This window comes from Oncorhynchus kisutch, linkage group LG21, assembly GCF_002021735.2.
Source record: "Oncorhynchus kisutch isolate 150728-3 linkage group LG21, Okis_V2, whole genome shotgun sequence".
NCBI lineage: Eukaryota > Metazoa > Chordata > Actinopteri > Salmoniformes > Salmonidae > Oncorhynchus > Oncorhynchus kisutch.
The window spans coordinates 2,796,715-2,940,893 of record NC_034194.2 but is presented as its reverse complement, the minus strand read 5'-3'; the positions used below and the strand labels follow the sequence as shown (position 1 = coordinate 2,940,893).

Here is a 144,179-nt window from a genome sequence, read left to right as displayed (position 1 = left end):
CTAGATTACATTTTTTACCGATACGTTCCATTGGAAGAGCACGGGCTCTCAAAAAAACAAAACATTATGGTTGGTGTGTCTTTGGATTTTCTCCTACCATATCTATTGTGTTATAGTATCCTACATTATTTTAACATTTCTACAAACATCAGAGTGTTTTCTTTCCAATGATACCAATTATATGCATATCCTGGCTTCAGGGCCTGAGCAACAGGCAGTTTACTTTGGGCATGTCAGTCAGGCAGAAATTGAGAGATTTTCAGGCCAATATATGTGCTAGGACTACATGTTGTGTGCATGTGCTTGTGGCGCATGTGTACGTGCACAGAAAGCCTGTGCCCATCCAATGTAGTCCTCTCACATATCATGGTTGAGGCCCTTCGTTTTACCATGTCAGATTACATTCGGAAATAAGGTTTGGGAGAATACATTACCACGCTTTTATATAGAGCATTCGGAATGTATTCGGACCCCTTGTCTTTTTCCACATTTTGTTACATTACAGCCTTATTCTAAAATGGATAAAATGTAAAAAATATTTTTAGAAATGTTTGCAAATTTATATAAATATTTTTATTTATTTATTTTATTTCACCTTTATTTAACCAGGTAGGCTAGTTGAGAACACCTTTATTTAACCAGGTAGGCTAGTTGAGAACATCTTTATTTAACCAGGTAGGCTAGTTGAGAACAAGTTCTCATTTGCAACTGCGACCTGGCCAAGATAAAGCATAGCAGTGTGAGCATACAACAAAGAGTTACACATGGAGTAAACAATTAACAAGTCAATAACACAGTAGAAAACAAAGGGGGGGTCTAAATCAAAATCAAATCAAATTTATTTATATAGCCCTTCGTACATCAGCTGATATCTCAAAGTGCTGTACAGAAACCCAGCCTAAAACCCCAAACAGCAAGCAATGCAGATGTAGAAGCACGGTGGCTAGGAAAAACTCCCTAGAAAGGCCAATACCTAGGAAGAAACCTAGAGAGGAACCAGGCTATGTGGGGTGGCCAGTCCTCTTCTGGCTGTGCCGGGTGGAGATTATAACAGAACATGGCCAAGATGTTCAAATGTTCATAAATGACCAGCATGGTCATGGTCATGGTCATGGTCATGGTCTATATACAATGTGTGCAAAAGGCATGAGGAGGTAGGCAAATAATTACAATTTTGCAGATTAACACTGGAGTGATAAATTATCAGATGGTCATGTACAGGTACAGATATTGGTGTGCAGAAGAGCAGAAAAGTAAATAAATAAAAACAGTATGGGGATGAGGTAGGTGAAAAGGGTGGGCTATTTACCAATAGACTATGTACAGCTGCAGCGATCGGTTAGCTGCTCAGATAGCTGATGTTTGAAGTTGGTGAGGGAGATAAAAGTCTCCAACTTCAGCGATTTTTTGCAATTCGTTCCAGTCACAGGCAGCAGAGTACTGGAACGAAAGGCGGCCAAATGAGGTGTTGGCTTTAGGGATGATCAGTGAGATACACCTGCTGGAGTGCGTGCTACGGATGGGTGTTGCCATCGTGACCAGTGAGCTGAGATAAGGCGGAGCTTTACCTAGCATAGACTTGTAGATGACCTGGAGCCAGTGGGTCTGGCGACGAATATGTAGCGAGGGCCAGCCGACTAGAGCATACAAGTCACAGTGGTGGGTGGTATAAGGTGCTTTAGTGACAAAACGGATGGCACTGTGATAGACTGCATCCAGTTTGCTGAGTAGAGTGTTGGAAGCCATTTTGTAGATGACATCGCCGAAGTCGAGGATCGGTAGGATAGTCAGTTTTACTAGGGTAAGCTTGGCGGCTTGAGTGAAGGAGGCTTTGTTGCGGAATAGAAAGCCGACTCTTGATTTGATTTTCGATTGGAGATGTTTGATATGAGTCTGGAAGGAGAGTTTGCAGTCTAGCCAGACACCTAGGTACTTATAGATGTCCACATATTCAAGGTCGGAACCATCCAGGGTGGTGATGCTAGTCGGGCGTGCGGGTGCAGGCAGCGAAAGGTTGAAAAGCATGCATTTGGTTTTACTAGCGTTTAAGAGCAGTTGGAGGCCACGGAAGGAGTGTTGTATGGCATTGAAGCTTGTTTGGAGGTTAGATAGCACATAAATATTTAAAAAAAAACATGCATTATTTACACAAGTATTCAGAACCTTTGCTATGGGACTCAAATCAAATTGTTTTGGTCACATATGTAACCGGTGTGAAATGGCTATGTAGTTAGCGGGGTGTGCGCTAATAGCATTTTAATCGGTGACGTCACTCACTTTGAGACCTTGAAGTAGTGCTTCAAGGGTGTCTGTTGTCTATGTGTGCAGAGGGTCCCTGGTTCAAGCCCAGGTAGGGGTGAGGAGAGGGACAGAAGCAAAACTGTTACACATACACGTTATTTTAGCAGATGCTTGTGTTTCTAGCTCTGACACTGTCTAACAAGTAATATCTAACAATTTCACAACATATACCCAAAACACACAAATCTAAAGGAATGGAATTAAGAATATATAAATATATGGATGAGCAACATCCATCCGTCAGAGCGGCACTAAGGTACAGTAGAATAGGATAGAATAAGATACAGTAGACTAAGGTATAAGTATATACAAATGAGATGAGTTATGTAAACATTATTCATGTGATTAGTGTTACATTTATTAAAGTGGCCAGTGATTTCAAGTCTATGTATATAGGCAGTAGCCTCTAATGTGCTAGTGATGGCTATTTAACAGTCTGATGGCCTTGAGATAGAAGCTGTTTTTCAGTCTCTTGGTCACAGCTTTGATGCACCTGTCTTGACCTCGCCTTCTGGATGACAGAGGGGTGAACAGGCAGTGGCTCGGGTGGTTGTTGTCCTTGATGAACTTTTTGGCCTTCCTGTGACATTGGGTGCTGTAGGTGTCCTGGAGGGCAGGTAGTTTGCCCCCGGTGATGCGTTGGACAGACCACCCTGGGTTTGTGGGCATTTGGGGGCGGTGCAGTTGCCATACGAGGCGGTGATACAGCCCGACAGTATTCTCTGAATTGTGCATTTGTAAAGGTTTGGGAGGGTTTTTGTTGCCAATACACAGCCTCCTGAGGTTGAAGAGGCGCTGTTGCACCTTCTTCACCACACTGTCTATGTGGGGGAACCATTTCAATTTGTCAGTGATGTGTATGCTGAGGAACCTGAAGCTTTCCACTTTCTCCACTGCTGTCCCGTCGATGTGGATATGGGGGTGCTTCAACTACCACGACCATCTCCTTTGTTTTGTTGATGTTGAGTGAGAGGTTAATTTCCTGACACCACACTCCCAGAGCCCTCACTCCTCCTTGTTGGTAATCAAGCCTACTACTGTTGTGTAATAGTTCTGTAAACTTGATGATTGAGTTGGAGGCGTGCGTGGCCACGCAGACATGGGTGAACAGGGAGTACAGGAGGGGGCTGAGCATGCACCCTTGTGGGGCCCCAGTGTTGAGGATCAGCGAAGTGGAGGTGTTGTTTCCTACCTTCACCACCTGGGGGCGGCCGGTCAAAGTCCAGGACCCAGTTGCACAGGGCATGGTTCAGACCCAGGGCCCCGAGCTTGATGATGAGCTTGGAGGGTACTATGGTGTTGAATGCTGAGCTATAGTCAAAGAACAGCATTCTTACATAGGTATTCCTGTTGTCCAGATGGGAAAGGGCAGTGTGCAGTGCGATGGTCTGTGGATCTATTGGAGCGGTAAGCAAATTGAAATGGCTCGTGGGTGACCGGTAATGTAGAGGTGATATGATCCTTGACTTGTCTATCAAATCACTTCATGATGACAGAAGTGAGTGTTATGTGATGATAGTCATTTAGTTAAATTACCTTTGCTTTCTTAGATATCTAAGAAATGGCTATCTTGACGCATGTGGGTAAAGTAGACTGGGATAGGGAGAGGTTGAATATGCCCGTAAACACACCAGCCAGCTGGTCTGGCATGATCTGAGGACTCGGCTAGGGATGCCGTCTGGGCCGGCAGCCTTGCGAGGGTTAACACATTTAAAAAGCACTGTGTTATCCTCAAAGCATGCAAAGGTGTTTAGCTTGTCCGGAAGCAAGACTTCGGTGTCTGCGACGTGGCTGGTTTTCCTTTTGTAGTCTGTGATTGTCTGTAGACCCTGCCACAGACGTCTCGTGTCTGAGCCGTTGAATTGCGACTCCACTCTGTCTCAATACTGAGGCGCTTTGCCTGTTTGATTGCCTTGTGGAGGGAATAACTACACTCTTTGTATTCTGCCATATTCCCAGTCACCTTGCATTGGTTAAATGCGGTGATTAGCGATTTTAGTTTTGCGCAAATACCGACATCTATCCTCGGTTTCTGGTTAGGGTAGGTTTTAATAGTCACAGTGGGTACAACATCTCCTGTACACTTCCTGATACACTTAGTCACCGTATCAGTATATTTGTTATTATCAGAACATATGTGTTTTAGCAGTGTGAGTACTACAGTCAATGTGTTGATAGAACTTCGGCAGCCTTTTTTTCCTCAAATTTAGCTTGTTAAAAACCCCAGCTACAATAAATGCAGTTTACAGTTTGCATAAAGTCCAGTGATGTTCTTTGAGGGCCGTCGTGGTATCGGCTTGAGGGGGGATATACACGGCTGTGACTATACATGTGTAACGGGATTCTTCTGTTGAAGGTGAGGCAGACCAAAACGCAGCGTGGTTATTGTGATACATCTTTAATAAATATGAAAATAGAACAATATACAAAAAAACATGAAAAAACCCGAAAACAGCCCTATCTGGTGTAACAAACACAAAGACAGGAACAATCACCCACAAACAGGCTACCTAAATATGGCTCCCAAGCAAGGTTGGGCAGGGGGGCTAACACAGTACCCCCCCCTCCAAGGTGCGGACTCCGGCCGCAAAACCTGAACCTATTGGGGAGGGTCTGGGTGGGCATCTGTCCGCGGTGGCGGCTCTGGTGCTGGACGTGGCCCCCACTTCACCATAATCTTAGTCCGCCCCATTTTCCGCTTCTGTGGCCTCCTAACCACGGGGACCCTTCTAAATGAACCCACTGGACAGAGGGGCAGCTCGGGACAGAGGGGCAGCTCGGGACAGAGGGGCTTGGAAGCTCTGGCAGCTCGGGACAGAGGGGCGGAAGCTCTGGCAGCTCGGGACAGAGGGGCTCTGGCGCCTCTGGGCTGAGGGGCTCTGGCGCCTCAGACTCCGGCGGCGCCGGACAGGCGGGAGCAGCTGTAGGGATGAGACGGAGAGACAGCCTGGTGCGGGGGGCTGCCACCGGCAGGCTGGTGCGTGGAGGTGGTACCGGATAGACCGGACCGTGCAGCCGCACTGGAGCTCTTGAGCACCGAGCCTGCCCAACCTTACCTGGTTGAATGCTCCCGGTCGCCCTGCCAGTGCGGCGAGGTGGAATAGCCCGCACTGGGCTATGCAGGCGAACCGGGGACACCATGCGCAAGGCTGGTGCCATGTAAGCCGGCCCAAGGAGACGCACTGGAGACCAGATGCGTAGAGCCGGCTTCATGGCACTTGGCTCGCTGCCCAGTCTAGCCCGGCCGATACGCGGAGCTGGTATGTACCGCAATGGGCTATACACCCGCACTGGGGACACCGTGCGCTTCACAGCATAACACGGTGCCTGCCCAGTCTCTCTAGCCCCCCGGTAAGCACAGGAAGTTGGCGCAGGTCTCCTACCTGGCTTCGCCACACTTCCTGTGTGCTCCCTCCCCAATACATTTTTGGGGCTGACTCTCGGGCCTCCATCCACGCCGCCGTGCTGCCTCCTCATACCAGCGCCTCTCCGCCTTCGCTGCCTCCAGCTCTTCTTTGGGGCGGCGATAATCTCCTGGCTGTGCCCAGGGTCCTTTACCGTCCAACTCATCCTCCCATGTCCAGTCTTCCGTGCGCTGCTCCTGCTGCCGCTGCCTGTCACCACGCCGCTTGGTCCTGTTGTGGTGGGTGATTCTGTCACGGGATTCTTCTGTTGAAGGAGAGGCGGACCAAAACGCAGCGTGGTTATTGTGATACATCTTTAATAAAGATGAAAATAGAACAATATACAAAAAAACAAGAAACCGTGAAAAAAACCGAAAACAGCCCTATCTGGTGTAACAAAGACAGAAACAATCACCCATAAAACCCAACACAAAACAGGCTACCTAAATATGGCTCCCAATCAGAGACAATGACTAACACCTGCCTCTGATTGAGAACCATATCAGGCCCAAACACAGAACCAGACAAACAAGACATCCAACATAGAATGCCCACTCAGATCACACCCTGACCAACCAAAACATAGAACATACAAAGCAAGCTATGGTCAGGGTGTGACAACATGGCTGTGACTATAACTGAAGAGAATTCTCTTGGGAGATATTACGGTTGGCATTTGATTGTAGATTGTATTTTGATTGTGAGGTATCCTAGTTTGGGTGAACAAAAGGATTTGAGTTCCTGTATGTTATCACATCATGAGTCGTTAATCATGAAACACACCCCCGCCCTTCTTCTTCCCGGAGAGATATTTATTCCTGTCTGCGCAATGAACTGAGAACCCAACTGGCTGGACGGACTCAAACAGTTTATCCCGAGAGAGCCATGTTTCCATGAAACAGAGTATGTTACAATCCCTGATGTCTCTCTGGAAAGAAATCCTCGCCCTGAGTTCGTCAACTGTATTATTCAGAGACTGTACATTAGCAAGTAATATACTCAGAAGCTGTGGGTGGTGTGCGTGCCTCCCAAGTCGGACTAGAAGACCACTCAGAGTACCTCTACTCTGCCAGCTGTGTTTTGGGTCGGCCCCTGGAATCAGTTCAATTGCCTTTGGGGGTGCGAGAGGAAAGTCGTATTCCTGGTCGTAATGCTGGTAGTGCTTGTGAGTTACCGCCGCTCTGATATCCAATAGTTCTTCCCGTATGTAAAAGCACAAAACATTTCTGCACTACTAATGTAAGAAATAATACATTAAAAAACAAAATACCGCAAAGTTTCCTAAGAGCTAGAAGCACAGCAGTCCTCTCTGTCGGCACCATTTTACTACTGTGACTCAAAGTTTCCTAAGAGCTAGAAGCACAGCAGTCCTCTCTGTCGGCACCATTTTACTACTGTGACTCAAAGTTTCCTAAGAGCTAGAAGCACAGCAGTCCTCTCTGTCGGCACCATTTTACTACTGTGACTCAAAATTGAGCTCAGGTGCATCCTGTTTCCATTGATCATCCTTGAGATGAACGGAAAATAGCTGTGCAGCGACGCTTCCCATGCAACCTGACAGAGCTTGAGAGGATCTGCAGAGAAGCATACGAGAAACTCCACCAAACACAGGTGTGCCAAGCTTGTTGCGTCATACCCAAGAAGACTCGATGCTGTAATCGCTGCTAAAAGTGATTCAACAAAGTACTGAGTACAGGGTCTGAATACTTATGTACATGTGATATTTCCGTTTTTTATTTGTAATACATTTGCAAAATTTCGAAAAATCCGCTTTTGTTTTGTTATTATTGTGTGTGGAGTATTTATTAATAAAAATACAATTTTATCAATTTTAGAATATGGCTGTAACGTAACAATGTGGAAAAAGTTAAGAGGTCTGAATACTTCACCATAGGGATGGTGCAGAACAGGGAGGCAAATGTAACTGAGTTAACAATGTACCGTATCGGCAGTTGCGCACAGCTCAACGGCCTAGGTAGCTCGCTATGTAGCATGTGCACACATGTGGTCTGGTGTGGATAAAATGCCAGGGCCAAATTCTTGTCGGAGTCTACCCCTGTCAGCAGCATACCACCCTGCATCCCACTGCTGGCTTGCTTCTGAAGCTAAGCAGGGTTGGTTCTGGTTGGTCCCTGAATGGGAGACCAGATGCTGCTGGAACTGGTGTTGGAGGGCCAGTAGGAGGCACTATTTCCTCTGGTCTAAAAAATATCCCAATGCCCCAGTGATTGGGAGGTGCTGTCTTTTGGATGGGACGCTAAACGGGTGTCCTGACTCTCTGTGGTCACTAAAGATCCCATGGCACTTATCATAAGAATAGGGGTGTTAACCCCGGTGTCCTGGCTAAATTCCCAATCTGGCCCTCATACCATCATGGACATCTAAACATCCCCAGCGTACAATTGGCTCATTCATCCCCCCTTCTGTGTTCTCAGTTAACTTACCTGGTAAAATAATTTGTAACATTTTTTTTTTTTACTGAGAACAGGAAAATGGTCATGTATGGACACAATTCATGACTGACATAATGACAACTCAAAAACCTACCTACAGTATGTATTTAATTTGTCTTACAGGACTGATGACTCCGGGGCTATGTGATGCTGACCAAGACAAAGACTGAGCAAGCAGCAATATTGTAATATTGACATAAAGTGAGGATGTGGATCTAGGTTCTGTTTTTCTGTTTATCAGCTTTGTTCTGTTTATCATTCAATGCCTGTTCTAAAAAGGTTTACTTAACCAACTACAATTACAAGCTGAGCAATCAATGGAATGGAAAATACATTATTACAATGTACAGAAAACCCACATATTCATTATAGTCTACTCCTGCGCTCAGGGTCCTATCACACATGTCCTACTGAGGGTTCCCATGGTTACAATATGTTTAAGTAGGGCCACATTTACATTTCAATTGTTATGGAGGTCCTCATGAGCACCACTGAATTAAGAACCATGCCTGTGCTCTAGTAAGCCTTCACTTCTTCCACTCTTGGCTATAACCTATATTACAGTATACACATTCTGGTACAGGAACACTGGTGTTATTGTTCGGAGAACAAAGCTAACTGGTAATGTATCTCATACAAATCAAAGGTGTAATAGCTGGATGAAGTTTGATAATATTAAGTAAATGATAAGGAACATAAAGTAAAATGACATGATATGTATACATTGTAAAATGTTTATTGATAGGAAATGCATTTGGTACAAAGTATGATTCACGATTTGACCAAGTAAGAGCCTTATTCTAACCGGCTTATCAAAACAATGTACAAGAGGTTGGGCTATTGTATTCGTCCAAATGTACTGGTCTGCATTCTAGCTTGTGTCTAGCTACAGATTGTACGCCAGATTTTTGATGTCCATTACTGGGCATTACAGGAAAGCCCCAATGAAACCTCCACCATAGATTTTTCAACTAACCTGTTCTTGGCGATACTTTCTTAGTTTGGTGAAAAAAATAACTTAGAAATGTCATTCCAGTTGCAGGGGGTTCTACAAAAAACATGGATTTAATATCTTTAAGAATCATCTATGTTTTGTCCTTCACTGATACAGGCAAGAGTTGATTTCATTGGCTTGCTACAAAAAGCTTTGGGGTCAACTGTTAGCTTCCAAGGTGGCATAGCAGTTCAGACGTCTTTTGTCCTCGTCTTGTCGTGTCCTGTGTATATATATATATTTACAACTTTTTTCACATACATGTTATTTTTATTTTCCATCAACTCATCTTCAAAACACTCTCCTGCAACCCGCCTCACCAATTTATATTCATAAAAAAGTATTATTTACCTCAAATCTGTAATCCTCCAAGAAGCTAGCCTGAAACTAGCCAGAAGCTAGCCAGAAGCTAATCAGAAGCTAGTTCAGAAGCTAGTTAGCTTCTTTACTGGCAAATCGTTAGTATTCAGCTAACCATGGTTTGTGGTCATCAGCTATCCTTTAGTTCGAAAATCTATCGGCAGTTCTGTACGGCGCAGCGCGGCTCGGAACGGAACCTACCGGACCAATTTTTCTCTCCATGTCCCTGGATTTCGACTGCTCTCTGGACATTCATACCCGGATCTCACAGCTAGCTAGCTGCTATCCGTGTGACTATCGGCCTTCGTCGATTCCGGAGCAAACATCAATTATTCCAGAGATAGCCAGCTCCGTCAATCACTCCTGAGTTCCATCAATCACTCCTGGGCTGCAGTCACCTATCCGGACCCGTTTTACTGCCTATGCGGAGCCCCACCGGGCCTTCACAACTGGACTGCCGACGTTATCTACCCGAAGGAGATCCGGCTGGCTCCTCCGTCGCGACATTACCTGAACGCCCATCTGCGGCCTGCTAACCGTTAGCTGTCTTACCGGCTGCTATCTGAATAGACAATCGGACAATTTATTTATTTTTATTATTATTATGTTTTCTTCTTGGGCCTCTATAACTATATCTATTGTTTTTATTTTTGTTGTTGTTGCGTGATTTGGATTAATCCCCTCTACCACACGGAACCCTACTAATCTACTGATGGAACGCAAGAGGCGGCTAACAACAGACCTCCATCCTATGCTAGCTTGCTACCGATGGCCTGGCTAGCTGTCTAAATCGCCGTGACCCCCAACCAACCTCTCCACTCACTGGACCCTTTTGATCACTCGACTAAGCATGCCTCTCCTTAATGTCAATATGTCTTGTCCATTGCTGTTCTGGTTAGTGTTTATGGGCTTATTTCACTGTAGAGCCTCTAGTGCTGCTCACTATACCTTATCCAACCTATTAGTTCCACCACCCACACATGCAATGACATCTCCTGGTTTTAATGATGTTTCTAGAGACAATATCTCTCTCTTCATCACTCAATACCTAGGTTTACCTCCACTGTATTCACATACTACCATACCTTTGTCTGTACATTATACCTTGATGCTATTTTATCGCCCCCAGAAACCTCCTTTAGTCTCTGTTCCAGACGTTCTAGACGACCAATTCTCATAGCTTTTAGCCGTACCCTTATTTTACTCCTCCTCTGTTCCTCTGGCGATGTAGAGGTGAATCCAGGCCCTGCAGTGCCTAGCTCCACTTCTATTCCCCAGGCGCTCTCTTTTGACGACTTCTGTACCCGTAATAGCCTTGGTTTCATGCATGTTAACATTAGAAGCCTCCTCCCTAAGTATGTTCTATTCACTGCTTTAGGACACTCTGCCAACCCGGATGTTCTAGCTGTGTCTGAATCCTGGCTTAGGAAGACCACCAAAAATTCAGAAATTTTAATCCCAAACTACAACATTTTCAGACAAGATAGAACTGCCAAAGGGGGCGGTGTTGCAATCTACTGCAAAGATAGCCTGCAGAGTTCTGTCCTACTATCCAGGTCTGTACCCAAACAATTTGAACTTCTACTTTAAAAAATCCACCTCTCTAAAAACAAGTCTCTCACCGTTTCCGCCTGCTATAGACCACCCTCTGCCCCCAGCTGTGCTCTGGACACCATATGTGAACTGATTGCCCCCCATCTATCTTCAGAGTTCGTGCTGCTAGGCGACCTAAACTGGAACATGCTTAACACCCCAGCCATCCTACAATCTAAACTTGATGCCCTCAATCTCACACAAATTATCAATGAACCTACCAGGTACCTCCCCAAAGCCTTAAACACGGGCACCCTCATAGATATCATCCTAACCAACTTCCCCTCTAAATACCATGTCACTTCAGGTGAGAACTATGCACCCACCAAGGAGAGACATGACGATCTTTACCACTGCAGGTGCTGTAAGGAGTAATGTGTGTCAGCCCATGCCCTCGTTTATCTCCCGCTCCTCATGTGCCGCTTCCACTATGACTATAGCCTCAGAATAACTACTACATGTAATCTGTCAAATGTTCACCGGCTGTTAGAAATTGGGAAAGAGATTAAGGAAGTTGGAACAATATCCACCGAACAAAACTCTGAGTCACAGGTTTCTTGAATGTTGACAATAGTGTCTGAAATGCCTACACTATCTCTGCTACTTTCACCATGATCTGGGTATGTGTAATAGTCCCTATATTGTGCACAGTTAGTTGTCCTCGCTCTCTGGGAATGATACCCCTCTATCACCACAACCTTATTTTAAGAGCCCCCACAGATCTCCACCGCAGTCACATTCCATCCCACTTAACAGCCCTACAGTATGTAAACATTCTGTCTCAAACACAGGCCTCATGTGTACCTCGCCTCCTGCTACAGAAAAGCACATATATCATTCCATCTAAACTGTAACACAATAGTCACTACTCCTAATGCACTTCTACAGTTATCAACATACTAAACATTTTCAAATCAATTAGTCAATATACATCAGTCCCTCATCTGGAACAATGATCACTCTTATGTTCCACGACACCTAAAAACATATAGACTTAAAAAGGAAGGAGAAAAAGTATGTTTAATAATTTCATACCACTCTTGATGTGACTAAGACTGGGAACAGAACCGTCCATCCGTTACGTTCTATGCCCATGTGATACTGGTCTCCATGCCGTCTCCTTCATTTTCATCCTTGAGTGTTATCGTAAGACACAGACTATGAGCCTTGTATGCAACTAATTGTACAGCCATCTCTATGTATTGATGCAATTTAACATTAACATTCTGATGACATCTGTTTTTTCAAACAGAAATTTGCATCCTGTAGCACAAAGTTCTGGGACACTGTAAAGTCCATGGAGAATAAGAGCACCTCCTCCCAGCTGCCCACTGCACCGAGGCTAGGAAACACTGTCACCACCGATCGGCAGACTCAACAGCCTTGGTTTCTCAAATGACTGCCTCGCCTGGTTCACCAACTACTTCTCAGACAGAGTTCAGTGTGTCAAATCTGAGGGCCTGTTGTCCAGACCTCTGGCAGCCTCTGTGGGGGTGCCATAGGGTTCAATTCTCGGGCCGACTCTTTTCTCTTTATACATCAATGATATCGCTCTTGCTGCTGGTGATTCTCTGATCCACCTCTACGCAGATGACACCATTTTGTATACCTCTGGCCCTTCTTTGGACACTGTGCTAACTAACCTCCAGATGAGCTTCAATGCCATATGACATTCCTTCCGTGGCCTCCAACTGCTCTTAAATGCAAGTAAAACTAAATGCATGCTCTTCAACCGATCACTGCCCGCACCTGCCCGCCCGTCTATCATCACTACTCTGGAAAGTTCTGACTAAGAATGTGTGGACATCTACAAACACCTAGGTGTCTGGTTAGACTGTAAACTCTCCTTCCAGACTCACATTAAGCATCTCCAATCCTAAATTAAATCTATAATCGGCTTCCTATTTCGCAACAAAGCATCCTTCACTCATGCAGCCAGACATACCCTCGTAAAACTGACTATCCCACCGATCTTTGACCTTGGCGATGTCATTTACAAAATAGCCTCAACACTCTACTCAGCAAATTGGAAGCAGTCTATCACAGTGACATCCGTTTTGTCACCCAAGCTCCATATACTACCCACCACTGCGACCTGTATGCTCTCGTTGGCTGGCCCTCGCTTCATATTCGTCACCGAACCCACTGGCTCCAGGTCATCCATAAGTCTTTGCTAGGTAAAGCCCCGCCTTATCTCAGCTCACTGGTCACCATAGCAGCACCCACCCGTAGTACGCACTCTAGCAGGTATATTTCACTGGTCATCCCCAAAACCAATTCCTTCTTTGGCCGTCTTTCCTTCCAATTCTCTGCTGCCAATGACTGGAACGAATTGAAAAAAAATCGCTGAAGCTGTAGACTCATATCTCCCTCACTAACTTTAAGCTGTCAGAGCAGCTCACAGATCATTGCAACTGTACATAGCCCATCTGTAAATAGCCCATCCAACTACCTCTTCCCCATATTGTTATTTATTTTTTTGCTCCTTGCACCCCACAATCTCTACTTGCACATTCATCTTCTGCACATCTATCACTCCAGTGTTTAATTGCTAAATGTTTATTATTTCGCTGCTATGGCCTATTTATTGCCTTACCTCCCTAATCTTACTTCATTTGCACACACTGTATATATAATTTTCTATTGTGTTATTAACTCTACGTTTGTTTATTCCATGTGTAACTCTGTGTTGTTGTTTGTGTCACACTGGTTTGCTCTATCTTGGCCAGGTTGCAGTTCTCAACTGGCCTACCTGGTTAAATAAAGGTGAAATAAAATAAATATTCATCCCATGCATTAAGACACAGTCTGATGTCACCTTCCATGGTAACCTTAAAAGAGGACAGATCAGAAGAACCGTTTAGTTCAATACATTTCTGTTTCAGGAAATCCAGACAAGCATTGACTATATGACAAATGATTTCATTCCCAATTTTCTTAATAACATTGTCTCTACAAAAATGTCAAAGAGCATAACAACATTCTGTTACTGTTGAAACCATTTTCAAAATGAGTTCATACTCCCTTATTTTACTGGCGACCTCTCGGAAGAGTTACCAGATCAGGGAGTTTGTTAAGGTTTTCTTCCGTCGAAGGAGAGGAGGACCAAAATGAAGCGTGGTAATTTTGATACATGTTTAATAAACAAATAAACACGAACAATTCAAAACAAGAAACGTAACGTGAAAACCTAAACAGCCTATCTGGTGCAAACAAACACAGAGACAGGAACAATCACCCACGAAACACTCAAAGAATATGGCTGCCTAAATATGGTTCCCAATCAGAGACAACGATAAACACCTGCCTCTGATTGAGAACCACTTTAGGCAACCATAGACTTTTCTAGATAACCCCACTATACCACAATCCCAATACCTACAAAAAAAACAAGACTAAACACACCACATAATAAACCCATGTCACACCCTGGCCTGACCAAAATAATAAAGAAAACACAAAATACTAAGACCAGGGCGTGACAGAACCCCCCCCCCCCCACCCCCCAAGGTGCGGACTCCCGGCCGCACACCAAAACCCATAGGGGAGGGTCCGGGTGGGCGTCTGTCCACGGTGGCGGCTCCAGCGCGGGATGTGGACCCCACTCCAACAAAGTCTTAGTCCGCATGCATCGCGTCCTTTGATTTGCGACCCTCGCCGCCGACCTTGGCCTAGTAACCCTCACCAAGGGCCACACTGGACTGAGGGGCAGCTCGGGACTGAGGGGCAGCTCGGGACTGAGGGGTAGCTCGGGACTGAGGGGCAGCTCGGGACTGAGAGGAAGCTCGGGACTGAGAGGAAGCTCAGTACTGAGAGGAAGCACAGGCAGGTAGTTGGCTCTGGCAGATCCTGGCTGGCTGGTGGTTCCGGCAGATCCTGGCTGACTGGCGATCCTGGCTGAATGGCGGATCCTGGCTGAATGGCGGATCTGGAAGATCCTGGCTGACTGGCGGATCCTGGCTGACTGGCGGATCTGGAAGATCCTGGCTGACTGGCGGATCCTGGCTGACTGGCGGCTCTGGCTGCTCCATGCTGACTGGCGGCTCTGGCTGCTCCATGCTGACTGGCGGCTCTGGCTGCTCTATGCAGACTGGCGGCTCTGGCTGCTCCATGCAGACTGGCGGCTCTGGCTGCTCCATGCAGACTGGCGGCTCTGGCTGCTCCATGCAGACTGGCGGCTCTGGCTGCTCCATGCAGACTGGCGGCTCTGGCTGCTCCATGCAGACTGGCGGCTCTGGCTGCTCCATGCAGACTGGCGGCTCTGGCTGCTCCATGCAGACTGGCGGCTCTGGCTGCTCCATGCAGACTGGCGGCTCTGGCTGCTCCATGGAGACTGGCGGCTCTGGCTGCTCCATGCAGACTGGTGGCTCTGGCAGCGCTAAACAAGCGGGAGACTCCAGCAGCACAGAACAGGCGTGAGACCCCGGCAGCGCTGTAGAGGAGGATGGCTCCGGCAGCGCTATAGAGGAGGAAGGCTCCGGCAGCGCTGTAGAGGGGGAAGGCTCCGGCAGCGCTGAACAGGCAGGAGACTCCAACAGCGCTGTAGAGGAGGAAGGCTCTGACAGCGCTAGAGAGGAGGAAGGCTCTGGCAGCGCTGGACAGGCAGGGGCACTGTAGGCCTGATGCGTGGTGCTGGCACTGGTGGTACTGGGCCGAGGACACGCACAGGAAGCCTGGTGCGGGGAGCTGCCACCGGAGGACTGGTGTATGAAGGTGGCACAGGATGGACCGGACCGTGAAGGTGTACTGGAGAGCCTGAGAGCAGGGCTGGCACAGGACGTGCAAGGCTAGGGAGGTGCACAGGAGGCCTGGTGCGTGAGGCTGGCACAATCTTCACCAGCCGACTAACACACACCTCAGGACGAGTATGGAGCGCTGACCCAGGTGCCATCAAATCCCGACACGCTCCGTCGGGCGAATTCCGTGCCTAATGCACCAACACAGTAACTCCCTCATAACTCTCTCCTCCAATTTCCCCATTAACTCCTTCAGAGTCTCTGCCTCACCTCTGCCTCACCTCCAACACCGGCTCTGGTTCTGGTTTCCTTCTTGGCTCCTTACGATAAACAGGGGGAGTTGGCTCAGGTCTGACTCCTGACTCTGTCACACTCTCCCTGTGCCCCCACCCAATACATTTTTGGGGCTGACTCTCGGTCTTCCTTCCACGCCGCCGTGTTCGTCTCTCCAACTCCAACTCCATTCTCCTATAACCCTCTTCGCACTGCTCCAGCGAATCCCAGGCAGGCTCCGGCACTCTCCCTGGGTCGACCGCCCACCTGTCTATTTCCTCCCAAGTCGTATAATCCAGACTTTGTTGCTCCTGCTGCCGCTGCCTGTCACCACGCCGCTTGGTCCTGTTGTGGTGGGTGATTCTGTTAAGGTTTTCTTCCGTCGAAGGAGAGGACCAAAATGCAGCGTGGTAATTTTGATACATGTTTAATAAACAAATAAACACAAACAATTCAAAACAAGAAACGTAACGTGAAAACCTAAACAGCCTATCTTTTTTAAAATTATTTTTTATTATTTATTATCTTCAATACCATTCATTCTTTACAACTCATAATTTTCATACATACTCAAATAATGGTATTTTAATTTAACTAATTATCTAAACAAAAACCCCAAACAAAACCTCGGGGGAGCATCTTCCCTCCCCGTCACCCTACAAACTACCTTTCCCTATCTCCCCGTCCCTAATCTATCCCCTTACAAATCTAAATGACAACCAGCCCTAAACCCCCCTTCCACCTCTCCCGAGCAGCATGCTGCCCCCACTTCCTCTCCTCCCTCTTCATCCTCCCCCTCAAATCTCCTTCCACCCTCCTCACTATCCCTTCCCCCAATCTCTCCCTGTCTTCACCATGTTCTGCCTGGCTTCCCACAGCCCCCGTTTAAAGAGACTCATGAGAAGCCAGAGCAGAAACCTGTCCCTATCCGTCCCTCTCGCTCTCCCTACACCTCTCTCTAACCTGGCCCACATCAATACAAAATCCCCCCTTACCAAACCTAACAACACCCGTGCCCTAGCCCATACTACTCCGGCAAAGGCACAGTCCCAAAAGACATGGCGCACAGTCTCCTCACCAAACTATACTGGTACATGAAGGAACGTACCGGCAAGCACTTATGGAGGCTCAACCAATTCAGGTCCTTGAGCCTGTTGTCCAGACCCCGCGCCTGCACTCCCTCCCAGACCACTTCCGAGATGCCCACTACAGGCGCCGGACTCCCTGCCTTTCTGAACTCCTCGTACAGGTGCCTGTGATCTAAACCTACTCGGGCAACTTCAACCTCAGGGTGCGCACGCAGCCACTTGGCCGCATGACCAAAGTGCCACGGCAGTTGTTCCGCCCGAGGATCCATGTTAGACCACACCATTACGCTTCTCGCCTGATACGAGAAGAACACCCGCAGGAGGTAACCGGACGGGTGTATCACTGGATGAGCAAGCTCCGTTAACAAGAAAGAAACAAAAATTGGGTCCAGCTTGAGGGGGAAATGTGGTACCCCCCTACCTCCCTCCCCGATGGGACAGATCATGCGTGCCCTGGCGACCAACTCGCACCTGCCACTCCACATGAACTGAAACACAAGCCTCACTAGAGGCCTCCTCAGACAAGCCGGCAATGGGTAGATGTAGGCCAAATACAAAAGAGACGGCAACACATCCACCTTTAGGACCAGGACTTTGCCCATAAAAGACAAATACCTAGCCTTCCACATTGCTAGCTTCCTCTGTACCACTGCGATACGCATGTTCCAGTTTAGCGTCGCTGAGCCGGAGGTCTCAAAATGGACCCCGAGAATCCTCAGGGCCCCCTCACAGAGAGATAACCCCCCAGGCACATCCGTTCTACCGCGCCATCTTCCGAAAAACTTGACGGAAGACTTTGCATGGTTCAGAACCGCTCCCGGCGCTCGGATGAAATCCCCAAAGATGGCAAGGGACCTTGTCAGGCACGAGTCCTTGCACAGTAGCAAGGAAGTGTCGTCGGCGTACTGCGTCATCTTAACACGCAGCCCACCACTTCCAGGGATCAACAAGCCTTCCACCCCTGTGTCTGCCCTAATTGCAGCCCCCAGAGGATCCATGTACAGAACGAAGAGGAGAGCCGAGAGTGGGCACCCCTGCCTGACCCCAGACGAGAGGTCAAAAACGTCACCCAAGTGACTATTTACACTAACTCGGCACCCCGCTCCGACATATAATGTACGAATCCATCCTATGAACTTCTCCCCAAATCCTAATCGACCTAACACTCTGAATAAAAAGGATCTATTCACGCGATCAAAAGCTTTTGCCTGATCTAGCGCTGCTACCATTAAAGGCAGTCCTTTATCTTCAACCCAAGCGATGGAGTCCCTGATTAACTGTAGGTTCCATCTAGTAGAGCGGCCCTCTACCCCGCAAGTCTGATCCTCATGGACGATGTAGGGAAGGGCTGTGCGCAACCGGTCTGCTAAAACCTTTGCAAGTAGCTTGTAATCTACACACAGCATGGTCAACGGCCGCCAGTTGCCAAGGTCTGTTACTTCCCCCTTCTTATATAAAAGTGACAGCACACCAACAGCCATTGATTCCCCCCGGGACCCCCGTCTCAAGGATGGCCTTCAAGACTTCGAGGACCACTGGTCCAAGTATACCCCAAAACTTGAGATAAAACTCAGCCGGCAGTCCATCCATCCCAGGAACCTTCCCTTTTCCCATCCTCCTAAGAGCGCTCTCAACCTCTTCTAGTGAAATCTGGGCCTCCATCACTTCTCTAATGTCCTCCGGCAACCGCCTGGACAAGTGTTCTAAAAACACATTTCCCTGCTCTACATCTATTTCCCTTTCCTTAAATAAACCTTGGAAATGATCAGTTGTCACCCTGACCATATCCTCTGGTTCTCTAACTATACTACCATTTTCTTCCCTAACGCCATGCATTACCTTCCTACTCTGTCTGGCCCTAACCGACTTAAAGAACATAGCAGAACAAGTCTCATTGTGTTCAAGAAAGCCACTATGCGCACGCTCCAGGAAAGCTCGAGCCTTCCGCTCCTGCAACTCCCTGAGCTGCGCCTTTAGGGTTGCAGATCTCTCCCAATCAAACGACCCGCCGAGGTTGCCTGCCTCATACTCGAGTTCAATTAACCTTTGGATACGATCCACCTCCCTCCTCTCCTCCCTTTTTTTCCTCTTGCAATACCCTATTAGAAAAGCCCTAATCCTCACCTTAACTAATTCCCACCACTCTAACACCCCCCCGCACATGGACCGGAGGCCTTCAAGCCTCCAAAAGAAACCATAAAACCCGTCAACAAAAGCCTGCTCCTCCAGCACATCCCGATCTAACTTCCAGTACCCCCTATCAAAGAGGCAGACTGGCGACCCCACCTGCAGGAGCACCCCGTCGTGATCCGAAAAGAAAACAGGCAACAGCCGGCCAGACAACTTACCCAAAGACCTGGGTACAAAAACATAGTCGAGCCTCCGCTCAACCCCCCTGGAGTTGCGCCATGTAGGCCTGGCCATTTTCGGAGTAGTGTGCAGACCACCATCAACCAGACCATGGCAAGCCATTAGCCCGGGAATGGCGCCTGCACTGCTATTCCCCCTATTCCTAAATCTGTATTAAAATCCCCCCCTATCACTAATTTCCTATTTGTGACACACAGGGGCGCCAGACAGTCCACCATCTCCCTCCTGTCTGCCACCACCTGTGGCCCATACACCACCACTAATCTAAATTTACAATCCCTTATCGTGACATCCACCCCTATAACCCTCCCCTGCATTACCACAAAAGAATCCTCCACTTTTACCTCCCTGTGCCCACACAAAATCCCTACCCCCGATGAGTGCACCCCCCCAATACCCCAAACCGACTCCCCCTTGTCCCACTCCCTCTTAAACCTACTAACATCCCCTCCATCCCTCAGGTGAACCTCCTGTAAAAAACAAAAATCAAACCCCACACCCTCCAAATAACTAAATACCGCCCTCCTCTTAACAAAATCCCTTAAACCCCTTACATTTAAACTAACAAAAGTAAAATTAGACCCCATGAAAGAATCAAATAAAAACATGTAATACACTCAAATTCTAAACCCAGACAGAAAAGAAATCAAAACCAGGAGACTCACCCGATGCTCCCCTGCTCCATATCTACCGGTGAAAACACCATCCGTACTCCCGACATCCCCCCCTCTTCCTCCATCTCACCAACCCAGGATGCAGGAATAGTGTTTGGCTCCGGGGTGCCCTGCACCCTGGGTCTACCCCCACAATCCTCCCCCTCCCCAGTGCTGCAGCTGGATTGGAAAAAAATCGGGGAGGCTGAGTCCCCAAACAAAAAACTCCCCACCTCCTCCTGTACCTAGTCCTGAGTCTTGTTAGGTGTGTCCCCACCCAACAGAAATTGAGGGCCTGATGAAACCAGCAGCAACCCAGAGGTTTCTCCCACCCCCATCACTCTCTTGGCCATCCCCTCCCTCTCACTGTCGGCCAATCGCACCCTCCTCTTCATTCTCTTCTTTGGTGATGGCGGCAGTGGAGAGATACCACCCCCCCCCCCCCCCCGCCAGCTCCTCCACCATACCCCTCATCTCTTCCACCAGGGCACTTTCCCCACAGTCCACTTGCTCTTCCACCGTCTCCTTCTCCAACACTCCTCCCTCGCTTTCTTCTCTCTCATGCTCCTCCACTCGGTTGCCTTCTTCCGCCGCTTTTCCTGGTTCTCCTACTCCCGTGCCTTCCGTTTCCTTCTCTCTTCCATCTGCCGCTTCTTGCTCCTCCTCCTTCCTTGCGGCCTTCCCCTCTGGACCTGTACTCTGGTCATGAGGCTTGCTTCCTTCCCCTCCTCTTCTTCCCCCATCCCCCGCTCCCCCCCCCAGCCGCAGACGCATATGACCTCTGACGAGCCGGGCACCCCCGCCACAGGTGTGCTGACGAGCCACACCCGTGGCACGCCTTAGGCTTGTTACAATCCTTTGCCTCGTGTTCCTCAGATCCACAAAATCGGCATTTTCTTGTGCTGCACGAGGCGAATATGTGGCCGTAGGCCATACAGCGCCTGCAAAATGGGGGCTGACGTGCATAAAACAACGTCCCCCTGTCAGCCCCTAGGGAGAACATAGCAGGAGGATGGAGGTAGCCACCATGTCCCTTTGGGTCCTCTCTGAGGAGGGCCTGGAAGCCTCTCCTCCCATTCCAAAACCCAAGGGAGTCTTTGAGGTGCCTTGCTGAGGAGACGTTATCCATGTATCTCCCCAGAAAGGCCCTCACCTCTTCGTCCTTAACGTATGGGTTGTAAATGTTGACAGTTACAACCCTAAAGTTGTTCTTCGCCAGGCTTGTTATTTCATAGTGGCTCATCGGCCTCTCACCTCCCACTGCTCTTGCCCTTCTCAGGATATCATCGTGTTTCTCCTCTGTATATAGTGCCACGTCGTATGCTCCCTCCAACGAGTTGCCTTGGAAACAAAACACATCCTTCACCGTCAGCTTTAGAATCCCCATCAATATTATCCTTCCAAAAGTTTCCCGTCCTAAAGGCTCCAACTCCTTTTCCTTCCAAGCAAACCGAATCGTGTTGGCCAGCCCAATCCCAGGGACCGACCGTGTTGATGGATTTAGCACCATCTCCGCAAGGAGAATGGCGCTCGTTCTCTTCTCTTCCAAAACAAGGAAAAAAGAAAAACCAAAGTGACTGAGCCTATCTGGTGACAACAAACACTGAGACAGGAACAATCACCCACGAAACACTCAAAGAATATGGCTGCCTAAATATGGTTCCCAATCAGAGACAACGATAAACACCTGCCTCTGATTGAGAACCACTTCAGGCAACCATAGACTTTTCTAGATAACCCCACTATACCACAATCCGAATACCTACAACAACAAAAAACAAGACTAAACACACCACATAATAAACCCATGTCACACCCTGGCCTGACCAAAATAATAAAGAAAACACAAAATACTAAGACCAGGGCCCACCAGCAGTCCGAATCCGGTGAAATCTGTATCGAAACATAAACAAAAAATGAAATAAGAAATTCACATATCACACTCCATTTGGAGTAACTGTCATCCCTTATTAACATATATTTGTCCTTCTATATGCAGACTAAACAACATACATTTGTATATTCACCCAATGACAAGGACCCCAGGGAACTGTTAATTTCCCCTTTGAACACATGATTCACACTGTGATTGAAAAATAACATGTTTAATTAAAAATAAACTAATTCGAATAATCAATCAACTTAGAATTACAACTCTTTAACTCCAAAAGGAAATAACAGTATCTCATAAAGTAATGGTAAAAAAAAGAATAGAAACTGGTGTTTCTCATTCATTTTTCAAATTAAATCCCACCTGTTTCGAACATTTCTAGTGAGATTGATCAGGCCTCAAAAGAAAGTCAGGATACATGGCATTCGACACCTTTAAATATTTATTTTATTTTCTTTCCCTGTTCTTCAGAAACACATTAGAACATTTCAAACATTTCCATCCCTCTCCCAAGTTAAAACAAAATTAAAATGACCCCCCACAAAATAAATCCCATGAACTAAACATTTTTTTAAAGTTAATCTTAGATTTGGTAACCCCTATGCTAATCCTCGTGACCCCTCCACCCTTTCATTCATTCTAGAAATCCATTTCAGAATAAGACTAAATAAAAATGTACATCTATTTCATAATAAAATGTCCCATGAGATTACCCCCCCCCCCCAGAGTGTTTGGTCAGATCATTTTAATGTTACCTCTTTAGAATCCATTCCCCTGGCATTTTGCCTAGATTCTTAAACCCAAAATACTTTTTCCTGTGTCAATTTTAGCCAATTTCTCATCATTAGGAATCTGCAATATTTGATCACAGGCATCTATTAAAAAGTTGTCTCTGAACCACTATAGGCCATACACTGCGGTGTAAAATGTTCCTGTCCTGCTGTCATGATGTTGCCCTGTTGGTGAGGTTTATGACCCCCATAAATACCTTTCCCCCTTTCCTCTCTCTACTCTACAGATAGGACTCTTGGAAAGCCCTTTGTTAACATAGAGAGAGTCTGGTAACATCAAAAGGTTGGGAAAGGGAACCATATTTCGGTAAACCAACCAGTTGAAAATATCTGTTGGAACTTAAAGAATATGATGTCACGTCAGTTGTCGTCTGAGACATTATTACTGATGATAGGATGACAAACTGTATCTTGGAAAGTCTACACATACTAGTTATCAGATTCACATGGAATTGTTGTGCAATGTAAATGTTTAAATATGAAACTATTTGTGAAAAGATTCAATGAAATTTTAGCTTCTAAATTAGAGAATTGTATCATAAGTGAACTATGCTCACTCAGTGGCCCCGCCCAAGTGAACGCTATTCAAATGTAATTTACCACCTTCACGAGTGCAGTCTCAGTGCTATGATGTGCTATAGTATTTTGTATACATTATTTGTCTTCAGGATGGGAGTGAGTTGCTGTGCAGCAGATTTTTCTCAAATGTTTGAGAGGAATGAGAGATGCGATATAGGCAAATATTATTATTTTATTTTTCCCGGGTCAAGGTTTGACCTTTTTCAAGAGAGGCTGTTAGTGAGTTTGGTACACATCCTGAGGATAGGGAGATATTTAATATGTAGGAGGGCCAAGCACAGGAATGAGCTATTTCAGTAGTTTAGTTGGACTAGGGTCCAGTATGCAGCTTGAAGTTTTAGAGACCATGACTATTTTCATGAATGTGTCGAGAGACACGGTTAAAAAACTTGAGTGTCTCCATTGATCCTAGGTCCTGGCAGTTCTGTACAGACTCAGGACAACTGAGCTTTGGAGGAGTCCGTAATTTGCTTTCTAATGATCAATCTTTTCGTCAAAGAAGAAGTTCATGAATTCTTCACTGCTGAAGTGAAAGCCATCCTCTCTTGGGGAATGCTGCAGTTTAATTAGCTTTGTGACAGTATCATTTTTTTGGGGGGGATTGTTCTTATTCTCCTCAATTAGGTTGCAAAATAGGACGATTGAGCAGCAATGTGGGCTCTTCAATACTGCACGGTACTACCTTTCCACTGCTTTTAAATCCATAGGGGGGAGTGAACAGGTGTATACTTCAGGATTAAGGGTAGGGAATCTGACCACATGTCTGGCACTAGAACAGTGTGCCTCTTCCATTGGTTCTTCGGTATTGTGGGGTCTGAATACTTAAAGCGGAGATTCGCAAAAGGTGAAAGAGCGACACTGGTCGCCCCAGGTACATTTGTTATTGTTTTTGAAACGGTGCAGAGGAGCATCCTGTATTGTGGTATTTTTTTTGATTGTCATAGAACAGTATGTACCATCGCGCATGCAATGATGTCAGAGGGGAAAAAATGTGTTTGCTGTTTTAAGTTATGCTTTGTATATATCGCAAACAGAAGTGGGACTTTCACTGCTACGGATTTCAGCTTTAAAGGGATAGTTCACCCTTTCGTAATTTATTACAGTAATGGAGGTATGACTAGCTGTCACGTTCTGACCCTAGTATTTGTGTTATTTTTTTGTTTGTATTGGTCAGGATGTGAGTTGGGTGGGCATTCTATGTTTTGTGTTTCTAGGTTGGTTTTCTGTGTTCGGCCTAGTATGGTTCTCAATCAGAGGCAGGTGTCGTTAGTTGTCTCTGATTGAGAATCATACTTAGGTAGCCTGGGTTTCACTGTGTGTTTGTGGGTGATTGTTTCCGTGTTTGTGTTTTACACCACACGGTACTGTTTTTGATTTCGTTATTCACGTTACGTTTATTGTTTTTGTATGGAGTGTTCAATTTATGTGTTTAAATAAACAACCATGGACACTTACCACGCCGCATATTGGTCCTCCGATCCTTATCGCCTCTCCTCTTCAGACGAAGAGGAGGAAAACCATTACACTAGCTAGGTTTCCATCCAATTGGTGACAGATTTTCATGCAAATATTCTACAATCTGCATAAAGAAAATATGCACATTTTCCCACCAACAAATTGCAGATGCAAATCAGTGCATGACATAGTGCACATAAAATGGACTTTTTTGTTTACATGGACCGAATGTAAATCTAAAGGTCAATGTGTTTCCATCGCATTTTCAACTCTACTGATATTTTTGTCACAAAAACTGTTGTGCTAAATAGTAAATGTGCCTACTCTGGTCTTGGTACGTGCTCTCTAGCCAACAGCTGGCAGATACAGTGGGGTTAGGCTGTGCTGTTAGGCTAGTCTACATGAGGAGATTGGCAGTTATGGAAACGTGATGACTGACTGTTTGGAAGGTTCGTTTTCACACTCAAATCATGTTTCAGAGAAGATGTTCAATACAATCATGACGACAGACATAAGGTCAGTATCTACTGCCTGCTTTGTAGAAACGTGATCTTAGTTCATAAAGATGTGCTAGAGTATTAATTAGAGAGCTCATCTCATACCTTTGTTCAAGCATGCTTTGGACCAAGTGCATCCTCTAACCAACAATGTATTTTTCTGATCTATGCAATAGACATAGAAGATAAGTTTCAGCGGTTATAAACATTAGGAAATGAGCTCATACTGTGATCAGTTAGTAACGCTTGGTTCTTTAATTCGTTCAGTTCTTACCCGGTTTGCGGTCTTGTCATCGCTCAATGGATTTGTGCTGGCCATGATATTCCACTACAGAAGAGGTGTCAAAAAGGTGGAATGAGCTTTGGAGAGGAGAGTCAGTCACCTGGGTCATGTTCTTTAGACACCAAATGACAGAGAACGGAATGAAACATGGAGGGACTAACTGTACTTGTCCAATAAGAAACGCTCATCTTAATTTGGAAAATGTTTAAAAAAATGTTTTTTGTTGCCTGCCCTGATGAGTATGTCCCTGACTTGTGAAACCACTAACAGAGTCTTATCCACTGGTATTTTGTCTTAATAACACATTTTGGTCCCAGAAAACAGATAGAGTGTCTTAACGGAAAAGTGTCTTAACTTTTCCAAAGCAAAATGATAAGCAAATGCACAATAAATAAATATTCTCTGTTGATGTCTTATAGAGTACAGTATAATTTTTTTAAAGCTATGTAGTGGACAGGCAGTCATATGGTACAATACAAAATTATATTGATACAGTTCTCTCTGAGGGTCACCATAGTTTACAGAAGCCTGTGAACTGAGGAGCGAGAAGCTCCGGGGTGAAGTTTCTGCTAGTGACAGATCTAGGATCAGCTTTCCCTCCCTCCCATAATCCTTTATTGGGGGAAATGCATCTAGGGACAACTTTACTCTACATCATGGTTTACCTTATTTTGTCATAAAGACAAACACTTTAGCCTGGACCCAGATGTTTGTGCGGTCTTGTTCCTATTGTCGTTGTTGTTGGCAAGACAGCACAATCAGACCTGGGATCAGGCTACAACACACTTACTGATTTGAATGAAGCAATGCATCCATCTGAATATCAATTGTGGACTGACCCCAGATTTCAATCTCGCCCATTTTTTTCTTCATACATAGCCCATCTTGTAACATTACAGGGAAATACAATTGTCACATATCTTTATGTAGCAATACACTCTCACAAACATACTTAATACAACACCATCTACAATAATATAGTTTCTGAGGATCACCCAGGCATGTAAAGACCATAGAATTAAAATGAATAGAACGGATTCCCCCATTCAGGTCTATTAAGCAATAATGTTTGGCGGCCATTCATTCTATTTCTATGTTAAAGACGGGTAGATATACACTGAATGTACAAAACACAAGGACTACCTCTTTCCATGACATAGACTGACCAGGTGAAATCTATGATCCCTTATTGATTGTCACCTGTTAAATCCACTTCAATCAGTGTAGATGAAAGGGAAGAGACTGGTTAAAGAAGGATTTCTGAGCATTGAGACAATTGAGACGTGTGCTATTCAGAAGGTGAATGAGAGAGACAAAAGATTTCAGTGCCTTTGGACAGGGTATGGTAGTAGATGCTAGGTGCACCGGTTTGAGTGTGTCAAGAACTGAAAGAGGACAAAAATAGGCATACACGAATTCAGCTTACTGCAGTGGCCTTCCCAGTCACCAGATCTCAATCCAACTGAGCATCTGTGGAATGAGATGAAACAAGCTATTCAGAGTAGAGATCCACTACCAGCCAACTTGACACAACTGTGTGAAGCATTGGAGTCAACATGGACAGCATCCCTGTGGAACGCTTGACACTTTGTAGAGAGCATGCCTCATCGAATTGAAGCTGTTCTGATGGCAAAAGGGGGCGCAACTCAATATTAGGAAGGTGTCCTTAATGTTTTGTACACTCAGTGTATGTCATTTATAAAAATAAGGCAGTTCTAGAGCGACCTGCAAAGTATTTGATTCCATGAAGTCATGAAATAGATATTTGCTATGACATGAATACTGTATAAAGCCTGGTCACAGATCTGTTTGTGCCATTGGTGTAACAATGACACAGCAATGGACAGCACAAAGAGATCTGGGGCCAGAACACTGTATAAGGCAAAATGTGAAACCATTTGGTTTACTGAGACGGATGTGAGTCAGACTGCAGTGCTTACATACAGTGCTCTCGGAAAGTATTCAGACCCCTTGACTTTTTCCACATTTTGTTACGATACCAGCTTTATTCTAAAATGTATTAAATTGTTTTTTTTCCCTCATCAACACACAATACCCCATAATGACAAAGCAAAAACAGGTATAGAAATGTTTGCTAATTTGTAAAAAAATAAATCACATTTACATAAGAATTCAGACCCTTTAGTCAGTACTTTGTTGAAGCCCCTTTGGCAGGGATTACAGCATCAGGTCATCTTGTGTATGATGCTACAAGCTTGGCACACCTGTATTTGGGGAGTTTCTCCCATTCTTCTCTGCAGATCCTCTCAAACTCTGTCAGGTATTTTCAAGTCTCTCCAGAGATGTTCTATCGTGTTCAAGTCCAGGTTCTGGCTGGGCCACTCAAGGATATTCATAAACTTGCTTCGAAACCACTCCTGCGTTGTCTTGGCTGTGTGCTTAGGGTCATTGTCCTGTTGGAAGGTGAATCTTCGCCCCAGTCTGACGTCCTAAGCAATCTGGAACAGGTTTTCATCAAGGATCTCTGTACTTTGATCTGTTAATCTTTTCCACGATCCTGACTAGTCTCTAATTCCCTGTCGCTGAAAAACATCCCCGCAGCATGATGCTGCCACCACAATGCTTCACCGTAGGGATGGTGCCAGGTTTCCTCCAGACATGACGCTTGGCATTCAGATCAAAAAGTTCAATCTTGGTTTCATCAGACAAGAAAATCTTGTTTCTCATGGTCTGAGAATGCTTTATGTGCTTTTTGGCAAACTCCTAGCAGGCTATCATGAGCTTTTTACTAAGGGGTGGCTTCCATCTGGCCACTCTACCATGAAGGACTAATTGGTGGAGGGCTGCAGAGATGGTTGTCCTTCTGGAAATGTCTCCCATCTCCACAGAGGAACTCTGGAGCTCTGTCAGAGTGACCATCGGTTTCTTGGTCACCTACCTGACCAAGGCCCTTCTCCCCCGATTGTTCAGTTTGGCTGGGCTGCTAGGTCTAGGAAGAGTCTTGCTGGTTTCAAACTTCTTCCATTTAAGAAGGGAGGCCACTGTGTTCTTGGGGACCTTCAATGCCGCAGAAATGTTTTCGTACCCTTCCCCAGATCTATGCCTCGACTCAATCCTGTCTCAGAGATCTACAGACAATTCCTTCGACCTCGCAGCTTGAATTTTACTCGGACATGCACTGTCAACTGTGGGACCTTATATAGACAGGTGTGTGCCTTACCAAATCATGTCCAATCAATTGAATTTACCACAGGTGGATTCCAATCAAGTTGTAGAAACATCAAGGATGATTAATGGAAACAGGATGCACCTGAGCTCAATTTCAAATCTCATTGCAAAGGGTCTAAATATTTATGTAATTAAGGTTGCTGTTTTTTATCTTTAATACATTTTCAAAAATGTATAAAAACCTGTTTTTGCTTCATCATTCTGGGGTGTAAATTGTGTGTAAATTGCTGAGGTTTTTTATTTATTTAATCCATTTTAGAATAAGGCTGTAACGTAAATGTGGAAAAAGTCAAGGGTCTGAGTACTTTCCGAAGGGACTGTAAATGCAACATTAACCTTTACCCTCTTCCCAAAAAAGATTGGTAAGGCGTTTTGAAGTCTTTGGGTGTGTCTCAAATGGCACCCTATTCCCTATAGAGTGTACTACTTTTGACCAGAGCCATAGGGTGCCATTTGTGAACAAGGCAAGTAGATGTGTGTTCCATTGTGTGTCCAGGCTCCAGTCAAAGTCCACATGATGTGAGAGGATACACCAAACCATTGTATTATAGAGGTAAGCTGTGAAGAGAGAGGAGAAAAATAAGTACAAATGAATAATGGCATTTTGCTAGATTAAGTCAATTTATTCAATGTATTAAGTCAATTTATTGTGCGGGCGCACAAACACACACAAACTCACAAGAACAGCCCGGATGTGGGATGGAAATGATTAAGTTTGTGCTTTTCTAATAACCAATTTGTGTTCATGCAAGTGACTGATTGAACGAATCCTCACAAACAGTATCTGCAATTTAGCAGTATGCCCAGAACCTTGTTTTGAGAAAGATATCTCAGTTTTAAGGTCTCAGCTTAGAGAGAAGAAGCCTCGTGAGGTATTGGTCTGTCACATGCATGACCCAGTATTGGTCGGTCACATGAATGAAGCAAAACATCAATGATCAATAAGATAAATCATGCAATGTATATAAGAGAACTAACGGGACTGCCCTGGGTGGAGCTCCTGATCGACATGTGTACTTGGTGCATTGAGTTGGTTGGAACCTCTCCAGCGCACTGATAATAAACAATGATTTATTTAAGATTGACTTTGAGTGTAGAATTTCCACGACAAGGGACTGCCATCAGAAAGGTCAAAGCTCTAAACAACAAAACCACTAATGGCAATCAATTATGTACGCCCCTATTGAAATCACACAAAACATGCATCATATTATGAGTAGACACTTTTTTCTCCAAAGTGTCTTACAGTACAGTGAATGCATACACCTCTCCCCCCCCCTCCATGTTGACTCCAATGCTTCCCACAGTTGTGTCAAGTTGGCTGGTAGTGGATCTCTACTCTGAATAGCTTGTTTCATCTCATTCCACAGATGCTCAGTTGGATTGAGCAGCGCCTCTTCAACCTCAGGAGGCTGAAGAAATTCGGCTTGTCACCAAAAGCACTCACAAACTTCTACAGATGCACAATCGAGAGCATCCTGTCGGGCTGTATCACAGCCTGGTACGGCAACTGCTCCCCCCACAACCGTAAGGCTCTCCAGAGGGTAGTGAGGTCTGCACAATGCATCACCGGGGGCAAACTACCTGCCCTCCAGGACACCTACACCACCCGATGTTACAGGAAGGCCATAAAGATCATCAAGGACAACAACCACCCGAGCCACTGCCTGTTCACCCCGCTATCATCCAGAAGGCGAGGTCAGTACAGGTGCATCAAAGCTGGGACCGCGAGACCGAAAACAGCTTCTATCTCAAGGCCATCAGACTGTTAAACAGCCACCACTAACATTGAGTGGCTGCTGTCAACACACTGACTCAACTCCTGCCACTTTAATCATGGGAATTGATGGGAATTGATGTAAAATATATCACACTTTAAACAATGCTACCTAATATAATGTTTACATACCCTACATTATTCATCTCATATGTATACGTATATACTGTACTCTATATCATCTACTGCATCCTTATGTAATACATGTATCACTAGCCACTTTAACTATGCCACTTTGGTAACATACTCATCTCATATGTATATACTGTACTCGATACCATCTACTGCATCTTACCTATGCCGCTCTGTACCATCACTCATTAATATATCTTTATGTACATATTCTTTATCCCCTTACACTTGTGTCTATAAGGTAGTAGTTTTGGAATTGTTAGCTAGATTACTTGTTGGTCATTACTGCATTGTCGGCACAAGCATTTCGCTACACTCACATTAATCTGCTAACCATGTGTATGTGACAAATCAAATTAGATTTGATCTTTGAGGATGCCATGTACACTTTGTTGTCTACTCTCTCTCCCTCTCCCTCTCTCCCTCTCTCCCTCTCTCCCTCTCTCCCCCTCCCTCCCTCCCTCCCTCCCTCCCTCCCTCCCTCCCTCTCTCTCCCCCCTCCCTCCCCCCTCCCTCCCTCCCTCCCTCCCTCCCTCCCCCCTCTCTTTGTTGTAATTCTAATATTGCAATGTTTTACAGGCTACTAAGAGTGGCCAACCTTCCTCCAGGAGAGCCTTAAAGGGGCAGTGGCTAAAAAAAGTTAAATGTCAAGCCCTGAATAGTGTTGAGCTGAAAGCAGAACTGAGAAAACATCTGCCAACTAAGTAAACTCAATGGAGAATCTCCAATGAAAGTGGATTTAAATCCAGGACTAGGCTTAACCTGTTTCCGGGAAACCACCCCATAGGGTTATGTGACCTAGTTTGGGATAAGTATTGTCCATATTAAACTTAAGTAGCACCAAGAACATTATGCCAAGATTGCAGATTAGTTCCTAAAATAAGTTAGCTAAGTTACTTATTGACTCATGAACTGATATGGAGCTGAGCGAGATAGCTCTGGTCTGAAAGAAAAGTATAATCATCATGTGATTACTATGGAGAGTTCCCAGCATGAATATGCTGACAAGTGCACTCCTACACTACACATTAAAAATAAACAAGATAAAGATGAGATAGATGAACAATGAACATGGTTGAGATTAGGGATGGATACCAAAACTCGATATGAAACGGTTCTGCTTTTGGTACTGGAGAAAGTAAGAAAATACATTTCCTATTTATTATTGCTACATAAAAGTTATCTTGCACATTTGATCTCACCAACTGTTTCCAATTTGCAATAAAATGAAAACATTTGTCTATGATGCATTTAGGCTATTCCCAATCCAGAAGAGATGTCTCTGGCGCTACAGCACACACAGCACCCTGCTCTTAATTAGTGACCATGGCTGAGAGGACTAAACGTTCAAAAGTTTGGTTACACTTCACCAGAGTCAATGCTGACAGTGATCGTTGCCACAAGTGCAACAAGACTTTTGCTTGTAAGGGCGGAAACACGAGCAATCTGTCCAAACATCTATCGAAAGTGCATCATGTACAGGCAGAGAAATGCAGTTTTCGACTGCCTAGCTCGTAGTTAATCTCTCGTTGTCCGATCTACGTTAGGTATGTATGCTAGCAGCCTGGAGCCCACACACGGAATTAACTAAATTATGCGAACATGGGTTCATGATCATTAGCCAGCTGATTGTTCATAAATTCAATAACCCATTTAAATGAACCAACCCACTCCTCCCTCTAATACTGCTGGTCCAAGGCAAAGACAAGCCCAAAGCCCCTTCACGCTGGCAGCTAGTGGGAGGATGACTGAGGAGAGGGTGAATGAGTGCCACCTAGCCTTAACCAAGTTCATAGTGAAAGGCCTACACCCCTTTGCAACAGTGGAGTCCAAGGGCTTTAGGGAACAGTCTGTCAGTCTATATTGAGTTGTATTAATGTTTAGGATATAGTAGTATAAAAGGGTTGTACGGTAGTCCCATCACTCCACCATACACAACACAATATTTCTATAATGATAATTCAACACATGAAAACGCTCTTTTTGTTTTACTGTAGGGAGATGAGCAAGGCACTCAACCCCAAATATACCCCTCCCTCCAGGAGATACCTCAGTGAAACATTAATTCTGACCTGGTATGGTGTAGAAAAGGCCAATGTGATCACTGAGCAGAAGGATGTGCGAAAGCTGGCCATCACATCAGACGGCTAGACCAGCCTCTGTCAGGACAACTATCTCTCTGTCACTGTGCACTACACAAGGGTAGTGTAAAACAGGTGGTCCTCCACACCAGGGCAGTGTACAACAGAAGGTCCTCCACACCAGGACAGTGTACAACTGAAGGTCCTCCACACCAGGGCAGTGTACAACAGAAGGTCCTCCACACCAGGGCAGTGTAAAACAGAAGGTCCTCCACACCAGGACAGTGTACAACAGAAGGTCCTCCAGACGAGGACAGTGTACAACAGAAGGTCCTCCACACCAGGACAGTGTAAAACAGAAGGTCCTCCACACCAGGGCAGTGTACAACAGAAGGTCCTCCACACCAGGGCAGTGTACAACAGAAGGTCCTCCACACCAGGACAGTGTACAACAGAAGGTCCTCCACACCAGGGCAGTGTACAACAGAAGGTCCCCCACACCAGGACAGTGTAAAACAGAAGGTCCTCCACACGAGGACAGTGTAAAACAGAAGGTCCTCCACACCAGGACAGTGTACAACAGAAGGTCCTCCACACCAGGGCAGTGTAAAACAGAAGGTCCTCCACACCAGGACAGTGTAAAACAGAAGGTCCTCCACACCAGGGCAGTGTACAACAGAAGGTCCCCACACCAGGGCAGTGTAAAACAGAAGGTCCTCCACATCAGGACAGTGTACAACAGAAGGTCCCCCACACCAGGACAGTGTAAAATATAAGGTCCTCCACACCAGGACAGTGTAAAACAGAAGGTCCTCCACACCAGGACAGTGTAAAACAGAAGGTCCTCCACACCAGGACAGTGTAAAACAGAAGGTCCTCCACACCAGGACAGTGTAAAACAGAAGGTCCTCCACACCAGGACAGTGTAAAACAGGTGGTCCTCCACACCAGGGCAGTGTACAACAGAAGGTCCTCCACACCAGGACAGTGTACAACAGGTGGTCCTCCACACCAGGACAGTGTAAAACAGAAGGTCCTCCACACCAGGACAGTGTAAAACAGAAGGTCCTCCACACCAGGGCAGTGTACAACAGAAGGTCCCCACACCAGGGCAGTGTAAAACAGAAGGTCCTCCACATCAGGACAGTGTACAACAGAAGGTCCCCCACACCAGGACAGTGTAAAACAGAAGGTCTTCCACCCCAGGACAGTGTAAAACAGAAGGTCCTCCACACCAGGAGAGTGTACAACAGAAGGTCCTCCACACCAGGACAGTGTACAACAGAAGGTCCTCCACACCAGGGCAGTGTACAACAGAAGGTCCTCCACACCAGAGCAGTGTAAAACAGAAGGTCCTCCACACTAGGGCAGTGTAAAACAGAAGGTCCTCCACACCAGGGCAGTGTACAACAGAAGGTCCTCCACACCAGGACAGTGTAAAATATAAGGTCCTCCACACCAGGACAGTGTAAAACAGAAGGTCCTCCACACCAGGACAGTGTAAAACAGAAGATCCTCCACACCAGGACAGTGTAAAACAGAAGGTCCTCCACACCAGGACAGTGTAAAACAGAAGGTCCTCCACACCAGGACAGTGTAAAACAGGTGGTCCTCCACACCAGGGCAGTGTAAAACAGAAGGTCCTCCACACCAGGGCAGTGTACAACAGAAGGTCCTCCACACCAGGACAGTGTAAAACAGAAGGTCCTCCACACCAGGACAGTGTAAAACAGAAGGTCCTCCACACCAGGACAGTGTAAAACAGAAGGTCCTCCACACCAGGACAGTGTACAACAGAAGGTCCTCCACACCAGGGCAGTGTAAAACAGAAGGTCCTCCACACCAGGGCAGTGTAAAATAGAAGGTCCTCCACACCAGGGCAGTGTAAAACAGAAGGTCCTCCACACCAGGACAGTGTAAAACAGAAGGTCCTCCACACCAGGACAGTGTAAAACAGGTGGTCCTCCACACCAGGGCAGTGTACAACAGAAGGTCCTCCACACCAGGACAGTGTACAACAGGTGGTCCTCCACACCAGGACAGTGTAAAACAGAAGGTCCTCCACACCAGGGCAGTGTACAACAGAAGGTCCTCCACACCAGGACAGTGTACAACAGGTGGTCCTCCACACCAGGACAGTGTAAAACAGAAGGTCCTCCACACCAGGACAGTGTAAAACAGAAGGTCCTCCACACCAGGGCAGTGTACAACAGAAGGTCCCCACACCAGGGCAGTGTAAAACAGAAGGTCCTCCACATCAGGACAGTGTACAACAGAAGGTCCCCCACACCAGGACAGTGTAAAACAGAAGGTCTTCCACCCCAGGACAGTGTAAAACAGAAGGTCCTCCACACCAGGAGAGTGTACAACAGAAGGTCCTCCACACCAGGACAGTGTAAAACAGAAGGTCCTCCACACCAGGGCAGTGTACAACAGAAGGTCCTCCACACCAGAGCAGTGTAAAACAGAAGGTCCTCCACACTAGGGCAGTGTAAAACAGAAGGTCCTCCACACCAGGACAGTGTAAAACAGAAGGTCCTCCACACCAGGACAGTGTAAAACAGAAGGTCCTCCACACCAGGACAGTGTAAAACAGAAGGTCCTCCACACCAGGACAGTGTAAAACAGGTGGTCCTCCACACCAGGGCAGTGTACAACAGAAGGTCCTCCACACCAGGACAGTGTACAACAGGTGGTCCTCCACACCAGGACAGTGTAAAACAGAAGGTCCTCCACACCAGGACAGTGTAAAATAGAAGGTCCTCCACACCAGGGCAGTGTACAACAGAAGGTCCCCACACCAGGGCAGTGTAAAACAGAAGGTCCTCCACATCAGGACAGTGTACAACAGAAGGTCCCCCACACCAGGACAGTGTAAAACAGAAGGTCTTCCACCCCAGGACAGTGTAAAACAGAAGGTCCTCCACACCAGGAGAGTGTACAACAGAAGGTCCTCCACACCAGAGCAGTGTAAAACAGAAGGTCCTCCACACTAGGGCAGTGTAAAACAGAAGGTCCTCCACACCAGGGCAGTGTACAACAGAAGGTCCTCCACACCAGGACAGTGTAAAATATAAGGTCCTCCACACCAGGACAGTGTAAAACAGAAGGTCCTCCACACCAGGACAGTGTAAAACAGAAGATCCTCCACACCAGGACAGTGTAAAACAGAAGGTCCTCCACACCAGGACAGTGTAAAACAGAAGGTCCTCCACACCAGGACAGTGTAAAACAGGTGGTCCTCCACACCAGGACAGTGTAAAACAGGTGGTCCTCCACACCAGGGCAGTGTAAAACAGAAGGTCCTCCACACCAGGACAGTGTAAAACAGAAGGTCCTCCACACCAGGACAGTGTAAAACAGAAGGTCCTCCACACCAGGACAGTGTAAAACAGAAGGTCCTCCACACCAGGACAGTGTAAAACAGAAGGTCCTCCACACCAGGACAGTGTAAAACAGAAGTTCCTCCACACCAGGGCAGTGTACAACAGAAGGTCCTCCACACCAGGACAGTGTAAAACAGAAGGTCCTCCACACCAGGACAATGTACAACAGAAGGTCCTCCGCACCAGGACAGTGTACAACAGAAGGTCCTCCACACCAGGGCAGTGTAAAACAGAAGGTCCTCCACACCAGGGCAGTGTAAAACAGAAGGTCCTCCACACCAGGGCAGTGTAAAACAGAAGGTCCTCCACACCAGGACAGTGTAAAACAGAAGGTCCTCCACACCAGGACAGTGTAAAACAGGTGGTCCTCCACACCAGGGCAGTGTACAACAGAAGGTCCTCCACACCAGGACAGTGTACAACAGGTGGTCCTCCACACCAGGACAGTGTAAAACAGAAGGTCCTCCACACCAGGACAGTGTAAAACAGAAGGTCCTCCACACCCAGGGCAGTGTACAACAGAAGGTTCCCACACCGGGCAGTGTAAAACAGAAGGTCCTCCACATCAGGACAGTGTACAACAGAAGGTCCCCCACACCAGGACCGTGTAAATATAAGGTCCTCCACACCAGGACAGTTGTAAACAGAAGGTCCTCCACACCAGGACAGTGTAAAACAGAAGGTCCTCCACACCAGGACAGTGTAAAACCAGAAGGTCCTCCACACCAGGACAGTGTAAACAGAAGGTCCTCCACACCCAGGACAGTGTAAAACAGGTGGTCCTCCACACCAGGGCAGTGTAAAACAGAAGGTCCTCCCACACCAGGGCAGTGTACAACAGAAGGTCCTCCACACCAGGACAGTTGTAAACCAGAAGGTCCTCCACACCAGGACAGTGTAAAACAGAAGGTCATCCACACAGGACAGTGTAAAACAGAAGGTCCTCCACATCAGGACAGTGTAAAACAGAAGGTCCTCCACACCAGGACAGTGTGAAAACAGAAGTCCTCCACACCAGGACAGTGTAAAACAGAAGGTCCTCCACACCAGGACAGTGTTAAAACAGGCTGGTCTCCTACCACCAGGTCCTCCACACCAGGACAGTGTAAACAGAAGGTCCTCCACACCAGGCAGTGTAAAACAGAAGGTCTCCACACCAGGGCAGTGTACAACAGAAGGTCCTCCACACCAGGACAGTGGTAAAACAGAAGGTCCTCCACACCAGGACAGTGTAAAACAGAAGGTCCTCCACACCAGGGACAGTGTAAAACAGAAGGTCCTCCACACCAGGACAGTGTAAAACAGAAGGTCCTCCACACCAGGACAGTGTAAAACAGAAGGTCCTCCACACCAGGACAGTGTTAAACAGAAGGTCCTCCACACCAGGACAGTGTAAAAACAGGTGGTCCCTCCACACCAGGACAGTGTAAAACAGTGGTCCTCCACACCAGGGCAGTGTAAAACAGAAGGTCCTCCACACGCAGGACAGTGTACAACAGAAGGTCCTCCACACAGGGCAGTGTAAACAGAAGGTCATCCACACCAGGGACAGTGTACAACAGAAGGTCCTCCACACCAGGACAGCTGTACAACAGAAGGTCCTCCACACCAGGACAGTGTAATACAGGAAGGTCCCTCCACACCAGGACAGTGTAAACGGGTGGTCCTCCACACCAGGTAGTGTACAACAGAAGGTCCTCCACACCAGGACAGTGTACAAACAGAAGGTCCTCCACACCAGGACAGTGTAAAACAGAAGGTCCTCCACACAGGGCAGTGTACAACAGAAGGTCCCCACACCAGGGCAGTGTAAACAGAAGGTCCTCCACATCAGGACAGTGTACAACAGAAGGTCCTCCACACCAGGGCAGGTGTACAACAGAAGGTCCCCCACACCAGGACAGTGTAAAACAGAAGGTCCTCCACACCAGGGACAGTGTAACACAGAAGGTCCTCCACACCAGGACAGTGTACAACAGAAGGTCCTCCACACCAGGGCAGTGTAAAACAGAAGGTCCTCCACACCAGGACAGTGTACAACAGAAGGTCCTCCACACCAGAGCAGTGTAAAACAGAAGGTCCTCCACACCAGGACAGTGTACAACAGAAGGTCCTCCACACCAGGGGCAGTGTACAAACAGAAGGTCCTCCACACCAGGACAGTGTAAAACAGAAGGTCCTCCACACCAGGGCAGTGTACAACAGAAGGTCCTCCACACCAGGACAGTGTACAACAGAAGGTCCTCCACACCAGGGCAGTGTAAAACAGTAGGTCCTCCACACCAGGACAGTGTACAACAGAAGGTCCTCCACACCAGGACAGTGTAAACAGAAGGTCCTCCACACCAGGACAGTGTAAAACAGAAGGTCCTCCACACCAGGACAGTGTAAAACAGAAGTGTCCTCCACACCAGGGCAGTGTAACAGAAGGTCCTCCACACCAGGACAGTGTACAACAGAATGGTCCTCCACACCAGGGACAGTGTATAAACAGAAGGTCCTCCACACCAAGACAGTGTACAACAGAAGGTTCCTCCACACCAGGGCAGTGTACAACAGAAGGTCCTCCCACCAGGTCCCAGGACAGTGTAAAACAGAAGGTCCTCCACACCAGGACAGTGTAAAACAGAAGGTCCTCCACACCAGGGCAGTGTACAACAGATGGTCCTCCACACCAGGACAGTGTACAACAGAAGGTCCTCCACACCAGGACAGTGTACAACAGAAGGTCCTCCACACCAGGGCAGTGTAAAACAGAAGGTCCTCCACACCAGGACAGTGTAAAACAGAAGGTCCTCCACACCAGGACAGTGTACAACAGAAGGTCCTCCACACCAGGACAGTGTAAAACAGAAGGTCCTCCACACCAGGACAGTGTACAACAGAAGGTCCTCCACACCAGGACAGTGTACAACAGAAGGTCCTCCACATCAGGACAGTGTACAACAGAAGGTCCCCCACACCAGGACAGTGTAAAACAGAAGGTCTTCCACCCCAGGACAGTGTAAAACAGAAGGTCCTCCACACCAGGAGAGTGTACAACAGAAGGTCCTCCACACCAGGACAGTGTAAAACAGAAGGTCCTCCACACCAGGGCAGTGTACAACAGAAGGTCCTCCACACCAGAGCAGTGTAAAACAGAAGGTCCTCCACACTAGGGCAGTGTAAAACAGAAGGTCCTCCACACCAGGACAGTGTAAAACAGAAGGTCCTCCACACCAGGACAGTGTAAAACAGAAGGTCCTCCACACCAGGACAGTGTAAAACAGAAGGTCCTCCACACCAGGACAGTGTAAAACAGGTGGTCCTCCACACCAGGGCAGTGTACAACAGAAGGTCCTCCACACCAGGACAGTGTACAACAGGTGGTCCTCCACACCAGGACAGTGTAAAACAGAAGGTCCTCCACACCAGGACAGTGTAAAACAGAAGGTCCTCCACACCAGGGCAGCGTACAACAGAAGGTCCCCACACCAGGGCAGTGTAAAACAGAAGGTCCTCCACATCAGGACAGTGTACAACAGAAGGTCCCCCACACCAGGACAGTGTAAAACAGAAGGTCTTCCACCCCAGGACAGTGTAAAACAGAAGGTCCTCCACACCAGGAGAGTGTACAACAGAAGGTCCTCCACACCAGGACAGTGTAAAACAGAAGGTCCTCCACACCAGGGCAGTGTACAACAGAAGGTCCTCCACACCAGAGCAGTGTAAAACAGAAGGTCCTCCACACTAGGGCAGTGTAAAACAGAAGGTCCTCCACACCAGGGCAGTGTACAACAGAAGGTCCTCCACACCAGGACAGTGTAAAATATAAGGTCCTCCACACCAGGACAGTGTAAAACAGAAGGTCCTCCACACCAGGACAGTGTAAAACAGAAGATCCTCCACACCAGGACAGTGTAAAACAGAAGGTCCTCCACACCAGGACAGTGTAAAACAGAAGGTCCTCCACACCAGGACAGTGTAAAACAGGTGGTCCTCCACACCAGGGCAGTGTAAAACAGAAGGTCCTCCACACCAGGGCAGTGTACAACAGAAGGTCCTCCACACCAGGACAGTGTAAAACAGAAGGTCCTCCACACCAGGACAGTGTAAACAGAAGGTCCTCCACACCAGGACAGTGTAAAACAGAAGGTCCTCCACACCAGGACAGTGTAAAACAGAAGGTCCTCCACACCAGGACAGTGTAAAACAGAAGGTCCTCCACACCAGGACAGTGTAAAACAGAAGGTCCTCCACACCAGGACAGTGTAAAACAGGTGGTCCTCCACACCAGGACAGTGTAAAACAGGTGGTCCTCCACACCAGGGCAGTGTAAAACAGAAGGTCCTCCACACCAGGACAGTGTACAACAGAAGGTCCTCCACACCAGGGCAGTGTAAAACAGAAGGTCATCCACACCAGGACAGTGTACAACAGAAGGTCCTCCACACCAGGACAGTGTAATACAGAAGGTCCTCCACACCAGGACAGTGTAAAACAGGTGGTCCTCCACACCAGGGTAGTGTACAACAGAAGGTCCTCCACACCAGGACAGTGTAAAACAGAAGGTCCTCCACACCAGGACAGTGTAAAACAGAAGGTCCTCCACACCAGGGCAGTGTACAACAGAAGGTCCCCCACACCAGGGCAGTGTAAAACAGAAGGTCCTCCACATCAGGACAGTGTACAACAGAAGGTCCTCCACACCAGGGCAGTGTACAACAGAAGGTCCCCCACACCAGGACAGTGTAAAACAGAAGGTCCTCCACACCAGGACAGTGTAACACAGAAGGTCCTCCACACCAGGACAGTGTACAACAGAAGGTCCTCCACACCAGGGCAGTGTAAAACAGAAGGTCATCCACACCAGGGCAGTGTACAACAGAAGGTCCTCCACACCAGAGCAGTGTAAAACAGAAGGTCCTCCACACCAGGGCAGTGTAAAACAGAAGGTCCTCCACACCAGGGCAGTGTACAACAGAAGGTCCTCCACACCAGGACAGTGTAAAACAGAAGGTCCTCCACACCAGGACAGTGTACAACAGAAGGTCCTCCACACCAGGACAGTGTACAACAGAAGGTCCTCCACACCAGGGCAGTGTAAAACAGAAGGTCCTCCACACCAGGACAGTGTACAACAGAAGGTCCTCCACACCAGGGCAGTGTAAAACAGAAGGTCCTCCACACCAGGACAGTGTAAAACAGAAGGTCCTCCACACCAGGACAGTGTAAAACAGGTGGTCCTCCACACCAGGGCAGTGTACAACAGAAGGTCCTCCACACCAGGACAGTGTACAACAGGTGGTCCTCCACACCAGGACAGTGTAAAACAGAAGGTCCTCCACACCAAGACAGTGTACAACAGAAGGTCCTCCACACCAGGGCAGTGTAAAACAGAAGGTCCTCCACACCAGGGCAGTGTAAAGCAGAATGTCCTCCACACCAGGACAGTGTAAAACAGAAGGTCCTCCACACCAGGACAGTGTACAACAGAAGGTTCTCCACACCAGGGCAGTGTACAACAGAAGGTCCTCCACACCAGGACAGTGTACAACAGAAGGTCCTCCACACCAGGGCAGTGTACAACAGAAGGTCCTCCACACCAGGACAGTGTAAAACAGAAGGTCCTCCACACCAGGACAGTGTAAAACAGAAGGTCCTCCACACCAGGGCAGTGTACAACAGATGGTCCTCCACACCAGGACAGTGTACAACAGAAGGTCCTCCACACCAGGACAGTGTACAACAGAAGGTCCTCCACACCAGGGCAGTGTAAAACAGAAGGTCCTCCACACCAGGACAGTGTAAAACAGAAGGTCCTCCACACCAGGACAGTGTACAACAGAAGGTCCTCCACACCAGGACAGTGTAAAACAGAAGGTCCTCCACACCAGGACAGTGTACAACAGAAGGTCCTCCACACCAGGACAGTGTACAACAGAAGGTCCTCCACATCAGGACAGTGTACAACAGAAGGTCCCCCACACCAGGACAGTGTAAAACAGAAGGTCTTCCACCCCAGGACAGTGTAAAACAGAAGGTCCTCCACACCAGGAGAGTGTACAACAGAAGGTCCTCCACACCAGGACAGTGTAAAACAGAAGGTCCTCCACACCAGGGCAGTGTACAACAGAAGGTCCTCCACACCAGAGCAGTGTAAAACAGAAGGTCCTCCACACTAGGGCAGTGTAAAACAGAAGGTCCTCCACACCAGGACAGTGTAAAACAGAAGGTCCTCCACACCAGGACAGTGTAAAACAGAAGGTCCTCCACACCAGGACAGTGTAAAACAGAAGGTCCTCCACACCAGGACAGTGTAAAACAGGTGGTCCTCCACACCAGGGCAGTGTACAACAGAAGGTCCTCCACACCAGGACAGTGTACAACAGGTGGTCCTCCACACCAGGACAGTGTAAAACAGAAGGTCCTCCACACCAGGACAGTGTAAAACAGAAGGTCCTCCACACCAGGGCAGCGTACAACAGAAGGTCCCCACACCAGGGCAGTGTAAAACAGAAGGTCCTCCACATCAGGACAGTGTACAACAGAAGGTCCCCCACACCAGGACAGTGTAAAACAGAAGGTCTTCCACCCCAGGACAGTGTAAAACAGAAGGTCCTCCACACCAGGAGAGTGTACAACAGAAGGTCCTCCACACCAGGACAGTGTAAAACAGAAGGTCCTCCACACCAGGGCAGTGTACAACAGAAGGTCCTCCACACCAGAGCAGTGTAAAACAGAAGGTCCTCCACACTAGGGCAGTGTAAAACAGAAGGTCCTCCACACCAGGGCAGTGTACAACAGAAGGTCCTCCACACCAGGACAGTGTAAAATATAAGGTCCTCCACACCAGGACAGTGTAAAACAGAAGGTCCTCCACACCAGGACAGTGTAAAACAGAAGATCCTCCACACCAGGACAGTGTAAAACAGAAGGTCCTCCACACCAGGACAGTGTAAAACAGAAGGTCCTCCACACCAGGACAGTGTAAAACAGGTGGTCCTCCACACCAGGGCAGTGTAAAACAGAAGGTCCTCCACACCAGGGCAGTGTACAACAGAAGGTCCTCCACACCAGGACAGTGTAAAACAGAAGGTCCTCCACACCAGGACAGTGTAAAACAGAAGGTCCTCCACACCAGGACAGTGTAAAACAGAAGGTCCTCCACACCAGGACAGTGTAAAACAGAAGGTCCTCCACACCAGGACAGTGTAAAACAGGTGGTCCTCCACACCAGGGCAGTGTACAACAGAAGGTCCTCCACACCAGGACAGTGTACAACAGGTGGTCCTCCACACCAGGACAGTGTAAAACAGAAGGTCCTCCACACCAGGACAGTGTAAAACAGAAGGTCCTCCACACCAGGGCAGTGTACAACAGAAGGTCCCCACACCAGGGCAGTGTAAAACAGAAGGTCCTCCACATCAGGACAGTGTACAACAGAAGGTCCCCCACACCAGGACAGTGTAAAATATAAGGTCCTCCACACCAGGACAGTGTAAAACAGAAGGTCCTCCACACCAGGACAGTGTAAAACAGAAGGTCCTCCACACCAGGACAGTGTAAAACAGAAGGTCCTCCACACCAGGACAGTGTAAAACAGAAGGTCCTCCACACCAGGACAGTGTAAAACAGGTGGTCCTCCACACCAGGGCAGTGTACAACAGAAGGTCCTCCACACCAGGGCAGTGTACAACAGAAGGTCCTCCACACCAGGACAGTGTAAAACAGAAGGTCCTCCACACCAGGACAGTGTAAAACAGAAGGTCCTCCACACCAGGACAGTGTAAAACAGAAGGTCCTCCACACCAGGACAGTGTAAAACAGAAGGTCCTCCACACCAGGACAGTGTAAAACAGGTGGTCCTCCACACCAGGGCAGTGTAAAACAGAAGGTCCTCCACACCAGGGCAGTGTACAACAGAAGGTCCTCCACACCAGGACAGTGTAAAACAGAAGGTCCTCCACACCAGGACAGTGTAAAACAGAAGGTCCTCCACACCAGGACAGTGTAAAACAGAAGGTCCTCCACACCAGGACAGTGTAAAACAGAAGGTCCTCCACACCAGGACAGTGTAAAACAGAAGGTCCTCCACACCAGGACAGTGTAAAACAGAAGGTCCTCCACACCAGGACAGTGTAAAACAGGTGGTCCTCCACACCAGGACAGTGTAAAACAGGTGGTCCTCCACACCAGGGCAGTGTAAAACAGAAGGTCCTCCACACCAGGACAGTGTACAACAGAAGGTCCTCCACACCAGGGCAGTGTAAAACAGAAGGTCATCCACACCAGGACAGTGTACAACAGAAGGTCCTCCACACCAGGACAGTGTAATACAGAAGGTCCTCCACACCAGGACAGTGTAAAACAGGTGGTCCTCCACACCAGGGTAGTGTACAACAGAAGGTCCTCCACACCAGGACAGTGTAAAACAGAAGGTCCTCCACACCAGGACAGTGTAAAACAGAAGGTCCTCCACACCAGGGCAGTGTACAACAGAAGGTCCCCCACACCAGGGCAGTGTAAAACAGAAGGTCCTCCACATCAGGACAGTGTACAACAGAAGGTCCTCCACACCAGGGCAGTGTACAACAGAAGGTCCCCCACACCAGGACAGTGTAAAACAGAAGGTCCTCCACACCAGGACAGTGTAACACAGAAGGTCCTCCACACCAGGACAGTGTACAACAGAAGGTCCTCCACACCAGGGCAGTGTAAAACAGAAGGTCATCCACACCAGGGCAGTGTACAACAGAAGGTCCTCCACACCAGAGCAGTGTAAAACAGAAGGTCCTCCACACCAGGGCAGTGTAAAACAGAAGGTCCTCCACACCAGGGCAGTGTACAACAGAAGGTCCTCCACACCAGGACAGTGTAAAACAGAAGGTCCTCCACACCAGGACAGTGTACAACAGAAGGTCCTCCACACCAGGACAGTGTACAACAGAAGGTCCTCCACACCAGGGCAGTGTAAAACAGAAGGTCCTCCACACCAGGACAGTGTACAACAGAAGGTCCTCCACACCAGGGCAGTGTAAAACAGAAGGTCCTCCACACCAGGACAGTGTAAAACAGAAGGTCCTCCACACCAGGGCAGTGTAAAACAGGTGGTCCTCCACACCAGGGCAGTGTACAACAGAAGGTCCTCCACACCAGGACAGTGTACAACAGGTGGTCCTCCACACCAGGACAGTGTAAAACAGAAGGTCCTCCACACCAAGACAGTGTACAACAGAAGGTCCTCCACACCAGGGCAGTGTAAAACAGAAGGTCCTCCACACCAGGGCAGTGTAAAGCAGAATGTCCTCCACACCAGGACAGTGTAAAACAGAAGGTCCTCCACACCAGGACAGTGTACAACAGAAGGTTCTCCACACCAGGGCAGTGTACAACAGAAGGTCCTCCACACCAGGACAGTGTACAACAGAAGGTCCTCCACACCAGGGCAGTGTACAACAGAAGGTCCTCCACACCAGGACAGTGTAAAACAGAAGGTCCTCCACACCAGGACAGTGTAAAACAGAAGGTCCTCCACACCAGGGCAGTGTACAACAGATGGTCCTCCACACCAGGACAGTGTACAACAGAAGGTCCTCCACACCAGGACAGTGTACAACAGAAGGTCCTCCACACCAGGGCAGTGTAAAACAGAAGGTCCTCCACACCAGGACAGTGTAAAACAGAAGGTCCTCCACACCAGGACAGTGTACAACAGAAGGTCCTCCACACCAGGACAGTGTAAAACAGAAGGTCCTCCACACCAGGACAGTGTACAACAGAAGGTCCTCCACACCAGGACAGTGTACAACAGAAGGTCCTCCACACCAGGACAGTGTACAACATAAGGTCCTCCACACCAGGACAGTGTACAACAGAAGGTCCTCCACACCAGGACAGTGTACAACAGAAGGTCCTCCACACCAGGACAGTGTACAACATAAGGTCCTCCACACCAGGACAGTGTACAACAGAAGGTCCTCCACACCAGGACAGTGTAAAACAGAAGGTCCTCCACACCAGGGCAGTGTACAACAGAAGGTCATCCACACCAGGGCAGTGTACAACAGAAGGTCCTCCACACCAGGACAGTGTACAACAGAAGGTCCTCCACACCAGGACAGTGTACAACAGAAGGTCCTCCACACCAGGGCAGTGTAAAGCAGAATGTCCTCCACACCAGGGCAGTGTACAACAGAAGGTCCTCCACACCAGAGCAGTGTAAAACAGAAGGTCCTCCACACCAGGGCAGTGTAAAACAGAAGGTCCTCCACACCAGGGCAGTGTACAACAGAAGGTCCTCCACACCAGGACAGTGTAAAACAGAAGGTCCTCCACACCAGGACAGTGTACAACAGAAGGTCCTCCACACCAGGACAGTGTACAACAGAAGGTCCTCCACACCAGGGCAGTGTAAAACAGAAGGTCCTCCACACCAGGGCAGTGTAAAACAGAAGGTCCTCCACACCAGGACAGTGTAAAACAGAAGGTCCTCCACACCAGGGCTGTGTAAAACAGAAGGTCCTCCACACCAGGACAGTGTAAAACAGAAGGGTTCCACACCAGGACAGTGTAAAACAGGTGGTCCTCCACACCAGGGCAGTGTACAACAGAAGGTCCTCCACACCAGGGCAGTGTAAAGCAGAATGTCCTCCACACCAGGACAGTGTAAAACAGAAGGTCATCCACACCAGGACAGTGTACAACAGAAGGTTCTCCACACCAGGGCAGTGTACAACAGAAGGTCCTCTACACCAGGACAGTGTACAACAGAAGGTCCTCCACACCAGGGCAGTGTACAACAGAAGGTCCTCCACACCAGGACAGTGTAAAACAGAAGGTCCTCCACACCAGGACAGTGTAAAACAGAAGGTCCTCCACACCAGGGCAGTGTACAACAGAAGGTCCTCCACACCAGGACAGTGTACAACAGAAGGTCCTCCACACCAGGACAGTGTACAACAGAAGGTCCTCCACACCAGGGCAGTGTAAAACAGAAGGTCCTCCACACCAGGACAGTGTAAAACAGAAGGTCCTCCACACCAGGACAGTGTACAACAGAAGGTCCTCCACACCAGGACAATGTACAACAGAAAGTCCTCCACACCAGGACAGTGTACAACAGAAGGTCCTCCACACCAGGACAGTGTACAACAGAAGGTCCTCCACACCAGGGCAGTGTAAAACAGAAGGTCCTTCACACCAGGACAGTGTACAACAGGTGGTCCTCCACACCAGGACAGTGTAAAACAGAAGGTCCTCCACACCAGGGCAGTGTACAACAGAAGGTCCCCCACACCAGGGCAGTGTACAACAGAAGGTTCTCCACACCAGGGCAGTGTACAACAGAAGGTCCTCCACACCAGGACAGTGTACAACAGAAGGTCCTCCACACCAGGGCAGTGTAAAACAGAAGGTCCTCCACACCAGGACAGTGTACAACAGAAGGTCCTCCACACCAGGACAGTGTACAACAGAAGGTCCTCCACACCAGGGCAGTGTACAACAGAAGGTCCTCCACAGCAGGACAGTGTACAACAGAAGGTCCTCCACACCAGGACAGTGTACAACAGAAGGTCCTCCACACCAGGACAGTGTAAAACAGAAGGTCCTCCACACCAGGGCAGTGTACAACAGAAGGTCCTCCACACCAGGACAGTGTACAACAGAAGGTCCTCCACACCAGGACAGTGTAAAACAGAAGGTCCTCCACACCAGGGCAGTGTACAACAGAAGGTCCTCCACACCAGGACAGTGTAAAACAGAAGGTCCTCCACACCAGGACAGTGTAAAACAGAAGGTCCTCCACACCAGGACAGTGTAAAACAGAAGGTCCTCCACACCAGGGCAGTGTAAAACAGAAGAACTGCTAAGAACTGTAAGTCCTTTTGCAGCCTACCTGCATGCCCCATCCGTGTTGTTCTATACCACTGTATTATCTTTTGCAGGAAAATATTGTTTATTTAATTTGTTTTACATTTCCATCATCACAACCGTAGTCTTTAATAGTGATTTGTTCAAAACAATGCTGTTTATTTTGCTGTAAATAATTGTTTATTTTACATTTCAGAAAATAAAGCAATGTTAATTCAGTTCTTAATTTGGTTAGTTTTTTTTCTCGTAAAAAATTACAAAAAGAACCGATAAGAATACCGTTAAAGTACCAGATCGATAAGCAGTATCGATAAGAGTAGCAATACCGTTCAAATCTTAACGATACCCATCCCTAGGTGAGATGAAGAGAGACTTGGGGTCAAACAGACAGGCCTGGATGTCATCTTTAAGGTCAGGGCCCTCTGTAAGGCTCACAAAATCATTTTAGACCCAAGTCACCCCCTGTACCTGAACTTTGAACTACTCCCCTCTGGGCGCAGGTATAGGGCACCCCTCAGCAGGAAAAATAGAACGAGACAATCATTTGTGCCAGATGTGATATCCCTCCTAAATAGCTTGGGCGAATGTTCCCATTGACTCCGTAAGGCCAGCAGGCTTTTCTTCTTTTATATTTAATGTTTTATTTCTTATTTCTTCCTATTATTATTTTTATTGGAATGTAACTGTTATCAAAGTTGTATTGTCAATTTGGTTTTGTATTTGAACGCCACTTTAAATGTGTTTAAATGACCCTGCAACAAAATTTCCCCATGGGACAATAAAGTCAGTCAGTAAGTAAGAGTATGCTGTGTTGACCAAACGGACAGATGTTATATTTGCAATGAAAAGCAAATCCAATATCAGTAACACACATCTGATTTATGAATAGCTGTATATCCATCTTGTTTATTTTAACCAGGGCCATGTTCAGTAGGAAGAAAACATTTTAAAATGGGAAGGTACAACCTGAACATATCCAAAAAGAACACTGGTTTTTGCTTCGCGCTGCAAAACATTTTGCACAGTTGTGGATTATTGAACACAACCCAGGTTTACACACAAACCTAGCAAATCAAGGGTTCAAATAGTAATGAAAATCTATCAAATACTCTTGACACTCTAGGCACACCATATATACAGGTATACATACATATATATACAGGTATATATATATATATATATGACAAAAAACACACATCTACGACGAGACACCACAACACTACATAAAGAGAGACCTAAGACAACAACATAGCATGGCAGCAACACAACATGACAACAACTTTGTAACAACACAACATGGTAGTAGCACAAAACATGGTACAAACATTAATAGGCACAGACAACAGCACAAAAGGGCAAGAAGGTAAAGACAACAATATATCATGCGAAGCAGCCACAACTGTCAGTAAGATTGTCCATGATTGAGTCTTTGAATGAAGAGATGGAGATACCACTGTCCAGGTTGACTGTTTTTTGCAGCTTGTTCTCGTCGCTAGCTGCAGCGAACTGAAAAGAGGAGCAACCCAGGGATGTGTGTGCTTTGGGGTCCATTAACAGAATGTGACTGGCAGAATGGGTGTTGTATGTAGTTATGTCAGATAATGGGGAGTGAGGCCTTAGAGGGTTTTACAAATAAGCATTGAGACGGGTATATAGAGATGACCAGTTTCCAGAGGAGTATAGAGTGCAGTGATGTGTCCTATAAAGGAGCATTTGTGGCAAATCTGATGGCCGAATGGTAAAGAACATCTAGCCGCTGGAGAGAACCCTTGCCTGCCAATCTATAAATTCGTCTCCGTAATCTAGCATGGGTAGGATGGTCATCTGAATCAGGGTTAGTTTGGCAGCAGGGGTGAAAGAGGAGCGATTACAATAGAGGAAACCAAGTCTAGATTTAACTTTGGCCTGCAGCTTTGATATGTGCTGACAGAAGGAAGGTCCATACTCCCAAGTACTTGTATGAGGTGGCTACCTCAAGCTCTAAACCCTCAGAGGTAGTAATCACAGCAGTGGGGAGAGGGGCATTCTTCTTACCAAACCACATTACCTTTGTTTTGGAGGTGTTCAGAACAAGGTTAAGGGCAGAGATAGCTTGTTGGACAATAAGAAATCTTTGTTGTAGAGCATTTAACACAAAATCTGAGGAGGGTCCAGCTGAGTATAAGACTGTACCATCTGCATATAAATGGATGAGAGAGAGCTTCCTACTGCTTGAGCTATGCTGTTGATGTAAATTGAGAAGAGCGTGGGGCTTAGGATCGAGCCTTGGGGTACTCCCTTGGTGACAGGCAGTGGCTGAGACAGAAGATGTTCTGACTTTATAAACTGCACTCTTTGAGAGAGGTAGTTAGCAAACCAGGCCAAAGACCCCTCAGAGAGACACCAGTACTCCTTAGCCTGCCCACAAGAATGGAATGGTATACCGTATCAAAGCATTGGCCAAGTCAATATATTTCTGCCCTTCTAGAGTGGCCCCGGTCAACTGTAAGTGCTGTTATTGTGAAGTGGAAACGTCTCGAAGCAACAGCGGCTCAGCCATGAAGTAGTAGGCCACACAAGCTCACAGCACGGGACAGCTGAGTGCTGAAGCACGTAGCCCGTGAAAATAATCTGTCCTCAGATGCAACACTCACTACAAGTCCCAAACTGCCTCTGGGAGCAATGTCAGCATAAGAACTGTTCGTCGGGAGCTTCATGAAATGGGTTTCCATGGCCGAGCAGCCGCACACAAGACTAAGATCACCATGAGCAATGCCAAGCATCAGCTGGAGTGGTGTAAAGCTTGCCGCCAATGGACTCTGGAGCAGTAGAAATGCGTTCTCTGGAGTGATGAATCACACTTCACCATCTGGCAGTCCGACGGACAAATCTGGGTTTGGCGGATGCCATGAGAACGCTACCTGCCCCAATGCATAGTGCCAACTGTAAAGTTTGGTAGAGGAGGAATAATGGTCTGGGGCTGTGTTTCATGGTTCGGGCTAGGCCACTTAGTTCTAGAGATGGGAAACCTTAAAACTTCTTAAGGCTAGGGGAGGTATTCGGAAGTTTGGATTACTGACGTACCCAAAGTAAACTGCCTGTTACTCAGGCCCAGAAGCTAGAATATGCATTGGATGGAAAACACTCTGAAGTTTCTACAACTGTTAAAATAATGTCTGTGAGTATAACAGAACTGATATGGCAGGCAAACACCCGAGGAAAATCCATCCCGGAAAATGTGTTTGAGCTCTCAGGCCATTCCTATGTTGGCATATTGGATTTCCAACCAAAAAAGCGCCCAGATTGCAGTACCTATGCCTTCCACTGGATGTCAACAGTCTTTAGAAAAGGTTCCAAGCTTGTTTTTTGAAAAATTAACAAGTCGTTGTAGTTTTTCAAGGTGTCCCTCATTAGGACTCTAGTCTTGTGGAGCGCGTGAATGAGGACGCGCACTTCGTTATTTATCTCCGGTATTGAACATACTACATTCAGTCTTAAATTTGATAGTTTATTTACATATTAGGGTACCTGAGGATTGATTAGAAATGTTGTTTGACTTGTTTGGACGAAGTTTACCGATAACTTTTGCGATTCCTTTGTCTGCATGTTGAACGAGTGGAATGGGTGGATTACTGAATCAAACGCACCAACAAAACTGACTTTTTTGGGAATATAAAGAAGGACTTCACCGAACAAAACGACCATTTGTTGTGTAGACCCTTGGAATTGCAAACAGAGGAAGATCTTTAAAGGTAAGTGATTTATTTTAGCGCTATTTCAGATTTTTGTGACGCCTCTGCTGGTTTGAAAAATGTTTTTAATGGTGGTGTATGCGGGGCACTGTCCTCAGACAATCACATGCTATGCTTTCGCTGTAAAGCCTATTGTGAATCGGACAAAGCGGTTCGATTACCAAGGTTCTAAGCTAAAGAATGATGTATGACACTTGTATCTTCATAGCCCCAAAAGCGCAAACACCGCCGATCTGGCATTCCAGGCTCAAGCAAATGCTGAATGTATTTGAAAGATTTCCAAAACAGTTTGAACCCAAGTCTGAAAGCCACCCTCTTTACCCATCAATAGTCTTACCTGGGCTTCCCTGCAGGCTGAGTCTGCTGGCGACTGGGCTGGACCTTGATGGCTCCGCGGTGGGAGGACAGGCTTGGAGAGTTGCGGGGGGAGGCGCCAGGGGAGAGTCGGTGGGAGGAGTGGGAGGGTGGCTCGGGGGCTTGGGCCACGGAGGCGGGTCCAGGGTATTTCCTCGGGATGCGTCTGATTAGCCGGCTGACCCATCGCTGCTGCTCCTCCTGAGAGCCGGCCAATAGGAGTAGGTCTTTGGCCGTGGATATGTCGTAGTTCACTAAGGCAGGAGGTTTAAAGTTAGTAAATACACTAATACAGGAAAACATTTAATTTAAAGAAAACTGACTAATATGCAAAATGTGCTTTAACTTCACTGTCCTAATAATACAGTCGCTAAAGTGGCAATGTTCAAGGGGGACTATCATTCTAAACAGTAATTCCCATTGTTCAAAAACTCATAAATAATATTTAACCCTCACTTGCCCACATGCCCATGAAACCCTATGAACCCAGTGGCATTCACCCACAGAAATATAAAACCTAGACGGGAAAGTGGCACATTTTGTGGCAAGTGAGCCCTCTGGGTTTTAGAACTCCACTGGGTTTATAGAGTTTTATGGAATGTGGGAGGCAAGGGAGGGTTAAATATTGTGACCATTCCCCTCTTACTGACCCCTGCAGGGGGCAATGGCCTCCTCATTCCGGTCTAAGTGGTCCTTGTGGCACTTGGTGTGGCAGCGGCGGCACTCCAGCGCGGGCGGTGGCTTGAACACGTTCCACAGGGGCCGCGTGCATGCCTCACAGCTCGACGGCAGGTGGTAGAGAGTGGGGATAAACTCGTGACCCTTGTGCTTAACGTAGGACGAGCGCTCGCCCGCCAGCGCCAGCGGCTCCACCGCAAACTCCTGCTCCCGCTTGCTCTCGCCCTCATTGGCGTAAAGGATCTGTGAGGTGGAGAGATGGAAGAGGAATAAGGAGCAGATGATATGTTACGTTTCTGTAAATGAGGATTCGGTTGAAAGTCTTGAAGACAAGATATTGATGTCATTGTGAGTTGTCACCTGGAATATCCTGGGGATTTCTTTGGTGTCAGCGCGGTACACGTCTGTTTGAGTGACTGGTCGGACGTGGAACAGCTTACTGCATGGAGGATAGAATGGAACAATGATAGGCATCTCAATAGAAGCAGTGAGGGAAAAAAAGGTCAAATGAGGACAAACAAGCTTTGTGACTCACTCAATGTCTAGGATCATGTAGGGGTTGGACTGCTCTCGGTCCAGATCACTATTGTAGAACAAGATCTTCTTACTGCTTACCACCACGTACTGAGAAAGAAAGAGAGAGCAGGGAAAAAGACAAAATCACACAGTTGGACTCACGTGTCAGTGGAATAATCAATAAAGACCAATAATCAGGTACAGAATAGTCAGAGAGGCAGAAGGGGCACCATACCCTTCTATCCCATCCAAATCTCTTGGTGTTCTTCACAGGAAGTGATAGCCAGCCCTCCAGCCTGGTATCTGTTTTAAATACAGGAAACAGGAAGTACATTAATATTGCTTCATATGAGCTTCATTACAGCTCTGTTAAATACTGCAGAGAGCTGAGGTCAGGAGCCAATCCACACGGCCCAATTCATTGTTTCAACCAGTTAAACCATTGCTGTCGAAACGTGTTGCGTGCATCATGTAATGCTCTGTAGCTAATTATTGTCTCTATAAGTTATTTACATGCCTTCCCAACAAAGGTTTTTATTTCGCTAAATTAATCTACTAATGGTGCTTGAAAGAAAAATGGCACCCTATTTCTTATCCAAAATGGTACCATTTCAGGTTAAAGTAGTGCACTGTATAAGGAATAGGGGGCCATTTTAGATGCAGCTCAGGATCCCTACCCTGGAGCTATTCCAAATCGGGAAAACATTTTGAAAGTCCACATAGTTTGAGTTGACTCAACTCAAGGTTAACAGGGGCCACACAAAGTTAGGCTGCGACTTTCCGCACACAGCTGTGAAACACCAACCACTATTACTGTAGTTGCACTGCAGAGTCACTACCGGGAGTGTTACAGACTGACAAACTGCCGAGGCAGGATAGAGAGGGTACGTATTTTGTTGACCATGAGGGGTCACCTGCACCGCTGCGGTCAGGCTCTGGGGACGGCTGCTCATCGGTGAGGGCCAAAGGTCTGCGGCCATGTTCTAACCGCCTGTCATTTACGTCATACTCTTTCTCTTCCTCCTACTCCTCATTCTCAGAGTCGGAGCCAAAGAGAAGGTGAGCCACTCTAAAGGAGGGCTGGGTGGCAATACTGACAGATTTCTGCCTGCGCTGGTAGTGGAAGGCATATATTCGGAGGTCTGGGAGTGACCGGTGAACACTACACCATCACAACAGACAGAGAGAGAGGGAGCGTGGGAGTGGATATCGAAGGGAAAGAAAGGAATAAGGAATTAAAGGTGTATTCAAGGCAGATGTTTAGGCATAGTGAAAGAAGGGGTTGGGAAGTCAATAAGGGAGTGACAGGTGGGAAAATAAAAGGAAAACTGTGTTGCGACAGAGAGATAGGGAAGGATAGAGGGCTTGATAGAGAGGAGTGTTCAGTGCTTTGACTTGAATGGTAAATATGATTTAAAGCTCAAGTTAAAACACTGAACATTTGAAGGTAACACCTGCCTATTAACGGTTTCCATTTGAAAAGATAAGTGGCCAGTGTTAAAGTAAGGGTTGAAAGACCGGTCTTACCTGGGTAACCGCTGTCGTCCATGTCGTTACTGCTACTGATGCTGGTGGAGTCCATAGAGTGGATGCTAAGAGAGGTCAGCTGACAGCGCAGCTGCTCAATGTCACTGTCCTTACTGTCCAAGGCCATCTGGAGCTCCATGCGCACCTGGCTCTCGTCTGATAACACCTACAGTACAGATGGAAATCAGAGGAGGTTGCTGGCACCTTAAATGGGAAGGACAGGCTCACGGTAACGGCTGGAGAGGAATAAGTGGATAAGTGGTTTTCATGTGTTTCCATGTGTTTGATGCCATTCCATTACCACGAGTCTGCCCTCCCCTCAGCAGCCTCCACTGATGGAAACACACATGCACACACTTTTAGCTGAAGCATCAAGTAGGTAGTATTTACTGGTCTTTATATCGATGTGACTTTGGGAGGCCATTCCAGCCAACTGGCCTCACTTTGTTCCCACAGCACTGCCTAGTAATAAGAAAATTAAATGCTCTCATAGTAAAATGTTCACAGCAACGAGTGGTTGTGTGATGGTTAGTATTTTATTTATTTAACCTTTATTTAACAGTCAGTTTAGAACAATTTCTTATTTACAATGATAGCCTACCCCGGCCAAACCCTTACGATGCTGGGCCGATTGTGCGCCGCCCTATGGGACTCTCAATCACGGCCGGTTGTGATACAGCCTGGAATCTAACCAGGGTCTGTTGTGACGCCTCTAGCACTGAGATGCAGTGCCTTAGACCACTGTGCCACTCGGGAGCCCAACCTAGTACAAGGTTGTGGTTGTGCTTTGGTTGGACTGACTACCTGTTTAAGTGGTTGCATGATGGTTAGTGTAAGGTTGTGGTTATGTTATAGACTGACCGCCTGCATATCGTTTATCTCTCTTTGGTACTTTATGATGGTGCTGTTGAGTTTCTCCTTCTCCGATCTCAGCTCCAGCTGTAGCTTCCTGTTCTCCTTCTCCTTCCTGCGCATGTCCAGGGTGTCATCGTGGCGGTGACCAGCACGCATCGCCTCCCTCCGGTTCATGATTTCAGACAGCTTGTTGACCGCCTGGTGGATACAGCCATACATATAAACAATATGTTATGGGGATGGAATGGACTCCGCAATATACACTGAGTGTACAAAACATTAGGAACACCTTCCTAATGTTTGCACGTAGAACAGCCTCAATTTGTTGGGACACGGACTCCACAAGGTGTCAAAATCGTTCCACAGGGATGCTGGCCCATGTTGACTCCAATGCGTCCCACAGTTGTGTCAAGTTGTGTATATTCTCAATGAAAAATACCTTATGGGCTGGTTTCCCGGACACACGATTCAGGCAAGTCCTGGAACAAAAGGCGCTTTTGATGGAGATTCTAGGAAACTGACTCTATATATTGCATAATATGTAACATTTTAGTTTTGTATCTGTTCTGCTGTACTCAGGAACATGAACCCCCGATACTTTGTACTCCAGGAGCTAACGTGTTATGCTCACCATTACCCATACCAATAACGTGGTCTTGGTTGGGAAAGGGCGACACGACTTTTACAGCCACTATTTGTAGCTAACCAGTGCTTTCTAGCCAGATAGCTCATATGTGATACACATCCAAACAGTCCCTCACCTGTATCTTAAGTGTTCTCTCCGTCTGCAGATTCTTCTCGAAGGACATCTTCACACTGTTCATATGTCTCTCCTCCTCCCTGGCCTTCTGGAGCTCTGAACAAAACCAATACCAAACCTTCTGATAACACCCCTGGAACAATCTGGCCAAACATTCCGATCACCACATCCGGTAACATTCTGGATACTGTGAGGACCTTGAGAGCACATGGACTCCTCCATCACCAAACCAAGAACAAGCATTCCCACAACATTTCTGGAACATTCTGGACACTGTGGACCTGGGCTCAAAGTAGGAAGGGCGAGTGGGGGGAGGGGGGGGGGGGATACTCACGTTGCTGTATCTCCTTCAGTTGGTTATTGAGCTCCTCTTTCTCATTGGCCAGGTTGGCCACATCCACGGTCAGGGTGCGGTTGGACTCCTCCAACTGTAGGGGGCCACAGATGATAGGTGAGCATTACAGACACCAAGTACAGGTCTCAAAAGTATTCAGTGACACCCTCTCTTTGACAACATTCTTATTTGACTGACTAAACTCAAGCCTCAGTCTCTCTCCCTCTCTCTTCCTCCCCGCTCTGTCTCTCGCTCCAACCCATCCCCCCCTCACCGAGCCGATGGTGGCCTCCTTGTCCCCTAGCTCCTGCCTGTGTCGGGCCATCATGTCCTTGATCTCCAGCTCCTTCATGATCTTCTCCTTCTCCAAATCGGAATACTGCTCCTCGGCGATGGAACGCGCCAGCTGTTCAGAGTCCACCTTGGTTAGGCTCACCCCCAGCTGTGCTGCCAGGGAATCCCTGTGGGAAGGAAGACCCGGAATACCAGGGAATGTGGGGATTTGGAAAAATACTGACACTAGTGTGGGAAAATGACTGAATCTAGTCCAGTGCTTTATGTCAGAGCAGTCGCTGGAAGGCCAAAAAGGAAATCCCGAAATTCCAGGAAAATCCTGGTCTGGTGCAATCTGTGCAGTATATATGGGAAAATGAAGCTAATGACATCAGTGTCCTGTACTGTATGTCGGGACGGTCACTTGACCTAGGAATACATTAATCTTGCATTGCCAAACGTTGTAATAGGAGAAGGCTGGCCTAGGAGAAGGTTAGGCCTTAGTACACTACAGGTCAAAAGTTTGCTGTCACTTAGAAATGTCCTTGTTTTTGAAAGGAAAGCAATTTTTTTTTGTCCATTAAAATAACATAAAAATTTATCAGAAATACAGTGTAGACACTGTAAATGTTGTAAATGACTATTGTAGCTGGAAACAGCTGATTTTTTAATATATATTTTTTAAATTCTTTATTTAATTTTCTTCTCCTCTTTCTATTCTGGTTAAGGCCAGTTTGTGCTGTTCTGTGAAGAGAGTAGTACACAGCGTTGTACGAGATCTTCAGTTCCTTGGCAATTTCTTGCATGGAATAGCCTTAATTTCTCAGAACAAGAATAGACTGACGAGTTTCAGAAGAAAGTGTCTTTGTTTCTGGCCATTTTGAGCCTGTAACCAAACCCACAAATGCTGATGCTCCAGACACTCAACTAGTCGAAAGAAGTCCAGTTTAATTGCATCTTTTATATCAGTACACCAGTTTTCAGCTGTGCTAACATAATTGCAAAAGGGTTTTCTAATGATCAATTAGACTTTTAAAATTATAAACCTGGATTAGCTAACACAACATGCCATTGGAACACAGGAGTGATGGTTGCTGATAACAGGCCTATGTAAATGACAATAGTCATTTACAACATTAACAATGTCTACACTATAGTCTACACTATATTTCTAAACAGTGTCTACACTATATTTCTAAACAATGTCTACACTATATTTCTAACATCAATTTCATGTTATTGTAATGGACAAAAAAACATGTGCTTTTCTTCAAAAACAAGGACATTTCTAAGTGACCCCAAACTTTTAAACGGTAGCGTATATCAATGAGTTCCATTTTCACTTCTATTTTAGGTGCAGTCAAGTCATAAAAGTGATATTACTGTGTTTTATATACAGTATATTTCCACACAATGAGGATAGAATAATATTGTGAAATTGTGAAAATGATGATCCTTTTAGTATAATAGTCTAAGAGCTGTTTAGTGTCAGCCTGTTTTGGTGGGATGGCGTTTTGGCCTGCCTGGTGACAACACCAGGCGGTAAATTAGTTAATAGACGAATAAGAGAGTTCTCTGCCAATAACAGCTAGTTTTCAGTTTTCCCCTCCCACCATTTGAATTGAAAACAATGACAGTAAGGTACTTAAAAAAAAAATATATATATACCTTTATTCAACTAGGCATGTCAGTTATTCTTATTTTCAATGACAGCCTAGGAACAGTGGGTTAACTGCCTTGTTCAGGGGCAGAATGACAGATTTGTACCTTGTCAGCTCGGGGCTTTGATCTTGCACCCTTTCGGTTACTAGTCCAACGCTCTAACCACTAGGCTACGCTGCTGCCCCTTAATTATTACCCAGAAATGATTTGATATTGAGATAAAATGAGATCTCCGGGCTGGCTGTAACAGGAGTTTAGAGCTTAAAGTCTGTCTGTGTGAATTTACAGTGTGTGCTAATAATCAAACATCTTGTGTAATTTGGTCAGATTCTCGAAGATCATTGTGTTTGTGATATGGTGATTGATGGCACATCCCCTGTAGACTAGGCATCACAAGAGGTTAGGTTACGCTCTGATCATATTACCTGCAGTATTGTCAGGCTATCATTTCACCATGATAAGGATGAAACACATTATTACATGAGGCTACAGCTAATCACTTGTGGACAGACTACTTAAACACAAGTGGTACCATGAATGTTTACGTAGTCTGTCCATGAGAGATTAACTTTGTGCTAATGCCACTAATCTCCAAGAGCTTGTTAGAAGTGCTTCTTTCCAGCATGGGTCCAGCAACTACAATGGATGTGTAACCAGGCCAGTGCAGTACAGCTGGGCTCAGTGGTGTGAACAAAGATATAATTGAGTTTCAGGTAGGGTTGTAAAATTCCGAACCCTTTCCCAGGGTTTCCAGAAATCACGGTTTTGGGAAAACGTACAGGAATTTCGCAACCCTAGTGTCAAGGCACAGTTTATGGTCGGATCCTGTTCCAGTACCTTTCCTCCTGGTACTCCTCCAGTCTCTGCAGAATGTCCTTATACAGCTTGTTCCTCTCATCACACTCCTCCTTCAGCTCCCAGATCTGGGTCTTGTACAGGGTCTGGCACAGAGGACATCCACGTCAACACACACCAACTATCATACAGTGGGGCAAAAAAGTATTTAGTCAGCCACCAATTGTGCAAGTTCTCCCACTTAAAAAGATGAGAGAGGCCTGTAATTTTCATCATAGGTACACTTCAACTATGACAGACAAAATGAGATTTTTTATGCATTTATTTGCAAATTATGGTGGAAAATAAGTATTTGGTCACCTACAAACAAGCAAGATTTCTGGCTCTCACAGACCTGTAACTTCTTCTTTAAGAGGCTCCTCTGTCCTCCACTCGTTACCTGTATTAATGGCACCTGTTTGAACTTGTTATCAGTATAAAATACAACTGTCCATAACCTCAAACAGTCACACTCCAAACTCCACTATGGCCCAGACCAAAGAGCTGTCGAAGGACACCAGAAACAAAATTGTAGACCTGCACCAGGCTGGGAAGACTGAATCTGCAATAGGTAAGCAGCTTGGTTTGAAGAAATCAACTGTGGGAGCAATTATTAGGAAATGGAAGACATACAAGACCACTGATAATCTCCCTAGATCTGGGGCTCCACGCAAGATCTCACACCGTAGGGTCAAAATGATCACAAGAACGGTGAGCAAAAATCCCAGAACCACAGGGGGGGCCTAGTGAATGACCTGCAGAGAGCTGGGACCAAAGTAACAAAGCCTACCATCAGTAACACACTACGCCGCCAGGGACTCAAATCCTGCAGTGCCAGACGTGTCCCCCTTCTTAAGCCAGTACATGTCCAGGCCCATCTGAAGTTTGCTAGAGAGCATTTGGATAATCCAGAAGAAGATTGGGAGAATGTCATATGGTCAGATGAAACCAAAATATAACTTTTTGGTAAAAACTCAACTCGTCTTGTTTGGAGGACAAAGAATGCTGAGTTGCATTCAAAGAACACCATACCTACTGTGAAGGATGGGGGTGGAAACATCATGCTTTGGGGCTGTTTTTCTGCTTTTTCTGCAAAGGGACCAGGACAAAGGGAATAGGACGACTGAAATAATGAATGGGGCCATGTATCGTGAGATTTTGAGTGAAAACCTCCTTCCATCAGCAAGGGCGTTGAAGATGAAACGTGGCTGGGTCTTTCAGCATGACAAGGATCCCAAACACACCGCCCGGCCAACGAAGGAGTGGCTTCGTAAGAAGCATTTCAAGGTCCTGGAGTGGCCTAGCCAGTCTCCAGATCTCAACCCCATAGAAAATCTTTGGAGGGAGTTGAAAGTTTGTGTTGCCTAGCAACAGCCACAAAAGATCACTGCTCTAGAGGAGATCTGCATGGAGGAATGGGCCAAAATACCAGCAACAGTGTGTGAAAACCTTGTGAAGACTTACTGAAAAGGTTTGACCTCTGTCATTGCCAACAAAGGCTATATAACAAAGTATTGAGATAAACTTTTGTTATTGACCAAATACTTATTTTCCACCATAATTTGCAAATACATTTATAAAAAATCCTACAATGTGATTTTCAGCATTTCTTTTCTCATTTTGTCTGTCATAGTTGAAGTGTCCCTATGATGAAAATTACAGGCCTCTCTCATCTTTTTAAGTGGTAGAACTTGCACAATTGGTGGCTGACTAAATACTTTTTTGCCCCACTGTATGTCCCAAATGGCATGCTATTCCCTATGTACTACTTTTGACCAGGGTCAATAGGGATAGGGTGCCATTTGGGACATAGCAAACACTGTAAAGCAGAATTACTAGACCGAGAAACTACTAAATATAGTCTTTCTTAGGGTTGCAAAAACTCTGGTAACAAAAATTCCCAGCGGTATTCTAACCAGGATTTCTGGTAAACCTGGGACTTTTGGGAAAATCTTTCTACACATTGGGAGAGTGACTAGAAGTCAACAGTACCGTGAAATACTGTTCAGCCTCCAGCTGGTCCTTCATCTCCTTCAGCTGTCCGTCAGTCTCCTGTCTCTCCCTGTGATTGGGGAAAAGGACTGTCAATCACTGCCATGTCAAATCAATCTAAAACAAACAACACACAACTCCCAACATGTAGTGCCTGGGGAAGACAGAAATGATACCTAATGATGAGGAACATCGATTGGCCATCACATCCTCTCTCTCACACACACATACAGTGCTTTTGGAAAGTATTCAGACTCCTGGACTTTTCCCACATTTAGTTACGTTACAGCCTTATTCTAAAATGGATTAAATATATAAAACTCCTCAGCAACCTACAAACAATACCCCATAATGACAAAGCAAAAAATGTTTTTGGGAATTTTTTGCTAATTTATTTGAAAAAAAAAAGAAAAATTGACATTTACATAATTATTCAAACACTTTACTCAATACTTTGTTGAAGCACCTTTGGCAGCAATTACAGCCTCAAGTTTTCTTGGGTATGACACTACAAGCTTGGCACACCTGTATTTGGGGAGTTTCTCCTATTCTTCTCTGCAGATCCTCTCAAGCTCTGTCAGGTTGGATGGGGAGTGTTGCTGCACAGCTATTTTCAGTTTTCTCCAGAGATGTTTGATCAAGTTCAAGCCAGGCTCTGGCTGGGCCACTCAAAGACATTCAGAGACTTGTCCTGAAGCCACTCCTGCTTTGTCTTGCATGTGTGCTTAGGGTTGTTGTCCTGATGGAAGGTGAACCTTCGCCCCAGTCTGAGGTCCTGAGCACTCTGGAGCAGGTTTTCATTAAGGATCTCTCCATACTTTGCTCCGTTCATCTTTGCCTGAATCCTGACTAGTCTCCCAGTCCCTGCCGCTGAAAAACACCCCACAGCATGATGCTGCCACCATCATGCTTCACCGTTGGGAGGCCACCAGGTTTCCTCCAGACGTGATGCTTGGCATTCAGGCCGAAGAGTTCAATCTTGGTTACATCAGACCTGAGAATCTTGTTTCTCATGGTCAGAGTCTTTAGGTGCCTTTTGGCAAACTCCAAGCGGGCTGTCATGTGCCTTTTACTGAGGAGTGGCTTCTGTCTAGCAACTCTACCATAAAGGCCTGATTGGTAGGGTGCTGCAGAGATGGTTGTCCTTCTGGAAGGTTCTCCCATCTCCACAGTGGAACTCTAGAGCTCTGTCAGAGTGACCATCGAGTTCTTTGTCACCTCCCTGTCTTGGTGGTTCCAAACTTCTTCTATTTAAGAATTATGGAGGCCACTGTGTTGTTTTTGGGACGTTCAATGCTGCAGAAATGTTTGGTAACCTTCCCCAGATCTGTGCCTCCTGTCAATCCTGTCTTGGAGTTCTACGGACAATTCCTTCAACTTAATGGCTTGGTTTTTCCTCTGACTTGCACTATCAACTGTGGGATCTTATATAGACCGGTGGGTGCCTTTCCAAATCATGTCCAATCCATTGAATTTATCACAGGTGGACTCCACTCAAGTTGTAGAAACATCTCAAGGATGATCACCTGAGCTCAATGTCGAGTCTCATAGCAAAGGGTCTGAACATTATGTGAATAAGTTATTGTGTGTAGATTGATGAAGAAAAAAACAATTTAATAAACGTTTGACTAAGGCTGTAACCTAACAAAATGTGGAAAAAGTCAAGGGGTCTGAATCCTTTCCAAAGCCAGCTCGACGGTGCATATGTGTTTATAAAGCATGTGTGTGTGCTCGCGTTATCCCCTCTACCTGCGTAGCTCCTGGTTCTGTTTCTCCAGGCTGTGCTTCATGTCTAGCAGGTGGTTGAGCTCCTGCTTCAGCTGCTTCTCCGAGGAGCACAGAGCGGTCACCTGCTGGGTCTGGACATCCAGGTCGTTCTGGCTCAGCATGCGCTTTTTCTCCTCCTGCTCCATACACAGGCTCAGGTTCTTCACCTTGAGTGAGGAGAAATGAGACAGTGTGAGAGTGAGTGAGTGTGAGAGAGTGAGAGATGGTGAGGCTAGTTTCGGGTAAAGACAGCACCAAGACCTTTTCTTGAGTGAGGAGAAATGAGACAGTGTGAGAGTGAGTGAGTGAGTGAGTGAGAGTGAGAGATGGTGAGGCTAGTTTCGGGTAAAGACAGCACCAAGACCTTTTCTTGAGTGAGGAGAAATGAGACAGTGTGAGAGTGAGTGAGTGTGAGAGAGTGAGAGATGGTGAGGTTCGTTTCGGGTAAAGACAGCACCAAGACCTTTTCTTGAGTGAGGAGAAATGAGACAGTGTGAGAGTGAGTGAGTGTGAGAGAGTGAGAGATGGTGAGGTTCATTTCGGGTAAAGACAGCACCAAGACCTTTTCTTGAGTGAGGAGAAATGAGACAGTGTGAGAGTGAGTGAGTGTGAGAGAGTGAGAGATGGTGAGGTTCGTTTCGGGTAAAGACAGCACCAAGACCTTTTCTTGAGTGAGGAGAAATGAGACAGTGTGAGAGTGAGTGAGTGTGAGAGAGTGAGAGATGGTGAGGCTAGTTTCGGGTAAAGACAGCACCAAGACCTTTTCTTGAGTGAGGAGAAATGAGACAGTGTGAGAGTGAGTGAGTGAGTGAGTGAGAGTGAGAGATGGTGAGGCTAGTTTCGGGTAAAGACAGCACCAAGACCTTTTCTTGAGTGAGGAGAAATGAGACAGTGTGAGAGTGAGTGAGTGTGAGAGAGTGAGAGATGGTGAGGTTCGTTTCGGGTAAAGACAGCACCAAGACCTTTTCTTGAGTGAGGAGAAATGAGACAGTGTGAGAGTGAGTGAGTGTGAGAGAGTGAGAGATGGTGAGGTTCATTTCGGGTAAAGACAGCACCAAGACCTTTTCTTGAGTGAGGAGAAATGAGACAGTGTGAGAGTGAGTGAGTGTGAGAGAGTGAGAGATGGTGAGGTTCGTTTCGGGTAAAGACAGCACCAAGACCTTTTCTTGAGTGAGGAGAAATGAGACAGTGTGAGAGTGAGTGAGTGTGAGAGAGTGAGAGATGGTGAGGTTCGTTTCGGGTAAAGACAGCACCAAGACCTTTTCTTGAGTGAGGAGAAATGAGACAGTGTGAGAGAGTGAGAGATGGTGAGGTTAGTTTCGGGTAAAGACAGCACCAATACCTTTTCTTGAGTGAGGAGAAATGAGACAGTCTGAGAGTGAGTGAGTGTGAGAGAGTGAGAGATGGTGAGGTTCGTTTCGGGTAAAGACAGCACCAAGACCTTTTCTTGAGTGAGGAGAAATGAGACAGTGTGAGAGAGTGAGAGATGGTGAGGTTAGTTTCGGGTAAAGACAGCACCAAGACCTTTTCTTGAGTGAGGAGAAATGAGACAGTGTGAGAGTGAGTGAGTGTGAGAGAGTGAGAGATGGTGAGGTTCGTTTCGGGTAAAGACAGCACCAAGACCTTTTCTTGAGTGAGGAGAAATGAGACAGTGTGAGAGTGAGTGAGTGTGAGAGAGTGAGAGATGGTGAGGTTCGTTTCGGGTAAAGACAGCACCAAGACCTTTTCTTGAGTGAGGAGAAATGAGACAGTGTGAGAGAGTGAGAGATGGTGAGGTTCGTTTCGGGTAAAGACAGCACCAAGACCTTTTGTTGAGTGAGGAGAAATGAGACAGTGTGAGAGAGTGAGAGATGGTGAGGTTCGTTTCGGGTAAAGACAGCACCAAGACCTTTTCTTGAGTGAGGAGAAATGAGACAGTGTGAGAGTGAGTGAGTGTGAGAGAGTGAGAGATGGTGAGGTTCGTTTCGGGTAAAGACAGCACCAAGACCTTTTCTTGAGTGAGGAGAAATGAGACAGTGTGAGAGAGTGAGAGATGGTGAGGTTCGTTTCGGGTAAAGACAGCACCAAGACCTTTTGTTGAGTGAGGAGAAATGAGACAGTGTGAGAGTGAGTGAGTGAGAGAGAGTGAGAGATGGTGAGGTTCGTTTCGGGTAAAGACAGCACCAAGACCTTTTGTTGAGTGAGGAGAAATGAGACAGTGTGAGAGTGAGTGAGTGTGAGAGATGGTGAGGTTCGTTTCGGGTAAAGACAGCACCAAGACCTTTTGTTGAGTGAGGAGAAATGAGACAGTGTGAGTGAGAGAAAGTGAGAGATGGTGAGGTTCGTTTCGGGTAAAGACAGCACCAAGACCTTTTGTTGAGTGAGGAGAAATGAGACAGTGAGAGAGAGTGAGAGATGGTGAGGTTCGTTTCGGGTAAAGACAGCACCAAGACCTTTTCTTGAGTGAGGAGAAATGAGACAGTGTGAGTGAGAGAGAGTGAGAGATGGTGAGGTTCGTTTCGGGTAAAGACAGCACCAAGACCTTTTGTTGAGTGAGGAGAAATGAGACAGTGAGAGAGAGTGAGAGATGGTGAGGTTCGTTTCGGGTAAAGACAGCACCAAGACCTTTTGTTGAGTGAGGAGAAATGAGACAGTGAGCGAGAGTGAGAGATGGTGAGGTTCGTTTCGGGTAAAGACAGCACCAAGACCTTTTGTTGAGTGAGGAGAAATGAGACAGTGTGAGAGTGAGAGAGAGTGAGAGATGGTGAGGTTCGTTTCGGGTAAAGACAGCACCAAGACCTTTTGTTGAGTGAGGAGAAATGAGACAGTGAGAGAGAGTGAGAGATGGTGAGGTTCGTTTCGGGTAAAGACAGCACCAAGACCTTTTGTTGAGTGAGGAGAAATGAGACAGTGTGAGTGAGAGAGAGTGAGAGATGGTGAGGTTCGTTTCTGGTAAAGACAGCACCAAGACCTTTTGTTGAGTGAGGAGAAATGAGACAGTGTGAGTGAGAGAGAGTGAGAGATGGTGAGGTTCGTTTCGGGTAAAGACAGCACCAAGACCTTTTGTTGAGTGAGGAGAAATGAGACAGTGTGAGTGAGAGAGAGTGAGAGATGGTGAGGTTCGTTTCGGGTAAAGACAGCACCAAGACCTTTTGTTGAGTGAGGAGAAATGAGACAGTGAGAGAGAGTGAGAGATGGTGAGGTTCGTTTCGGGTAAAGACAGCACCAAGACCTTTTGTTGAGTGAGGAGAAATGAGACAGTGAGAGAGAGTGAGAGATGGTGAGGTTCGTTTCGGGTAAAGACAGCACCAAGACCTTTTGTTGAGTGAGGAGAAATGAGACAGTGAGAGAGAGTGAGAGATGGTGAGGTTCGTTTCGGGTAAAGACAGCACCAAGACCTTTTGTTGAGTGAGGAGCAATGAGACAGTGAGAGAGAGTGAGAGATGGTGAGGTTCGTTTCGGGTAAAGACAGCACCAAGACCTTTTGTTGAGTGAGGAGAAATGAGACAGTGAGAGAGAGTGAGAGATGGTGAGGTTCGTTTCGGGTAAAGACAGCACCAAGACCTTTTGTTGAGTGAGGAGAAATGAGACAGTGAGCGAGAGTGAGAGATGGTGAGGTTCGTTTCGGGTAAAGACAGCACCAAGACCTTTTGTTGAGTGAGGAGAAATGAGACAGTGTGAGAGAGTGAGAGATGGTGAGGTTCGTTTTGGGTAAAGACAGCACCAAGACCTTTTGTTGAGTGAGGAGAAATGAGACAGTGAGCGAGAGTGAGAGATGGTGAGGTTCGTTTCGGGTAAAGACAGCACCAAGACCTTTTGTTGAGTGAGGAGAAATGAGACAGTGAGAGAGAGTGAGAGATGGTGAGGTTCGTTTCGGGTAAAGACAGCACCAAGACCTTTTGTTGAGTGAGGAGAAATGAGACAGTGAGCGAGAGTGAGAGATGGTGAGGTTCGTTTCGGGTAAAGACAGCACCAAGACCTTTTGTTGAGTGAGGAGAAATGAGACAGTGAGCGAGAGTGAGAGATGGTGAGGTTCGTTTCGGGTAAAGACAGCACCAAGACCTTTTGTTGAGTGAGGAGAAATGAGACAGTGAGAGAGAGTGAGAGATGGTGAGGTTCGTTTCGGGTAAAGACAGCACCAAGACCTTTTGTTGAGTGAGGAGAAATGAGACAGTGAGAGAGAGTGAGAGATGGTGAGGTTCGTTTCGGGTAAAGACAGCACCAAGACCTTTTGTTGAGTGAGGAGAAATGAGACAGTGAGAGAGAGTGAGAGAGAGTGAGAGATGGTGAGGTTCGTTTCGGGTAAAGACAGCACCAAGACCTTTTGTTGAGTGAGGAGAAATGAGACAGTGAGAGAGAGTGAGAGATGGTGAGGTTCGTTTCGGGTAAAGACAGCACCAAGACCTTTTGTTGAGTGAGGAGAAATGAGACAGTGAGAGAGAGTGAGAGATGGTGAGGTTCGTTTCGGGTAAAGACAGCACCAAGACCTTTTGTTGAGTGAGGAGAAATGAGACAGTGAGAGAGAGTGAGAGATGGTGAGGTTCGTTTCGGGTAAAGACAGCACCAAGACCTTTTGTTGAGTGAGGAGAAATGAGACAGTGAGAGAGAGTGAGAGATGGTGAGGTTCGTTTCGGGTAAAGACAGCACCAAGACCTTTTGTTGAGTGAGGAGAAATGAGACAGTGTGAGTGAGAGAGAGTGAGAGATGGTGAGGTTCGTTTCGGGTAAAGACAGCACCAAGACCTTTTGTTGAGTGAGGAGAAATGAGACAGTGAGAGAGAGTGAGAGAGAGTGAGAGATGGTGAGGTTCGTTTCGGGTAAAGACAGCACCAAGACCTTTTGTTGCAGCTAATAGAACAGTCAGAGAGAAATCTTCCCGAAACACACAAATAAACACGCACACACCTTTACACACAAAGACGCACAATGAACCCCCCCCCCACACACACACCTCCTCAGCGAGTTTGTCGTTGTGCGTGCGCAGCTCGTCCAGTTTGTGCTCAGCCTGCTTGTAGTCACAGTCCAGCATGGAGTGCTCCTTCTCCAGGTGCAGCAGCCTGGACTCCAACTGCAGCTTGTGGCTCCGCTCCTCCTGCAGCGTCCGCTCCATCCCTCACAAACGTAAGAAGGAGACAATGTTATGATAATAATAGACAATTGTATAATATGGACGCCAGATGTTTCTCAATTTTGTTGCAGACCTGAACTAGCTGATCTTATTCACCTATTCAAGGACTTGGTGATTCGTTGACAAGTTGATTCAGAAGTGCTAGGATAGATGGAACAGCTGGGGGTCCCAGAGGAGAGGTTTGAAAAGTCCTGGTTTAGCCAACACGTTTATCCAGATTGTCATTATTGGCAGTGACACATACTCACTAGGTGGGGCACATGTTCCCCCTGCTTCTTGTTGTAATGTATATTTTTCTCTTATGCTCCATTTCACTAATCTATCAATTCCCAAACACCCCTACCCTTTCTCCCCCCTCACCTTTCAGGGCCTCAGACTTGGCTTCTTCGATGGACTCGTAGATCTGGTTCTTGTCAGCTAGGCGGGTCTTGGTGACCTTGTGCTCTGCCCGCTCCGCGTCAAAGCTCTGCTGCAGTGACTTGAGCTTGAATGCCAGGTCAATCTCCTGGTTGCTCTTCTCCTAATGGACCCAACCAGAGGTCAAAGGTCAGCTGTGTATGTGTGTCTCAGGATAAAGAGGGGACAGCTGCCCAATACCAAATTGATTGCCACTGTGAGAGATCTAAGAGGACTTGAGATAATTTGATCTAATATATCAATAGAAGATCTACGGTGCCTTCAGAAAGTATTCACATCCCTTGACTTTTCCACATTTTGTTGTGTTACAGCTTGAATTTAAAAAATATTAAATTGTGTCACTGATCTACACCCAATACCCCAGGGATCATCAACTAGATTCAGCCGTGGGTCAATATTTTTTCTGGAGCAGAGGGTCGGGGGGCCGGAACATAATTACAAATCATTTGTTGACTGCAAATTGACTGCAAGAAGCCCAAACAGATAGAATGTTTGACTAAAACATAATCATATCAAACATTGCGCACATTTGTATACAATCACGTGTCTCTCTATTATGCGTGTTAATGCCTGGGAACAGATTTCTTTAAATCACTTGGAGCTGATTTCCTGGTGTTTTTACAGTCTTTTATGTCCAGCAATTAAAATCCCCCCAAAAAACACATACATATTTTTTTTGTTTATTTTGCTCAGAAAACTTGGGGTGCCAAAAAAAACTACCCGCGGACCAAATTCATCCCACGGGCTACCAGTTGGGGGACCCTGCAATACCCCACAATGTGAAAGTGTAATTATTTTTAAAGAATTTTGGGGGAAACTGAAATGTCTTGAGTCTGTAATTATTCAACCCCTTTGTTATACAAGCCTAAATACGTTTGGGAGTAAAATTTGGCTTAACAAGTCACATTATAAGATGAATTGACGCTCTATGAAATAATAGTGTTTAACATGATTTTCAACTCTGCACCCCACCCACACATACAATTATCTGTAAGGACCCTCAGTCAAACAGTGAATTTCAAGCACAGATTCAACCACAAAGACCAGGGAGGTTTTCCAATACCTTGCAAAGAAGGGCACCAATTGGTAGATGGGTAATCAATGCACCCAGTGAGATTAGACTAGATTAGTTTATTAGTCACATGCACAGGGTCGCAGATGTAATTGCAGGGTACAGTGAAATGCTTAAGCTCCAAACTCCAACAGTGCAGGTCAAAAAGAGAAGTGACAATAATACCAATAATAATAAATACATATTTACAACTGTAACAATCATAAATGGGGGGGGGGGGGTAGAATGTCCCCGAGGGAATGTCCATAGGTACAGGCGTCCTCCCTAACAGTTGCCGGAGGGGAAGGAAACCACTCAGGCCAATGGTGATTTAAAAAAAAGTAAGTTTAATGGCTTTGAAATGAGAAAAATGAGGATGGATCAACAACATTGCAGTTACTCCACAATACTAACTTAATTGACAGAGTGAAAAGAAGCCTATACAGAATTAAAAACATTCCAAAGCATTCTGTTTGTAATAAGGCACTAAAGTAATACGGCAAAATTAAAAACATTCCAAAGCATTCTGTTTGTAATAAGGCACTAAAGTAATACGGCAAAATTAAAAACATTCCAAAGCATTCTGTTTGTAATAAGGCACTAAAGTAACAGCTGATGTTCTACTTTTTACAGGTGCAGTGATCTCTGAGCTGCTCTGACAGCTGGTGCTTAAAGCTAGTGAGGGAGAAGTGTTTCCAGCTTCAGAGATTTTTTGCAGTTCGTTCCAAGTCATTGGCAGCAGAGAACTGGAAGGAAAGACGACCAAAGGAGGAATTGGCTTTGGGGGGGTGACCAGTGAGATATACCTGCTGGAGCGCGTGCTACAAGTGGGTGCTGCTATGGTGACCAGTGAGCTGAGATAAGGCGGGGCTTTACCTAGCAGAGTCTTGTAGATAACCTGTAGCCAGTGGGTTTGGCGACGAATATGAAGCGAGTGCCAATCAATGAGAGCGTACAGGTCGCAATGGTGGGTAGTGTATGGGGCTTTGGTGACAAAAAGGATGGCACTGTGATAGACAGCATCCAGTTTGAGTAGTGTTGGAGGCTATTTTATAAATGACATATATAAAATGACATGTGGCGGCAGGGTAGAGCGTTGGACTAGTAACCGGAAGGTTACAAGTTCAAATCCCCAAGCTGACAAGGTACAATCTTTGAAATGAGAAAAATGAGGATGGATCAACAACATTGCAGTTACTCCACAATACTAACTTAATTGACAGAGTGAAAAGAAGCCTATACAGAATTAAAAACATTCCAAAGCATTCTGTTTGTAATAAGGCACTAAAGTAATACGGCAAAATTAAAAACATTCCAAAGCATGCATTCTGTTTGTAATAAGGCACTAAAGTAATACGGCAAAATTAAAAACATTCCAAAGCATGCATTCTGTTTGTAATAAGGCACTAAAGTAATACGGCAAAATAAAAAACATTCCAAAGCATGCATTCTGTTTGTAATAAGGCACTAAAGTAATACGGCAAAATTAAAAACATTCCAAAGCATTCTGTTTGTAATAAGGCACTAAAGTAATACGGCAAAATTAAAAACATTCCAAAGCATGCATTCTGTTTGTAATAAGGCACTAAAGTAATACGGCAAAATTAAAAACATTCCAAAGCATGCATTCTGTTTGTAATAAGGCACTAAAGTAATACGGCAAAATTAAAAACATTCCAAAGCATGCATTCTGTTTGTAATAAGGCACTAAAGTAATACGGCAAAATTAAAAACATTCCAAAGCATGCATTCTGTTTGTAATAAGGCACTAAAGTAATACGGCAAAATAAAAAACATTCCAAAGCATGCATTCTGTTTGTAATAAGGCACTAAAGTAATACGGCAAAATTAAAAACATTCCAAAGCATTCTGTTTGTAATAAGGCACTAAAGTAATACGGCAAAATTAAAAACATTCCAAAGCATGCATTCTGTTTGTAATAAGGCACTAAAGTAATACGGCAAAATTAAAAACATTCCAAAGCATGCATTCTGTTTGTAATAAGGCACTAAAGTAATACGGCAAAATTAAAAACATTCCAAAGCATGCATTCTGTTTGTAATAAGGCACTAAAGTAATACGGCAAAATTAAAAACATTCCAAAGCATGCATTCTGTTTGTAATAAGGCACTAAAGTAATACGGCAAAATTAAAAACATTCCAAAGCATGCATTCTGTTTGTAATAAGGCACTAAAGTAATACGGCAAAATTAAAAACATTCCAAAGCATGCATTCTGTTTGTAATAAGGCACTAAAGTAATACGGCAAAATTAAAAACATTCCAAAGCATGCATTCTGTTTGTAATAAGGCACTAAAGTAATACGGCAAAATTAAAAACATTCCAAAGCATGCATTCTGTTTGTAATAAGGCACTAAAGTAATACGGCACAATTAAAAACATTCCAAAGCATGCATTCTGTTTGTAATAAGGCACTAAAGTAATACGGCAAAATTAAAAACATTCCAAAGCATGCATTCTGTTTGTAATAAGGCACTAAAGTAATACGGCAAAATTAAAAACATTCCAAAGCATGCATTCTGTTTGTAATAAGGCACTAAAGTAATACGGCAAAATTAAAAACATTCCAAAGCATGCATTCTGTTTGTAATAAGGCACTAAAGTAATACGGCAAAATTAAAAACATTCCAAAGCATGCATTCTGTTTGTAATAAGGCACTAAAGTAATACGGCAAAATTAAAAACATTCCAAAGCATGCATTCTGTTTGTAATAAGGCACTAAAGTAATACGGCAAAATTAAAAACATTCCAAAGCATGCATTCTGTTTGTAATAAGGCACTAAAGTAATACGGCAAAATTAAAAACATTCCAAAGCATGCATTCTGTTTGTAATAAGGCACTAAAGTAATACGGCAAAATTAAAAACATTCCAAAGCATGCATTCTGTTTGTAATAAGGCACTAAAGTAATACGGCAAAATTAAAAACATTCCAAAGCATGCATTCTGTTTGTAATAAGGCACTAAAGTAATACGGCAAAATTAAAAACATTCCAAAGCATGCATTCTGTTTGTAATAAGGCACTAAAGTAATACGGCAAAATTAAAAACATTCCAAAGCATGCATTCTGTTTGTAATAAGGCACTAAAGTAATACGGCAAAATTAAAAACATTCCAAAGCATGCATTCTGTTTGTAATAAGGCACTAAAGTAATACGGCAAAATTAAAAACATTCCAAAGCATGCATTCTGTTTGTAATAAGGCACTAAAGTAATACGGCAAAATTAAAAACATTCCAAAGCATGCATTCTGTTTGTAATAAGGCACTAAAGTAATACGGCAAAATTATGTGGCAAAGAAATTAACCTTTTGTCCTGAATACAAAGGGTTGTTTGGAGAAAATCCAACACAACATTACTGAGTACCACTCTTCATGTTTTCAAGCATGGTGGTGGCTGCATCATGTTATGTGTATGCTTGTCATCGACAAGGACTAGGGAGTTTTTTTTAGGATAAAAAGAAACGGAATAGAGCTAAGCGCAGGACAAATCCTAGAGGAAAACCTAGATCAGTCTGGTTTCCGACAGACACTGGGAGACAAATTCACCTTTCAGTAGGACAAGAAACTAAAACCCAAGGCCAAATATACACGGGAGTTGCTTACCAATACGACATTGGATGTTCCTGAGATAATTTCCGCCCCAAAAATGAATTAAAACCCCACTTTGTAACAAAACTAAATGTGGAAAAAGTAACTTTCTGAATGCACTGTATCTTGCCCTTTGATAGGGACATATTGAGTGTTATGTAGAGTAAGTCTTCCCAGTGAAGTGCAGGGGTGTGTCCATCTTGGCATATTTTGCAACAGAAAACAATAAAAGTTTACTATTGGACAGGTCCAGGTAGGCCTTCGCTGTTTCAGTCAATTGTCTTCCGTTTGGTGCCTAATGTTTCACGACCCAGCCCTCTTACCTTTTCCATGTCAGTGAGCCTATGCTGTAGCTGCCTCTTCTCCATCTGTGAATTGGAGAGAGAACCCTTCACATGCTTCACCTCCGCCTCCAGACCCTGGATATGCCCTGAGAGAGAGGGAAGATAAAGAACAGCAAGAGAGAGAGTGAGGGAAGTAGGGACGAGAGTAAAGGTGGAGAAAGCGAGAGAGAAAATGACATGGAGAAACACAGGTACAGAAATAGGGAGAAAGGGAGTGAGGGAGACAGAGATTAGTATCGTTTTGAGGTATCTGTGAGGCAGAGGTGGCACCACAGGTCCCAGAATGGTGTGGAGGAAAAACAATTCTGGGGCACATAGTTTTTTTCTGATCTTGTAATCTAACCATCGCAGATGAGGAAGGCCGACATAGGCCTGTTTCAAATGGTCCTTTCGGAAATCATGTAGCGGCCTCCCCTGAAAGAACGCAAAGACCAATGTTACCAAATTTTCCAAAACAGAGTCCATCTATAAGGGTGACATGCTCCCAGGCAGACCTGGGTCCTATTTATGCTTGGTTAAACTTGCCTAATGTAATATAACCAATGGAATGGTTCCAAAAGTGCAAAACTCTGCCCCTCATGTCACAATGGAACCAACGGAATGGTTCCAAAGTGTCCAAATCCAAATCTGTCCAAATCTGTCCAAATCTGTCCTATGTCGGCCCAAATCTGAAACGACAACCCTATCACTTGTCTCCAGGGGTGTTTTGACTGTCCTATGTGGGAGGTATTTGAGTTGTTGATGTTGATGTCCTTTCAGACTATGTAAACGTCTGTGTTGAGTCAGTTGTGCCTACTAAAACCTGTAAAATCCTCCCTAACAATAAGCCTTTGGGTATCAAAAAAAATCTAAAATCACTACTTGATAGGAAGAAGGCGGTTTATGCTGAGGGTGATAGACAGGCTTTAAGAGATGTACAACATGAGATCAAAAGACAGATACCAGTGGACAAGGAGGCATGCAAGCAAAGGGTGCAGAGGACCCTCTCCTCAGCAAACTCAAGGGTGGCCTGGCAAGGGATTAAATCCATGGCTAACACTAAATAGCCCCCCCCCCCACGTGTCAGACATACACACCACCAACACAGGCTCTCACCAGGGATGTGCTTCGTCCCCACTCCTGTATATCGTGTACACTAATAGTTGTAATAGTTCCCATCCTGACAGGCACCTCATTAAGTTCGCTGATGACACTGCCTTGATCACCCTCTTGTATGATGACGAGGAACACCATAGCCTGGTCCTAAATTACTTTGTAGAGTGGTGTGACGAATCACACTTGGTCTTCAATACCAACAAGACTAAAGAGAAGGTGCATATACTTCAGGAAGTATACAACACCCACAGTTGAAGTCAGAAGTTTACATATACCTTAGCCAAATACATTTAAACTCAGTTTTTCACAATTCCTGACATTTAATCCTAAAAAAATTCCCTGTCTTAGGTCAGTTAGGATCACCACTTTATTTTAAGAATGTGAAATGTCAGAATAATAGAGAGAGTGATTTATTTCAGCTTTTATTTCTTTCATCACATTCCCAGTGGGTCAGACGTTTACATACACTCAATTAGTATTTGGTAGCATTGCCTTTAAATTATTTAACATGGGTCAAATGTTTCGGGTAGCTTTCCACAAGCTTCCCACATTAAGTTGGGTGAATTTTGGCCCATTCCTCCTGACAGAGCTGGTGTAACTGAGTCAGGTTTGTAGGCCTCCTTGCTCACACACACTTTTCTATAGGATTGAGGTCGGGGCTTTGTGATGGCCATTTCAATACTGTGACTTTGTTGTCCTTAAGCCATTTTGCCCCAACTTTGGAAGTATGTTTGGGTTCAATGTCCATTTGGAAGACCCATTTGCGACCAAGCTTTAACTTCCTGACTGATGTCTTGAGCTTCAATATATCCACATAATTCCCCTTCCTCATTATGCTATCCATTTTGTGAATTGTATCAGTCCCTCCTGCAGCAATGCACCCCCACAACATGATGCTGCCAACCCGTGCTTCACGGTTGGGATGGGGTTCTTCGGCTTGCAAGCATCCCCTTTTCCTCCAAACATAACAATGGTCATTATTACCAAACAGTTCTATTTTTTTTCTCCATCAGACCAGAGGACCCCATGTGCAGTTGCAAACAGTAGTCTGGCATTTTTATGGCGGTTTTGGAGCAGTGTCTTCTTTCTTGCTGAGCGGCCTTTCAGGTTATGTCGATATAGGACTCGTTTTACTGTGGATATAGATACTTTTGTACCTGTTTCCTCCCGCATCTTCACAAGGTCCTTTGCTGTTGTTCTTAGATAGATTTGCACCTTTCGCACCAAAGTACGTTCATCTCTAGGAGACAGAACGCGTCTCCTTCCTGAGCGGAATGACGGCTACGTGGTCCCATGGTGTATATACTTGCGTATTATTGTTTGTACAGATGAACGTGGTACCTTCAGGCATTTGAAAATTGCTCCCAAGGATGAACCAGACTTGTGGAGGTCTACAATTTTTCTGAGATCTTAGCTTATTTCTTTTGATTTTCCCATGATGCCAAGCAAAGAGGCACCAAGTTTGAAAGTAGGCCTTGAAATACATCCACAGGTACACCTCGAATTGACTCAAATGATATCAATTCGCCTATCAGACGCTTCTAAAGCCATGACATCATTTTCTGGAATTTTCCAAGCTGTTTAAAGGCACAGTCAACTTAGTGTATGTAAAGTTCTGACCCATTGGAATTTTGATACAGTGAATTATAAGTGAAATAATCTATGTGTAAACAATTGTTGGAAAAATGACTTGTGTCATGCACAAAGTAGATGTCCTAACCAACTTGCCAAAACTATAGTTTGTTAACAAGAAATTTGTGGAGTTGTTGAAAAATGAGTTTTAATGACTACAACCTAAGTGTATGTAAACTTCCGACTTCAACTGTACCTCTGCAACATCTATCAGAGGTCAGAACATATAAATTGTAGAGGAATACAAATATCTGGGTGTCCTCTTGGACAATAAGCTTCAATGGAGTAAATGTACAGACCTGATCTACAAAAAGAGCCAACCGAGACTGTACTTTCTCAAAAAGCTGGGATATTTTAATGTAGACTGTACTATACTGACTCTGTTTTTACAAACCTTTCATTGAGAGCATTTTAACTTGTTGTATTGTTTGTTGGTTTGGTAATGCCACTGTCAACCAGAGAAATATGCTGAGAAGGAGCATCACCACAGCAAGCAAGGTACTTGGAGTCAAACAGACAGGCCTGGATGAGATCTTTAAGGTCAGGGCCCACAGCAAGGCTCACAAAATCATTTTAGACCCAAGTCACCCCCTGTACCCGGACTTGAACTACTCCCCTATGGGCGCAGGTATAGGGCACCCCTCAGCAGGAAAAACAGAACTAGACAATAATTTGTGCCAGGTGTGATATCCTACCTAAATAGCTCAGGCTAATGTTCCTATCGACCCAGTAAGGCCAGCAGTCTCTTTTTATTGGTATGTAACTGTTATGAAAGTTGTCAATTAGTTTTTTATTTAAACGTGTACATGACACTGAAACAAAATTCCCCGACTATAGAGTCAGTAAAGAGGTTGCACTTTTACTTTACTTTACTTTAAACTCTACCGATCTGACAACCCTTGCTCCAACCCCAACCTCATCCCCAGTCTCACCCTGCAGGTCCAGTATAATCTCTGTCCCTAGGCTGCGGTCCCGCCTCTCGGCCTCCAGGTCGGCCTGCAGACCCATAAGCTGCTGCTCCAGGCCCATCTTGGCGTCCAGCTGGGTGCAGTTGTCCACCAGCTCCCTGAGGTTGAACTCCAGGGCCTGGGCCTGCTTTTGGGCCTCTGACTGGCTCCTCCGCAGCCGCCCCGCCGCCTCCTGCTCCTCGGCCAGCACCGCTGTCGCCTCCTCCAGCTGAGAGATATAGAGGGAGAGAAGGAACCGCCTGAGAAATGCCACTCTACCGCTGCTGTCCGACTGTACAATAACTGTAGTTCTTAAATGTTTTTAAAGTTTATAACGATACATTTTTATCAATAGTTTCCCAATAAAGTAAAAAAAGCAAAACAGTCAGACATCCCTTTTCTTCTTTGCATTGTGCATTTCTGATGAACAGGAAATTGGCTTGGCTATATTGGATTGTTCATTTTGGGAGAGGTTGAAACTGGAGAGTTTTGAGAGGACTTTACGCTTGACGTTAACAACATGCTGAGTGGTTCACCTTAAACCCAAACTGCAAAAGAGACCGATCCTGTATTCAGGCGTGCTGTGAGGTGTTCCTACAACTTTTTAAGCAACCTTAGATATGACGGGATTATACTGATAGGCCGGTTGTTGTGCACTTCCTGCTGGTCTCCAGATTTACAGTCGGAAGTCGGAAGTTTACATACACTTCGGTTGGAGTCATTAAAACTCATTTTTCAACCACTCCACAAATGTATTTTTAACAAACTATAGTTTTGGCAAGTCGGTTAAGACATCTACTGTGCGCACAGTATAGACTTTACGTCCATCCCCTCACCCCGACCTGGGCGCGAAACAGTCACCCTCGAAGCATCGTTACCCATCGCTCCACAAAAGCCACGGCCCTTGCAGAGCAAGGGGAACCACTACTTCAAGGTCTCAGAGCAAGTGACGTCACCGATTGAAACGCCACTAGCGTGCACCACCGCTAACTAGCTAGTCATTTCACATCGGCTACACATGCCAAAGGATTTTTTCCAAAAATAGTTTACGGACAGATTATTTCACTTATAATTCACTGTGTCACAATCCCAGTGGGTCAGAAGATTATATACACGAGGTTGACTGTGCCTTTAAACAGCTTGGAAAATTCCAGAAAATTATGTCATACCTTTAGAAGCTTCTGATAGGCTAATTGACAACATTTGAGTCAATTGGCGGTGTACCTGTGGATGTATTTCAAGACCTACATTGAAACTCAGTGCCTCTTTGCTTGACATCATGGAAAAATCAAGAGAAATCAGCCAAGACCTCATAAAAAAAATTGTAGACCTCCACAAGTCTGGTTCATTCTTGGGAGCAATTTCCAAATGCCTGAAGGTACCACGTTCATCTCTACAAACAATAGTATGCAAGTATAAACAACATGGGACCACGCAGCCGTCATACTGCTCAGGAAAGAGACGCATTCTGTCTCCTAGAGATGAATGTACTTTGATGCAAAAAGTCCAAATCAATTCCAGAACAACAGCAAAGGACCTTGTGTAGATGCTGAAACAAATAGAACTGTTTGGCCATAATGACCACCGTTATGTTTGGAGGAAAAAAGGGGAGGCTGGCGAGCTGAAGAACACCACCACAACCGTGAAGCATGGGGGTGGCAGCATCATGTTGTGGGGGTGCTTTGATACAGGAGGGACTGGTGCACTTAACAAAATAGATGGCATCATGAGGAATGGAAAATTATGTGGATGCATTGAAGCAACATCTCAAGACATCAGTCAAGAAGTTAAAGCTTGGTCGCAAATGGGTCTTCCAAATGGACAATGACCCCAAGCATTCGTGGCAAAATGGCTTAAGGACAACAAAGTCAAGGTATTGGAGTGGCCATCACAAAGCCCTGACCTCAATCCTATAGAAAATATGTGGGCAGAACTGAAAAAGTGTGTGCAAGCAAGGAGGCCTACATATCTGACTCAGTTACACCAGCTCTGTCAGGAGGAATGGGCAAAAATTCACCCAAATTATTGTGGGAAGCTTGTGGAAGGCTACCCAAAACGTTTGACCCAAGTTAACAAATTTAAAGGCAATGCTAAAAATACTAATGGAGTGTATGTAAACTTCTGACCCACTGAAAGAAATAAAAGCTGAAATAAATAATTCTCTACTATTATTCTGACATTTCACATTCTTAAAATAAAGTGGTGATCCTAACTGACCTAAGACAGGGAATTTTACTATAATTAAATGTCAGGAATTGTGAAAAACTGAGTTTAAATGTGTTTGGCTAAGGTGTATGTAAACTTCCGACTTCAACTGTATGTACAGGGGCTCAAGATGGCCGTCTTCCATACCTTTGGTAATGAACGTTCTTGCATTGATAACTTGACTATCTGGGTAATTCGGGTGGTTAGGCTGTCACTGTACTTTTTTAGAAATACAGTTTCAAGACCAAACACATCTTTTGCTTTAGAGTTTGAGGGAGGAGAGGATTTTCTTGACCTTTACCTCACTGGTGGACAACAACAAAAAAACGGTATGGCTTTCATTGCTGGGGATCATGGACAGGTCTCTTGGGGTGAACTTTTGGCCCAGCTCTAGGACTTAGTCAATGAAATAGTCATTAAAGGTGGGTGCGATGACTGAGCTGTTGTCCTGAAGCTGTTGACTTTCAATTGTAGACTCAGATCTTTCTCAGTGAGTTTGTTGCTGTTCCCTTTTGCTTCATTGATGATATTGAGAAAGAAATTGGCTTTGGCTTTCCTGAGACTAATTGTCACTTTGTTTCTCAGTCCTTTATAGATTAGTTTGTCAACATGGTCCCCTGTGGCTCAGTCGGTAGAACATGGTACTTGCAACGCCAGGGTTGTGGATTCAATTCCCATGGGGGACCAGAAGAAAAAAAAAAAAAGAATGAAATGTATGCACTTACTACTCTGCTCTGGATAAGAGCATCTGCTAAATGACAAAACATAACATCTTAGGGCACATTTTAGAGACTGTTATAGAACAGCATCTCTTCTTCATAACTTGCCATAAAGTATCATCTAATCAGGGTAGGCCTTGTATTTTTGTTGGGTTTGTGAGGCACATGTTTAGTGAACTCAGAAACGGCTCCAGGGATAAGCGACATAAGTGGTCGCGTAGGGCTCCAGGCTGCTTGCCCCACAAGGTGGAAGTTAGTTGTGCATCAGGAATTTTTATTTTGTTGTCAGTCACTGACAGTCACTCAATTAGCCATGTCAGCAAAGGAATTTTTATTTTGTTGTCAGTCACTGACAGTCACTCAATTAGCCATGTCAGCAAATTCTTTTTTGATTGGTAAGTTAGTTTCGCAAGCTATTCAAGCTTGTAGTAATCATGGGCGAATACCGACCGGTCACTTAGGGCACAAGCCCAGGGGCCCTGACCTCCAGGGGTCCTCCATTGATTTGTTAGACACTTTCACTCAGATATCATTAACATGGCATAAGTCATAGCAAAATTTGTAGAATTGCAGGTAATTAGCTTTAAAACTGAAAAAATGTCTCTCCACCTCATGGCAAAATGAGTAGAATTACAGGGAATTAGCTGTAAAAATTTGTTTGTTGTTTTAAAAAATCTCTGCCCCATTGCCAAATGAGTAGAATTACATGAAATTTGTTAGAAAATTGCAACATTGTCTCTCCGCCCCATGGCAAAAAGTGTAGGGAGGGGCAACCAAATCTCGCTTAGGGCTCCCAAAAGGCTAGAGTGAACTTGGTTGTATTTGAGTCATCCGAGAAGTCAGTATGTCTCAGTGTTCTTTTCAATCTGTCTGTCTGAGAATTATGTCTGTCTATCTGAGTGTTGTATTCCATTGGTCTGTCTTGAGAGCTACTACGTTGCACCGAACATTTCAATATTGAATTTGTACTCAAATGTCAGTCTTGTCCCTTCTGAGCACACATTTTCCCTTTTTGTTTTAAAAACAAAAAACAAACCCACAAATGCATGCATGTATGTACGCAACAATGCAACAACCTACCTCTCCTTTAATGCTGTCCTCTTTTTCCTCAGAGCTATCCTTACAGTCTTTAGAGTCCTCCACAGATATCCCTGTATTCCCACCTCTCAGCAGCCTATTAGAGAAGGAGAAGCAAGAGAGAGGGAGGAGATAGGTCTTTAAACTGGCTTTACCTGAGGTACCCAGCCAGCCATGCCAACCTTCCTCGCCCTCTGAGTACCCAAGCCCGTATCCCGCCCCATAACACATCCTGCCCAACCAAGAACCGACCCAGCTCAGACTCCAGCTCTACAATTCACATTCAATGATCATGATCGTGAGCATAAGAACAGACTTTTATCATGAGCCTAGTGGCTTTATTAAAAGGGCTATTGGAACAAGGAGGCAGTGTAAAGTACAGACGCAGCGCGTACGACTGGCTTAAAATAGTGTTGCATTTCAACATACAACTCTACCTTTTTTCTTTCACTCTCTCCCTATTTCATTTCCTCTCTCTATAGCTGCAGGCACAGACATGACCTTAAGCACATTTTCTGCACAGTACAGAGTCTTACAAAAACACCCTTAAAAACATACAGCAGACTCATTCCAATGTAAATGTAGAAAACCAAACAAGATTCCTAGATAATTGGCACGCTTGCTGAAGCTAAATATAACACTAACATGAATGTACACAGACACTGTATAGACACTAACCTTAAGTCTTAGAATAGATAGAAACCAATTAGTCTTACTGGTCTTCCTTGAAGTAGGTGAAGCCCACGAATGGCAGCTGGTTGCCCACAAAGGCCCTTGGTGTGGGAAAGGTCTCCACGTCGCCTTTGTCATCCTTAATCTCGTCAAAGTTACTGGTGTCTATGTCACTGCTCAACTCTGGTACAACTGGGGCCACGGCTGAAGAAGGGAGAGCGAGAGGGAGGCAGAGAGGAAGTGGGAGAAGCAGAGAGGGGGAGATGGGGGCAGAGAGGCAGAGTGAGAGAGAGAGAGAGATGCAGAGTCATAAAGAAGCAGAGTGTGTGTGTGAGCGAGAGAGGACAGAAAAGGGGTGGAAATAGTGTGGGTTTGGGTAGAGAAGAGAAGAGAGAGGGAGACATAGCTGATTCAAATGTCTAAAATCAACCAACTCAGCTCCGTGCTAAAATTGGTGTCAATCAAGATACACTAACACAGAGCTAACTGTCAGCTCCTCCGATTCTCAATCAGCGTGTGGTTATTTTCACAGTATAGTTTGTGATTTTCTAAGTGTGTATAGAATGTGTGTGTGTGTGTGTGTGTGTGTAGCACACCAAATTAAACTGGGCATAGGAGGTAGAAGAGACCGAGCTGGCGTGGACGCCAGACCCGCCACTCCTCTCTCCCCCTACAGTACCCGCTTTGTGTCCCAACACACACTGTTGCCTTTCACACATGCAGCCTAAACACACTCCAGGAGAGATATAACTAACTCTCCTTCTTTTGCTGTTCCTTTAAAGGCCCCCGGCAGCAGAGCCGGACAGAAATAAATTATAAGGGCCAGGAGGCGAAAGCTGAAAAAGTAAGCCTGCTCTGCAGGAAACTAAGCCGCCTTGTTGAATCCTCTTTCTTCAACAGGATCGGTTCTTGCTCCAGGCGAAGATAGCCAAGTTTAAGACAGACCCTCAGTAGGGAGAGATCAAGAGATGGATGGATGAAAGACAGGAGAGAAAGATATATGGATACAGAGAGTGAGTGATAAAAGAGGGAACGAAAGAAAGATAAAAAAATAGTTGTGCGGTGAGACTGGAGAAAGAGATGCCGCTCTAGCTCTGCGGGGGCCAATTACGGCGCTGCTTACCCAGCATGCTCTCTGATAGCGGGTAGGCTAATGACAGGCAGCTGTGGCCACAGTGAGAGTGCAGAGAGGAGGGAGCGACCGTACCTCGAATCTGATCTGAGGCCTGGTACAGCGGTTCTGGGGCATCCCCTCTCATTACCCCAATCCAACCCAGCCCGCTCCCAGTGTGGCTACCGACACCCTCTCCACCCTTTCCCTCCCTCCACCTCCCCTCAATCATACAATCATAGGACAGGGTGCATCAGCCGAAGAACATGGCTGACTGTTTACTCTCCCAACCAATTCTGCTATTTTGTTAGTTTTTATGCATAACTTTTAAAAAAAACTTAATGTTGCTGCTACCATCTCTTATGACCAAAAATAACTTCTGGACATCAGAACAGCGATTACTCACCGCGGACTGGAAGAAACTTTTTCCTTTAACGAGTCTGACGAGAAGGATATCCTGCTTTCACTGGAACAGGCCCAGATCCACGTCTTTTGAGTGAAGAAAAGACGCAGGAAAAGGGGCCGCAGATCAGGTAGCCTTCTGAGAATCCGTAGGCGAGCGAGTAAACTCCCACTGCCATCCGTTCTTCTTGCTAATGTACAATCATTGGAAAATTAAAATTGATGACCTATGATTAAGATTATCCTAGCAACGGAACATCAAAAACTGTATATCTTATATTTCTCCGAAACGTGGCTGAACGACGATACGGACAATTTTTTTATTTTTTTTATTTCACCTTTATTTAACCAGGTAGGCAAGTTGAGAACAAGTTCTCATTTACAATTGCGACCTGGCCAAGATAAAGCAAAGCAGTTCGACAGATACAACAACACAGAGTTACACATGGAGTAAAACAAACACAGTCAATAATACAGTAGAAACAAGTCTATGTACAATGTGAGCAAATGAGGTGAGAAGGGAGGTAAAGGCAAAAAAGGCCATGGTGGCAAAGTAAATACAATATAGCAAGTAAAACACTGGAATGGTAGTTTTGCAATGGAAGAATGTGCAAGGTAGAAATAAAAAATAATGGGGTGCAAAGGAGCAAAATAAATAAATTAATTAAATACAGTTGGGAAAGAGGTAGTTGTTTGGGCTAAATTATAGGTGGGCTATGTACAGGTGCAGTAATCTGTGAGCTGCTCTGACAGTTGGTGCTTAAAGCTAGTGAGGGAGATAAGCGTTGCCAGTTTCAGAGATTTTTGTAGTTCGTTCCAGTCATTGGCAGCAGAGAACTGGAAGGAGAGGCGGCCAAAGAAAGAATTGGTTTTGGGGGTGACTAGAGAGATATACCTGCTGGAGCGTGTGCTACAGGTGGGAGATGCTATGGTGACCAGCGATCTGAGATAAGGGGGGACTTTACCTAGCAGGGTCTTGTAGATGACATGGAGCCAGTGGGTTTGGCGACGAGTATGAAGCGAGTGCCAGCCAACGAGAGCGTACAGGTCGCAATGGTGGGTAGTATATTGTCTAGCGCGGCTGATTTGCAGGGGGCCAGATTTTGCAGCTCTTTCAGAACTTCAGCTGAATGGATTTGGGAGAAGGAGAAATGGGGAAGGCTTGGGCGAGTTGCTGTTGGGGGTGCAGTGCTGTTGACCGGGGTAGGAGTAGCCAGGTGGAAAGCATGGCCAGCCGTAGAAAAATGCTTATTGAAATTCTCAATTATGGTGGATTTATCAGTGGTGACAGTGTTTCCTATCTTCAGTGCAGTGGGCAGCTGGGAGGAGGTGTTCTTATTCTCCATGGACTTTACAGTGTCCCAGAACTTTTTTGAGTTAGTGTTGCAGGAAGCAAATTTCTGCTTGAAAAAGCTAGCCTTAGCTTTTCTAACTGCCTGTGTATAATGGTTTCTAGCTTCCCTGAACAGCTGCATATCACGGGGGCTGTTCGATGCTAATGCAGAACGCCATAGGATGTTTTTGTGTTGGTTAAGGGCAGTCAGGTCTGGGGAGAACCAAGGGCTATATCTGTTCCTGGTTCTACATTTCTTGAATGGGGCATGTTTATTTAAGATGGTTAGGAAGGCATTTAAAAAAAATACCCAGGCATCCTCTACTGACGGGATGAGATCAATACCCTTCCAGGATACCCCGGCCAGGTCGATTAGAAAGGCCTGCTCGCTGAAGTGTTTCAGGGAGCGTTTGACAGTGATGAGTGGAGGTCGTTTGACCGCTGACCCATTACGGATGCAGGCAGTGATCGCTGAGATCTTGGTTGAAGACAGCAGAGGTGTATTTAGAGGGCAAGTTGGTTAGAATGATATCTATGAGGGTGCCCGTGTTTAAGGCTTTGGGGAGGTACCTGGTAGGTTCATTGATAATTTGTGTGAGATTGAGGGCATCAAGTTTAGATTGTAGGATGGCTGGGGTGTTAAGCATGTTCCAGTTTAGGTCACCTAGCAGCACGAGCTCTGAAGATAGATGGGGGGCAATCAGTTCACATATGGAGTCCAGAGCACAGCTGGGGGCAGATGGTGGTCTATAACATGCGGCAACGGTGAGAGACTTGTTTTTAGAGAGGTGGATTTTTAAAAGTAGAAGTTCAAATTGTTTGGGTACAGACCTGGATAGTAGGACAGAACTCTGCAGGCTATCTTTGCAGTAGATTGCAACACCGCCCCCTTTGGCAGTTCTATCTTGTCTGAAAATGTTGTAGTTTGGGATTAAAATTTCAGAATTTTTGGTGGTCTTCCTAAGCCAGGATTCAGACACAGCTAGAACATCCGGGTTGGCAGAGTGTCCTAAAGCAGTGAATAGAACAAACTTAGGGAGGAGGCTTCTAATGTTAACATGCATGAAACCAAGGCTATTACGGTTACAGAAGTCATCAAAAGAGAGCGCCTGGGGAATAGGAGTGGAGCTAGGCACTGCAGGGCCTGGATTCACCTCTACATCGCCAGAGGAACAGAGGAGGAGTAAAATAAGGGTACGGCTAAAAGCAATAAGAATTGGTCGTCTAGAACGTCTGGAACAGAGAGTAAAAGGAGGTTTCTGGGGGCGATAAAATAGCATCAAGGTATAATGTACAGACAAAGGTATGGTAGGATGTGAATACAGTGGAGGTAAACCTAGGTATTGAGTGATGAAGAGAGAGATATTGTCTCTAGAAACATCATTGAAACCAGGAGATGTCATTGCATGTGTGGGTGGTGGAACTAATAGGTTGGATAAGGTATAGTGAGCAGGACTAGAGGCTCTACAGTGAAATAAGCCAATAAACACTAACCAGAACAGCAATGGACAAGGAGAGGCATGCTTAGTCGAGTGATCAAAAGGGTAGCCAGGCCATCGGTAGCAAGCTAGCATAGGATGGAGGTCTGTTATTAGCCACCTCTTGCGTTCCGTCAGTAGATTAGTGGGGTTCCGTGTGGTAGAGGGGATTAATCCAAATCACACAACAACAACAAAAATAAAAACAATAGATATAGTTATAGAGGCCCAAGAAGAAAACATAATAATAATAAAAATAAATAAATAAATTGTCCGATTGACTATTCAGATAGCAGCCGATAAGACAGCTAACGGTTAGCAGGCCGCAGATGGGCGTTCAGGTAACGTCGCGACGGAGGAGCCAGCTGGATAACTCCTTCGGGTAGAGAATGTCGGCAGTCCAGTTGTGAAGGCCCGGTGGGGCTCCGCGTAGGCAGCAAAACGGGTCCGGATAGGTGACTGCAGCCCAGGAGTGATTGATGGAACTCAGGAGTGATTGACGGAGCTGGCTAGCTCCAGAATAATTTATGTTTGCTCCGGAATCGACGAAAGCCGATAGTCACACGGATAGCAGCTAGCTAGCTTTGAGATCCAGGTATGAATGTCCAGAGAGCGGTTGAAATCCAGGGACATGGAGAGAAAAATTGGTCCGGTATGTTCTGTTCCGAGCCGCGCTGCGCCGTACAAAACTGGCGATAGATTCGAGCTAAAGGATAGCTGATGACCACAAACCGTGGTTAGCTGAATACTAACGATTTGCCAGTAAAGAAGCTAACTAGCTTCTGAACTAGCTTCCGATTAGCTTCTGGATTAGCTTCTGGGCTAGCTTCTGGCTAGCTCCTGGCTAGCTTCTGGCTAGTTTCTGGCTAGCTTCTTGGAGTTTCTGGCTAGCTTCTTGGAGTTTCTGGCTAGCTTCTTGGAGGATTACAGATTTGAGGTAAATAATACTTTTTTATAAATATAAATTGGTGAGGCGGGTTGCAGGAGAGTGTTTTGAAGATGAGTTGATGGAAAAAAAAAAAAATGTATGTGAAAAAAAGTTGTAAATATATATATATATATATATATATATATATATATATATATATACGGGACACGACAAGACGAGGACAAAAGACGTCTGAACTGCTATGCCATCTTGGGACACATGTTTGATGATATAGAGCTAGCGGGATTTTCCATGCACCGGCAGAACAGAGATGCAACCTCTGGTAAAACGAGGGGTGGGGGTGTGTGTCTATTTGTCAATAACAGCTGGTGCATGATGTCTAATATTAAAGAAGTCTCGAGGTATTGCTCGCCTGAGGTAGAGTACCTTATGATAAGCTGTAGACCACAATATCTACCAAGAGATTTCTCATATATATTATTTGTAGCCGTCTATTTACCACCACAGACTGATGCTGGCACTAAGACCACACTCAACCAACTCTATAAGGCCATAAGCAAACAAGAAAATGCTCATCCAAAAGCAGCGCTCCTAGTGGCCGGGGACTTTAATGCAGGCAAACTTTAATCAGTTTTACCAGATTTGTCACATGTGCAGCCAGAGAAAAAAAAAATCCTAGATCATCATAACGCCACACACAGAGATACATACAAAGCTCTCCCTCGCCCTCCATTTGGCAAATCTGACCATAATTATATCCTCCTGATTCCTGCTTACAAGCAAAAACTAAAGCAGGAAGTACCAGTGACTCGCTCAATACGGAAGTGGTCAAATGACGCGGATGCTACACTGCAGGACTGTTTTGCTAGCACAGACTGGAGTATGTTCCAGGATTAATCCGAAGGCATTGAGGAGTACACCACCTCAGTCATTGGCTTCATCAATAAGTGCATCCACGACGTCGTCCCCACAGTGACTGTACATACATATCCCAACCAGAAGCCATGGATTACAGGCAACATCCGCATCGAGCTAAAGGCTAGAGCTGCCGCTTTTAAGGAGCATGTGTCTAATCAGGATGCTTATAAGAAATCCCGCTATGCTCTCCGACAAACCATCAAACAAGCAAAGCATCAATACAGGATTAAGATTGGAAATCCAGACGCGAGCTGCCCAGTGACGTGAGCCTACCAGACGAGCTAAATGCCTTTTGTGCTCGTTTTGAGGCAAGCAACACTGACACATGCACGACAGCACCAGCTGTTCTAGATGACTGTGATAATGCTCTCTGTAGCCGATGTGAACGAGACCTTTAAACTGTCAACATTCACAAAGCCGCTGGGCCAGACCGATTACCAGGACATGTACTCAAAGCATGCGAGGACCAACTGTCAAGTGTCTTCACTGACATTTTTACCCTCTCCCTGACCGATTCTGTAATACCTGTTTCAAGCAGACCACCATATTCCCTGTGCCCAAGGAAGCGAAGGTAACATGCCGACGTGGCACTCACGTCGGTAGCCATGAAGTGCTTTGAAAGGCTGGTCATGGCTCACATCAACAGCATCCTCCCGGACACCCTAGACCCACTCCAATTCGCATACCGCCCCAACAGATCCACAGATGACGCAATCTAAATCACACTCCACACTGCCCTTTCTCACCTGGACAAAAGGAACACCTATGTGAGAATGCTGTTCATTGACTACAGCTCAGCGTTCAACACAATAGTGCCCATGAAGCTCATCACTAAGCTAAGGACTCTGGGACTAAACACTTCCCTCTGCAACTGGATCCTGGACTTCTTGACGGGCCGCCCCCAGGTGGTGAGGGTAGGTAACAACACGTCTGCCATGCTGATCCTTAACACTGGGGCCCCTCAGGGGTGTGTACTTAGTTCCTTCCTGTATTCCTTGTTCACCCACAACTGTGTGACCAAACACGATTCCAACACTATCATTAAGTTTGCTGATAACACAACAGTGGTAGGCCTGATCACAGACATCGATAAGATGGCCAATAGGGAGGAGGTCAGAGAACTGGCAATGTGGTGACAGGACAACAACCTCTCCCTCAATGTGAGCAAGTCAAAGGAGCTGATCATAGACTACAGGAAAAGACGCGCCGAACAGGCCCCCATTAACATCGACAGGGCTGTAGTGGAGCGGGTAGAGAGTTTCAAGTTCCTTGGTGTCCACATCACCAACAAACTATCATGGTTCAAACATACCAAGACATTCGTGAAGAGGGCACGACAAAAGCCCCCCCCAATGAGAATTAAAAGATTTGGCATGGGTTCCCAGATCCTCAAAAGGTTCTACAGCTGCACCATCGAGAGCATCCTGACCGGTTGCATCACTGCCTGGTACGGTAACTGCTGAACATTTGACCGTCAGGTGCTACAGAGGGTAGTGAGAATGGCCCAGTACATCACTGGGGCCAAGCGTCCTGCCATCCAGGACCTATACAATAGGCGGTGTCAGAGGAAAGCCCATAAAATTGGCAAAGACTCCAGTCACCCAAGTTATAGACTGTTTTCTCTGCTATCACAAGGCAAGCGGTACCGGAGAGCCAAGTCTAGGACCAAAAGGCTCCTCAACAGCTTCTACCACCAAGACATAAGACTGCTGAACAATTAATAAAATCGCCACCAGACAATTTACATGTGACCCTCCCTTTTGTACACTGCTGCTACTCGCTGTTTATGTCCAAATGACCTCAACTAAGCTGTACCCCCGCACACTGACTTGGTACCGGTGCCCCCTGTATAAATCCTCGTTATTCTTATTCTTATTGTGTGCCTTTTTATTACTACTTTTTATTTTATTTTTATTTTATTTATTTCACCTTTATTTAACCAGGTAAGCTAGTTGAGAACAAGTTCTCATTTACAACTGCGACCTGGCCAAGATAAAGCAAAGCATTGCGACACAAACAACAACACAGTGTTACACGTGGAATAAACAAGCGTACAGTCAATAACACAATAGAAAAAAAATAAAGTCTATATACAGTTTGTGCAAATGGTGAGGAGGTAAGGCAATAAATAGGTCATATTAGCCAAGTAATTAAAATTTAGCAAATGAACACTGGAGTGATAGATTATGATGTGCAAGTAGAAATACTGGTGTGCAAAAGAGCAGAAAAGTAAATACAAACAATATCGGGATGAGGTAGGTAGATTGGGTGGGCTATTTACAGATGGGCTATGTACTGCTGCAGCGATCGGTTAACTGCTCAGACAGTTGATGTTTAAAGTTAGTGAGGGAAATATAAGTCTCCAGCTTCAGCAATTTCTGCAATTCCTTCCAGTCATTGGTAGCAGAGAATTGGAAGGAAAGGTGGTCAAAGGAGGTGTTGGCTTTGGGGATGACCAGTGAGATATACCTGCTGGAATGCGTGCTATGGGTGGGTGTTGTTATCGTGACCAGTGAGCAGAGATAAGGCGGAGCTTTGCCTAGTATAGACTTATAGATGACCCTCCCTTTTGTACACTGCTGTGGCTCTAGCGACGAATATGTAGTGAGGGCCAGCCGACTAGAGTATACAGGTCGCAGTGGTGGGTGGTACGAGGGGCTTTGGTGACAAAACGGATGGCACTGTGATAGTCTTACTCTTCTTGAACCGCACTGTTGGTTAGGGGCTTGTAAGTAAGAATTTCAAGGTAAAGTCTACATTTGTTGTATTCGGCGCATGTGACAAATAAAGTTTGATTTGATTTGCTAGCACCCAGGCTGTGTTCCATATGGCACCCCATTCCCTATATAGTGCACTACTTTTGACCTGGACCCATAAGGCTCTGGTCAAAATTAGTACAATATGTAGGGAATAGGGTGCCATTTGGGATGCAGGCCCAGACTCCCACACCTGAGAACTTTATATCACGCAATGGTCAGGAATGGGGATGCTTTAACCTGCTAGCCAACCTGCTGACTTTATCTGGCTATCTATTTATCTTGATCTGGCTGCAGTGGATAACTGCAGGCAGCATTTCCACCATCTGCGCTGTGTGTGTGCCTGCGCTGTGTGTGTGCCTGCGCTGTGTGTGTGCCTGCGCTGTGTGTGCAAGTGATCCCACCAAAGTCCTTTCAATTGATTCCGGTCACATGATATCAAAATCTGTGAGAATGGTCCCTCCTTGTATCTCCGAATAAAATGGCAAACAAGTGGCAAAATGGCAAACATACTACTGACAACACTACTGCCTCTCTCTTCCTCTCACCCTGTACATCTTTTTTTTTAACTAGGCAAGTCAGTTAAGAACAAATTCTTATTTTCAATGACAGCCTAGGAACAGTGGGTTAACTGCCTGTTCTTGCTGAACTTGCAACCTTCCGGCTACTAGGCCAACGCTCTAACCACTAGGCTACGCTGCCGCCCCACAGGGCAATGGTCTAATGACTGATTAGTAATAGTTGAGCTCTGCCTTCTGATAACTGTATGTATCAAGAGCAGGAGTGCTGCTTTAGGATCAGTTTTGCCTTTTAGATCACAATAAATAAGATCACATGGAGAGCAGGAAATACCTGATCCTAGATCAGCACTCCATACGACTGTTCCACTACATTTTTGCTGATAGACCAAAAAGAGCAAAGAGGAGGCTTCATGGCCCCATGCATGGGAATGAACTGTAGTATGTCGTGTATAATCAGGAAAATGGGAAGTTGGGTTACATAGGCAGATACAAAGGCACACACAGACAGGGATACACGCAAGGGTGCGCACTGGAACGCATGCCCACACACACAATGTATGACTGAACACACACACACACACTCACTCACTTACTCTGTCGGATGGTGTGGAAGGTCCACTGGTCATTCCTGAAGAAGGGGTGTCTCTTGATCTCCTCCACGCCGTTCCTCCCCAGACGCACCTCCCTGTACATAGTCAATGGGACGGCACGGTCAAAGAGTTGTCAGTCACTCAAACGTGCAACTCAACCGCAACCTGAACACAATGCAAAGCACCACTTTCCTCCACACAGCTGTGACTGCTAGCCCTCAAGGCACTGACCGCAGTCCACTGACTGACCAGGCTAGACTGCCTCATGACCACTGCAGCACTCAGTAGAACCAGAGTCTAACTGCAGCCAGTAGGAGTAGTGATACTGAGAGAAGATAGGTCCAGAAAGTTGCTGATATGGAGATAGATAAAGCCACACAGGAGCACAATCAGGTAATGAGGCAATAGGGTAGTGAGGCAATTGGGCCAGACAAGTCAACAACACTACTGCCTCTCTCTTCCTCTCACCCTCCATCCCTGCCACAGGGTGCAGGGCCGGAGGGGTGCGGCAGTTTGGGCTGCCACGTGTGGGACATTCCAGCCTCAGCCATGAGGAAGGGAGGGAGCAAGGGAAGAAGGGAGGGGTGTGTTTATGTCCCACTAGAAAACATGAGAGACCATGGGAAAAAAACACAGCTTGTCCCTCAGAGAGAGAGACAAAACAGGGAGATGGGGAGGGACTGGATTAAGTAATGGATGAATGAGAGGGCGAGAGTGAGTGAGTTGGTGAGTGAGTCAGTACACAACGTGTTGAGCGTGAATAAATGAGTGCATGAGACAGTGTGTAGGGAGTGTGTGTGAATGACAGTTGAGTAAGTGAGAGAAAGAAAATCAACAGAGGGGGAGGAGAGTAGAAAGCAGATGTTGCACGGCAGCAGAAAGGGCCAGTTGTTGACGTGGCCCCCGGGGGGGCAGGGCTGCTAATGTCAACAGGAAGTGGGCTTCACCTGGGGGCTGACTGGTGGGACTGGCCTGGGTCATTACGCTTCAATGCTCTTAGTTGTTTGCGGAAATTGACCCACTATGCTGTCTACCTTGATGTCACCAGGCAGACCAAAACTCCCTCTCACCAAAACGGGTGGTCTTTTCAAACAGCTCTTACACTAAAAGGCATTATCATCATCAAATGAACCTCATAGTGTGTAAATATATACACTGAACAGAAATATAAATGCAACATGAAACTATTTATTTCTATTTTACAGAGTTACAGTTCATGTAAGGAAATCAGTCAATTGAAATAAATAAATTAGGCCCTAACCTATGGATTTCACATGACTGGGAATACAGATATGCTTCTGTTGGTCACAGATACCTTAAAAGAAAGGTAGGGGCATGGATCAGAAAACTAGTCAGTATTTGGTGTGACCACCATTGGCCTCATGCAGCGCAACACATCTCCTTCGCATAAAATTGATCATGCTGTTGATTGTGGCCTGTGGAATGTTGCCTCACTCTTCAATGGCTGTGCGAAGTTGCTGGCGGGAACTGGAACACGCTGTCGTACACATCGATTCAGAGCATCCCAAACATGTTCAATGGGTGACATGTCTGGTGAGTATGCAGGCCATGGAAGAACTGGCACATTTTCAGTTTTCAGGAATTGTGTACAGATCCTTGCGACATGGGGCTGTGCATTATCATGTTGAAACATGAGGTGATGGCGGCGGATGAATGGCATGACAATGGGCCTCAGGATCTTGTCACGGTATCTCTGTGCATTCAAATTGCCATCTATAAAATATAATTGTGTTTGTTGTCCGAACTGCAGTCAGGTCAAGACCCTGGTGAGGATGACGAGCACACAGTGAGCTTCCCTATGACAGGTTTGTGCAAAAATTATTCGGTTCTGCAAACAAACAGTTTCATCAACTGTCCGGATAGCTGGTCTCAGACAGGTGAAAAAGCCGGATGTGGAGGTCCTGGGCTGTCATGGTTATCCGTGGTTGTGTGGCTGGTTGGACGTACTGCCAAATTCTCTAAAACGACGTTGGAGGTGGCTTATGGTAGAGAAAGCAACATTAAATTTTCTGGCAACAACTCTGTAGATTCCTACAGTCAGCATGCCAATTGCACTCTCCCTCAAACCCAGAGATATCTGTGGCATTGTGTTGTGACAAAACTGTACATTTTAGTGGCCTTTTATTGTCCCCAGCACAAGGTGCAACTGCAATGGTCATGCTGATTAATCCGCTTTTTGATATGCTACATCTTTCAGGTGGATGGATTATCTTGAAAAAGGAGAAATGCTCAGTAACAGGGATGTAATCAAATTTGTGCACAAAATTTGAGACAAATAAGCTTTGTGTGCGTTTAGAACATTTCTGGGCACTTTTATTTTAGGTCATGAAACACGGGACCAACACTTTACATATTGCGTTTATGTTTTTGTTCAGTATATAAAACACAGGAAAATCTAGCTTTTGTTTGCACTCTGCCTTTAAAGGGCAGTAACATAGCCTCCACGGGAAAGTGTGAAAAGTGAGGGGTCACACTTTGAAGGAGTCGAGGGATCCCAGAGGTCATTGGCTTGTGTTTCGTAGGTCAGAGGTCACACATATACCTGTCAGACAGGAAGGCACAGATGAGGTCCTTGGCATCGTTGGACATCTGCACATCGTCTGGGAAGTTAAGGTTATTCTTGTGATCCATGATCTTCCCGTACGTTCCTACTAGTGACTCAGCATAAAATGGGGTGCCACCTAAAAAGAGAGGTGACATTTAAGTAACAATGATTGGGTTTTAATTTACGCTTTACAGGGAGAGGTTAAGCTGGTTTCTATACACACTAATAGCTTAGTAGTGTGACTAACTGGGTTCAAACCTGTGTCTAGCCCACTGAGCTAAAGCCAAGTCTTGAGGTCTCTGGAAAGGTTACTTATCACCCAAGCGTGGTTAACCAAATCATGTTCGATATTGTGTCTTAACGTCAATCCAAATCAAATTACAAACCTAAGCTTATTACATTGTTAAAGCAAATGGTCTGCATGATTCAGACCCTCAACCTCTTTCTGATTCAGGATCAGTGAATGGGGGCAGAGAAAAACTCACTCACCGACCAGTATCTCAAAGATGAAGACCCCCACAGACCACAAATCACACTCGCGGCCATAGTAGCCGTTGCCCCCCTGAGAATTGAGCACCTCGGGGGAGATGTAGTCAGGAGTCCCCACCGCCGTGTCACAGTGGACCATGCCCGTCTGGAATCAGATAGACAGACGGACAAAGATGCAGGCGGGGAGGCAGACAGGCAGGTGGGGAGCCAGGCAGACAGACAGAGACGGAGACCTAGTTAAAGTAGGTAACCTTAAGTGAAAGATATTGGGACAGTGTGCCTAACACAGATTAGAGTTAGAATTCTTAATTTATACTTTAGGTAGAACTTTGAGGGATGGGCCTGGAGAAATGTAACCACTCTCAAGTTCATAGAAAGAGCTATAGATGCAAGGACTGACCATCCATGTTTTGAGGATATACAGTATTTGTTTACATTCACACTGTCTACAAACAAGCTTATATTTGGGGTTCTGATGAGGTACAATTGTCAAGCCCTGATCTCTTTCAACTGTCTTTGTGATTGTCTCCACCCACCTCCAGGTGTCACACTTTTCCCCCAATTGGTCCCTGGGTATTTATTCCAGTGTTCCCTGTTTGTCTGTTGCCAGTTCGTCTTGTCAAGTGAAAAAAAAGCTCCTGCTTTTCTTATCGCTCTTTTGCTAGTTCTCCCGGTTTTGACCCTTGCCTGCCTCGACTCTGAACCCGCCTGCCTGACCATACTGCCTGCCCTGACCTCGAGCCTGCCTGCCCCTCTGTACCTCCTGGAATCTGACCTTGTTTATGTTGTTTTTGCATGTCCATAACCATTCTCTTGCCTGCCCCTTGGATTATAATAAATATCAGAGACTCGAACCATCTGCCTCCTATGTCTGCATCTGGGTCTCACCCTGTGTCCTTATAACAATAGTTGAACTAAGCTCATGAGGCATTTATACGTTAAATTCCTCAAGAATCAATGGGTATACAGTACCAGTCAAAAGTTTGGACACACCTACTCATTCAAGGGTTTTTCTTTATTTTTACTATTCTCTACATTGTAGAATAATAGTGAAGACATCAAAACTATGAAATAACACATATGGAATCATGTAGTAACCAATAATAGCTACCCATAATAGCCACCCATAATAGCCACCCATAATAGCCCTTACACAGCATGTTTTAGGTTATTCTCTTGTTGAAAAACAAATGAGAGTCCCACTAAGCGTAAACCAGATGGGATGGCGTATCACTGCAAAATGCTGTGTTAGCCATTCCGGTTAAGTGTGCCTTGAATTCTAAATAAATCACAGACAGTGTCACCAGCAAAGCACCCCCACACCATCACACCTCCTCCATGCTTCACGGTGGGAACCACACATGCAGAGATCATCCTATTCTGCTTTTCACAAAGACAAGGCGTTTGGAACCAAAAATCAAATTTGGACTCATGGCCAAAGGACAGATTTCCACTGGTCTAATGTCCATTACCCGTGTTTGTTGGCCCAAGCAAGTCACTTCTTCTTATTGGTTTCCTTTAGTAGTGGTATCTTTGCAGCAATTCGACCATGAAGGCGTGATTCAGTCTCCTCTGAACAGTTGATGTTGAGATGTGCCTGTTACTTGAACTCATTTATTTGGGCTGCAATCTGAGGATGGTAACTCTCAAATGAACTTATCTTCTGCAGCAGAGGTAACTGTGGGTCTTCCTTTCCTGTGGTGATCCTCATGAGAACCAGTTTCATCATAGCGCTTGATGGTTTGAAGAAACTTCCAAAGTTCTTGAAATGTTCCGTATTGACCTAACCTTCATGTCTTAAAGTAATGATGCACTGTCATTTCTCTTTGCTTATTTGAGCTGTTCTTGCCATAATATGGACTTGGTCTTTTACCAAATAGGGCTATTTCTGCATACCACCGCTACCTTGTCACAACACAACTGATTGGCTCGAACGCATTAAGAAGGAAAGAAATTCCACAAATGAACTTTTATAAGGCACACCTGTTAATTGAAATGCATTCCATGTGTCTACCTCATGAAGCTGGTTGAGGGAATGCCAAGAGTGTGAAAAGCTGTCATCAAGGCAAAGAGTAGCTACTTTGAAGAATCTAAAATGTATTTTCCTTTGTTTAAGTACATGATTCCATATGTGTTATTAGTAATAGTAAAAAATAAAGAAAAACCCTTGAATGAATAGGTGTGTCCAATCTTTTGACCGGTACTGTATATCTCTAATTTATAACTCCAAAAATGGATTTAGCAACTAAGGATTCTAGATGGTAGATAATGATGTAATCACCAATTGTTAAAGAACAGGAGTCCAAGCAGTCTTATCTGTTTTCTCTGGCCTACTTGGAGTACAAATTGAGAGCGTACATAATTTAAAAAATCTGAATGAAAATGATTCAGATGTTGGGGAAGAATTGAATCATGACATTTCTGATGATTATTCTTCTGATTCTGAGCCTCTGCCTGAAACCTACCCCTCCGAGGCCTAAGTGCAGAAAAGCCAGAACGGTGCGCACTGAGCAGTTGCCCGAGACACCAACAAATGAAAAAGTGAGGCAGGAGAGAACAAGCCAGTTACAATGCTATGGGCCGATTATCAGCACAAAATGTCATCACTGAGAGAGCAGACTACATCTCAAGTAAAAAACAACATCAGCAAACGCACTTTCGTTTTTCGCCGTTTCATTGTTAATGTGACATGTGACATGGACGGCCTGACAATTGACTATTTTTGACTGCTGTCATATCACCACAAATTCATAATGACATTATTACTTTTTGTTCAGATTTTCATTATTCATCAGGCACACTTTGCGCATGTTTTTTTCATAATTTGACTGCGCAACTTGCTGACCGTGCATTTTGGTGGTTGAGTATTATATATATATATATATTTTATGTCATAAAAAGACGCCGTTACCAAATCAAACTTTGTTAGTCACATGCGCTGAATTCAACAGCTGTAGACCTTACAGTGAAATGCTTAATTACAAGCCCCTAACCAACAATGCAGTTTAAATAAACATTTTACATTTCAAAAATTAAAGAGCAGCAGTATAATAACAATAGAGAGACTATATACAGGGGGGTAGCGGTACAGAGTCAATGTGTGGGGGCACCAGTTAGTCGAGGTAATTGAGGTAATATGTACATGGAGTTATTAAAGTGACTATGCATAGATGATAACAACAGAGAGTAGCAGCGGTGTAAAAGAGAGAGGGGGGGTACAATGCAAATAGTCTGGGTAGCCATTTGATTAGATGTTCAGGAGTCTTATGGCTTGGTGGAAGAAGCATCTTGGACATAGACATGGCGCTCCGGTACTGCTTGCCGTGCGGTAGCAGAAAAAACAGTCTATGACTACGGTGGCTGGAGTCTCTAACAATTTTTAGGGCCTTCCTCTGACACCGCCTGGTATAGAGGTCCTGGATGGCAGGAAGCTTTGCCCCAGTGATGTACTGAGCCGAATGCACCGAGCAGTTGCCATACCAGGCAGTGATGCAACCAGTCAGGATGCTCTCGATAGTGCAGCTGTAGAACCTTTTGAGGATCTGAAGACACATGTCAAATCTTTCCAGTCTCCTGAGTGGGAATAGTTTAACTCGTCTGGTAGGCTCGTGTCACTGGGCAGCTCTCGGCTGTGCTTCCCTTTGTAGTCTGTAATGGTTTGCAAGCCCTGCCACATACATTAAATGTATTAATTACACTGTTAGAATGTTGCAGTCTGACTGCTCATTAGTTTGAAAGGGGGGTGGGGGGTCCCTCGAGGGCCAGCGGTTCTAGTGTTAAGCCTAGTCCTGAACTAAAAAGCACCTTTGGTGATTCTCCATTGAGCATGCTTTTTAGTCCAGGACTAGGCCTAATCAGTGTCTGAGAAACTAGCCCAAACATTTTGTCCAATGGCTTTCTGCCACACTGAAACCTGTGCTTATAAGACATGATTCAGTAACTATATCTGATGCAATTTGTCTGGGGAAATTGACATTGCATTCAAAATCTGACCACAGGGTGTTCTCTCAAATGCAGATTTCAGCCAGACACAGTTTATTGCCAAAATATTTGCTGAATTTTAGCTCAAGAGACAAAAGCAAAACAAATTCTGGTCTAGGGCTTGAGTTTGCCATTTCAGAGAGAATGACCATAACAAGACAAATTTACGGGAGAGGACAGAGTCTCCCTCAGCAAATCCTTAATGCCCAGTCTAGGTCGTAGACCAGTGTTTCCCAATCCTGGTCCTGGGGATCCAAAGGGGTGCACATTTTTGTTTTTGCACTAGCACTAACACACCTGATTCAAATTAAAGTTTGATGATGACCTGATTTGTTGAGTCAAGTGAGTAAGTGCTAGGGCAAAAACAAAAGTGCTCCCCAGGACCAGGATTGAGAAGCACTTCCCTAGCACTTCCCCAGTGCTTCTCAATCCTGGTCCTGGGGAGCCAAAAGGGGTGCACATTGTTGTTTTATTCTCCAATCTTCACCACCAAAACTCACCGAGTTCATCTTCATGCAGGTACCGAAGTCAGCCAGCTTGAGGTGGCCATTTTGGTCCAGCAGTATGTTGTCTGGTTTCACGTCACGGTGGATGAAACCCATAGAGTGTATGGTATCTAGAGCCAGCACCACCTCGGCAGTGTAGAATCGGGCCCACTTCTCTGGCATGTCATAGTTCAAGGTGACCAGGTCTCCACCGGGCATATACTCCATAACCATGTAAAGGTGGCGGTCATCTTGGAAAGCACAGCACAGCTGAAAAACATGCGGATAGGATCGTAAACTCAGCAAAAAAGAAACGTCCTCTTACTGTTAACTGTGTAAATATTTGTATGAACATAAGATTCAACAACTGAGACAAACTGAACAAGTTCCACAGACATGTGACTAACAGAAATGTAATAATGAACAAAGGAGGAGGAGGTTAAAATCAAAAGTAACAGTCAGTATCTGGTGTGGCCACCAGCTGCATTTAGTACTGCAGTGCATCGCCTCCTCATGGTCTGCACCAGATTTGCCAGTTCTTGCTGTGAGATGTTACCCCACTCTTCCACCAAGGCACCTGCAAGTTCCCGGACATCTCTGGGGGGAATGGCCCTAGCCCGCACCCTCCGATAAACGCGAATCCGACCATCATCCCTGGTGAGACAAAACTGCGACTCGTCAGTGAAGAGCACTTTTCTTTTGCCAGTCCTGTCTGGACCAGCGACGGTGGTTTGTGTCCATAGGCGACGTTGTTGCCTGTGATGTCTGGTGAGGACCTGCTTTACAACAGGCCTACAAGCTCTCAGTCCAGCCTCTCTCAGCCTATTGCGGACAGTCTGAGCACTGATGGAGGGATTGTGCATTCCTGGTGCAACTCGGTAGTTGTTGCCATCCTGTACCTGTCCCACAGGTGTGATGTTCGGATGTACCGATCCTGTGTAGGTGTTGTTACACGTGGTCTACCACTGCGAGGACGATCAGCTGTCCATCCACTCTCCTTGTAGCGCTGTCTTAGGCATCTCACAGTACAGACATTGTAATTTATTGCCCTGACCACATCTGCAGTCCTCATGCCTCCTTGCAGCATCCCTAAGGCACGTTCACGCAGATGAGCAGGGCCCTGGGCATCTTTCTTTTGGTGTATTTCAGAGTCAGTAGAAAGGCCTCTTTAGTGTCCTACGTTTTAATAACTGTGACCTTAATTGTCTACCGTCTGTAAGCTGTTAGTGTCTTAATGACCGTTCCACAGGGTCATGTTCATTAATTGTTTATGGTTCATTGAACAAGCATGGGAAACAGTGTTTAAACCCTTTACAATGAAGAAAAGGGTTTAAAAAGGGACAGCTCATTTTTTGCTGAGTTTAGAAAATAGTAAAAATAAAGAAAACCCTTGAATGAGTAGGTCTGTCCAAACGTTTTACTGGTAATGTATGTGTGTAAATAAATGATATATAAATCATTTGCATTTATGTCCCGACCCTCGAAATCGTCCCGGCTAAATCTAGGTGATGATCCCTGGGCTAAGGGGTGTGTGCTGAGATTTAGTCAAAGGAATGCACTGATAACAGGCTAGAACTAAAACCAAGTGACTCCCCTATCGCCTGACTTATCAGCTAGCAACGTGCTGCCATGTTTGTTGTTAGTAATATACTGTAGTTTCAATGATCTCCACCCACAAGGTGGCTTTCAGATAATACCACAGTGCATTCCTGGATGGCTGCCAGCCAGGTCACATGGGGCTTGTCCAAGCAGAGGAGAGTTAGCTGGTCATGGCTACAGAGATCCAGTTTTGGTCAAATTAAAGTCTGATTTGACATTTTGTAGCAGGTTAGGAGAATTTACGCAGCAGGTTATGAGAATTAATGTAGCAGGTTATGAGAATTAATGTAGCAGGTTAGGATAATTCGGTTATGGTTAGGAAAAGCGTTAAGGTTAGGATTAGCTCAAATGCGACAACAAACAAAAAAACTTTTGACTTAATTTGACAAAAGCTGGATATCTTCTAGCCATGACCAAGGTAGCTAACTGTCAGGGAGACCAACATGAGTGTTTATTCAGCTCTTGCTCTTATCTAACACCTGAGCCTACTACATGGTGACTTAGCAAATACTCTTTGAGTTGTCTTTACCTGTGTCTCAGATGTGGCCCATAGAGGTAGCCTACACATGATGCAATGCAGCGCTTCCCTTTCTTTGGACGTTTTCACACATAGTTTTTAGCGATAGTTTGAATCTGAGTTCGACTATTTTTTGCAATAGTCGGTTGGTTTAACATTGCGAAATGTCAAAATAACAAACAATTCCCGAAACAAAACCACGTGTCCATGCAAGTAATTTGTTCATTGAACAAAAATGCTCACGTTAAATCCATGTATGATTATCATGAAGCGTCACCTCTGTGTCCCAATCTTCATTTTACATTCGCATTGGTCTTCCAACATGCCGGAGCAAACAGCGCAATAGTCACTCTAACTGCGACGTGAATAGGCTATATTGAGTAGCCTATATCTCCGGTATAGCCCGAGTCTCCCCTAATCTCTAAATTCCCTGAATATCCTAAATAAAATTGACAAGTGAATATCACCATCTCATAGGTTATCTGATCAAAACGTCCATTCTATAGCTAGTTAGCAATATGATTACCTTGATCAGGGTCCCGTGTGGCTAAATTTGTAGATCAATGAGCTTGCAACATCAGGATTGGGGGTTCGATTCCCACGGCGGACCAATATTCAAATGTATGCTACTGTAAATTGCTCAGGATAAGATCGTCTGCTAAATGTACACACAAAAAGCCATACGTAATTGTTACAACCTTACCAGTAAACTCTCCAAGTTTAACGCTGACTTCGGGTCTCTGATCATGAATTCCAACTTTTTCATTCGGCTGTCTAGCCTTTTCTCCGCTCCCGACGACATGATAACAGTTTAGTGAATCCAGGTTCGTCAATGGTATGTGATGGCAAACTGAAATGTTCGGACAACTCAATATTTTGCTGCCGGTTGGTTGAATGAGCAATAAAAACTGACAGCTCCACTGAACACGCGCTGTTTTGACGGTATAAACGGGTAATCATTTATTTTCAGTGTTCACTTAACGCATTATTCGACATTAAAGTTGGTTTTCAAATCCTGACATAATCTTCCCGCGTAGAATTCACTCATTCATTTGGTGGTTTATCATATGAAAGTGTCGACCGCTGAACTCCGCTCAGCATGACTCAAGTATTATCTCGGTGTAAATGCAAAGTTTCTTAATTGACAGGAATTCCTCCCCTCTTATCTCATTGATTGATTTTACCGTCACAGTTATAACTTTCAATAGTTTTTGAACGCTCATGCGTAGCTCTGTCGACTACCATAAAGCACGGACAAATCCCAATGTCTTTTGGATGTATTTTTTGGGGGGTCCTGATTTCGACGTCTGAACCAATCATAGACGTCTATGTTTGGTTCAGATTTGGTATGGTCCGCACCAGCCTATATTTGCCATATATCACAAACCCCCAAGGTGCCTTATTGTTGTTATAAACTGGTTACCAATGTAATTAGAGCAGTACAAATACATGTTTTGTCATACCTTTGGTATATGGACTGATATACCACGGCTGTCAGCCAATCAGCATTCAGGGCTTGAACCAGCCAGTTTATAATACAGTACAGTATAATGTACTCTATTGTAACCTACTTTACTCTGATGTAATCTACTCTGCTGAACTAAACTACTCTACTCTACTGAATTAAACTGTACTGTACTGTACCCTACTCTACTGAATTAAACTGCACCATACTGTACTCTACTGAATAAAACTACTGTCCTGTGCCGTACCATACTGTACTGTACTCCACTGTACTTTACTATGCTCTTCTGTACTGAACTGTGCCATACTGCATTGTGCTGTTCAAACTTGTAAAACAAGACTTGGTACTTGTTTTGGGGCGGAGCTCATTAGAATAATATCCAGACTGCTTTGCAAGTGTTTGTTTTCTATTTCCATTTTGGTCATTATCCAGAGTGACTTACAGTCAGTGCATTTAACTAAGGTAGATACACAACAATAAATCACAGTCAGAGCAAGAAATACTTTTTTTCTAACTGTTACTGAGAATGTTATTGTAGTGAAACTAGACTGTTGGTTTATTCTGTAGTTTAGGAGCTTAGAAAATCATCACATTGCTATCAGTTTTAAAGCTTTTGAATAATATAGCATAAGTGCAGGTGACAGATGGGAGCAATAACAATTATATGATATGTTGCAATCTCTTCTCTCTTACATTAAATGTATTTAAAAGTATTATTGTGATATGATACTTTCTTCATTGAGAATGCATGTGTAGAATCAATAACCAAAAAATATGTACAGTGGGGGGAACAAGTTTTTGAACTTATTTGAACATCGGGAAATACGTATTTTCAACGTCCAGAAATGTATATTTTCAAAGTCTGGAAAATACATAATTTCAACTTTCATTCAGAATAGGAAATTACGTTGATTTCAGTAGCCGGAAAATACCTATTTTCAACGTCCGGGAAAAAAACGATTTTTAACACACAGAAAAGACATATTTTAAACATCCGGAAGAGTCGTATTTTCCCCTTTCATGCAGAACCTAAAATGAACCTAACTTCAACGTCTGGAAAATATGTATTTTCAATGTAATTTTGCTTACTTGTTTGCCTGTGAGTCTTCTTTAGCCTGTAATAGGCTATAAAAAGCTGATGACATACAGTATTTGCGGCTCAAAATAACTTTTTTATTTGTGCTATCTTGTTGGTGAATGATGACTATAATAATTGTTAAGCTTTAGGCTACTCAATAATGCATCCTTTGTCTTGTTGTCCACTTTCTGATTGTGCCCACATTTTTAGACATGTGTAGATGAAAAAAAAACATTCTGATCACCACCAGAGGTAGTCAGGGGCCCTATAGAGGCTACAGTTGAAGAGTATCATTTCAGTCAGTAGTTTTGAAAAAAGTTCTCACAAGCCAAAATGGGTACCCGGAAATTGTGCACTATTGTGTACAACGTCATCCATCATTCTGCAATGCGAATTTTAGAATGGCGCTGGAGGGGATGGCTGACGTATTACGTGCTCCTAACCAACTGTGTTATTTTTTACATTTTTTAAAACTTATTTTGTACATAATGTTGCTGCTTCCGTCTCTTATGATCGAAAATAACTGCTGGACATCAGAACAGCGATTACTCACCATGAACTGGTAGAAGCTTTTTCCTTTTAACGAGTCCGACGTGAAGGATATACTGCTTTCCCGGGAACAGTCCCAAATCACCGTCATTTGCGTGAAGAGAAGTCTGAGAAAAAGGGGGCGGAGGTCGGTCTGCCTTCTGCGAATTCGTAGGCGAGCGAGTAAACCCCCACTGCCATCTGTTCTATTGGCAAACATGCAATCTTTTGAAAATCAAATCGATGACCTACGAGCAAGATTCAACTACCAACGGCACATTAAAAACTGTAATATCTTATGTTTCACCAAGTCGTGCCTGAACGATGACATGAACAACATACAGCTGGCGGGTTTTATACTGTATCGACAGGATAGAACAGCAGCCTCTGGTAAGAAAAGGGGTGGCGGTCTATGTACATTTGTAAACGACAGCTGGTGCATGATATCTAAGGAAGTCTCGAGGTTTTGCTTGCCTGAGGTAGAGTATCTCATGATAAGCCGTAGATCACACTATATACCTAGAGAGTTTTCATCTGTATTTTTCGTAGCTGTCTACATACGACCACAGACCAATGCTGATGCTAAGAACGCACTCAATGAGCTGTACAAGGCCATAAGCAAACAGAAAAATGATCATCCAGATGGGCGCACTTTTTTAGTGACTTTAATGCAGGGAAACTTAAATCCGTTTGATCAAATTTCCACTAGCATGTAAAAATGTGCAACCAGAGGGAAAGAAACTCTAGACCACCTTTACTCTACACACAGAGACGCGTACCATACTCTCCCTCACTCTCCATTTGGTAAATCTGACCATAATTCGATCCTCCTGATTCCTGCTTTCAAGCAAAAATTAAAGCAGGAAGCACCAGTGACTCAGTCAATAACAAATGGTCAGATAAAGCAAATGCTAAGATACAGGACTTTTTGCTAGCACAGACTGGAATATGTTCCGGGATTCTTCTGGTGGCATTGAGGAGTACACCACCCGAACAGATCCACAGATAATGCAATCTCTATTGCATTCCACACTGCCCTTTCCCACCTGGACAAAAGGAACACATCGACTACAGCTCTGCGTTCAACACCATAGTCCTGTCAAAGCTCATCAATAAGCTAAGGACCCTGGGACTAAACACCCCCCTCTGCAACTGGATCCTGGACTTCCTGATGGGCCACCCCCAGGTGGTAAGGGTAGGTAACAACACATCTGCCACGCTGATCCTCAACACAGGGGCCCCTCAGGGGTGCATGCTCCCTGGTCACTCATGACTGCATGGCCAGACATAACTCCAACACCATCATAACATTTTCCGATGACACAACAGAGGTTGGCCTGATCACTGACAACGACAAGACAGTCTATAGGGAGGATGTCAGAGACCAGACCGTGGGGTGCCAGGACAAAAACATCTCCTTCAACGTGATCAAGACGAAGGAGATGATTGTAGACCTCAGGAAAAAGAGGACCGAGCACCCCCCCATTCTCATCGACAGGGCTGCAGTGGAGCAGAAAATCTATTTTATATTTGAAATTCTTCCGTAGACACCCTTTGCTTTGATGGCAGCTTTGCACAATCTTGGAATTCTCTCAACCAGCTTCAACTAGAATGCTCTTCCAACAGTCTTGAAGGAGTTCCTACAAATGCTGAGCACTTGTTGGCTGCTTTTCCTTCACTCCGCGGCCCAACTCATCCCAAACATCTCAATTTGGTTGAGGTCGGGGATTGTGGAGGCCAGGTCATCTGATGCAGCATTCCATCACTCTTCTTCTTGGTCAAATAACCCTTACAAAAAAACCTTGTAAAACAAATGATAGTCCCACTAAGTGTAAACCAGATGGGATGGCGTATCACTGCAGAATGCTGTGGTAGCCATGCTGGTTAAGTGTGCCTTCAATTCTAAATAAATCACTGACAGTGTCACTAGCAAAGCACCCCCACACCATCACACCTCCTCCTCCATGCTTCACTGTGGGAACCGCACATGCAGAGATCATCCGTTCACCTACTCTGTGTCTCACAAGGACACGGTAATTTGGACTCATCAGACCAAATGACAGATTCCCTCTGGTCTTATGTCCATTGCTTGTGGTTCTTGCACCAAGAACGTCTTCTTTTTATTGGTGTCCTTTAGTAGTGGTTTCGTTGCAGCAATTCGACCATGAAGGCCTGATTCACGCAGTCTCCACTGCACAAATAAAATAAAATAAATGTTATTAGTCACATGCGCTGAATACAACAGCTGTAGACCTTACAGTGAAATGCTTACTTACGAGCCCCTAACCAACAATGCAGTTTAAAAAAAATACAGATAAGAATACGAGATAAAAGTAACAAGTAACTAAAAAGCAGCAGTAAAATAACAATAGCGTGACTATATACCGGGCGGGTTACCGATACTGTGTCAATGTACGTGGGCACCAGTTAGTTGAGGTAGTATGTACATGTAGGTAAAGTTATTAAACGCACTACGCATAGATGACAACAGAGAGTAGCAGTGGTGTAAAGAGGGGGGGGGGGGGGCGTGCAAATTCAAATAGTCTGGGTAGCCATTTGACTAGATGTTCAGGAGTCTTATGGCTTGGGGGTAGAAGCTGTTTAGAACCTTCTTGGACCTAGACTTCGTTAGCAGAGAGAACAGTCTATGACTAGGGAGTCTTTGACAATTTTTGGGGCTGAGCAGTTGCCATACCAGGCAGTGATGCAAACGGTCAGGATGCTCTCGAAGGTGCAGCGAAGAAGAGGTGACTCTTCTTTGCCTTCTAGGCAGAGTTGCAAAGAAAACGCCATATCTCAGCCTGGCCAATAAAAATAACATTTTAAGATGGGCAAAAGAGCACAGACACTGGACAGAGGAACTCTGCCTAGAAGACCAACATCCTGGAGTCGCCTCTTCACTGTTGACGTTGAGACTGGTGTTTTACGTGTACTATTTTATGAAGCTGCCAGTTGAGGACTTTTCTCAAACTAGACACTCTAATGTACTTATCCTTTTGCTCAGTTGTGCACCGTGGCCTCCCACTCCTCTTTCTATTCTGGTTAGAATGGAGTAGTACACAGCGTTGTACGAGATCTTCATTTTCTTGGCAATTTCTTGCATGGAATATACTTAATTTCTCAGAGCAAGAATAGACTGACGAGTTTCAGAAGAAAGTGCTTTGTTCCTGGCCATTTTGAGCCTGTAATCGAACCCACAAATGCTGATGCTCCAGATACTCAACTAGTCTAAAGGCCAGTTTTATTGCTTCTTTAAATCAGAACAACAGTTTTCAGCTGTGCTAACATAAATGCAAAAGAGTTTTTTAATGATCAATTAGCATTTTAAAGTGATAAACTTGGATTAGCGAACACAACGTGCCATTGGAACACAGGAGTGATGGTTGCTGATAATGGGCTTCTGTACGCCTATGTACAGTGCCTTGCGAAAGTATTCGGCCCCCTTGAACTTTGCGACCTTTTGCCACATTTCAGGCTTCAAACATAAAGATATAAAACTGTATTTTTTTGTGAAGAATCAACAACAAGTGGGACACAATCATGAAGTGGAACGACATTTATTGGATATTTCAAACTTTTTTAACAAATCAAAAACTGAAAAAATTGGGCGTGCAAAATTATTCAGCCCCCTTAAGTTAATACTTTGTAGCGCCAACTTTTGCTGCGATTACAGCTGTAAGTCGCTTGGGGTATGTCTCTATTAGTTTTGCACATCGAGAGACTGACATTTTTTCCCATTCCTCCTTGCAAAACAGCTTGAGCTCAGTGAGGTTGGATGGAGAACATTTGTGAACAGCCGTTTTCAGTTCTTTCCACAGATTCTCGATTGGATTCAGGTCTGGACTTTGACTTGGCCATTCTAACACCTGGATATGTTTATTTTTGAACCATTCCATTGTAGATTTAGCTTTATGTTTTGGATCATTGTCTTGTTGGAAGACAAATGTCCGTCCCAGTCTCAGGTCTTTTGCAGACTCCATCAGGTTTTCTTCCAGAATGGTCCTGTATTTGGCTCCATCCATCTTCCCATCAATTTTAACCATCTTCCCTCTCCCTGCTGAAGAAAAGCAGGCCCAAACCATGATGCTGCCACCACCATGTTTGACAGTGGGGATAGTGTGTTCAGGGTGATGAGCTGTGTTGCTTTTACGCCAAACATAACATTTTGCATTGTTGCCAAAAAGTTCAATTTTGGTTTCATCTGACCAGAGCACCTTCTTCCACATGTTTGGTGTGTCTCCCAGGTGGCTTGTGGCAAACTTTAAACGACACTTTTTATGGATTTCTTTAAGAAATGGCTTTCTTCTTGCCACTCTTCCATAAAGGCCAAATTTGTGCAATATACGACTGATTGTTGTCCTATGGACAGAGTCTCCCACCTCAGCTGTAGATCTCTGCAGTTCATCCAGAGTGATCATGGGCCTCTTGGATGCATCTCTGATCAGTCTTCTCCTTGTATGAGCTGAAAGTTTAGAGGGACGGCCAGGTCTTGGTAGATTTGCAGTGGTCTGATACTCCTTCCATTTCAATATTATCGCTTGCACAGTGCTCCTTGGGATGTTTAAAGCTTGGGAAATCTTTTTGTATCCAAATCCGGCTTTAAACTTCTTCACAACAGTATCTCGGACCTGCCTGGTGTGTTCCTTGTTCTTCATGATGCTCTCTGCGCTTTTAACGGACCTCTGAGACTCTGACCTCTGAGACTGTGCAGGTGCATTTATACGGAGACTTGATTACAAACAGGTGGATTGTATTTCTCATCATTAGTCATTTAGGTCAACATTGGATCATTCAGAGATCCTCACTGAACTTCTGGAGAGAGTTTGCTGCACTGAATGTAAAGGGGCTGAATAATTTTGCACGCCCAATTTTTCAGTTTTTTATTTGTTAAAAAAGTTTGAAATATCCAATAAATGTCGTTCCACTTCATGATTGTGTCCCACTTGTCCAGACCTGAATCCAATCGAGAATCTGTGGAAAGAACTGAAAACGGCTGTTCACAAATGTTCTCCATCCAACCTCACTGAGCTCAAGCTGTTTTGCAAGGAGGAATGGGAAAAAATGTCAGTCTCTCGATGTGCAAAACTAATAGAGACATACCCCAAGCGACTTACAGCTGTAATCGCAGCAAAAGTTGGCGCTACAAAGTATTAACTTAAGGGGGCAGAATAATTTTGCACGCCCAATTTTTCAGTTTTTGATTTGTTAAAAAAGTTTGAAATATCCAATAAATGTCGTTCCACTTCATGATTGTGTCCCACTTGTTGTTGATTCTTCACAAAAAATACAGTTTTATATCTTTATGTTTGAAGCCTGAAATGTGGCAAAAGGTCGCAAAGTTCAAGGGGGCCGAATACTTTCGCAAGGCACTGTAGATATTCCATAAAAAATCTGCCGTTTCCAGCTATAATAGTCCCAGACAACATTCACATTATTTTGAAAGAATATCTGTCAAATAATTTGCATACAGGAGGGCACCAGGAAATCTGGTCACAATGCAGACACAGTGGACTGATACCAGACACATTTAAATATCACGAGTAGACGCAACAAACCTTGATCAGACAGTGATTGGATCATGTTAATCCAATCACGAAACAATCACGAAACCACATGTAAGCGCAAGGTGTAAATGAGTCTTCTCTTTATCGCTTCATCTCTGTCTCTGTGTATTAATATAAAACACTGACACCAACATCATAAGTGGGGCATTGGGTCAAATGTGTTACATTTGAACAACTTGATCAACTGAGTAACTAGGATGCCATTTGGGACACAACCAAGGTATGGCAGAGAGAATGTTATCCAGCCTACATCCGGATGTTATGTGTCAGTCAATAGTTTTGACTTTGGTTGCTATACTTGAACCATTTTACATTGAAAAGTATATTTTTGTGGTATACAAAGTAAAAGATGACATCAGACTTGAATAACACATGATGTTGGTACCGTCAGAATAGCCTTTATTCACTTTACAAATGGGTCTTCACCAAACAGCTCCCGGTTTATCGTATTCATTTACATAAAAAACTATCTGAATGGTCAATTATACAGTACCCTATATGTTCAACAAGTGTCCTCAGAGTCCACAATATATAGGTTTCAGACAACTTTACATTTTTATCTTCCCAATCTGATACTGGCCAGAAATGGTAGGTACAGGTAGATGTGCAATATACTATGGCAGTTTTTTGTTGACTTTTTAGCCACTAAGGAATGGCTAGGGGAGTACTGCAGGATATGACAGGCATTAGTATAGAGTGACCTCACTGCTGAGTCATAATAGTTTGTGACACAGTCCCCTGGGCAGACTAAGATGACAATGATTCTATAGGCTTAACCTAAGGTAAGCCTGTTGACTGGAATGAGCTTGTTGTCACCGTGGCTACACATACGCTGATTGGGCATGTGCTCTTTGGAATGCAGTTCTGAGATGGCAGAGGTGAATGTGTGTGTGTGTGAGAGAGAGAGTGAGAGAGAGAGAGTGTGTGTGTGTATGTGTTGGTGTGTGTGTGTGTGTGTGTGTGGGGGGGGGGGGTCGTGGCAATGTTCTATTTTGGCTATGGGATGGCAACAGGTGATCTGTGGCAGGATCGATGAATAGATCGAGCCATTGCTGAAATTGGCATGATGAAGACAGACTTGTATTGGCACTAAATGTATGGTTGTTTACTGAATGAAGGTGAATTAATACACGTTTATGTTAATGAAAATAGCCTATCTATTTACCGAAGGTATTGGAGATGGCTAGTTATGTATAGTAAAAAGAGGCAGCTGCTATAGGTAAGGTAACTCCCAAAATAAAAGAAACCACAACATAAAGTGTCTTAATAGGGTGTTGGTTACACCACAAACCAGAACATCTTCAATGTGCCTTGGCATATAATTCTACGAGTGTCTGGAACTCTATTGGAGGGATGTGACACCATTCTTAAACTAAATCATTATATCATTCTGTGTTTTGTGTTTGTCTCAGGCGCCGCTCCAGAATCTCCCATCCGTGTTTAATTGGCTGAGATCTGGTGACTGAGACGGCCATGGCATATGGCCTACATCGTTTTCATGTCCATTAAACCATTCAATGACAATTCGTGACCTGTGGATGGGGGCATTGTCATCCTATGGGGGGGGGGCATAGCCATGGCAGCCAAAATAATTTCTATATGACCCTAAGCATGATGGGATGGTAATTGCATAATTAACTCAGGAACCACACATGTGTGGAACCACCTGCATTCAATTGACTTTGTATCCCTCACTTACTCAAGTGTTTCCATTATTTTGGCAGGTACCTGTATGTTCCAGAAGCGACACTGCACTCTACTGGACAAATTCTAACAAAACATTTGGAAACTGGTTAGAACTTGCAAAATACAGCATAATAATCATCACAAAAATAAAAATCAATAAAGCACTTTTTGAAGATCTATCAAGGCATCATTCATAAGTTAATATAAAGTCAAAGTCTATGTATAGCAAAAACTAAATGTGAATTCTCACAATGTGATGATGAGTGCCGGCAAGGCCTCAAGATGATGATTCTCCCACTGGATAGTTTGGATAGTTTTGGCATGACAATGACTAGAAGAGTTGGCAAGACAGAACAAATAGATCTGGGACCAGGCGTATAGTCAGTATCTCATCAAACTGTAATACTGATAGCTGCATTTTGCAGCCTTTGACGGTTCAAAATAATACCATGGCTGGTAACATGACTACCTACATTGTTGTTCCAAACCCACCAAAAGGGGCCTACTGCACATTATCTGAGTAAGGTAAGGAGCATCAACAGAGGGAGTGGGTTTGGAAACTCAAAATATCTACTTCTATGGCAGTGTTTACACAGGCTGCCCGATTATTGGCAAAAGATCTGATCTGATTGGTCAAAATACCAATTGGTGGTAAAAATATCATAAATTGTATGCCTGTGACAATATAGCCCAAGTCCCATGACTGAGTCAGTGTTATAAATCACTGCCTGCGTGATGGTCTGAAACCCAGGTCTCCTGCACATCACAAGACTTTGTTAGCTCTTTGAGCCAAAGCCTTGGCATTCATTTTGGGGACAAGTCTTCAAGTCTCAGGCAAGTCAAAACTTCCCTTGCCAACTCAGCTATATCAGTAGATTGATATATGGGACTTGCTCCCTCTCTCCTTCGTTATCATATGACATTGTTTACAGTTCATATTTTTCATTGCTCCAGGAGATTCCATCCCTCCTTAAAATAGTTCAGGATCAATTCTTGAACTGAAATTGTTTACCCTCATCCCTCGTGAGAGGATATACGAGGGAAAGTTGAAGCTATCGAGCAATTGGCGTAAGAAGTTGCACTTCAGGACTGGTGTGTGTACTATATACTGCAATTGGGCAGGGGGTACAGAGAGGAGAGGAGAGGAAAGAAGGAGAGGCGGGTACACACATATTCCTGGCGCTCAATCAGACCAAAAAAAAGACACTCCTCCTGAAGCCTGAGCCCCCGTCGGCCAAGTAACCCAAAACCCGAGTAGGGGAGTTAGCGTGGGATATGGGGGAGAGGAACAATGTGGCTCTTTGTGTGGAGCTAGGCAGAGAAAACAAACCGTTTCCCCAGGAAAGAGATCAGGTTCAGGCTCCATCTGAGAAGACCACACAAGGCTGATGATTGGAGCCTAGTAGCCTACCGTCTAGTGTAGAGCCACTGAATAGGGTTGAGGAGTGGGCTCTGATAGGCTCATGGAGTATGGCAGAAATCAAAGAAGGAGGTATCTCTGAAGTCCAAAGATGCTGTGAATATACTAGAAGTCCATATCTTGGGCTGCTTCCCCCATTGGACTGCTTCCTTGATTGGCACCTCGTGGTCAGAAGAAGGGCGGGGCCAATCTCCCTGGTGGCTGACTGATTGGGAGAGAGTGAAAGAAAGACAGAAAGAAAAAGAGAGAGCGAGACAAAGGGGGATGAGAGAGAGAGAAAGGGATTTGAATTGCATTTCCATTTACATCTATACCATAGTCTTAGATCTGCCTTCCTATTCTGTCAATCCTCCCTTCCTTAATCCACCCACTCAACATAAACACTGTGAGAATGAGGCTTTTAGATATGTCAACACCCAGATAACTGTCACATAGGTTATTATCAAGCCAAGAACATCTGTGCTGAACACACACACATGCACAGGCGGATGCACACACACACCCACACACACCCACACACACACACACACACACACACACACACACACACACACACACACACACACACACACACACACACACACACACACACACACACACACACACACACACACACACACACACACACACACCAGGGGCCAAGAAGCCATGGCTCTGTACTCTCTAACTCTCTATTCCCCTTGTCCCTCTCCGTTTAAGTTTCAAACGCTCTGCAAATACCCATGTGGAGGGATCTAGTTACACGTGGCAATAAAATAGCCCAAATAAAGGCATTGAAAACTGAGACGAAACCAGGCTATTTCCTGAGGTGAAATCCTCCAGTTGGCCTGTTGATTTTGTCAGAGCTAAAAGACTTTAAAGTATTTTTAAAGACACTTTTAGTAGCGAACACAATGAAAGTGGACAGCCATATTAACCTCTGCACTGAGAGTTACTAAGCTAAAGTCAGTCGACTGTGAACGCAGACCGGGTCCCATTACACATAAGCTCTCGCGACATATGCAAACACACACGTTACTATACACACCCTCAGCAGACACATATACTGTATACACACGCTCACACATACGCGCGCACACACACACACGTTTGTTTGCTCTATGTCACATATCCACTGTGACATAGAGCAATATAGAGCAATATAGCAGAGCACTTATAGAAGTTCCACACATGCCGTGCATATCATCACATATCCACTGTGACATAGAGCAATATAGCAGAGCACTTATAGAAGTTCCACACATGCCGTGCATATCATCACATATCCACTGTGACATAGAGCAATATAGCAGAGGCACTTATAGAAGTTCCACACATGGGGAAAAAAATTATAGCCTAGAGTCCGGGAAATGTTTGGCCTTGTATAAATGCATTTCATCCAATTCTACGTCATTTTACATTACTGGAGACTTTGGCATAATATTTTTTTATTGCCACGTTCAAAACAACTCGAAACTGAGAACTGGGAAATATCTGACTTCCGACTTCAGTGCGTTCAAGACAACTGTAAAATTGAGAGAAAAAAATTGCTCCGACTGGGAAAATAAGTTTTGAACGGTCTTCCAACTCGGAATTCCAAGTGGGGAACTCTGGCCTAAGAGCTCCGACTTTCCGACCTGAAGATCACTGACGTCATGATTCGACCTCGTTTTTTTCAGAGTTCCCAGTTGTCTTGAAAGCACCATAATGCTGCACAAATGATTGAAATGACAGTCTACTTTGACACTGACTGACTGATAATCTGAGATCAATGAAAATGACTTATCTTGAATCCATCAATAGCCTAGGCCTAGGAGTGTGGAGACATATTGTATGCTACAATAGGAAATTATAGTCCTACAAAAGGCTTTCCAGTATCACTTACTCACCCAATGACGCACAGCTCACTTGCTGGTGATGGCATATGCGCTAGTGCCAAAAGCCCCCCCCCCCCCTCCCTTGTTCAACAATATTTGGATGTTGATAAAATATTTTGGTAGCCTACAGCTGGTTATATTCTTCTTTTCGGCAGGAGCCATGTGCTTTACAACCTGTGTTTTCCCGCGATTGTAGACTATTTAAAATATTGCGAGAGGCCAGTTTTGTCTGCATGCTGTTTGTTTACTGACAGATTTGCCACAAGTTCCCAACTGTAGGCTATGCCTTGTTATTGGGCTAACACTCCACAGCTAGGCTATTTTTAAAAGAAGCGATTTATCCTCTGTGGCTAAATTTGAGGCTTTCTCATGGTGTGGCAGTGGCGTGTATTCATGGATGCCAAGGGAAGCGAGGCTTACCCCAAAAAATGGACCAATTAAAAAATAAAACTATATATATATATAAGAATTGATCTCTTGTCTTTCTGTGTTTCATAATTTTCCTTAAATTCGCAAGAAGCTGAATATAAGCATCCGAGCGTGTGGAACAGCGGCCCTCTGTCTCTCTACGTGTAGGCCATCTATCTGATGCTGTCTGGTCCAAACAAGTATGACATTGTTGTCATTGTTGTCGCCCGTAGCATTGAAGGCAAGGGAAGCCAGTGAGCATCTGGCCTCCCTTGATATTATAATAATTTTTAAAAAATGTGCCAATCAGCGTCGAACTAAACTGAGCCAGCTTAACTCTAAATGGTCCTGGCGCAACAAAAAAGTGTTAAGGGAAGCCAGCTTTGATTTTGGAGCATATGGTATTGACAGAAAAACTTGAAATTTGCATCTCATTGTGTTCTCATCATCCGGTGGCTAGCTAGCTAGCTAAAATTGTCCCTTTCCTAAATTAACCATGGATGGAGATAGGGATTTGGACTTGAGGTTTTACTTAATTCTCCGTACTGGTCAATGATTATAATGGCTATTCTGATCCAAACAATTGGATCAGAACCACCATCAGAGCCACCAGAACCACTGATCCAACCACCATCCAATTCATACATTGTTGTGCCACTGGCCTGAGAGGATGGAAGTTCAAAATGTAGCTAAATGTTGAAGGCTAACATTAACTAAGGTTGGAAATGAATGGAAGTTAGGCTAGCGAACAAGTATTTTAGCCAGGTAACCTAGGACAACAACAAATACAAGCGTGTACTGTGTGACAGAGTGACACACCATTTCGTTAACATGAAAGAGAGGAGGATGGCATTGTTGTTTCTCCACAAGTAGGGTGAGTCAAAATGTTTATCTACTTGCACGAACGCGCACACACACACACACACACACACACACACACACACACACACACACACACACACACACACACACACACACACACACACACACACAAAGAAATCAGAATCATGAAAATCCACATCATATTTAGCTGATGTTGATTGGACTAAATCATTTTGGTTTCTTTTAGTTTTCACTGTATTAGACAAAAGAAGAGGTGATTTGATGATGTTGAAATGTTGAATTTGAAATGGTGCTGGAATAGTGGAGGCAGCTCCTGTTTTCTTTGTGACTTGAGGTAACTCTCTGTGGGTCTAAATCAATACTTGTTTTGTGGTCTGAAAATGCCAGAAACATTAACTTGACTTGACCATGCTGTAGGCAATGTAACTGTCTGTTACTGTACATGCAATATGCTTTGTGGAATTCACTGGACAGATGTTGCTATCCGGTGATAAAACAAAAGTGTGGTTGAATGTATTCTGCCACTGTGTCTTCTTATTGTCTGGGCCTTTAGGCCTCTATACCACGGTCGCAAGGCATATTAATTAACACGTTATAGAGCAAATAACGCAATTATCACATCACATAGGTTGTAATATAGATTTCTTGGGGGGCTACTTTGGGGGGCTACTGTGGTGTAGTAGTTATTTCATTTATTTCTGAACATTTAGCAGTAACTCTATAACTTTGGCAAATTGATGTCAATTTATCAGGCTCCTCCAGAACCCTTTCCTCTATAAGGAAATTATAAAGTGCAATGCTGGAGAGAAGAGACCTGCAGGCTCTATTAGAGCAGAGGGAGGGAGAGAGATCATAGAAGTGAATCTCATTCTAGTTCTGTGAAAGCCAATCATTTTTCATGCCACGGGATGTACCAGATCCGGCCAAATAGGTTCCGGTTCAAATTAAGCACTGCTCCTAACCTTAATTGTAACCCTAACCCTAATTGTCAACCTAACCTAACCACTAAGCATAAAATTGTATATTTTCTTGTGGGGACTGGGGAAACTTCCACTTGTCCGAATTTTCCTTGTTTTACTATCCTTGTGAGGACTTGTGGTCCCCACAAAGATAGTAAAACCAAAAACACACACACAAACACACACACAGTCTCCCCTTACACAGAACACCAAGCAATAAATCCGCCTGCGCAACGCTGGCAACCCTCTGTGATTTTCATGTGTATTGGTTACTAAGGAGACCGGTGGACCACGTGAAACTACAACAAATGACAAAGGGTGAAGCGGGGACCTCTCTGCAAGAGGATGGTGTAATACTTCTGGCACATGGCTTTTTGGGAATATATGACAAACAGTCATTGGGTTATGTGTCGCTCTCTGCCAATAGCCATCTTTTTCACTTTCAGACACGATTATTAAGATGACCCTTGACCTTTTGAGGTATTCGAAATGGGAGGGGAGAAGGGAGGAAGTAGAGGTAACTGGAAATCAAAACCTTCTCTGACATCATGTGTACATTAAGCCCAGGATGTAAAACGGAAAGATAAGCACATAATCACACAGCTCTGGGTGGCAAAAGGACCATTTGAAATGAACAATTAGAAAAGGGTAAACTGGAGATGGATCTGATTTGTCGAAAGTAAGGAGGGTTCCAATCTGATTGGTCGTTAGGGTTGTTCCTTGAATGTACTTTATGTCTTCCATAGAACATCTGGTTGGCAGGAAGAACCTGTGAAGTGAGAGAAGGGAATAAGAGAGGAGAGGAGAGGAGAGGAAAGGAAAAGAGAGAGGCGAGAGTAGAGAAATGGAGAGAAGAGAAAGAGAGGAGAGGAGAGAAAAGGGGAGAGGAGGTGGAGAAGAAGAGAGGACGGAAGTGGAGAAGGAGAGGATAAGAAAGAATAGGGGAGATGAGGAGAGAAGAGAACGCCAATAAATGCTACTAAATTAGACTAGAAGAGATGATTGCTCACCACTAAACTCCTACATGGGAGTGAGACCGAGCGACGGCGCCAGGGCCAGTATTGCATGTCAGTGTCGTTGTGACACACGTAACCGGATCGTTCCGGTTCTGCTGCTCAGTATTCTAATGAAGCCCCAGAGCTCTATCACTGAGGGCTGGCTCTCATTTTCACAGCACACACACACACACACACACACACAGACACAGGCTCTCATATTCACAGCGCCTTCGAGTCTGCTGATCGCCACCGTCTCCAAGGTAACGCCAGAAAGAGGGCTGGATTGGAAGAGTGGTGGTTCATGGGATAAAAGATTATCACACAGTGTGGAACTTTGGCAGTACCCAATCCTTTGGGTGAGCTGCTCGATCACCCTTGATCAATCGACCTCACCCACGGACACTGAATAATGGGGCCTGAGCTAGAGTGGTGTTTGTGAGACAAGGGTGGATCCCGAAGGGACTTGGGCCGGGTCTTTTTACAAAAATGTCCGTAGACTCTGAATGGTTTGAGCTACAAACTATTAAAATGAAGCTGAGATTCTCACAAACACGCACATGTAACATGTGTTGCTCTATGACACTCTATGACTCTCACAAGCGACACAAGAGTTGTTAGAAAGTAAGTGGTTCTTCTATATAGAAGTTCATAGGAAATCCCAGGACAGTTTTTATAATACTGTAATCAGCTCACATATTTTCTGTCACAAACTCCACACAGTTGTCACTGACTAGTAGGATGTTCATTTCCCACTGTTCAAACCATTTCTGTACTTACAGCATTCATATAAATTCATTTTTCTCAGGTTTTTGCTTTGGCGGACCTTGTTTTTTAAAATTTCATTTGTCAATCAAACTGTTTTCTGTTCTACTTGTAGCCTGATTGTCCTGAAAAGAAAAAGGTAAAACAATTGATTGTGAGGCTAAATATAAAGGCTGAACAATCAGATAAATGAAGGTCAGATAAATGAAAAGCCGATTTTTGCTGGGGTCTCGGGACTGGTAGGGTTAATGAGTGCTTGTTTCCTTTGAAATGTAGTTTGTTTGAACAGACTGAAATGAATAGCTTGAGTTAAAAAAACATTGCATATTACCTTCACCCTGGTCTAATACCGTGAGTAAAGTAAGAGAAGAGCATAGGTTTGAATCTCACTGATGCCGTGCTACAATAAAGTTTCTGACCAGAACCTCTCTGCAACCTAAACATGTACACAGAACAGGTGAAATCTTCTCAGAATGTTTTAAAAACCTTCAGTTTTACTGATCAGGAAGTGTATCGCTTTGGAACCAAATGTACTAGCTCGGTTCTCAAAATGTATTTGAATCAACCATGTTTGATTAGAGCTTGCTTGGTGCAATGGAGCCAATGGGATATTCCCAAAAGCACACACACGGTTACACAATATGCGCATGGCCACGATACAGAATGGCGCCAAAGAGAGAGAATCCCAGTAACTTGGCACTCCCCACAGCTCTCGGATTACAGCTAGGCCAGGGGAAGGAGCAGAGAAGAGAGACAATGAGAGTCACTTTGAAAAGAGATCACCTCAACATGCAGGGTCTGTTACAGTGACAGCGCTTTGTTTGGATATTGGACTGTTTTATACGGGGATCTGTCAGGGCACGCGAGTGTGTGTGTGTTTGATTGTTGGTGATAGATTTAAGCAGTTAATTGTATACCTTCTTCTAAGGTTATTTCATCTATATGGAAGTTCCTTCATATAATCTTCACTTGTATTACGTCTTTCTCATTCAGATTCCTCTAGGTATCCTAACATCTCCATGACCCCCCCCCCCCCCCAAAAAAAACAACAACAACATATGTGATAGTGCCCCTGTGTAACAAGCAACACCCACCTCCCTCTTCTACTTGTTCTGATCCCGGATGCGGAGGCACCGTCTCTTCTGAGCAGGCTCCATGTCCCCAGGTCCAGCCACACTTGGTGGGCTCCAGAGGGCGCCCTTGTCCCTGAGCTTGGGCAGAAGGAGTGTGGTGTGGGTGGTGGCTGGGAAACTGCCCGTCCTGGTAGGGGTAGGGGTGGGGGTGGGCAGGGCATAGGCGTGGTCCTCATCGAGGATGTGGGGGTCCTTAGGGTCGCCACTGGGCGAGGGCTCCTCTGATTGGCTAGTGGGGAGGGGAGGGAACTGGCCCTGGTCCCTCCCCTGGACCTGGCCATTGGAGCAGCTGTTCTCTTTGACCGCCTCCAGCTCGCTGAGGACAGAGTCAGGGCCAAGGAGCGGGGCCTCTCTCTGGGACTGGGAGGAGTCTGGGCTGGGAGCAGGGTCGGGGGATGATGACGTAGTCGTTCGGTTAGGGATGTCTGGGGACATCGGGGGGGAGGAGGTGGCGACATCACAGGGAGGGCTGCGGCATCCCCCTCTGGTCATTGGTGGAGTGTGCGAGGGGAGTTGTGTGTTTGGGCTCTGGGGGAAGGAAATGTCGTGAAGGGGAAGGGGGGACTGGGATGGTGGAGGGGTGGGTGTCATAATGTCATGGTGGTGGTTGTGGTGGTCTACTCTGGTATCCAATACCCTGGTGCTTTGCCCCGCTCTGGACTCCCGTTTACCCGACAGGTCCACCATTCCATGGGGGTTGAGCTCCAGCTTGACTGGGGTCCTCTGGAGCACTCTATGAATGAGCTGTCTCTCTGGCTGCTGCTGCTGGCCCAGCTTAAAGTCTAACAGTGCCTCAATCACTGAGGTGGAAGAAGGGGAAGCATCGTAGCAAGCCCTGGGGGAGGACGCTGCACTGTGGGGGGTCGACATGGGCGACGGAGCCTGCCTCTCCGATTTAACCCAATCTGTGATATCCCTTTTGGGGTGGTCGGAGGGCGACGGGAGACCCTGGTTGGTGGTTCTACTTAATCTGCTTAGCACAGAGCTCCCGGGAGAGGGCAGTTTGACACCACTGGAGCACCTCCTCTCCATCCCATCTGGCACTGGCTGGATAACCCCACTGGGGGAGATCCCTAGGGGGTCTGAGGGGGAAGCCTTAGAGGGCATGGGTATGGGGATAGGAATGGGAATGGGGACGGGGATGGGTACAATAATGGGGTAGGGAACCAGGACCATGGGCTGAGGGAAGAAGGGGCCTAGGGATGGCCATCTCCCGAAGTTCATCATAGAGGGCATGGGCACAGGGCCACGGGGCCCCATCATTGGGGGGGAGTGCAGACCAGGGAAGTAGGCCCCCGGGTATGGGTGCATTCTAGGTGGGTTCATGGAGGAGGCCGAGGGGGGCTGGAGGTGGGGGTGGCGGGGGGAGTGAGGGGTGGACCGGTTGATGGGGCTGGAAGGGGGGCCAGGGTGGCACCTGTGGGGATTGGCGATGGGGCTCGTCAGGCCTTGGGCGTGGAGGGGGGGCCGGATGAAGGGCAGCGGGATCTGAGGAATTGCTTGGTGGTGTTGGTGGTGCTCCATGGGGGGGCGAGGAGGAGGAGGGGGGACGGAGTGGTGGTTTGCCACCTCTGGGGGTGGCAACGGTGGCAGGACATGCCTCTCCAGGTGTCTCAGCCCAGAGACGGGGGCCTTGGAGGACGAGGACGACGCCTCAGATGGTGACACAGTCCTTGGCATGGGCCCTTTGGGTGACCTGGTCCTCCCCCGAACGACCCCCGCGCCATTGTTCCACGATTCGGGGGTCAGGAGTTTCTGGTTCTGACCCCCTCCGTTGGACTCAGTTCTCCCATCCTGGGTGGGTCTTCCTGGGCCTGGGCTGGAGCTGATGAGAGCTGCCCTGGCCTCTCTGTAGAACACGTCCATCTTGTACTGGTTCAAGCACTTACTACTGCAGAACTGGAGCCGTTCTGCGCCTGCGCCGAAGTCCAGGTACTCTTTGGTGTGGCGGATGTGTTTGCACCAGTCGCACACCTGAGGTACAGGCGAGAGTGACTGTGGAGAATTACTAAAGTGTCACGTGAAAAGGGAAAACCAATTGTTTGAATGTGGAATGTATTGTATAACATTTAAATAGAGTGATTTTGTTTTTCCATCTGAAAATGCCTAAAAGGCCCTTAATTGTTTCCGCACAAAAACATTTAATCAGTCTATATTGGACAAGGAGTGACTTCACCATTTGGGATGAATTCTCCATGTAAGGCAATCTTCCCTATATAGCATGTGTTCAATTTCATGCTCAAATCATATTAAATTCATTGTGTTCTTTTTTAAATGATTTGGGCATTAAATGTAATATATTCTAAACACAAGAGATTAATTTGCATGGGTAATTGGTCCCAAAATGCTAATGTGGCTAATTGTTAGCTATGACTACTTTAACAAAACCTATTGTGGATTGCAGCCTCTCCTTGTCCATAGCCTATTTTAAGGTAACAAATATATATATATGGAAAACAGCTGAACTATCAATTTAAGGGGCAGTTTCCCAGTCACAGATTAAGCCTACTCCTAGTCTAAGGCTTAATCTGTGTCCTGGAAACTGCCCCTAAGTGTTTTGAAGTAGGTGTATATCTCTTAAAGACAATCATGCTTGACTTCATTAGTACACTTTGAGCAAAAACATTTTCGTAATGTTTAGTCATGTATTTCCATGATGTCGATTATGTTCTGTTCTTACTCTGGCCCCACTGCTGTTCATCTTCATCACCAGTCGGGGTGAGTCGTCGGCATGGGTGTGTTGGGGGGATTGCTCACCTCCATTGAGATCCTCATCCCGGGCCTGACGGACAGGGGCAAAGCCACATCATTATACATTTATAACAAACTGTCAAGAGCTCGGTCATGTTCTTAGGCACCAAACAAACAAACAAACGGACTGATTTGTCAAGTAAGAAACACTCATTATTATTTTTTTATTTCCGTTTGCAAAATGTTTTAAAACGTTGTGAACACGTCCAAGGATTGAGTTAAAGTTGTTTTAGAGTACAGCCTGGATTCAGTTGAACCCTTATGGGATTTTAAGCACCAAGCTTTGATGAGGTAGCATTTGCTTTAAGTCATCATGGATGGCTCTCGTGGTCATTAAAGCACACTTACATAACCAATTCCAAAATAACCACTGCAAGATTCGCCTCGTCATAGGGGTTCAATGTAACAGATTCGCCTCGTCATAGGGGTTCAATGTAACAGATTCGCCTCGTCATAGGGGTTCAATGTAACAGATTCGCCTCGTCATAGGGGTTCAATGTAACAGATTCGCCTCGTCATAGGGGTTCAATGTAACAGATTCGCCTCGTCATAGGGGTTCAATGTAACAGATTTGCCTCGTCATAGGGGTTCAATGTAACAGATTCGCCTCGTCATAGGGGTTCAATGTAACAGATTCGCCTCGTCATAGGGGTTCAATGTAACAGATTCGCCTCGTCATAGGGGTTCAATGTAACAGATTCGCCTCGTCATAGGGGTTCAATGTAACAGATTCGCCTCGTCATAGGGGTTCAATGTAACAGATTCGCCTCGTCATAGGGGTTCAATGTAACAGATTCGCCTCGTCATAGGGGTTCAATGTAACAGATTCGCCTCGTCTTAGGGGTTCAATGTAACAGATTCGCCTCGTCATAGGGGTTCAATGTAACAGATTCGCCTCGTCATAGGGGTTCAATGTAACAGATTCGCCTCGTCATAGGGGTTCAATGTAACAGATTCGCCTCGTCATAGGGGTTCAATGTAACAGAGTACATTGACCTGTGGGCTTTGAGGTCACTGAAACAAAGGAAATGTTTTGGAAAGTCTTGATAAGATAAAGTAGATGACATACATAAAACCCTTATATTATTGTCAATGGTCCGGCTGTAATAATATTGGGCATTCCTCCCGATTCATGTAAGCTGATCCTGTGTGGATCTGCGAGCAGTGAGCACCCCCCTTCACTGTGACCCACTGAGTCGTGTTGAGTTACGAAACATGAGGCAGCTGCAGGTAAGGTATGCGCTGAAACTGGACACCTTGCCCATAGGCCCCCTGCCCTTCTTCCTCGGCGAGACAAGCAGGGACAAGCCAATGGCCAAGGTTCCATCCCCACCTCCACCAACCCAAAAAATGGAGGGTTTGTTGCAGCCTGGTAGGTAGGCAGTAGACGATTCCCTCTTTCCCCCTGTCAGTTGTTGTGTGACTATAACCTAGCGCTGCATAAACAACATAAATGTTGAATGGGGATAGACTTGCCTGACACCCCCATGCCTCTAAGATGGGGTATCCATGTCTTGGATGGAGGGTGAAAAATGGTGGTAATGTGTATGGGAGAGAAGCGGTGTATGGACACTACTCCCCTGTCCTCACGAACCAAGCCGCATTTTTGACTGGCCCTTTCTCCATTAAGGTGAAACTGATACTAAGGGCTTTATTGAATCGGTATCACAGAAGTTCAGCATTACAGCATGACTGAAATTTAACAGCAATGTTCACAAGTTAGCTGAGACTGTATTCCTGGTAAACGATGCATACGAAAAGTACCTTTACATTTCTATCACCCAATCTGTAATGCTTCAGCGATACGGCACAACGCCTCTCCCATATTTGACAAAGCTGACTGTTACTCAAAGTAAACTGACTGTTACTCAGGCCCAGAAGCTAGGATATAATTGGTATATTTGGATAGAAAACACTCTATTAGTATTAGAAACAGTTTGTTCCTTCTTAAATTTGATCAGTTATTTACGTTTTAGGGTACCTGAGGTTGGATTAGGATTGCTGTTTGAAATGTTTGGACCAAGTTTACAGGTAACTTATTAGATACATTTTAGGCATGTTGGGCGAGTTGAAACCGGTGTATTTCTGAATCAAACACGTCAAATAAATTGACATTTTTGGGACATAAAGAAGGACATTATCGAACAAAAGGACCATTTGTGATTTTTTTTCTGGGACATTTTGGAGTGCCAACAGAAGAAGATCTTCAAAGGTAAGGCATTAACTATATCGCTATTTCTGACTTTTGTGGTGCACCCGCCTAGTTGAAATATGATTTTCATGTGTTTGTATGCGGCGCGCTGTCCTCAAATAATCGCATGGTTTGCTTTCGCCATAAAGCCTTTTGAAATCTGACATACTGGCTGGATTAACAAGAAGTTAAGCTTTATTTTGATGTATAAGGCATATATTTTCAAGAATGTTAAATATTTGAATTTGGTATTTTTGAATTTCACCGGATGTTGGCCAGGTGGGACGCTACTGTCCCACCTGCCCATTAGAAGTTAATGCCAGTGGCAGGTCATTGGTAAAAATAGAAAAGAGTAGAGGGCTTAGGGTGCTGCTCTGCGGTACACCACACTTTACATGTTTGACATTAGAGAAGCTTCCATTAAAGAAAGCCCTCTAAGTTCTATTAGGCAGCTCTGAATCCATGATATGGCAGAGGTTGAAAAGCCATAACACATACGTTTTCTCAATAACAGGTTATGGTAAATAATATCAAATGCTGCACTGAAATTTAACAGTACAGCTCCCACAATCTTCTTATTACCAATTTCTTTCAACCAATCATCAGTCATTTGTGTCAGTGTAGTACATGTTAAGTGCCCTTCTATATAAGCATGCTGAATTTTTTCCCAAAGTTTGTTAAGAGCTGGCAGCAAGCTGATAGGTCTGCTGTTAGAACCAGTAAGGGCTTTACCACTCTTGGGTAGCGGAATAACTTTTGCTTCCCTCAAAGCTTGAGGACAACACATTTCCTCTAGGCTCAGATTACACATATGACAGATAGGAGTGGCTATAGAGTCAGCTACCATCCTCAGTAGCTCTCCACCTGTTTTCAATGCCAGAAGGTTTGTCATTATTGATCGATAACAATCATTTCTCCACCTCTCCCCCACTAACTTTACAAAATTAAAACTTGTAATGATTTTTCTTTCATTATTAGTTTTTTTTATGCATGAGTATGATGGTTCAGTGTTCGTTGTTGGCATTTCCTGCCTAAGTTTTCCCACTTTTTCAATGAAGTAGTCATTAAAATAATTGGCAACATCAAATGGTTTTGTGATGAATAAGCCTTCAGATTTGAAGGTTGAATTTGTCTTTCTGCCCATAATTTCATTTATATCATTGATCTTGGCTTCATAATGAAGTTTATTCTTCTTTTTGTTGAGTTTAGTCACATAATTTCTCAATTTGCAGTAAGTCAGATGTGTAGCCAGACTTATTTGCCACTCCTTTTGCCCCATCTCTTTCTCATCAATCCATGGAGCTTTAATAGTTCTAACAGTCAGTTCTTGTCACGTTCGTTGTAACGAGGAGACCAAGGGGCAGCGTGATGAGAATACATTCCTCTTTATTAAAGGAAGAACACCTAAACAAACTAACAAAACAAACATAAGTATTCAGACCATTTGCTATTAGACTCAAAGGTGTTTCTACAACTTGATTGGAGTCCACCTGTTGTAAACTCAATTGATTGGACATGATTTGGAAAGGCACACACCTGTGTATATAACGTCCCACAGTTTTAAAAACCCACAGATTAAAAACCAAGCCGTGAGTTTGAAGAAATTGTCCGTAGAGCTCCAAGACAGGATTGTGTCAATGCACAGATCTGGGGAAGGCTACAAAAACATTTTTTCATCAAGAACACAGTGGCTACCATCATTCTTAAATGTAATAAGTTTGGAACCACCAAAACTCTTCCTAGAGCTGGCCGCCTGGCCAAACTGAGGAATCGGGGAAAAGGGCCTTGGTCAGGGAGGTGACCAAGCACCCAATGGTTACTCTGACAGAGCTCCAGAGTTCCTTTGTGGAAATGGGAGAACTTTCCAGAAGGACAACCATCTCTGCAGCACTCCACCAATTAGGCCTTTATGGTAGTGTGGCCAGATGGAAGCCACTCCTCAGTGAAATGCACATGACAGCCCACTTGGAGTTTGCCAAAAGGCACCTACAGGACTTCTAGACCATGAGAAACAAGATTCTCTGGTCTGATGAAACCAAGATTGAACTCTTTGGCCTGAATGCCAAGCGTCACGTCTGGGGGAAACCTGACACCATCCCTACGGTGAAGCATGGTGGTGGCAGCATCATGCTGTGGGTATGTTTTTCAGCGGCAGGGACTGGGAGACTAGTCAGGATCGAGCGAAAGATGACTGGAGCAAAGTACAGAGAGATCCTTGATGAAAACCTGCTCCAGAGCACTCAGGACCTCGGACTGGGGAGAAGATTCACCTTCCAACAGGACAATGGCCCTAAGCACACAGCCAAGACAACGCAGGAGTGGCTTCGGGACAAGTCTCTGAATGTCCTTGATTGGCCCTGCCAGAGCCCAGACTTGAACCCAATCGAACATCTCTGGAGACACCTGAAAATAGCTGTGCACCGACACTATTCATCCAACCTGACAGAACTTGAGAGGATCTGCAGGTGTGCCAAACTTGTAGCGTCATACCCAAGAAGACTTGAGACTGTAATGACTGCCAAAGGTGCTTCAACAAAGTACAGAGTAAAGGGTCTGAATACTTATGTAAAGTGACACTTCAGTTTTACATTTTTTTATAACTTTGCAAAAATGTCTAAAAACCTGTTTTTGCTTTGCCATTAATGGGGTATTGTGTGTAGATTGATGAGGGAGAAAAAAACTATTTAATCCATTTTAGAATAAGGCTGTAACGTAACAAAAATGTGGAAAAGGTCAAAGGGTCTGAGTACTTTCCGAATGCACAATATATTAATGTGGGCTATTTTCAGCCCTTTCCTGGGTAGCTTGTGTGTGTGTGTTACCTGTGTTGTGCTTGGATAAAACCCTTCACACATGCATGCACCCACACACTCTCTTTAAGTTCTTGATTTTTTTAATCAATACAATGGTATAGATAAAGATGACCTCACTGAGGAAAACAGTGGTATTCCATTTCCGAGGGTTTGTTTACCTGCCAGAAATCTCACCATTAAAGTGTGTGTGTTTATGTGTGTGTGTCTGTGTGTGCATGCTTATCTTTATTTCCATCTGAACTTTGTCAGTTTTGTCAGACCTAAAATTGTCCATTGACTCCTAGTTGAATCAAGGTTGAATCCCTCACCTTGTTGCGTTTGAAGTAGGCCCGTCGGCAGGCGGCGAAGCACTTCTCACTACAGAAGCTCTTCAGCTCGGTGCCCATACAGAGAGAGTAGCGCTTCACCCCTTCCTTCTGACACCACACACACACTATCTGCACATTCTGCACGTCTTCCACTGTGGACAGAGCCAAAGGAGAGAGGAATCAACATCAACATGCGGAGTGTGATTGATGATGATGATGATGATGATGATGACCATGTTAAGAGCATGTGAGTGTTTCAGCTGTATAAAATAATTGTAGGCTATATGTGGTAGTGATGATGATGATGATGGTGACCTGAAGACTAGGCTTTAGCTCAGCGGCTAGCAAGCTTTTATGATGTGCAGGAGACCCGGGTTCTAACCCAAAGTGCTTGTGTGTGTGTGTGTGTGCATGTGTGATGTTTGCCCTACCTGCAGAGGGCTTTATAAGGGGGACAATTACGGGAGCGCTCTTATGCTCCTTAGGGCTGGTCAAAGAGGAGGAGCTGGGGAAGGAAGAGGAAGTGGAAGAGGGGACGCTGGATGATTCTCTCTCTCCACTCCTCATGGCCAGTGCAGAGGGGCTTCCTTTGCTGTTCAAGCTCTTGGGCTTCGGCACTGAGTTTTCTGGAAGGTACAGGATATGTATGGTCACTTTATGAGAGCCCATTTATGTTCTAACATAGGTATGGAGTGATGTAAGTGACTAAATAAATGTAATCTGCATTCAAAATGTTGAGCTTTTGAGGGCACTAATATCACTCCATATAAACAAATAATGTATATGCAGCCCAAAGGACGTTGACAAAATAAAGATCATTTAAAAAATTTATTTAACCTTTATTTAACTAGGCTAGACAGTTAAGAACAAATTCTTATTTACAATGACGGCCTACCAAAAGGCAAAAGGCCTCCTGCAGGGAAGGGTCTGGGATTAAAAATACAAATAAATAAAAAATATATAGGACAAAACACACATCAAGACAAGAGAGACAACACAACACTAGATAAAGAGAGACCTAAGACAACAATGGCACTGAACATTTTAGAAAGAGAAAAATCCAGCCATACAGGGATAATAAGTGAAACATAAGAATGGTGAATTAAGTTGCAAGTATGTCTAGCAAATGTTTAAAGTGATTCTGTCTTTATTGAAAAACCTGTATGCTCTGTTATTGGGTTACCTGTGAATTCTGTCTGACCTCTGTTAACTATGCTACCTGTGTTGTAGATACCTGGGCCTTGTTCAGTTGGCAGAAAAGTTTTGAAAGGGAGTGAAACGGGAAGATACTACCTGAACTAATGATCTTGGGTCGTGTTCAGTAGGCAGAAATAATTTTGAAACGGTAAGGCGCCACCTGAACTTGTTCAATTAAAACACAGATTTCCACTATCTGTTGCAAAACGTTTTGCTACGATGTGCCCTACTGAACGGGACCCTCGCCTTTTCTCACCTTTAAGGACGGAGACATGCTGCTGGCGTCTCTCTCGGTTGGGGTAGTTCCGTATCTCGGTTGCCTCGTTGTCCCTGAGCTCCACCTTGTCATAGCCGTACCAGCCTAGGAGCTCATTCATGGTGCTCTCTGCAAACGTCTAGAGGGAGAAAAGGAAAATAAATCACTGAGCAACATTATAGGTTATGTCAGTCAGGTGACATGGCGGGTGACGGGGCAACGGAAACACTGCATGCTAATGCTAAGCCAATATGAACTTCAGTTTTGAGTGACCTTACATCTGAGGTTTGTGAGTAGAACTTTTTCATCCCACTCTTTAAATGTAACCAGAGCTTCCCGAATCAATGTGCTGGATTCTTTTGACTTCCAGACCAGCCCTGCCTGGATGAAATGAATAGGGTAACACAGAGGCGTACAGTATGACTCTTTTTCCATGATGTATTCCAGTTTGTTTACTCTTGCTAAATCAGAGACGGAAAAGTTTTTCAACCTAATACTTCTGTGAAATCTATGAATCATCATTTGTTTGTCTCTTTTAATTGAGGGGGGAAAAAGAAGAGACACAGAGAAGAAGAAAAAAGTGTTCTTAGCAGATGGGTTGAGAATTGAACGTCCAGGCTTTTAAATGTATTTATTAAGACCATGTTTTAAAAAACAGCACAAAGGTCTAGCCCTGTCTCTTCATCCGCCCACCTCTCCGCCTCTGTGGCTTTGGGGGCGAGCGGGGATTGGAGCAGAAACAAGATCTGGAATGGGCAGAAATCAGAGCGGGACACCCTACACCGCCTCTAGGTCCCGTGGTTCTGGGAAATGACCCGCTCCTCTCCCCTCAACTCTCCTGAGCGTCCAGCACTCTCCAGTCCCTCTCTGTGTGTCCCCTCCCTCCTCTCCCTTGCCCTCTCCTCTCTCTGCCTCTCCTTGGGCCCCTCCGCCCGGCACCTTCCAGCCCTGATACCCGACACTGCACTCTCGGGTTTCAACCTTTTCCAGCATGGACAGCCTGTCTGTGGGAGTGTTGTACTAGGCCTGTAGTACTGACTGCACATTCTTTCCCCCTGCTTTCCTCACACTGACTGACCTCTGCTCCGGACCAGGGCCTCAAAGAAATGGAGCTCTGTGTGTATGTGTGTTTCTCTGTCTATCTGTGTGTGTGTGTGTGTGTGTGCACATGTGTGTGCACATGTGTGTGCACATGTGTGCACACAGAGGTATCATATCCAGCTAAATATGCCTAATGATGATTAGTCAAGTATTTGATGTCCGTGTGCTACGGTCTGACGTGGAGGGAGTGGGTCAGACTATGGTGTTGAAATAGATCCTTTAGCTGACACAACACTGGACAGGACCGGACCAGATCAGCCCGCAGACAGAATGCCCCAGAAACAACCGTGTCTGTCTATCTTTTTGTCTGTCCTTCTTTCTTTCTTTCCCTCCCCTCCTCTATTTCATAATGTGACCCTTATACAACTGGCCTTCAAGTCCAACAGCCCCAGTTCATTACGCCGCATAACCTTATACTGTAGATCCAGTACATGTCTGAGAATCACAAACTAGTAGTCTGTCAGTGCTGCCTGCCATGGACTAGCCCAGCCTATGTCAATGATTACATCAGGGCCAGTCCTCCTATATTACATTTAAGTGTCGTTTTGTCTCACTATTTTCTCATTAGGCGGAGACAGGCGTCTTTTCTTTCCCCTCCCCATGCTTTACTTCCCACAATGTTGTTTTTGTTTCTTCTTGGCAGTTCAGACAAACATCTGCTTTGTGAGAGTGACAAGCCATATCCCAAACCACAGAGAGAGCCCCAGCCAAAGGCAACAACCCAGGGCCGACCCCCAGATCCAGCCCAGATCCAGGCCAGGCTGACTTACATCAAGCCCGGATAGCATTTCACATGTTTTGATTAAAATTAGTTAAGTTGTAATTCTACACCCCTCCCTGCATATCAAAGCTACAATCCAAACCACTCATGCAAAAATACCACATTTCTTCTCTCACGAAAAGACCAGAATATAAACCCAAACTCCTTTCTTTTTTTTTTGTCCTTTGGAGGGGGGGAGCTCATGGATATTCCTTACCTTTTACTCACAAGTCTCAAATGTCCTAAGCGGATAGTCTCAAGTGACCAGTGTTACTCAGTTTGTTTGGCCAAATGCCTTCCATTTTATAAAGTTAGAATGTAATAGACTATCCTACTACAACAAGTGCGAGCACAGCCGAAGCAGGGAAGAGGTTATGTGTTCTTGCTGTCTGGTGGTGACGCACATCTGGAACACCACTGGACATTGCGCGCGGCCACAGCTGGACTGACACGGCGTCACTAAAGAAGGGCTACAATTCAGTGTCTACGATATCAAATAGCCCATTGGATAACATAAGATTGACACTTTGATTAAACACACACTTTTCTATCCTCCCGGAAAAGTACATTTCCCGAAAGTTGGTTTATTATGGCAAGGCCAGGTAATCTAATATAGCTGTCTTATTTCACCAATATGGGACTGATGTTACACAATTGTTTTATCACTTTTATTTCGTCAGTATTCAATAATATAATGGCATTAAATTATAAAACAACTTTAAAGGGAGGTGCGCTAATCATTTCACTGAAACAAATCAAAGTTTGCGTCGCTTCTATGCCTCTTGAACTGTGATTTTTACGCACGGCACTCTCCCCCACTGAATCAAACTGCGCTTGAAAGAATTCACAAACGGAACACCGACAAAAGAAAAGCAGCCAAAACATTTCCTCTCACCTTCATCTCTTGGTTGATCTCTCTCTTGACGGGGTGCGCAGGTTTCCTACTGCGTTTATTTTCCGGTGGTCTCCCTTTTTCCATCTCTGGCATAGTTCTGATTTGCTCCGTGTCACTTCTTTGGCGGGCTTCACTCTGGTCTAGTTGAGGTGCGGCGTCAGAGAGCGAAAGCTGTCACTCTCGGTGACAGCGGCTGTCATGCCCAGACGTTTGCGTCCGTCATCTGAGGGCTCCTTCCATTGACTCTCCACTGAACATGCGTGTTGGGCGCTGTGGCCTGCTGCTGCCGTGGTACCGCCGCCAACGAACAATCCCCTCTCTCTTTCCCGGAGAGCAAGGAGGGGCTTCCGGGCTGTAACCCAACACCATGCGCCCACCCCTCAACATATACATTTCATTAGGAATGCAAGAACTGTGTATTATCTGCGGGGAACACACTACCAACACTGTGTGTTATATTCCAGTATTTAAATAAATAGATTAAAAGTCAGATTTGGTAAATGATACCCATACATAATGTTTGGGTCTTTCTCAAATGACATCTGTTCTATCAAAGACAGAGAGAGAGGACATATAGCAGCCTTGGACTGGGACAATGGAAAGTAGCCTGCAACCCACTATTATTTTATTGTCAGTGATGCCACACACTTGTTAGTGGCTATGGTCAAGAGGAAAGGAAGCCACTACACACCTACTTGATGTGCCTGCTCTGCTGAAATCCCTATTCAATGAATGTTTAACACTATATTTTCAGGATGGCACAGTTGGACCTGCTAGGGCCTCATTTAGGTGAGACCACATAGGACTATGCCACTGAGAAGTGTCTTTTTGATTTTTATTTATCTTTATTTAATGACGGCCTACCCCGTCAAACACTACCCTAGGCCAAACACTACCCTAGGCCAAACACTACCCTAGGCCAAACACTACCCTAGGCCAAACACTACCCTAGGCCAAACACTACCCTAGGCCAAACACTACCCTAGGCCAAACACTACCCTAGGCCAAACATTACCGTAGGCCAAACATTACCGTAGGCCAAACACTACCCTAGGCCAAACACTACCCTAGGCCAAACATTACCGTAGGCCAAACACTACCCTAGGCCAAACACTACCCTAGGCCAAACACTACCGTAGGCCAAACATTACCCTAGGCCAAACACTACCCTAGGCCAAACATTACCCTAGGCCAAACACTACCCTAGGCCAAACATTACCGTAGGCCAAACACTACCCTAGGCCAAACACTACCCTAGGCCAAACACTACCCTAGGCCAAACACTACTCTAGGCCAAACACTACCCTAGGCCAAACATTACCGTAGGCCAAACACTACCCTAGGCCAAACATTACCCTAGGCCAAACACTACCCTAGGCCAAACACTACCCTAGGCCAAACACTACCCTAGGCCAAACACTACCCTAGGCCAAACACTACCCTAGGCCAAACACTACCCTAGGCCAAACACTACCCTAGGCCAAACACTACCCTAGGCCAAACACTACCCTAGGCCAAACATTACCGTAGGCCAAACATTACCGTAGGCCAAACACTACCCTAGGCCAAACACTACCCTAGGCCAAACATTACCGTAGGCCAAACACTACCCTAGGCCAAACACTACCCTAGGCCAAACATTACCCTAGGCCAAACACTACCGTAGGCCAAACATTACCCTAGGCCAAACACTACCCTAGGCCAAACATTACCCTAGGCCAAACACTACCCTAGGCCAAACATTACCGTAGGCCAAACACTACCCTAGGCCAAACACTACCCTAGGCCAAACACTACCCTAGGCCAAACACTACTCTAGGCCAAACACTACCCTAGGCCAAACATTACCGTAGGCCAAACACTACCCTAGGCCAAACATTACCCTAGGCCAAACACTACCCTAGGCCAAACACTACTCTAGGCCAAACACTACCCTAGGCCAAACACTACCCTAGGCCAAACACTACCCTAGGCCAAACATTACCCTAGGCCAAACATTACCCTAGGCCAAACATTACCCTAGGCCAAACACTACCCTAGGCCAAACATTACCCTAGGCCAAACACTACCCTAGGCCAAACATTACCCTAACCCAGACGACGCTGGGCACTCCCAATCACGGCCAGTTGTGATACAGCCCAGGATCGAACCAAGGTTTTTAGTGATGCCTCTAGCACTGTGATGCAGTGCCTTAGACCGCTGCGCTACTCGGGAGCAACACTTTACATCTCTAACAACTCTGTGTGTCTGATTAGCTCTCTCTCTCTCTCTCTCTCTCTCTCTCTACCCTCTCTCTCTCTCTCTCTACCCTCTCTCTCTCTGCCCTCTCTCTCTCTCTCTCTCTCTGTCTCTCTCTCTCTCTCTGTCTCTCTCTCTCTCTCTCTCTCTCTTTGCATTCATTTCTTTCTCCTCTTTTTCTCTATCTCTCGCTCTCTTTATGTACCGTATTCACTCTCCCCCCTCTGTGACTATATGGACCTCAGACAGACAGACAGACAGACAGACAGATAGGACAAGACAAGACAAGACAAGGCAAGACAAGACAGGAAGAGGGGTGTTGCACAACCCCTCTTCCATTTCCCCTCGGCCCCCTCTGCCCTGCTCTGTTTCGAGGAACCCTGGGGACCACAGCTCATGTAAACAGAAACCCGATCCCGGTGCGCTGGCTCAGGTTGCGCTCCCCTCGTAGACCCGCTGGCCACTGATGATACGAGATCCGCCTGGGCTTTGGGAACGGGGCTTATCAGATGCCTTCCAAAAGGCCCCCTCTCTTCCCGTCTCAGAGCACATCTGGTGCCTCTGCAGGGAGCACAGGCAGCGAAGGGAACGCTGTCCCTTGGGTTCCCTCTGGAGGGAACCCAGGCCCTCACTATTCCCTCTGAAATCCACTTACCAAAATGGCAGGGACTCAAGACGGTATTTATAAGGCCTAAAGTTACAATCCCCACATCTGGATCCAGTTATAAGAAGGGCAATTTTGTGTACCTTTACTGTATCATTATTTGCATTACTGTCCATAGAGGGATGATTAAAGTGTATTGTCCCTGACAATTTAGAAAATTATCGAGAATGTTTGTGAGGTACAAACAGGTTCCCCCCATAAGTTCGCAATGGGCGTTTATATAAGGTCTTTGATTTTGCGATACTTTGACTTGCCACCAGAGGGCGATATTACCCTTTTCCTGTTGAGGCAAATTGGCTTACCATTTGGATGCTTGTTTAGCCTATAGACCCCCGCTTCGAGCACACCAACAGTGTTATTTCGGCACGCCATCATTACATCCATTTCAATTGAAATGCTGCGTTTGCATTGCAGCATTGCGTTGCAGAGGCAGTTTCAGTGCGTCCGCTGTGGTGCATACTTTGAATTTATCGAACGTATGCGTCAAACTGTATGCATAGACGGCTTAACAGAAAAGGTATCAGAATGTGAATGTTGAACTTTTGTTGCCAACATATCCAGATAATGCTGCGTTCTATTTCACAGAATACACTGTCGGTGTGTTCGAAGCTTTGGGCTACCTCTGCCGATGAAACCCACGTATATTTGACCCATTAGATTTGTATACATATAACGCTCGGACAGAACATTTTGAGATTACTCTATGGGTCACAGGAACCTGTCCATACAATGGTACAACAAAAACCAAAGACGCAAGTAGCCTAATATAATTCACATAGGACCATAAATAGGTTCATTACCAACTGTAGCCAGGATATGTCACTGTTGGTCAAAAGTAATGTCGCGTTCAGTAAGACACAAGGTTGTGGAACGTTCAGTTACATATATACGATGTAGGCTAGAACAAACATGACTCTGGCATGTAAAAGAAGTAAAATAATCAGCTCTATTCCTGGAATTTCTAACGACAACATTCGACAATATTTGGCAACTTTATGTGGCTTCATTTGGATGTTAAAATCTGATAATACCTGAATAGAAGTTGGCCCATGTAGCAGACCTTTCCATCCAATGGCACCATATAATGGGTTTAATAGACATATTTTGTTGGATATTTTGTCCAATGAATGCTTCCGAATTTTGCCTTCCCACTGATGACACATACTCTAATTAAATCATCTATTAAAATACATGTATGAAATATATACAATCCATGTGGATTTTAACGAAGCATATGTTCAATATAAAAACAAATATGGGTATCACACTTTTACAGTAGGCTACATTGTTATTTTGTTTATACAGGTTGTTTGTGTATGTAACCAAGTTTCAACGTCACACGTCAGTCATGATGCTGGTATAAAACGTTGGTCCGACTATTTCAGTGATCACATTTTCAGAGGGACTGTGGCTGCGCTTGAAGTTGTGGCCAGATCATCATCACCAGGATGTCAAAAATGACAGTTGTTCATCTCGGAGTGATTGTCTTCGCCATATGTTTATCGACAGAGGTATGACAAAATATATATTTTTAAATGAATTAATTCGCTTTTCATTTGCTTGTGGTATTTTTGTGGTAGGCTATTCATTCGATAGCTTATAATACATTGTTTTTGATTATATATGGCTTGGATAGACTCATCTATAGGCCTAAGCATATAAATCATATAATCTCGGTGTTTTTTCTGCAATCATCCTACATTTCTTTCTTGTATCACTTTGTTATAAAAACACTTAGGCGAATTAATTATTAAAACCCACGGTACACCTGAGTCTTTCCAAGGGTTAAAGTTTATTTCAGTGCAGCGCGCTAAAACGGAACCTGAAACGGGTAGCAAAGACCAACAGTTTGCGCGTCTGCTTTTGGACTATCATTCTCTCTTTGTATGGTGTTACTGGCCAATGTGATACCTGGTTGTGACCCAGATAGGCTAGCTACACATAGCAATTTAAAAATAATGTTTTTCCTAATTATTGCCAGTGTATGTCTGTAATTTAAAGGTGCATTGCCTTTTATTTGCTATTTTATTTTCCATTCCATGGAAATGTGCTTGGTTTGGATAGGCAACTGATATTTGTTCTAATCCAGGGGTTTTCTGTGGGATTTGACATGCAACGTTGGACGACATAATTGTTCAATCAGTACCCAGCTAGCACAACTTCTGAGAACTATGTTTCTGAGCTTGGTGAGAGCATGGTTGAACTGTGGTTATTTAGCATACAACCTTCCCACAACTTTCTGGGAATTGTGCAGTATAGTTGTTTGGCTTTGGAAGATTCTCAGCACATTTAAGGAACTTGGCAACATTCTTTTCTTTGTGTTTCATTACTTTAACAGAACGTTTCCTGAAAGTTCAAACATAGTTACATTAATTTCAATGTTGGTTATGTTCCAGGAACGTGATAAAAAATTACCGACCTCTACATGCTTTGTAAGTAGGGAAACCTGCAAAATCGGCAGTGTATCAAATACTTGTTCTCCCCACTGTATATATATATATAGCATTCCGTGGATAGAGAACAGAAGATTATAGGTTATAGAATCTCACTGAGATTCATGATCAATGCCTGAGGAAATTACACTTTCATGTGTCATATCTGTGCTTTGAGTAAAAAATAAAATAAACTTAAAATAAGCTAGCAGTGTTAAGTCTTCAAACATTCAGGGAAAGTTAAGGAAGTTATTCAAAAACCTGTCAATTATATTCTCAGAGTGTTAATAAAACATTCATGGAACCACAATAAATTGCTCTCAGAACCTCACTCCAACCTAAAAATAAATGTTCCCAGAACAGGCAATTTTCACTTGTTCTCAGAACATAATCAAAATAGGTTCACTTTTTACTGGTCAGGACACAAATGTGAATCCAAAAACATGCATTCTCATAACGTCTAAGGAACCATATGTGCTAGCTGGGATAATTACTTTCCACAAACCCTAATGGCCATTTCATTGTAATATCTACATCACAATCCATTGTTATACACGCTTGGCCTAGAATATCCATGCCACTATAGCTGGTGTTCAACCTATTGTGTGCTACTTTTTCACAGCCAGCCTTCAACACCACAAATTTCACAAATGTGTCAACATTTCACAAGTCCTCTAGATATTACATCATATTGAAGATGTCCGCTTTGCCTGAAATGTGCTTTGTCATGGATCAATGAGGAGTTGTCCCAATTCTGTAGAATTACGTTTGAGTTCTCACTTAACCAAGCCTCTTCCTGGTTGCCTGCAGGTGGTCTCCCAAAACACAACAGGATCCACATGGGTTAATGCGACCAGTGCGGGCTCCAGCCTCAACTCCACCACCATGGCCACAGACCCGTACAGCAGCTCGGCCAACTCCACCTCCCCTACCGGAGCGGGCGTGTCACTGCAGTCCAGCCCCTTCTCTCTCCTGCTCCCCATCGTCATGGCGACCTCCCTCCTGCACCGCTACTGTTGAACCCTTGATCCACCGCCCTATTACCACAACCACCACCACTCCCCTCAACCGCACTGAACAGAGACCACTAGGCTTACATCTAAGATTTCGCCCCACCCACTCATTCGCCCAAAAGAAAGAAAATCCTATTGCTGACATTTTTCTCCGAAGGGGGGGGTGTAACGTCAGTTGGAGAGGAAGCTGCCACCATCACCCCCCCCCTTTCAAATCACTTATGGAGAATCAAAGGAATGGCACTCTTCAACATGGCTTCCTGCTCCAGCACTATACTCTGCCATCCCTCAAGACCTGCGTTTCCATAGCAACTCCACCAAAACATCCTGGTTATCAGTCTGTGGAATGCTGGGGGATGTAGGCCTGGAGGACACAGGTGGTTGTCATGTCACATGTCTCTCAAAATGTGGACCACTTTGGTGTACAGAAGTTCTAATCGTAGTTTTTAATTATACCTAGGAAAATAATCTGAAATGTGTTTTGTATGTGCCCAAAGTGAAGGTTGTGCATAGGAGATTATTAATAAAGAAATTCAAACCTCTTTTAATTAAAATATTTTAAATGGGGTTTTCACGATTTGGTGCTTTTTAGTTTGTGTTATTGACAATGTACCAGAATGTGTTGTATGCGAAGAGAATAACTTTCACACTGGACTTGAGTCTGTATGCGTAGTGATTTCTAAAGATTTTCTGGTCTTTTTCAAGGAGGATATAACTATATATCTCCCTTTCAATGCCTGGGTTGGTCATAACAAAATGACTGTACTGTAACCACGTGGGAAAGGATGACACATGTATATTCCCCCTTATAGTTTATATTTTGTATAAATGACAATGTTAGTTTTTGTTAGCTCTTCCGAATTAATGGTACGGAATAACAATGTACAATAAATTATAATAAATGATATTTTGTGTCCTCCTTGGATTACTGTTCGAAGGTGGTTTGTAGGTTGATACTGAACTAGGTCACTGGGCTCAATGAGTTGGTATTTTGAAGATGCTCTATTTAGGAACCCCTTTTGGAGGGCAAAGGTTCCATGTAGCTTCTAACTTCTGTAAACTCTTTGTCATTTCAAAGGGCCAAATCTCGTTTTCAGATTTCTGGCTTGTTCAGTGATCCAGCCCTCAAACACTCTTCTAGAAACTGTCGCCTCTACTTTGATCCATCATCTCTCGCAATCGATCTCGGTCCATTACATCCTAATGTAGTTTTCTATAGGGGTCCAACAGCAGCAGCCAGATGAATTATTGAGCTGCCACGTTGTCTAGACAGCAACTGCTGAGCTGGCTGCATGGGCCTGAGCAAGACTCTGTGATGCCCCCTCGATCTCTAGTCCAGTGACACACACTACAAAATAGTTATGACCATGTTCTCTCGATGTCAGTTTTTGACTGGGGTCCTAAGAATGCCACATTTATCACTTTTTAACCCTAAGGCACTGACTTTTTTATGCACTTGCCAAGAGTTGGAGAGGGTCCCCCAAGGGTATATTATTTACTATTTGATTAGGTAATGAGATGCTTTCCGAAGTCTACCCAACACTCTCTAGTCTTTGCCTCAGTGCTGCATACTCATGAGGACTGCTGCAGAGAATGGGGAAAAAATACTTTCATACTTTCATACTCAAAGGGATGAAAATGGCTAGAACCATCTTTAAGGCATAGTTCACTGAATGTAGTTTGTTCCAAAAAATTGTCCATGTCAGCAGTCAAGTTTTCAAGAGAGCACTTTCAGTATGTAGCAAAAACTCAGTTTTGCAGTGAACTATCCCTTTAATACAGATATTGTTCTAATATGTAGGCAAATTTTAAAAAGGGACTACAACTACGCCGACTGCCATTTTGTGTCCCAGCAGACAAATACGGATTAACATCCAATTTTCGTTGTTGAATTATACCAGAACAAGTAACCAAAAGGTCACTGGTTTGAATACCCATGCCGACAAGGTGAAGAATCTGTCTGTGAGGCACATAACCTTCATTTGCTCCAGGGGTGCCATACTATGTACATTTTAGTGGTTTCTGACATCTTTATCATGCAAAATGAAGAGATCAGTAGAATCAGACGAACATGCTACTTGTTTGTCATAGACCAGTGGTAACCAACCGGTCGATCTCCAAGCCATTCCTAGTCACCAAACATTTTTGTAAAAAACAACGCCTTGTTTTAATATTTTATCTTCATTTGTTTCATGCTGTTGACAATAGGTACACTTGATTCAGCAGCTCTAGCGCCAGTGTTACCATTTCATATTTCTTAAGGTAGAACTCCACCTACCAGTTGTTGGGGTTAATTGCCATGCTCAAGTGCAGAATGGAAGAATTTTCCATCTTGGGGATTCAAACCAGTGACTTTTCTGTTACTGGCCCAACTCTTAACTGTAAGGCTACCTGCCACCCCCAGGGTTGGGTAGGTTACTTTCTAAATGTAATCCATTACAGTTACTAGTTACCTGTCCAAAATTGCAATAAGTAGCGTAATTTTTGGATTACCCAGACTAAGTAACGTAATCTGATTACTTTACTTTTAGATTACTTTCCCCTTAAGAGGCTTTAGAAGAAGGCAAAAATGTATGTTACCAATTGAACCACATCTATTGCAGGATAAATCGATGTTAAAGTTTACATAGCTGGCCATATATGGATGTTACATTTTACTTAATGGATTGGTTATGTAGGCTTCTTCTAACCAAAGCTTTTTACTACATACAATCATACTATTAAATTATATCTTTACATTAAAATATATAATTTCTAAGTCCAAAAATGGATGTAGCAACTACAGACTGCCCCTTTAAGTCTATCAAAAGTGTACGAGTTTGAGCAGGTGTCCATTAGGCCTACGGATGTATTTTTTTTTTATCGGTATGAATTAGATTTAGCAATAAAAGCCCCACTTTTATTCCAGAGGATGGGATCCGCACTATGCAGTTGTTGCAAGAGTACATTTTTCACTGGTTGTCCACTGGTTTCAAAAACAATGATTGACAGGCAGCTTAAACTTCTTGAATTGAACAATTATTGGGTGAAACTACACATTTAGATTTGTGAACAGCCACAATCCATAAGGCACAAATAGCTAAATGAGAGTGCAGCAGTGTGATTCACATCAATGCGATATGTGTATCACTGTAGACTACACCACTGCTGTCATCCTTACCTCCAAGCGTTTATTCAAGTTTGATAATCTTTGGATGCCGACAGCAGTCGCAGCATTAGAAGACATAGCTTGGACTGTGGCCTACAAAGGTCTATTCCTGCTATTTTCCCGCAATCCATCAAACACATGGAGTGTCATCATACTGGTCTCTGAATTGTGGTCAGACACACTCAGGTCGAACCACCTTGAACTTGCGCCTTTTTCAATGCTGATTTGAAAGTCATTGAGAAAACAGAAAAGTGATTTTTTTTATCCACAAACACCCTTTCTGAATTTAAAAGTACTCCTCGAAGTAATCATCTACTTTTTCAAAAGAATCTGTAATCTGATTACAATATTTTTGCAGGTAATGGAAGGGATTACAGTTAGCGGTTTTTGTAATCCCTTACATGTAATCCATTATTACCCATCCCTGGCCACCCCTATGTAGAGACGGGTATGGTGCTGGAGTGGAGATTTTGAATATAAGGTTACAAAGAGATGAATTTACCATTTAAAAGGTATTAAAATCCACAACATTCAATACATTTTTCAACATTATAGACAGGAAACAAATTGCGCACAAATGCCGAAATCTAAAGTATGTTCCCACCACGGTGTTATTTTTGTGCAACCTGTTGTGCATGCTGTGGAATGACATCTGCAGTGAATAGACTAGTAGAGCATGAGAACGCAGTAAACTGATGATGCGACAGTCAGTGGAGAGAGACCATGCAGTGCGGAAGTCCTTCTCAGCAACCCTAAAGCCAAGCTTTACGAGCCATTGACCTGCCGGTTGTCTCCCTCCATCCTCTCCCTGCTCCATTAACCCTTTCCTGCCCAGCTGGTCTCGTCCCCCTTGAGATTGCATTCAAATTATAGTGCAAATGATCAATGCTGTTCGAGATTCTGCACAGATTATTATAGCAATTGTGAAGATCTTCACAGACCTGCGACTTTTGCATGCTATCTTGAACATTCACGCTTTCTATGATTACATAAGACATTTATAGTTACTGTAGGCCTACCTCCAAATGTGGCCATGGATGGATTACTCAATGTAAGGTTGAATGAATACTGTTACATTAGTTTGTAAGATATTAAATAATCTAAAGTTAAGGCAGTTTTACAAAAGTAATATTGAATTGTGTTTGGTTGACAACACAAGCAACATTTAAAGGATATATAATGCTTGGATAGTTCCATCTGAACCACTGGCTGAATCCTTTTATTTTGTATTTAATTGGAGACGTGAATCCAACATATAATTTGTTAATTTGTCGACAATTTAATAGGCTATTTACTCTATTGCAAAAGTGATATTGGAATTGAACACAACCAAATATCAACATTTGAAGGAGATATCTTTTGACCTATCTTTTGTGCCACTGATTTAGTCTGGTTTTAATTCCAGATTAGTTACAAATTAATAATTGATATGTTGGATTCACGTCTCTATCTCAATCAATAATCAAAGTTATAGAATAGGCCTAAATCAAATCAAACTTCATGTAAAGTGCATTTAAAGTCTTATTTGATTTCGTCCTGTTATTTAATTTGAAGACGTGAATCAAACATATCAATGATTAATTTGTAGACAAACTGGAATTAAAACCTGACTAAGTCGGTTGCACAGATGGAACTATCTCAACAGAAGATACATTGCCTTCAAATGTTGATATTTGGCTGCGTTGACAACCAAACACAATTCAATATCCAGTTCGTCTACCAATGTGTTGGATTCAGATCTCAATCTCAACCAAAAATTAAAAGTTAAAGAATAGGAC

At 44.9% G+C, this 144,179-nt stretch overlaps 2 protein-coding genes and 1 long non-coding RNA gene across 6 annotated transcripts; 1 reads left to right on the top strand and 2 right to left on the bottom strand.

Moving 5' to 3' along the window:
• Positions 1-28,938: 28,938 nt before the first annotated feature.
• Positions 28,939-103,144, bottom strand: LOC109866154 (rho-associated protein kinase 2-like). Of its 2 annotated transcripts, XM_020454717.2 has the most exons (25): positions 102,638-103,144; positions 99,834-100,088; positions 95,353-95,497; positions 94,861-94,999; positions 92,301-92,392; positions 82,344-82,503; positions 81,631-81,724; positions 77,612-77,855; positions 73,932-74,038; positions 68,889-69,048; positions 68,352-68,512; positions 63,405-63,589; positions 61,656-61,725; positions 59,667-59,770; positions 57,169-57,355; positions 56,895-56,988; positions 56,562-56,656; positions 55,807-55,998; positions 54,946-55,111; positions 53,654-53,721; positions 53,438-53,526; positions 53,263-53,341; positions 52,875-53,145; positions 52,208-52,478; positions 28,939-29,468 (listed from the first exon to the last, which is right to left on the bottom strand). In XM_020454717.2, the coding sequence occupies exons 1-25, from the start codon at positions 102,734-102,736 to the stop codon at positions 29,456-29,458; spliced, it is 3,540 nt and encodes a 1,179-aa protein (XP_020310306.2). In that variant the 5' UTR covers positions 102,737-103,144; the 3' UTR covers positions 28,939-29,455. The 2 variants fall into 2 exon arrangements, with proteins under 2 accessions (XP_020310306.2, XP_031656692.1); XM_031800832.1 differs by lacking the exons at positions 95,353-95,497; positions 102,638-103,144 and having other exon boundaries at positions 99,834-99,917.
• Positions 103,145-110,935: 7,791 nt separating this feature from the next.
• Positions 110,936-133,234, bottom strand: LOC109866358 (sine oculis-binding protein homolog). Of its 3 annotated transcripts, none has more exons than XM_020455001.2 (7): positions 132,907-133,234; positions 130,151-130,289; positions 129,129-129,323; positions 128,698-128,849; positions 123,315-123,416; positions 120,596-122,608; positions 110,936-113,880 (listed from the first exon to the last, which is right to left on the bottom strand). In XM_020455001.2, the coding sequence occupies exons 1-6, from the start codon at positions 132,997-132,999 to the stop codon at positions 120,605-120,607; spliced, it is 2,685 nt and encodes an 894-aa protein (XP_020310590.2). In that variant the 5' UTR covers positions 133,000-133,234; the 3' UTR covers positions 110,936-113,880; positions 120,596-120,604. The 3 variants fall into 3 exon arrangements, with proteins under 3 accessions (XP_020310590.2, XP_031656426.1, XP_031656427.1); XM_031800566.1 differs by having other exon boundaries at positions 120,596-122,629; positions 132,907-133,233; XM_031800567.1 differs by lacking the exon at positions 110,936-113,880 and adding an exon at positions 115,645-118,510 and having other exon boundaries at positions 120,596-122,629.
• Positions 133,235-137,188: 3,954 nt separating this feature from the next.
• Positions 137,189-140,169, top strand: LOC109866677 (uncharacterized). The gene is made up of 2 exons (XR_002251720.2): positions 137,189-137,319; positions 139,051-140,169. It is a non-coding gene; the product is annotated as an uncharacterized LOC109866677 (long non-coding RNA).
• Positions 140,170-144,179: the final 4,010 nt, after the last annotated feature.

Coding starts and splice junctions, on each gene's coding strand:
- LOC109866358 (XM_031800567.1), bottom strand. CDS start 132,999: ATGCCAGAGATGGAAAAAGGGAGACCACCGGAAAATAAACGCAGTAGG. Junction 129,324..130,150: donor GCATGTCTCCGTCCTTAAAG/GTGAGAAAAGGC, acceptor TGTACCTTCCAG/AAAACTCAGTGCCGAAGCCC. Junction 123,417..128,697: donor CCTACTTCAAACGCAACAAG/GTGAGGGATTCA, acceptor CCTGTCCGTCAG/GCCCGGGATGAGGATCTCAA.
- LOC109866154 (XM_020454717.2), bottom strand. CDS start 102,736: ATGTCGTCGGGAGCGGAGAAAAGGCTAGACAGCCGAATGAAAAAGTTG. Junction 53,342..53,437: donor TACATGATCCTAGACATTGA/GTGAGTCACAAA, acceptor TCCTCCATGCAG/TAAGCTGTTCCACGTCCGAC. Junction 53,146..53,262: donor AAATCCCCAGGATATTCCAG/GTGACAACTCAC, acceptor TCCACCTCACAG/ATCCTTTACGCCAATGAGGG.